This window comes from Agelaius tricolor, unplaced genomic scaffold, assembly GCF_023055355.1.
Source record: "Agelaius tricolor isolate 1412-34295 unplaced genomic scaffold, bAgeTri1.0.p SCAF_2, whole genome shotgun sequence".
Taxonomy (NCBI): Eukaryota; Metazoa; Chordata; class Aves; order Passeriformes; family Icteridae; genus Agelaius; species Agelaius tricolor.
The window spans coordinates 1,895,583-2,017,478 of NW_027269262.1; the positions used below are offsets into that span (position 1 = coordinate 1,895,583).

The following is a 121,896-nucleotide window of genomic DNA, read 5'->3' on the forward strand; positions in this document are numbered from 1 at the left end:
GCAGCCTGGGACATTGCAATGAGAGAAGGACAGGATTTGGCCTCACCAGTTTGGTGCATATGGGCAGCAGAGAGTCTTCTTCAGCTGAGTAGGAGCCTGTACAGTGAGGTGTCCCTGACTCACTGCCTGCTGAGTGACTCACTGGTCACTCATCTCTTGCCTCCCTGGTAGCCTGTGTTAAAGCCTTTCACCAGATGCTTCTGGTTTACCCCCTTGCACACATCCCTCTGTGCTTTGCACCATCCAAAATGAGACCCCCTCCAAGACCTGGTGTGCAGACAGCATTTTCCTCTCTCCAAACTTGCCTGTCTAGGATTGCAATCAGCAGAAGGCAGAAACAGGATATTATGGGATTGCTCCATGTGCCATGCATCTAAATCACTGACCTGCTGAAGAAAGAGAAACAGATTGGAGGCTGGCAGGAACAGGCATGACCCCAGAGGCACAAGTTCAGCCAGATGTCCCCAGTCAGGACAGGTGGCTGATGGGGCTTGCACTGCTGATAATCAGCACCTCTGGGTCCAAGAATGCGGCCAGACAGAGCCTGGAAATCAGTTGGGATGAAAGTGATGCAACTTCACCTTCTCTGAAATCAGCTGGGACGAAAATCTCCTTTAAAGAGCCAGGATAGGGCTGAGGCACATGAATTTTCCCTTCTACAAGGCAGCCAAAGGGCAAAGTGTGTAGCACAGCTGATGCACTGGCCCTTTTTTGGACTGCAATAAAGCTAATTGTCTTCTATTCCCTTCACCTTTTCTCTGTTTTTTGCACAACATAACTTTGATCATAAAGCTCTGGAGAAGTAGGATTTTGAGCCCAACTGTGACCTCACTTATTCTGGCATAATTCAAGAATAACTACAGTCATACTTGTAGAAGATCAAAATCAGTCCACAAGGGCAAAATTACTGGTCCACAGAAAGAAGAAAATAATCAAAGGTGTGAACAATAGAGCCAGCTGAAGAAGGATACTGTGTTTTCCTCTTCTAAGTTCAAATTTTTTTTTGGCTAGCTCTTTATATAATGCAAAATTTTATAGAAGAAAACAAAAATTGGAAAATTCCCATCATCTGAAAGTATTCCTGATATTGTCTCCAGTGGCAATTTGTATTATAAGACAGAATATGGCACTGCTGGGATGTGTGGTTTGACTTAGAGCACTGACTGAACCCATTGGCCAAAATCAAGTGGATATTCAGAAAACAGAGATGAGAAAACACTGCTCTTTTCCCATCTTCCTGTGTAAGGTCAGTGCTGAGGAAGAGCATCCAGCAGGCAAAACTTGAGTAAGAAAGCCTTACTGACCTTACCATGCCTGTCAACTACAGAGCAACCAGGAACTAAAAAAGCTCTCTAGGGATCAGTGAGTGTCCTGCTGTTGTTGGGGAAGATGAAACAGGAAAGCCTTATAAATATGATTGCCTGGCAAAAGATTTTGAGAATATGGAAACTATAAGCGAGATTGACATGAAACCAAGCTTTGAGATACCTTAGTTACTGAGCAACTGGAAAACAATGGTGTGGCCAGATGAAGTTAATCCCCTTTTGATGAAACAATACCCTCTGCCTGCAGACAGGTCCAAGGGTCAGAGCAGACCCTACTAGCTTGGCAGAAGGGGTCCAAAGAGTAGTTTTTAGGGTTTAAAACGTAACACAGTATGGTAATGTAATGATTCTTATAGGCTGTATGTAAATGCTATAGGATTTGTATCTTGTACTAGATTGATTAGTGAGAATTAGAATATTCAACACAGAAAAAGATTTATTGCATTGTAACGGCAACCTCGCCCTCTTATCCTCTCTTTTACTCTCTCATCCTCTTTACCATGCTCTTGCCTCTCCCTGTACCACTCTCTTTGCTTCTCTTGGGCCTGCTCTGAGCTGTGGCTGGCAGCTCCCAGCAGGGCCCTGCAGCCAGGTCCTTTGCAATAAACCCCAGGTTCCACTACCTGGCTTCAGAGATCTCTCATCTCCGTCCATCCTGACCGTCCTGCCCCCTGACACTCCTACATGCTGTGACTGCCATCCCTGCAGGCCTGGTTTCAATGCCAGCAGCACCTGAGAACCCCTGGGGTTCAAACCCCCTGTGCTCTCCGAGGCTGCCCTGCATCCAGGGGCAGCTGGGTGCTCAGGAGCTCACTGGGATGCAGGCACAGCATGCCACGTGCTGACAGCACAGCCAGTGAGCCGGGGAAAGCTTGGACGTGGTGCCTTGCCAAAGGGTGTCCGCCTGCCAAGCTCCAGGCAGCTGTGCTGGGAGAAGATGGGAGGAGAGAGGAACCCCAGGCACTGACTGGTTTATCTTCCAGCTGACAATCGGTCCAGATTAACTGCATGTGTGACCACAGAGTCTTAAACTCATTCCTCATCATGGTCATGAAACATGGCTGTGAAGCATAAAAAATGCAAGAAACAAAGGTATTCAGAGCCTTCACATAGCATGGTGCTGCATTGTGTGACTCACTGGGTTTAGCAAATGAGAGTTTTTTATGTGCAGTCAGCCCTCTTGAGCATGGAAAAAGCCCAGGAAGGCTAAAATCTTGATTTCTTGAATCAAAAGATCCCAAAGGACTTTGACCAAGTCTCATGCCAGCTGCTGGGTCCACACCAGTTCTGAAAGAGCTCAGCAGCATCAGCTGTGTTTGAGGGAGCCAGTGGCAGAAGAGGTCCCCAGCACTGGGATGCAAGCACAGGTACCTTCTTCTCTTCGGAAAACTGCCCTCAGACTGGGGAGGGCCGACTGAAGCAGATGCAAGAGTCTGGATAAAGCACCAGCTTTATGTAAAGCACAAACCCCAGGGCCAGGCTGCCTCAGTGTCTTTCCTTTCAATTTGAGCAGTTCAGACACATTAAACTGATACATATCTGCCTCGAAAGAAATGGCCTGTGTTTTCCCTCAGCCAGCATGGCTGGCCGGCTGGTGGAAGTGACACTCTACAGAACCATGCTGTAATCTGCATGGGGAGTAAAATGCATCAGCAGCCACGCGCTGTTATCCCACACTTCACAATCCAGCTGTGAGGAAAGGAAATGGGGGGTTTTGGGTCAACCACTGGACCAGTAGGTAGCAGCGATGAGTGATGTGCTGTTCCTGGGCTTGACCACTGCTTTAGAGCTCAGACTGTGCACTTGAGTCACCAAAAATGCACATCCTTCAGCCACAAAAATGTTTTAAGCAGCTCAGCAGCTCCTTAAACAGTATGTTATATAAGAAATTATTTAACATTATTTGTCAATCAATAACTCCTTAGACCTGTAAAGCTCATACAGGTCATGTGCAACGGAACCACAAATATAACAATAATTTCCCATAATTATTTTTAGCACCAAGTTTTATTTCTTTAATTACTGTTTGGTACACACACATATTTTAGAAAGGGTGGGGTAGACTAAACATTTTTTGCTGGATCTAAGCCTTCATGACGATCTTTACTGCAGGACAACCTGCTTCACAGACACATCCTGCTAATGCAATGGTCCTGGCCCTCTTGGTCACTGGCAGCAATACCAAGGAGTTGGTCTGCTAAAGGCAGCATCCCCCTCTGCAAGCTGCTAGAGATGCCCTGGCACCCTGTGCCCACAAACTTTGCCAAAGGTCTCTGGTGCGTGCCAGCTTACATTGAAGAAAGAGGAGTGCTGCTATTGAATCATAGAATCATAGAATGGTTTGGCTTGAAAGGGACCTTAAAGCTCATCTAGTCACAAACTCCACTAGACCAGGTTGCTCAGGGCCCCATCCAGCCTGGCCTTGAACACTTCCCTGGATGGGGCATCTACAGCTTCTCTGGGCAACCTGTGCCAGTGCCTCACCAGGCTCACAGCAAAGAAATTCCTCATAATAACAGGGACGTTCAAGCAATCACCTGCCTTGAGGGTGGCCCTGGAATGAGACAAGTGCTTTGCTGCTGTGCTTCAGAGGGCATGTAGTGCTCGAGGGGAGTAGCCCTCAAAGTGTTGTCTCATCCCTCCACCACACCCCCTCATAATATATGGATTTAACACTGAAATTACTGACTTTCTAATTGGTGAATGAGAGTTTTCTCATCTCACTTGCCTCTGTTGAAACTGGCTTTCTAAAGTGTCAGTGGCAACGTGTACTGCAGGGAAAACCCAACCAGAAACTCCTACATGGGTCTGAGTGTTTGTGTAGATGCTTAGTTGTCATTTGTGTGGCTGGGGTCACCAGTCATGGGAGGGGTTGCACCAGAGCACACCTGAAAAAACCCAGTGCCTCTTTCTCCCAGGGGCACTTACCTGATGAAAGAACTTTGCTCTTGAAGGCAAGGAGGGACAGGGAAAGAGTGCTGGGGTTCCCCTCATCCACACTTCCTCTGCCCAGACCACACTGCTCGGTTGGAAAGTTAAAGAAAATAGATGAGTTTTCATACACCCACCACTGCAGACTCATCCTGCAAGTTAGGCAGAGTTTGTTCTCCCTCCTTCCCACGCATCGCCTCTGCTACTCAGCCTTGGCCCTGGAGCCCCTTCTCCCATCTCCCCCCTCTGCCACTGGGCGGGGAAGCCACCATAAACCCACTTTAATTGCTCTGACCAGCTCGGTCTCCCTGGGGCACGTCCCAGGGGCTCACTGGCACCGGGTTTGTTTCTCCAGGTGTACAGAGTTGTGGCTGCTGTCAGCCCACGCTGAGCCCCATGGCTGTGCTGTGGTGGGTCTCCCCTCCCTGCCTGGCTGACGGCACTGGGTGGGAAAGGCTGTGGCTCCTGCTGCCTTCTCCAGAAGCTTGCTGCTAGAGCCATCACCATGTGCTTGGCAGGGCACGGGGGTTCATCACCAGAGTGGCTCTGTGTGTGTGGGGTGGGGGAAAAGCATAAGAGCAACTCATTACATCATTATATCCACCAAAATGTGTGGGCTTAATTTAGTGTCGTATCTGACCAGGGCTGATTTGTTTTGTAAAATAAAATGTATGAGAAACCTGTGGTAAAAAAAAAAAAATAAAGAAAGAGATTGCCATGAGGATGAGAGCTGGATCAGCTTGGCCCAGGCAGGAGCCCTGGAAAGGGTTCAGGGAGGCAGGAAAGATCCATGAGGAGTTTCCTGCAGAGAAACTGTTCAAGAAATTGGGCAGAGGCAGTGTACATGTGACACCTGTGTGGCTCTGCTTGGGTGGAAGGGGAGCCGTTGTCTGGGAAAGCAGCCCATCCCAGAGATTTGGAGGGGAGAGAGTGGGAAAGAAGGTGCAGTCTGGATCAACCTGATCCAAAATAATATGTGGTTTGTATTTTCTAAGTAGAAAATTAAAGGAAAAAGACCCCAAAAAAGTAAGTAGAGCAAATGATTTCATGTTGGAGGAAATGTAATTTTTCCTATTAAAAACCAAAACAAACCAGACCAGAAAACTCCCAGATTTTACAGTTAAAAGATTGTGACATGTGCTGAAATATATTCTGGCAAGGCCCAGAGGTCCCTCCTCCCCCCGACTACCATGAAGCTGGTGTTATTGGAATGTCCCTTGCCTGGATGGGAACACCATCACACCGAGTTTTGGGACCCCACAGCATGTGTGTTCTTGGAGGTTTTGCACCTCTGACAGCAGCACCCACAGCCAGTGCTTCCTTTGTTACTCTGGACCCAAAAGATCTCCATCAGCAGCACTGGAAACAGGATGGGTACAGGAACTGAGTGTGAAACTAATTCAGAAGAGGTGATGGAAACTGATGCTGATGGCATCTTTGGAAACTCTTTCACCAAGCTGAAAAAAGAGGGATTTCCTAAAATGACTGAAATTGAATTTGCTGCATCTGCAAAGAGTGGCTTGTGGGTTATCTGTCCCTGAAAATAGCTAAGGAAGCACTACAGTCAGCAACTTTTCAGTTTAAATGACAGCTGCTAATGTGCCCATGGGTGATGGCAAATTCCAGGTACACTACCAGTTGTCGTAAATCCTGAAAACACAACCGCTTGAATTGTTAAAGCTCTACAAGTTTGCACAGTACAAAAAGACGGTCTCTTAGGCCAAAAAAAAGCTACTTTTGGATTCAAGGATGACCTGAAATTAAAGCCAACAGTTTGAGAATCTGTAATTGATCTGTTCAGAACAAATTATATGGCTACTTGAAGAGAATCCAAATATTTTTATTTTTTTTAGAAAGAAGTGCAAAGAAGAAAAATTTTAACTTGTTGAGAAAGAGGAAATTGTATGGGCAAACTAAAATAGGCAAGAGTTTGACCTCCATATTGGGCAAGTGTGTGCAAAGGTGGAGAACAGAGGACTCAATTTAGTTTGATGAACAATCAAATCGGTGCTTATGACATAAAATTAGACTCTATGTTTGAAAAAGAGCTACAGAAACTAACATGATTTTTATGCCATTGACCTTAACACTCCTCTGTAATGTACTTGATGAGGGGGATTTTGTTTTATTTTTACTGAGACAAATTCAATTGATTTACAGTGATGAATGCAATAAAATCATACACATGCTGAAGGAAAGCTTAGCTTCAAGGCAGTACAACTCTGTCCAAGAAACTTAACTCCTTGAAATTTGCCATTTTCAGCTGGAAAGGAAAATCTCAAAGGCATGACTCCAGCAAGGCTATTTAGTCAAACAGTACCAGATGGATGTGTGGGATTTACCTTCTGCTTTGGTTATGAATGAAAGTAGTCAGTTAGGAGTTTGCTGAAGACTATTTTTCCCTGGAGCAGTCTGGTCAAGATAAGGTTAATGTACCTGTGCTTGGGTCTGTTTTGCTTTGAGTGAAGGATGTGTGGAAATGGGAGGGAAAGGAAGCTCACAGGAAGCCAGGTAACACAATGACTGAAGTACATTGCTTGAGTGAATTCAGTTTGTGACATTTTGCTGGGATACAAAATTTCACGGTCTCCAGAATTTGTGACTGAATTTTCAGTATTTTCCTTTTTCCAGGAACCTTACCAACAATACAGCTCATGCTGTCCGTGAGGCATAAATATCAGTTTCCACCCTCCAGACTGGGAAGCAGAGAAAGAGTTCTTTGACTAATCTCTGAAGAGCTGGGCCCTATCTGAGTTTTGATGAGCTTGGAGCATCTGCCTCTCTTTAAATGGCCAGGGCTTGGGTACCAGCCCCACGGAAGCTGGGTGTGATGGACGAAGCAGGGACTGACACTTCATACTTACAGGAAGAGAAACTCAAGGCAGAGAAAGATCTTTCAACAAAGACTTCAATGCATATTTGTGTCTCCTTCTCCTCGAGGAATTTTTGAATAGTTTTTAAGTGCTTATGTAGACCCAGACTACTGTGGTAGGCATCATGTATAATTTCCAACTTGCCTTTGGTCCTGAAGAATTGAAGCAGCTGAGGTTTTCTCAGCATTTCATGGCCGGTCAGGTGTCGGATGTTGGTACATACAGAGGTGCCACCTGATGAGCTGAAAGAAGCCCAGACCTGTGTTCAGCCCGTCTTTGACTAAGCTGACAACCTCCTGTTGCCCCTTCACCTCTGGGGCAGAGCAGTGAGGAGGTTCAGGGCTAGGACACATCATACAGAGCAGATCCCTTGATCACACCATAGGCAGCTGGTGGCCAGAGATCCCCTCCTGCCAGCCCATGGCCAGCCCTTCTCTCTCAGGGCTACCAAAGCCCTCAGCCTAACAAAAATGTCTCTTCTATCTACTGCACTGAATGCCACAGATCCTAAGCCTACCCTTAGCAACCCAGGCGTTTCAGAAATGGTTCCAGGGAGGGCAAAAGAAACTGTTGTCCAAGATGCCACGTACTTTGTTGTGTGATCAGTAAGGTAGCTTGTTTCACCACTTCAAACTCAGCCAAAGGGCTCTTTTGAATAGTCAGAATAATCCCTGGCAAAGGCATTTTTGAACGTACCTATTTTTGAACATACCTACGCTCCAAGTTCAGCCAAGTGTTGTGGCTTCTTGGTTTTGCTTTGTTTTCAAAAAGTTTGGTGAAAATAATTTTCCTAAACTGACAGCAACAACCGTAACACATGTACAGAAACAAGATAGCAGTCTCATACAGGAAATATTTCTGCTTTCACTTTTATTTTATGAATACATATACAACAGATGCATAATCTTCCATTATCCAGGCTTAAAAGTAACAGGTCGGGGTGTTTTTTTTTTTCCCAAAATAGCTTAAAGAGGAAAATAAAAATCAGAATGAAGGAACTTCAACATAGCCAAACCATACATTCCAAAACTTTGCTAAATTTACTGCTGAAAAGTGCCTCTGTGTGTATGTGTGCATTGTCCTGCACGATTAAAGCCTCACCCAAGATATTTAGTATATGAATAAAAAAAATGCTTTGGCATAATCAGAGATTCCTCCATGCACAGTTTATTGACATTTCTGAAATTATGAGAGAATAAAATCTGAGGACTATACAATATATCATTTCCTCTTCTTGGGAGCAATGTCTTTAAATGCAGTGGGGAAATGAAGAGGAGTCTGTTGACAAGAGACTTTGCTTCCATAATAAGATGGTTATATTAGCAGGATGCAAGCAGCTTCATATAGAAGAGATGAAGAGATATACGTATATAATTTAAAAATGCTATTTTATATGAGAAATGAATATTTTTCAAGATAACATAAAATGAACCACTCTAAGACTAGCTTCCATCAAAACATTTTGCTTTATTAGTTCTATTTTCTAGCTACAAGTCAAGCTGACATCTGTTGAGCTTTTTAACTTTTCATATGGCAGTCTATAAGAAAAGTTTCATGCAATGTCTACAAGACTAAATACAGGGTAAATAATTGGGATTAAACAGGTGAGGAATAACAGACTGTTTAAGGACCAGTAACAGCATATTATGTACATAGAGCCATATTATATTCTCATGTCTTCACAGTAATGTGCAAATGTGACATATATGGCTTTCATTTTTTTTTCCTTAAGAAAGTAAGACATAATTATACACAAGAATGTTTTAAAACACTTAGTTGGATTTCACCTTTTTGTGAAACCTGTTCATTGCATCGGGGTTAGGGAGCCACCCCAGTTCGGGGGTGTAGTTCGGGTGTGTTTCCAGGAGGGGGCACAGATTCCTAAGGCACAATATTAATGTTAAACATTTTTAATTTAATCATGCTATTTTATTTTATTTTTGTTTTTATTTTTTAATTTTTTTGGTTATGTGAAGTAATAGGTCGTTGCTACTTATATAATAAGCTGTTGATTGTAAAAAATACAATGTTGAAGGCTACACTACATGCCTACCTGTAAGTCCAGGAACGTTAGCTAATCTGAAAACACACTATACAGCGCCGCATGTGAAACCAAGGTGGGGTTTTGGTAACATCCTTTTCCATACACGTAGCACAGAGTTATAAGGCTTCTGCGGAATAATAATATTATAACAACAAATATTTTACACTCTTCCATAATGGTATTTACAGTTACTATTACTCATATTCGGACATTTGGTAAATAACATGTATCTTATATGCATCCTTCTTGCCTATCTAAAGTGCTTGCTTAACTGTGTGAGGAAAGAAAATGCATACCTGCTTTAGGTGCAACAAACCCTCAAAAGAAGTAGCTGAAATATTTGCTGTGGATTTGAAATGCATTCTTAGAAATTGAAATTATTGCTAAATTCAGTGCCCTTACTAGGCAATCATCTATATTACTTGTCATATATAAATATATGCATATATACTAGTATGTATGTACATGCATACACATTCATCTATCGTGTAAAAGATAGATTTCAATTTTTTGTCCATCAACCTTTTTTATTTTGTGCTATTCAACTCACTTGTGCTATGACAGAAGCTGGATCAAAATCAGAATCTTACCATGCTACTACTACTACCAACCCTATGATTCATTAGCACGTAATGAAGGCAATATGCAAAAAGAAAGCTAAGAAAGCTGAGATGATGATGAATCAGGAGGCTTTTGAAATGCACTGAGAATAAGGCAATAGGCTGTACATTACAGCAGAGGAAAAGCTGAGGAAATTCTGGAATTCATAAACGTGTCTTACTGGAGTTGGGATTGCTCTCCCTACTCTGCTGCAGAGTCCTATGCTTTTTTCCAGTATCATTCTCCAGAATTCAAGCTCTAGAGTTTCTGCACCTACCAACACTTTTAATGGTAGGAAATTCAAAGCTTATTAAAAATGCCCTGATGCCACAACCTGGTAAAATAAGGCACTTCCAGGGCTGTATTCCAGCGGTGCCATGCCAAAAGGATCAGCAATGGGAAGAAGCGCTCAGATTTTGCTGAGTTTCCTAGTTTTGTCCCATGAAATGCGCCATCTTGGAGCATACTCCTTCTTTACTCTTTTGAGATGATTTTCTTTAAAAAAAGCTGTTTCATCAGTTGAAGTTGAGGAGCTACTTCTCTGTAAGCAAGAGGTAAATCTTCAGTTCCTGACATTCATTAAGGTGGAAGATCAGAGTGGTACCAGGCAACGTCTTCAGTTCATTCGGTTTCTCCCGACTCAAGGTGATGTGCCAGCCAAGTCAAAAGTATGGATTTCATACCAGCCCACACTGAAAGCTATGAGTGGACATTGGTACTGGAAAGGTCATTCCTTATAATTTCATTTACTGCAAAGAAAGAAGACAAGAAAAGAAATTGATTAGCATCCTGATGCTGCAGGCAGCTGTCCTCAGTCCACAAACCCCCCGAACTCGCACTCATTCCTTGAGAGCTCCAGTACAACTCTGAACAGTAAGTGTGACATCACCAGGTAGCTTGTACAGGCTGATCACAGTGCAAACCCAGCAGGATTAACCAAGGTTATTAACATGCTAAATATGTGTAAAACCAGGCATCACAAAATCAGCAGCATCCTGGACCTTTGATTGCATCAAACATACTTAACATTTCAAATTGGTTACAGATAAAACATTTCATTTCCTCTAGGACTGCCTCAGAAATGCAAAGCCAGGAGGATCATAGGAGATCCTAGAATAATCTACTCCTTCCACAAAAAGAGCTGCTTGGAAAGTATGTTAGCCATGGTAGGTACTGGTGGCAGAAAGCTGCCAGTCACTGAACCTGGATATGTGCAGCTGCAATGCCTAGATAGAATAAAACTTCACATGCTGATTTTTTCCACTGTGGGTTGATATTAGGAAAAAAAAAAAAAAAAAAAAAGAGAGGAAGCTGCTGCATGCTTGCCCATTACCTAGACCTGGTAACATATTTAAATATATACCCTCCCATAGTGGTGATCAATGCATGTGGACATGCACTCTTTACTTCCATCTACACAAACAAATGAGAGGGACAAACAAGTTAAAAAAACTCTCCTGGCAAGAGTCAGAGGAGAGAATAAACAAGGTCTGCTATCTCAGCATCAGCCAGCCAGACTGCATCTCCACTGATAAAGAGTTGTTTTCTTTATTCACGAGTCTTCTTTCTTTCTTTTCCCCCTCCCCTGAAGATCATCAAGCAATACAGTTTCCCACACTCCAATTATGCCCATGTGATTTTTGGCAGATGGACAGGAAATGACTGAACCTGGCAAAGGTCATTGACACAACATCCCTTTTATTTCCACTCCACCTCCCTACAGCAACTGCCACCACCTGATTTACATGGAGATAGACAAAATGCCATCAACAGGACTATCACTGCTTCTGAGCTTCTCTAACATGCCAGGACTAGGAAACAAGTGCCCACGTCATGGAAGCACCACAGAAAAGCCTGCATTTTCCTTTCCTTGTGGGCTGCTCTTCACAGTAATCCAGATAACTTCATGTGTTTACTGGAAAAGACCAAGCCTGTGTAAAACCAGCTTCCTGAAGCAATTAGTTGGGTACGATTGGTGTTGGGTTTTATGGCTTGTTTTCTTTTTTTTTTTTTTCCTGCAGACCTATTGCCCACTTAGTAATTGCAGCACATGAATCAGTCAGGATTTGTGTCACAGGTCCTGGCCACCAAAACCAATTCTACCAATGGTAGATACACACGCCATACTTCAGAGAGGAAATATCAGTTGCATTTGTAACTGTCTATTTACAGCAGCAAACTAAGAAGTATGGAAATGAGCTGTGAAAAGACAAAGCAGTTCTTCCCCTTGAGAGTGCTGTGGAGTTCATCTTTAATATGACCAAAGAGCAGAAACAAATTCAAGTGGCAAGCCCTGCACTGAGGCAAAGACTGCTCTTCACGCATCCAACCCCAGCCAGAAGTGCCGCCCCATTTACATGTAGCCATACTCCAGAGAGCTTTAGGGACTGAGTCTCTGCCTTGAATGCAAACAGCATTCAACTTCTGTGGAATTCTGCCATGATGCTTTTGTAAAGATCGCTTCTGTGATAAACTTCTCATGGCACTCTCAGGTCTGCAGCAAAACCACACAGCAATACTTTTGTGTTTTATGTGACAGTGAAAACAAATCCTCCTACCGGCCAGGCAGCATCATAGTTTTGCTAACTTTCCCTCAAAGCTTCTGTTGAATCAAATAAAATTAAGACACTAGTCAGGGCTATCCTCACTTTGTACAGTTACTTACTGCTTAGAAATATTAAATAATGAATACTCACAGTGCTTCTGTAAAATGTGAACATAAACATCACTGGTATTTCATGGGGACAGAGAGGTGGAAATGTGAAGGGCCTCCCCATCTCAATCAGGATTAGCACCAAGGCATCTCAAATCTCTGACTAATGCTGTAGCACTTGCTGAGTTACTCTTGCTTCTTTCAGTAAAACTTTCAAAAGCAACAGCCTCAGCCTGCCAGCTCATGATTTCCCCTATTAAAGCATGTAGCAAAGGTATTTTGGAAGCAACTTGATGACATGAGCGAAGGTCCAACTCCAAAACCAGTGTAGGCACTCAAGAGGCTGCCCCTTCCTGTCACTCCAGGTCCCTTCAGCTGACCCTCTGTCACTTGAGTGCTGCAGGACATGTCTTACTCCAGATATGACACAACTTTTCCTTTTATCTAGGAGCTCACCTGCCTTGGCTCAGGCCATCAGACCACAGTGCTCCTTGAGTCACACTCTCTCCATCTTTCAGCACCCAAATCAATTTGTCCTCAGTTGAAATCACTCATATTCTGTTACTGACTCACAACAGTTTATTGCTTGTTTTTATTTTATATTACTTTCTTAAGAGAGATGGACTTCTGCTACCTTGATGAGTAAGCCTGGTGTCCTCATGCAACAACATCTGGCAGCTGTTCAACAACAGTCACTAGACTGTCACCACAGACTTGGGAGACAGACTTGGGAACTTCAACCCAAGTGCATCCATTCCCACCAGACATCACAATCAAAGAGGGCCAAGACCACCAAGAGGAGACTCGATATCTCTCTCCTCCACAGTTGTCTGTGGACAGCATGGCTCAGATACAGCTCATTTTATTTCACTATTTCACTTGCTGTTTCACTTGCTGTTTGTAAAGACCCACTGCAGTGTCAAAAATGCAAAATATTCCCAACAATGCAGTGGAAAAAACCTGCAGAGAGGGACAAGGGTGCATGCAAAAGGCCCAGGTGGGGGAATACGTGGCAGCACAGCTGACCTTGCAGCAGCAGCCAGCTAGCAGAGATGAAAGGGGAAGTGTGATTCGAGCGGGCTTTCCCTCACTGCCCACCCAGACACCTGAGGCTGCAAGGAAAACCCTCTGGTGGGCGGAAATGGGGGAAAACCAGGAGGCAAGCGCAGGTGAAGTGTGCTAGGTTTGCTAGAAGGATGATCCCCACTACCCCCAACTGCATCGTCCAGCACTCCCATAAGGACTCTCCACATTTTTTCTGATTTCTGGAAAATTTACTTCCTTTTAATACTCCAAAACATGTTAACGTTTCTGTTGCATGCTTGGAAATATTTTATTTTGCATCAAATGGAGTATCTTGGAATGTTTTTCTTGACCCCAAACTGATTTTTCTTTCATTTGGCAAGAAAACATCAATATTCTTGTTGTAGGCTGACCCAAGTCTGTCCTTCCCAACAGCAAATCAAACCTCTGTTACTGAAATATGATTCTGCTGAAGTATCCTGTGTTTCCATCCATACCAGTGTTACAACCACCACTACTGTCAGTTCTTTGGGAAAGAGCATAAGAACCAGCACCACCACCTCCGGTGGGGCTGTCTCTAGTTCATCTTTGCTCTGCTGGAGAACTTCGTGAGCTGTCGCTGCAGGCCCCCAGCTGGGTAATAATTAGCACTGACTCCATGATTGCAGAAGGCTGATCCATTGCTTTATTCTTTATCTCATACTATACTATATTTATTAAGAAGCTCGTAACCCTTACAGACAGTCTGATACTGCTTTGACCTAATTGGTCAATCCATCCAAACACCATCCAGTGTCCAATTAAGAAATCACCCTTTGGTAAACATCTCTCCATAACACATTACTCATTATTTTCTCTGAGCTTTCTCACAGCCTTCCCCAGGAAAATCCTGGGAAAGTCTGTGCCTGCTGCTCTCTGTGGCCACTGAGCTGCTGCCACAGTGAGCCAGAGGTCTACACCCTTGCTTCTAATGGACTTTGATGAACTTTCTTTCATGAAGTTTTCTAGTAACCTTCTGAACCTGTTTTGGCCTTCACAGTTTCTTGCAGCAATGGGTTCCACAGTGTACATATGTGAGGGTGGAAAAAGTTTGGGTTTTTTTCCTGTTTTAAATTTGTTTCTTGTAAATTTAGTTCATGTTTCAAGTAAATGAGCTGAGTCTCCCCTGTTCACTATCTCTTTGCCATCTATCCCTTTGGTATCCTCAGAGCTCCACTTGGTCCTATAGGGCTACTGCAGAACTTCCCAGAGAGGCAAAATCTGATCATGCAGATAAAGTAATTGACACTTTTCTCTTAGTTCTCACATTTGTAACAATATGTTTATTATATAATTAAGGAGAATCAGCTGGTTGCAGTCTTGAATGCTCAAGTTTTGACCTACAAACCTGCTATTATTACAGGAGGATTGTGCATGTTCCACAGAACAGCAATATTCAGTGCAAGCAGTATTTTGGCCCAGGTTTGAGTTTCAGTCCTAAAGCAAATGCTGGTCTTTGATTCCCCAGCTTCTTGGATACACATCCATCCATGTCTGCAGTACCATTCCAGGAGTAGCTGGGTTTTGAATAAGCACAACATTCTTCTAAGAAAGGTTCCAATGGCTTTACACTAATTTTTAAAACAACATGACCTGAGTACTAACAAAGACTCATTTTATCAGCAGGACAGATGAGACACAAATGATTACCCAGCTTGTTGCAGGCCCTACATACAGCTCAGCAGCAGATCTGGGATAGCATGCAAGATGTTTAACCTTCAATGCCTAGAGTAGCATAGCACTTCCCTTAAAGCACCAAGTTGATCCCTATCAGACCAAACAGCTGAGTACTATGATTTACAGTGCCTTTGTCATCAGATTTTTTTTCACTGTTTTTCTGCTGGCCTTGGGGGGTAGGCCACTGTTGCTTTCATAGCTAACACCTACAGTTCCCCACAATGCCTTCTCTCAACTGATATTTTCCATTGTCATGTTCAGCTTTTCCACTGACAGAAAAGTCAAAAAATAATAACGCTGAGAAATGCAGGTAACACGTGACCTCTCTACCTGTCAAGGCCTCTGAAAGAGGAACCTTTCCTTTGCTAAACAGCAGATGCCATAGTAGCAGGATGTGGTGAGCTGTTACCCCACATTTTAGTTTAATAAGGAGTTTTTTTCCTCTTATATTTAATTTTGCTTTGAAATGCCCTTGCAATGGAAATTTCTGCTTTACTAATTAGCAAAATCAGTGTCTTACTGATGCACCAGTTTGGGTTCCTGCATGGAACAGGACAACCAGATATATCTGTACAAATGTGGGTTCCATATATAGATGTGAACTTCATAGGAAATGTAGTATTTTTAACATTTGGTGGCTGTACATGGATTCCATCAACTGGCAAGACTTTGAATTTCTGCAGATTTCTGCTTTCCTTGCAGACTACTATTGTGGATAACAATGTGGCCTTCTGTTTTAATAAAACACCTGTTCTTCTGGACAAAGTTCTGCCTTCCAGCTCAGACACTGATCCTGCTCAGAGCAAAGAAGCTGCAAGGTCAGTGGTGCAGGGAGTTAGGAGAGGGCACATGCACAGGGTTTCCTCAACTGGGGAGCTTTTTGGGGATACAAATAAGAAGACTTCATACTCCTAAAGGTGAATATCCCCCAAGAGTCTGAAAAAATGGGAAGTGAGCTGAGAGCCATGGTCAAGCTCACAATTATGAAAAGCTGTGTCTATAGTTTTGTGGGTGAATGGTATCAGCTTGAAAACATATCCCATTCCCATTAAATCTCGGGTTTCTGACTAGGTGAAGTTGTTGTCTTGTCACACATGGGGAAGCCAAAGACCAATGTTCCCATGACTTCAATCCATGTCAGCAGGGGCCCAGAAAGGCCTGCAGAATGAGACTGAGTAAGGTTGTATTTACTGTTGTGGCCTTTTATGATGCACTCTTCTCTTTCAAAAGGCAGGTTCACTTCACTCTTTTTTAATTCACAGAGAGGTGAGGTAAGAGTTTAGGCAAAAGGACACTCAGATGCTTTGCACTGAGCTGACAACTTGTGATTCACATGCCCCTGTTGCCCTGTAAATAGCAATGGCATCAACTCAGCTCCTTCAGGATGGTTTTTGGTTTCCTCATCAATAGAAAGTGCCACATGGCATGTCCCAAGACATCCAGGCATGCAGGGTCACATGAAGTTTCTATCCACAGCTGGCTAGCCAACTTTTGTTCATTACTTCATGTCCACCTGTGTCTGCCGGGGACCACTGCCGCTAACACGGAGCAGAACTGAAGACAAGAGGCTGAGATGCCATAAACGCTCTCTTGATGAAAATGAACCAACACAATCTGCTCTGACTGGTTCACATGGCATGGAAAACACAAGTAATACCAGCTGCTCCTTTCAAGCTACGTGTGTGGAAAATGTGTGGTAAATCACACTCTGATTCTGCCATGTCTGGACAATAACGCTTCATCTTTCTGATGGGTGTGGCTGCCCAAGCAGTACGATGCCATGACTGGAGATCTTATTTGGATGGTGTTTGATACTGGTCAGACTGCATAGCTTCTGTGTCACAGCCTCCCAAAGCTCTGTGGAAGGTCTGAGCCACCACCAGAAACAAGTAGCAGTACTGAAAGCAAAACTGCCTTGGTTTGGCTCAATGTTTTTTTCTCCTGGCAGAACTCACTAGCTCAGGTGAAGCCTTACATGGGTACAATTACAGTGACTGGGTACAATTACTCAGGTCAGGGATCTCTCCACACAGCTCATTACACAGCGTGGATGTACCCACAAGTGCTCTGAATTTCTGCTGTCACTATTCAGCACAGGAAGAGAGCTGGGGACATACAGCTCTGGAGTGACTATGAGTTCAATGCTGACACCACGCTACCTGTAGTAATGCTTTGTAGTATGGCATTCACTTTGCTGCCTATAATAGTTGCCCTCAGATTTTTTCCACCAGGAGTGATGCCATATCTTGCTCCATCAGGCTTCTGTGCTCTTGTACGCCCTTCTTTTAGATGAAATGACACATATTAGAATCACTGAAGAGGAATTCAAAGTTGCAAATGAATGCAGAGGAAGCCAAAATACAGAAGGAAAGTTTTTTTCTTATCTCCATGTAGAGATTTTATTTTAAGAGAAAAATGGCTAAATATAGATGCATATACAGTGACTAAAAAAATTAAGCTCCTAGTATAAACCATCCCATGACTAAAATTCTCCAGTTTTTATCAGGGTACCTACTTCCTCACAAGTAATAAGCATCACTACTTTTTGACAGATGAAAACTGCAACAAACAACATATAATTGTTACTCAAATCACAGAAAAAAAAAATGGTTTTTCTTACAGAAAGTATTTTTTCAAAGCTAGTAAGCATTGTTCTGTGAGTGAGGCAAAACATCAGAAAACAGTGATATAAATTCCTGAGGTGCCAGACTGTAATCCAAAACTATAGATCACATGAAACCTTACTGAATTAAAAACCAAACAAAACAAGCCTTGTGAAGCAATGGAAAATATAACTTCACACGTTCCACAAAGAAGTCAGATCTTGTATTACCTCAGGTGTCCTGGATGTGTTTAAACCTTAAACTTATTTTTATCTGTTTAATCATAGTAAGCCACTACCACAGGGCATGCTAATTTTGGAGACAGAGAATAGGACAGTGGAGCAAGTGAGTGAGAACAAGTAGCAGGTTTGAATAAAACATGATCCTCCCGTAAGAGCATCAGCTTGGCACGATGGAAGGCATTGTTGTGCATGACAGCCATTACCACGGAGCCATTTTCTACCTGCTCTTCCCTCTGTCTTCTTTAGTTTAACAACTCCAAGTCTGCAGGGTGGCTGTGCTGCGGATGGCTAATGGGAAAGGTTCCTTCTAGTGTGATGACAGCACTGTGCGGCAGCAATTTAACTGGGGCTCTTGAATAAGTGCCCAGACTAAATGAGTCCCATCCTATCCCACCAAAATTTCTGGGTTTCAGTTTTTTCTTCCCTCCCATATGCAGCTCTGGAAACGCCCTGCGTCTCTTGCTCTGCAAACATTTAGGGATGATTTCCCCGGCTGCTGGAAATTAGCTTAAGGATCAGCAGAGCTGCAGTGATTTCCAAAACACTGGAGTCTAAACTTCAGCCTGTTTTTACTCTTAGTCTGAGGATGGCTGCACTCAATCTGATTTGCCCTTTTTACCAAAGAATCAAAGACTCAAGAGGAATTTCAGGTAGCCCTCACTGAGGCCAACCTTGCCTGGGGAGACAGGCATTTGGGCTGTGCAGAGGCTGCAGGATCTGCCCCAGTATGATGCAAGCTTCATCTGACACACACATATGCACACGTGTGAGGGTAAGGCCGGGCAATGAACAAATAAACCACATTTTAACCAAAATGATGTGTTTACGTTCCTAAGAGCATCTGTAAGGGAAACAAAACAGACATATTTTACGTTTTACACAAAATTTCCATGTGACAGATACACTACACAAATGTTACCTAAGGTGGCCAAAACCTGAGGTCAGCACTGCTGGAAGCTTTGCGGGTGCCAGTCTGGAAGGAGTAAGGAAACCACAGATCCCTTTGCCACAGACAACAGGAATTTGCCCCTGTCACAAGCAATGCAGTAATGCAAATTGATCTTGGTGAAGAGTTCTCCTTTTCAATCTAGTGCCCAACAGTGAAACAGGACTGTCAGATCCCGGCATTCAGAACTCATGATTCATGCCCTGAAGCATGACAAGACTAGATTCAAAATAGAAAGAAATTTTAAACCATTCTGTATTTGCCTATTTTTCTAGCCTCCAGGTGTCTCTGGCATTGCTAAATTCTGAATGTCACCAAAATGAAACTTCACTTTTTTGTCTTTTTACTCTCATTTTCCTAATCCCATCTCCCAAGGTTTGCTGTACCTCACAACTAGCTGGCAACTGAAGCATTGATAACACTTGTGACATGAGGCTCTCAAGGTATCCTATGGTTAGAAAAGCAAGGTTAAAGCCCACCTGATGGCCCCAAGGGCTGGCAGGTTCTAAGGTTCACCAGCTGTGAATGGGAGAGGGGGAGTGGTACTGGACGGTATCACAAAGCTCTGAGTCTGATGCTGGAGGCTGCAACTCAGAGACTTCATGCCCTGCCAAAGGAGCATCCCATGTGCATCCCATGTGCATGTGCATCCCATCCATCTTTTCTGTGGGCAGCTGACACCAACCCTTCAGATCTCACACGGCCATTAGGCCAGACCTTTCTACATAACACAAGAAAGGGCTTTTCTCAGCGTGCTGGAAAAGTGACAGGTTAGCTTTAGAGAAAAAATAATTCTGGGGGTACAGGAGGAAAAAATGGAGCAAGAAAAGGTCCATAATCTCTATAGTTTACTGATTTCAGAGTTTAAAAAAGTAAAAGAAAACTGAATTTCTCTATCGGTTATACAATTATTAATGTTTTTAGAAGCTTTTCTAACATTGCACAAAATGAGCAATTCATCAAAGCATATTAGGTGCCACAGAAGTTGCATTCAATATAAAGGGGTCATTAAGTTTCTTGTAATTGCACATTACTGAACCTTTCATTAGTTTTAAATTAAATCAATTGGATGTGCATGTATGCTCTTTAATTGACTTTATGTAATAATAGTGTGGCCCATAGTGGTCCTCTGGAATCCTCCAAAATGAGCCACCTTGCACTGCTGTTCATAAAAAACCAGCTTGTGTGCAGCTGGGCATAGCAAGTAAAGCAAAGAAACAATAAATGGAGGCAAGAAAGAAACACTTTAGGTCACACAGCAGTATTTGCTGAGTGCCCTTTTCTTTCCATGGGTAGAGAACGGCCAAGAGACTTCACTCTTCTTCCACTCAACCAGCCTCAAAATCTGATGGACTTGAGCAGGAGCAACATGGTCTCAAGAATGGAAGTGTCCTGGAGATAAGTTAAAACAGTGTCTATATGATCTTTTTCTGAGCAAGAAGTGTTTGGTTGTCTTTTTAAATTTTTTTTTCTTCTAATTGACCTAGCTTGTCCTACTATCATCACCATCACCACCACCTCTTTCCTTTATAGCCCTTTCCATCAGAGAAGTGCATGCCAAGCATAAAAGATCAATGCCATTATTCACATCACCCAGCAAAGAGGGCACCTGGGCAGTGACAACAAGAGGATGCTACCGTGCAGGCCATAACCAATGTGCCTATGGCGGGTGGCCACTGCGGGGACACATCTGTGGCTTGCCCGTGTGAATGCTGAGCCTTGTTTGGTAACCCCTAATCCACAGGGGGTTCGCTCAGTCAGATAAAAGGATGACCATGAAGTGACTCAGTGAGTGGCCACATTCTGCTGAATGGAAGAGAAAGGTAGGGTGGGGCTAATAAAATTTTTGTGTGTTTGATAAGGGAAAAGAAATCCACCTATGAGCCTGCTGGGGATTAGGCTGGGAAAGGTCAAGCTAGCTGGGGGAAATCCTTAGGCAATGGAACACAGCTGCTGATCTTCAGCAGTGGGCAAGAACCTGGCTGGCTCTGGCAATCTGAACTGGTGGTTGCGAAGAGATGGCAAAAAAATGGATGCAATAAAAAGCTGTCACGCAATAAATTTGCTTTTGGCATGATGACCTGGCCACCACCATAATGTGAGCTGTAAGTAATGCCACAGGATTTCATTTCAACCACGGCAGCATCTGTTGCTGGAGAACACTGCACCTCAAAGAGGAGTGCATGTTGTCTTTGTCATGGCTCCTTGGACAAGAGCACTGGCAGTGCTCAATGACACTCATGCTTTGGCTTTGTACCACCCTAACTAGGGACAGACCTTTTCATAATGAACCCCCCATCCAGTTTGTCTGGGAAGCTTCGATCCAAAGGCTGATTTAAGCACACTTACACTGGAGATATACCAGTGCATCTTGGGCCATGATGTGGAAACCCCCAGGGTGTTAGTGGATGCTGTCCCTAGTGTGGAGATGTGGCTGTGAAAACTGCACCGAGACTGTTCCTGGATTCCAGTACTCCTTGGATGCTAAAACCACCTCCAGCAAGTATCTCAGATTATAGCAACTGGAAGCATACTCTTATTTGTACATGGTCCCAGTGTGACAGAGCTGCAAACACGACAAAATGTATTTTCCTCCTTTCTCCTCTCCCACATGCTGTGCCTAGCTGCAGAATGGCTCAAGCTCTGGCTGGACTGACAGAGCAATGTCAACAGTAAAATCACCACATGCAGTTGCAAGAATTCAGCAAGAATCACAGCTGGGCTCCCAGGGAAGACAAAATCTTCCCCCTTCAGCTCAGTGCTTGACACAAGAACCCTGCTGATGCTCAGTGCCCCCCACTAGAGAGGAAATTTATTCTGCCCCAAGAACAAAGCACTGTAAACCTGCAGCCAGCACTAGAGAACTAGGAAAAAGGCACTTGAGAGCAGGTGTACAACACTCATCTCTCAAACACACTTAAGGATATGAAATTTTATTCAAAATGGTTGCATTACACTTTCCAAACAGCCACTTGCAATGTGCAACAGTCTTCTTTTCTACCTCATTTTGAGTAGCTGGATTTCAAAACCCTTGCTTCTCAATAGCTGAGAAATGACAGGGTGCTTCCATGGCCCAGACTGCGATCTCACAGCACATCCAAACTCCAGCAGGAGTTGGCCTGCACTTTTGAGAGGTGCTCCAGGCAACAAAATGAGTGGAAGAACTTTAACAGTAATTCAAGAGGAGCTTTAAAAATTTAATTATGCTTCAATGAAGAAAACTGGCTGCTTTCATGAGATTCAGTCAGGTCAAATCAGCTAATTCAGAGCAGGAGGTAAATGCATGGAGGCTAACACAGCAGCTTTGGAAAATCCACACGACTACACATTGCTTGAAGGGCCAGGCAGGTCCCTGCTCCTTGGGGAGCTGAGCCAGGACATGCAGACCACAGGATGTAGCTGTGGGCATGCAGATGTGCAACATCTGGCTCTCTCTTTAGAAGCATCCTTGCAACAAGAGCAACCCAGGAAGGGTCAGATGAAGACCCCATGAACCAAGCGCTTTTAGTCTGGAGATTTGGGAACATCAAGGACATTCCACCGATGAGATAAAAGAAAAAAGTGCAACAAAGGTTTTGATGAAAGGCCACACAAATGGATTGTTGTTTGCTCCACACAACAGCCCTTCTGGTGCACCACACCTTTTGCAAAACATAGTTCCATGAAACTAATTATTATCTCCTGTAGCTTCCGTCTATACACATTTCTGAAATACTTTCATTCCGAACTGTTTTGAGAGGAAACATTAAAAAGAATGGAAACCTGGCAATTAATCAGATGGAAACCCTTGTTTCCATTTTACTGAATAGGAAAAAAAGAAGAAAGAATTATAAAAAGAATACCCAACACTAACTGCTAAGTAGGAAAATGAAAGATAAGCAGAGGCTGGGGACTCAGACCACTGGTGTGCTGCATGCATTTACCTGCGATCGGATGTGGTTCTAAAGGGTGGGTCAGATCTGTCTTTGCTGTTCTCGTTCAAACCCACACAAACACCTAGTCTGAAACTAGGTTTTGACAGATGAAAATTCTATTTCCTTAAAAACTTACAAAATAAAAACCTTGAAAATTTTTTTTCAAAGCATGGACGAAAAGCTCTCCTGGTCAAGACACAGAGCAAATATTTACAGGTGCTGGGGAGACACCATTTCCTCCCTTTAGGCTTCAACCTGGTGTCTGCCACATGATTTTATCCATTCAATGATTTTTTTCCAGACATCTGCCAAGAGGAAATAACTTTGCTGTATTGGGAGTCTGGGAATCCTAGAAAACAATCTTAAATCCATAAAATAATTGAAGTGCAGTTTTACTGAACTGTCAGTTCGATTCTGATTTTTACTACAATGTCAACAAGAGTTTAATTTGTTTTAAAGTTTAGGTTCTTAAATCTGAGTGATATACGGTAGTTTACAGCTTGCTGGCAACAGCTACTGTGGAAAAAAAAATGGAAAGTGCATATAAAGGCGGTTCTAACTTTGACATTGTGAAAGCAGGGAGCAGTGCCAAGAGCAGCAAACAGCATGGCTTTCCCAATCCTGGCTGGCTTTAGGGACTGCTTGCTATTGACATCAGTCGCTATGGGATACATTTCCCTGCTCTAACAAATCTCATCTGGAGCCCGTAATTAAAAAAGAAATGACTCAAAGTGTAATTTCTTTCCCTAAAACATTCACAGATGTTAACTAGATTGCTAATAGTGTGAGGTGTCTGTGGGTGGACATCTTCCTCCTTATCTGCTGTGTCAAAGGGGACAATTTATTTATTAAAACCAGTCCTAAAGGTAGTAATTTTTCTGCATGCATTTTGTGTATGGGGGTGGTGGTGTCTTCCCTAAACTGCTTGCTGAATGAACGATTTGGAGGTGTTTTTCTTTATAGTTTTTTTTTTCTTCTTTTCTTTTCTTTTCTTTTCTTTTCTTTTCTTTTCTTTTCTTTTCTTTTCTTTTCTTTTCTCTCAGAAGTCATCTCCAAAGTCAGCCTGATTTAAAAGGTACTCAGAGTGAATAAAAATGTCTTTGCTGAGCAGATTAAGAAGTATCCTGTCTGAGCTGTAAAATTAAAATAAAAATAAAAGTGGTTGTAATAATAATAATCACAATACTAATACTAATAGTAGTGATGTAAGTTTCCTGCTCCAGTGACTTTCCACCAGTGTCCTTGGCTGGTGCCCCTTGGTAAGTGCTGCTAAAAGCATTTACAGGAGTCGCTGGAGGGCTAGGGAAGCCGATCTGCTTCAGGCACACACCGGACACGCAAGGGGGAGAACAAGAAAAAGGGATGAGAAACACATGTCCCTGGGGAAGCAAGAAAGGCTTTTCTTGGCTCTTGGAGAGGGTGGCAGCCCCAGCTCTGCCACAGAATGCTGCTCCCAGCCAAGCACTTCCCATCCCACATGGCCATGTAGAGCATCCCCCCGGTACCCTGCAGGAGGTGATGGCTGAAACTCTCCTTCCGTACACACGCAACCCAGATGCAGTTGTCTGCTTGGGCCTTTCTCCCCGCCAACTTCCCCTCCTCTTGCTTTTCATTTTCTTTTTTCAACCAGCTTTGATTGGAGGCAGAGCCTGGGGTAAATCAGAGGAATTTCTAGATTTTTCTGAGCGCTGTGAGCTCTTGCTGTTTTCCGATACCTACTTCCTGCCATATCTAAAATAACAGCAGCTGCAGGGGCCTGATAGAGAAGAGCTCCAGGGGAGAAGTTCTCACAAATGGGGTGGGAACGAAAAAAAAAAGAAGAAAAAAAAGACTTATTAGGGAGATGATAACACAGAGAGCCAGCATCAGATTAATTGTTGGAGCTGATAGCACCACAGGCTGTGGATGCTGTTGTCAGAGGCAAACAAATCCTGTAAAATGGCCATGGGAATGACAAGTCTCCATGTTTGCTGGGATAACAGATGTAGCTTTACAGCACTTGTCCTATTGTATGGAGTATCATGCCTCGATTAGCTAATGCCTCTAAGGGCCAGATAAGTCAGGATGAATGTCCTGCCTTAGAGGTTTTCATGCTTTCTCTTTGGCGTGGCTATCTATGGAGAGCTGCAACAGAAATCTTTGTACACATACAGAAGGTCCCCTCTTTAGAGAAAAACATCAGAGAAAATGGAAAATTGTTGAAATGACATTGTTTTCCATGGAAAACACATGGTGCAGTGTTGTTATTGTCTCATTACAGACCACATGAATGAGTACAGCCACTCAAGAGACTTCCAAAAAGGAACCTTATACATTGGTATGAGGACTACTCTAGAATAATGTCTCTGTCCAACTGGCGTAAAGGATGACAGAAACAGACATGGCTCACTCACACAAAATACACTTACATACCATTCAGTGTGCAAGAACATGCTGAGATCTCCTTGAGATTCCTTGCAACCAATACAAACATTGCTTTAAATATCAGTGCACCCAAAGAACCAAAGTGAGTGTGCTTGAAGCACTGCCAGTCAGTGAAATATAGGCAGCATTTCAGGTTATTGTATGTGCCATTAAACTTAACTTATTAATGCAATTCTACAGTTACTCTGGGAGCTAAAACTTGTGTCTGCATCAAGTTTTGGGTCCTGAAATTTTCACACAATATTAGAGATTTTCATGCATTATTTATTTTCAACACAGGAGTTTTTTAAAGATTATTAAGTGAAGGTTATCATGATTGTGAATTGGAGCCTGATCCAAAGAGCACAGGAGACAACTGAAGAATTCCTACTTGCTTCAACGAGCTTTGCATCAAATTCTTATTAAACACAGACATCTGCAAAGGTAGTCTACAAATATGCAATGTACTGGGCTGATGGCTTGGCAGGAAAAAAAGTACCAGTCACTGTATTGTAAACTCTATTTTCTTCATTATTCCCAAAAGATCATTTGAAATGTTTTAAAGCTGATATGCTAAAGAGGCAGGTAGATGTGTTCTCCTATTTTGCCTGAATTTTGAAGCACTCAAGACTTCCCTGAGGTCAGCAGACTTCTGATTTCCACCACTCAAACAGGACAAGCACATTTCTGTGTTTACTTCAGTGTGTTGATTTTAGTGCATATGCATATGGGTTCAGTGTGATCCTAGAGCCCTACCCACTTTCTAGGGAATAGTGGAAAACCATGCACAGGGTTTTAGTAGCAGCATGTAGTTTTTCTTTTCTAGATTTTAAACCATTTCTCTAGAACTAAAAATCTTTGCTTCACTTGAGTACACAGCACAGCTGCAAAATTTTAGTTATTAAAATAAGATCATGTTATGGTACTTGGTTCTTTGCATCCCCAAAAGAGGCTCCTTAAGATATGAACAATATCTGGTTCATATTCAGATAATTAAACAAACTGGCCAAGTTTAGACAGACTAGACAATATTCTGGCAAAAAATCATGAAACTGAAACTAGCTAAACCATTTTTTTAAAGTTATTCTTGACAATACAAAGAGAGTGCATTTGTATTCCCGTAGAAGCAGAAGTAGTTAGAAAATATGAGGCATTGCCTAATCCTGTTTTAAGCACTGTTATGGCTGTGCTGCATTATGTATGCTTACAGAGCAGTACATTTATAGTAAACTGGGTAAAGAATTTGGGAGTAGGATTAACAAGCTTTCCTTTCAAACTAGACTAGATCAGATGACAGTAGGAGATCAATCTGCAAAAATTCCTAAATTTTGTTCAAGAAAAGTGAGGATAGTGAAGGTCAGAGACAGTCTGAAGGGCAGCATGGCAATTATTTACTGACATGAGACTGGAAAGAACATCACATGGAGCACAACTTGGACTTTAGACACGTAGGAAAGAATGGTTCATTTTATGCCACTAATCATAGCCAAGGATTAAGATATTTTGGAAAAGCCCTATTATTTCTCATTCTGCAAACCCGGATTTCATTACCGGTAAATCATGAAGTTTATGAAGACTATTCATACAAATTAATTTCCCTTTCTGATTTCCACTGGCATGTGAGACACAGATAAATAATAGAAATAAAAGTTTGCAAAGGAAAAGAGAAAGATACATAGAAATATCTGTTAGTACTTAAAAGCAAGGTAATCTCAAGTGAGGACGTAGATAGAATAATAGTCCCTGCAGCTAGTACATTCATTCTTAAATAAATTGCTTTTGGGTCTGAAGAGGTAGAAATCAGTGCAGCTGCACTACAATTAGATGGATCCATGCTGAGTTACTCCAGTTGCTGCATCAAAAATACCCAATGGTAAGTTCTCCCATTCATAAGATTTTAATTTTGCAGCAATGTAAAATCTAGATGTCTTTTCCATATTATGAGAAATATTCCCACCTACACATCTCAGCGAAGAATTCTTACAATTATTTTAGTGTCACAAGATGTGGGATTTTCCCCCTTCAGTGGTGCTTCCCCCCAATGAAAGTTTTTCATATGAGATGTAAATCTGTCTTCAGACAACTTTCTGAACACAGATATTTTTCCAAAAATAGGCACAGGGAGGTGGTGGCCACATCCCTCAGGAGATCATGCACGACAGAAAGCATGATACAGCCTCATCTGGCGTCACAAGCATCTGCCAGCTCCTCCCTGAAGCAGGCTCTTAACTGATAGCAGAGAAATGAAGTTGGTTGCTGCAGAAATTTAGATTTTACTATCAGAGAAACCATAAAAATAGCATTGAAACATCAGGTATGCATCTGACTGACCTCTGTCTGGCTGACCAAAAGTTTTTAGGGTCACAGCTCACACCATGAGATGTAGACAGTCCTGTATCTTACCCCCTTCCTCACTCAAATAAATGACAGTAGGTTTGCTGAAAATTTCAAAAGCAGATTTTTTTCCCTGAATATTCATCTAACAAACAAAGAAAAAGTCTATCCATTTGTAGATTTCTTGGCAGGAAATCTGGCATCTCTATCGAAGTCTGCTCACTTTTCATAGACTCCTCTGTGCTGAGTGCTTGAATCCAAAATATTCCTTATAATAATAAAGCCTACCCAACAGTTAGCTAATGGTGCTGTTATGCAAGGGCAGGCCTGGGTTCCAGCAAAGTAGTTCATGGCAGCAGAAGCAGAAGGTGCTATGGTTTAAGATGGTGATGTTCCCCATCCCACAAAATTCAGTGGAAAGGAAGGGATTAGAGAGGAGTTTTGTCTTTTACTTTAGCGGATGATTTTTTTTTTTAGAAGTATCCAAGTGATTTTGGTCTGGAAACACTTAAAAATTTGTGATGAGACACCATTCAGTCCAGGTGCTTTTCCTAAGATAATATTAAATATAGCTTTGGAAATTTCAGCAGATGTTCTAATTTTTTCTAGTGCAAAATTTCTTTTGCTACTACTATTTATGTAAATAGCTGACTCTAATTGATTCTTTAATATAGTGATTCATAATCTGTTGTGAATCTTCTGTTAATTGACTTGAGAGTCTGTTATTATTTTCCCTGATTTAACACATCCTGTTTTAGAACACCCATCAAAGATGATGGAAAAAAAAATTTGTGGCACTTGGATGACATCCTAAATGTAACTTGAATGCCATCTTTCAAAAGTTGCAAAGTAAGGGGATTTCCTGTTCTATTCTTCAGTTGTATATCCTGAAAGTGAGCTTTTACAAATCCTCAACTGCCTTGTCAAGGTCTGATCACTTCTACTCCTTCTAGCAGTATTTTTTCTGGGTAGTTTCCAACTGGGGAAAAATAAATGGATCATAGATTCTTATTTTTCTCATTTTTACTGAATGCCCTGTTACACTCTAAGTGTTAAAACTGATATGAAAATTTCTCACTAAGTTCAGGTGATGGAACTATATTTATTCAAAGACTACTTCCCACCCTCTTCATTTTTACCATATTTCTGAGGGTTTTTTGGTCTCCCTGAGGGAGCTTTCTCCACCCAGTGGCAGCTCTGAACCCCTTTCCTTGCCCCTTAGAAAACCTGTCTACAGAACATGGAAATAAGCCATGGGGTTATTTGAATGTCCTGCCCAGGGGCAGCTGCCCACCAAACCTTTCCACCTGCAGGCAATGCAGCCATCTCAATGCAGACCAACACAGACAGAAAGGCTCCTCTACCCTCTCTCCTTGGATCCATGTAAGTTTAAGGAGCACAATGCTCATTTCATCATCTTCTCTCATTTTTCTCTATACTTAAATTATTTTGGGGCAAAGTGAAGTATTCTTTAGACACACTTTTCCAACGCAGTCAAATCCTGGGCTCTTACTACTCATTTGTACCATTTCACTTCTAGACAAACTCCTCTCTCTCACACCCACACTCCTCCTTTCTCCTCTTCTTCCAGAATTCATCTATGCTTTTTTTTTTTTAATGGGGATGTTATATTTAACCCTCCTCTCATTTCTCTTTTTCTCAGGCCTTCTTTCACTCTAATTATGCCATCAGGTAGTTTCATACTTGAAGTCTGAAACTTTAAAATGCTTGCTGACGGTGCTACAGCTTCATGAGACAGCTGCTATTTTACTTTCCTTACTAAGTTTCCTTACTAAGTTTCCCAAATGGAGCAGATGTGTATACACATATGCACTTGCCTGTACTTGTCACAAAGGGCCCCATTGCCCAATCCCTTCCAATGTGCTGAACCCTTTGCAGCCCCAGCTTTGACTGGGGGTCTTGGAGTCTTGCAACACAGATCTGCCTCTGCCAGCAAGCTCACACCAATTAAGCTGAGGGCTGCAGCTATCTCTGGAATTGTGAGTTAGCTACTAAAATAGCACCAAGGAGCTGCTTTCACATTAGCATGTCCTTCTGTCAAACCTTTCCTTGACTTCAGCATTGCTGGATCCTCTTTAAGACTTTAGTTTGCCATTGAAATGGCATGAAATATCTGGGATATCAGATTGCAAAAAGGTAAGTCTGAACCCTCTAACCCAAAGGCCATGGTCACCTTTATCTCTACAACTCTGACTATGTGCTGAATAGGGCAGAAACCAGCAGTTTGTCTGGTAACAATGGAGATTTGCGGGTTCCTACCAAGTGGTGACAGCTCATCCAACTATGAGTCTGTGGTTTAAATAGATGGTAGTGTGCTTTTCTGGCCTGTAAAGGTCCAGCACAGGTTTCCAGAGACAGTGGGAGAATTCCTGAAAAGTTTTCTGAAGCAGCCATTGCCCCTGGGTTTGTCTGCTGATGCAAAAAGCAGTCTTTGTGGCTGATGGCACTTGCTACCCTAAAATCAGCTTTGCATCTTTTTCTTTTGTAATGAGGTCTTTCCTCATCCTAACACACTCTCTGTGGGGAAGAAAAAAACAGGAAAAAATGCCTGAGAACTCTTTCAAAGTTACCTAGGAGCTCAGGGTCTGGAATAGAACAGCCATCTCCATTTCTGGTGGCCCTTCCAGAGGGATCTTGTGCAGTGTCTGGCTGAGGTACAAGTTGGCAAAACTTGGACTCATTACAAGAAAAACTGGAAAACTGAAATTTGCATGGCATCAATTCCAGCAGTTTCAGGAAGCTCTGGCCTTTGGCTGCTGGGACCCATGGTGTGTCGTGCAGTGATGAACAGCTAATGAGTCAGGGAAGTTTCTCAGAACAAAGAAAATAAAGAGTGCAATTGAAAAAAAAAACCCAACAGAACCAGTTTCTCTTTTTATATGGCAAGTTCATATAAAGTCATGTTAGATTGTGAAGAACATTTGAACTTCCCAGTACTACTGACCCAAAGACATTACTGTAAGAAGAAGATGCCTGGTGAAGCTGTTAGTGCCTCGTGCTGATGGCCAGAGGTGAAAGGCCTCAAGCCAATAGTGGAGTACAAGTGCAGCCTGGAGCTTGGTGGAACACAGTGATCACAGAGGAAAAAACATGTCAACTAACAGCAAAGAGATTGCCAGGCACTTCAGCTTTCCAAAAGAATAACTGAATAGCAAAAGCTCAGATGCCAGCACTAGTGACAATGGAGCGGCAATGGCTCAGGAACTGACTGTGCACAACAGAACCTCCAAGGGATGGGCTTCTCCACCTGACCTCATGTTTCTAAAAGGTTTTACTCAACAGGCACCTGCAGGATTTTCAGAAGTCATTCATGAGTACAAGAGATCACTCTCACCCACCACAACTACAAAGATGTAAAAGAATTAGAACACAAGGCCTTATAGAGTAATTCAGATACTTTATCTGTGTATGGATTTGCATATGCAGGATAGAAATAAAGGTCAAAATAAATATTCTTCAGTTAGCTATTTTGGAGGCTTCTCTTGTGACCCAAAATAGCATTTTTTCTACTTCTTAACTAATCTGCAGAAGACTTTGCTTATGAGGTGGCACTGAAACACATATTTTCCCTGAAGCACTAGAAAAGGAACTGACTGCTGCTCCCAGGATATCAAAATGGATTCATAATATCTACAGCAATACCTATTCTGCAAAGGTATCACAAGAGTTATGAAATGGAACAGATCTTCAGCCCTAGCTCCCACAGAAATCTAACATCAAAAGTAATCTGGACATACAGACATGAAGAATAAAATTTTGTCTTCTGCATTCTCTGCAGCAGTATGGCTGCAGAAGAGTCAAAATTAAATAGAGAAATCATGTTTTAGTTGTGCAAAGAAAGGCAAGTGAAGAACATTCTTGTGTTTACATGATGCTTAGATAATGAGCTATAACTACGTAAGGATCAAATAACTAACTCACTAATTATGGATTTGGATAACCTGCAGCACTGCTTTTTCAGGACGTTCCAGTGCTCATACTGCAATTTATTTGTTCAGGAACAATATGGTTTGAGAGTTTTGACACACTTGGAGCCCCACCTCACTCAGCTTTCTGCTATTTGTCTTGCAGTAGGTTTCATGGTGGGCAAAATGTAGAAGACCTAAAAGTGAAGCCTGTAGAGGAGCTAGAGGGTTGGTCCAGCTCCCTGGTTTGCTGCCAAACTCAGCCAGGCTGGCCAGCGAGGAATAGGACTGCAGGTTTCCAACTGTATTTCTTACTCCGCGATTGTTCCCAGGTATTTTCAATACCCAGGCTTTGCAGACTTCCTCAGTGAGAGAGGAGGAGGGAAACATTTTGAGGGTCTGCTTTTTTTCATAAGCTTCCTCCCAGCCTGGTGATAAGCCTGTTGTGGAAGCCTGTGCCCCCATTGGTTGCAATCCGCATCAGCTCCTCAGAGAGGAGGAAGGACCCGGAGCCAGGTTATCAAGCAGCCTGCTCTCTGCAGCGATGGTCAAGCCACTATCAGGTCTCTGCCCCAGCCCCCAGCTGTCCGGCAGACACAGATGAAACAATGAGTGGTGCCGTGCAGAAATCTGCTTGGAAAAACTCCCTCTCTGCCTGTCTATCAGGGATCAGGCTTCCATGAATGCAACTATTATGTGTGCTTTAACTACCAGCCACACGCTTGGTCCTGTTCCCAACAAACCCAAAGGGGACAGTGTTATTGACTTAAGTGGGAGCAGAGGCAGGCCCTCCACAGCTTGGGGATCCAGCAGCCTTCCAGTGCCTCTCCAAGAGCGCTGTACGTGAAGTCAGGGAGGCTGCTCCCTCTGACACAGATGTGTTTGCTGGGCTGAGCTGCCAGCCCAGCTCTGCAGAGGCGCTGTGGGGGCCTGTGCCGTATTCTGCTCCCTCGAGAAAAGGGGCTTGCACCACAACTTCCCCACAAATGTTTTGACAGAAGGGGCTCATGACATGAGAGCACGGAGGCCAAGGCACAAGGCCACACCTGAGCAGCTTATATTGCTCAGCTCAGCAGAAAGGATTCAAACAAACAACATATTCCTAAAATAATTTGCATTGGAACAAAGCTTTCTCACGAAGCTTGTGCTTCTGCAAGCAATGTATTTTCCTTGGCACTGCTCCAGGCTTAAAAGCAGATGTAACTGTTACCAAGGCTCAGATACGGCAACTTCTTCGCTCCTGACTGCCAAGGAGAGCTTACAGAAAATAACCAACAAAACCTTCACCATTTGAAGCAGCAATGCCAACAGTCATTGATACAGAAATGGAAGAATGCATCAGGCATGGGAGTGAGAAGTGACTTCTTCCAAGCTGCTCTCAGCTGGAAAAAGGGGGAGCAACACAGCTGCAGACAAACACTTAATAACTCTAAGTGTTAACTTAGATGCAAATGCACATCAGCCAAAGACTGCTTTTTCAACACTGCTTTCTGCAGCTTTCCTGCCCCTTGGTCAGCCTCCGGCTCCCTCCACCAGTGTGTGGCATCACAGAATGGGGCTGGAGCCACTAAGGACTTCTCTGAAGGCACTGGACACTTTCTTGAAAGCCTGAGGCTCAAGGACCTCCCTGGAAATGTAAGTGCTGACATTGAAAGAAAGCAAAGTTCCCTACTATGTTTCACAGCATACCACAGCTAAGAGGTAGGCAGGTCTGCTCTGTGGCCAGCTGCACACCTGGGACTGCAGAAAACCAGGAAAGATACCTAGTCTGGTCATCTGTGCTTCTGGGGGCTTTCTTCTGGCAGGCCTCCTGGGAGACCCAATTCATCAAACTTGCTAGAAACAGCAAAATGCATTCCCGTGGGTGTGTGGTTTCATGTAACAGGATCCCCCTCCAACCCAGACGTGCAAGTCCAACGAAGGTCTGACACGAACGCATTACTTCAGCCCTCCCTTACTCATCGCCTACAACCCAAGCCCAAATGTTAACGCTCAGCATGTTTTATCACAGTAGCATGTACACTTTCAATCATCATTAGAGATGAGGAGGGTCTAGGCTCAGGCACCACGCCAGGTTAAGTAAAACTTTCCATGAGGAAAGCTATTTGTTTTCTCCCAGAGCTGCGAGGCTTGGCCAAGAGGGAGGAAGGGAAAAGCTCGCCCAAGCCAAAGGTGTAGACAGTGTTACTGGACTTTACAGATTACCTGCATATTGTTCTAATGACATTTGGACTACTGGAAATCACTGGGTGAACTCAGGAGTTTTCAAAGGCATAATTGTGGCAGAAGCAGACTAAACTTAACGCCTTAAGAGCCAATCGCTTTAATCATGAAGCCGAGATGTATGAAAAAGGATACATTTCAGCAAAAGAATAATTCTGTCTGCTATGGTTCCTGTTCAAATAAACTATATCACCAAACCACGTGCATTTCCAGAATATAGAGGAGTAAAAAAAGAACATATGGTTAGACGCAAAAAACTTTCATATATACTGTATAGGAGATATATGCACTTGTCAGACATCTAACGGTTCAACACTGTAAGCAATTCATGGGAATGACATTAGCAATAGCTCATATTACATCCAGGAGTTACAGCTTTTACTGCAAAAGTTATATTTAAAAGAGCCATGTTCAAAATTAAATGGCTGGCAGGACTGCAGCTTTCAGTAACACTTTACCTGTGGTTTTGCCACTTTTACATACTTATTGGGGGCTTAATACTCCCAATTTACCTTTTCAGAGTAAAATACAAGTTGCAATGAGTGCATTCATTGGCATGGTGCTATAAAACTCACAGCTGTGCAAAGACAATCACAAGAACAAAAGCCTTCTTGTTTTAGAAAAGATGATTATGTGGTTCTGATACTTTCTGCTAGCCACATATCCAAACATCAGATACCTTTGTTTATGGCCTGTGCATTTTCATCTTACTATGCAAAGATTTATAGATCTGATCAGGATAGAGACCTTTATGAAAGCATTCATGTGGAGAGGAGGAGGCTGAATTAATATACAAAACTTCAGACAGGAGATGTCTTTCAGATGCTGCTATTTCAGTTTTGGCTCCTACACAAGACTCAGGACATTCTGGAAAAATTTTTTTCAACAGCATGTGGAACCCTGGCCTCATGGCCAGCAATTAGAGTGTTCTCCTGATTTCAACAAGGCTGCCATTGCATCTCGAAAGTTGAGATTAGAAGCCAGGCCTTCAGTACTCAAGCACTGAGTAATCAAGCACCTTGATTAAAGAATCCTCCAGGATGCTGCTTTGCTTTCAATTACAAACTGCTTTTGTAAAGTTTTGTGCACTAATATAACAAATGGGATTACAGAATGTACAATACACCTTGAAATCTGCTGAGAATATAAGTCACACATTTTTTCCTGCTGGTATCAATGTGTTTCCCCCTTTCTTTTTCAAAATAGCTTCATTTTCATCTGTAATGAAAACGACATTCTTTGATGTTTCTAAAAGCAGGAAATAATTTCACAAATGAGTGTCATTCTGCTGCAGGTAAAATATCTAACAGATTGTGGGAATGCCAGTTACAACCTGAAAAATATTTCTTGGCATCATCCGTCTTGGTGAAATGAAAGACTTGGAGCTCAGTTCTGTGTTTCACACAGGCTACACTAGGTCCAGGAAAGGGAAATGGGGATGAGGAAGGTGATTTCAAGTCACCTACAGCATCTCCTGTTGTGAGCCTGGCCAGTTCCCAGCTGCCTGGACATCCGTAAAGCTGTGTGACTTTCCACTCTCCTGCCTCTGGCTTCGGGTTTCTTCTACCACTAAGAAAAGCAGTTAAAATTTTGAAAAATTGCCTGAGCTGCCCTAGTCAACACAAAAGAAGAAGGATTAGTTCAAGAGCAGACTAGCATAGCTTTTGACCCAAGTGCTAGTTAGATAATGGCAGAGACAAGCACATTCAAAATATAAAGATATAAATTAGGTAAATTTTCACATCTGGTTCAAGGGACCAGGAAGAATTCTCATCACAGCTTGTAGCTTCCCCAAACTACCCATCTCTTTGGACAATACTAATTCCATTTCGCATCTCAAAGGGCAGTATAGCAGACACATCAATACCTAAATAACATGTATTTTCTTAAAAGAAATTACAGCATAGCCTTTTACTAAAGAGGTCCCTCAAGCCTGTCTGCCTAATGACTTTCCATGAGCTTCAGCACCCAGCACCCACACTCCTCCCAGGTTAGATCTAAAAGGCAAACATCACTTAACCTTCACTGCCTAGGGCAGGAGTGGCAAAAGGACATGGAGAGTCCCAGCCTCACCTACCAGGATGCCCCAGTGTCCTGATGGTATCTGCAGGAGCTCCTGGTGCAGAGGACAGGAGACACTCCCTGTCCCCCTGCAAAGGACCATGGCCTCTCACAGAGGACCAAAACCAGGCATAAATGTCACAATTTCAACTGCTTTTAATCAAATTTTCCTGTAAAAGCAGCAAAGGTAGTCAGCCATAATCTTTGCTAAGAGGCTGAACTCAAAATGATTTGAAACGGGTGCTGGTATCCAAGCCAGATACCTTTCAGTATCAAGAGCACAGACATAATATATCAGGTATCACTTTACGGCGTGAGTTTTAAATACGTTCTATATGTGGAATCACATATTCACATGCTGAAATGGACAACACATTTAATGAGTAGCCCAGGTGGCTACTGCAGATTTTGATTTAAAATGAGATTGCCAAGACCAGAACTTACTTGCCAAAATGGAATTCTCTTCATGTGCTCTCTTTATATTACTTCAGATACCCACCTCTTACCAAAGCAGAAAAATGTCATATAAAGGATCTCTATTTATATAAATTAATTGACTGTTTTTTTCCATACATACTTTGCAGTGTAAATGGTCTATATTTGGACATATTCCATAACTAAAGGAATGAATATTACTTTGAACCCATAAGCTGAAACCAAATGATTTCTGCTTATTCTGCTCCCAAACTGCTCTATGTATATTAGATACATAAATCAAACCTTCCTAAAGTGGCAAACAAGCAACCAAAATTTTATCAGTTATAATCTGGGAAAATCAATTGGATATTATTTTTTTTCTGGCAGTCCCCTAAGTATGTTAGATGTCAATACCTCACGTTTCTTAAATACTTTTAGATAAAAGTGGATGTATTAAATAGTTACAAGATCCTGTGAAGATATTAAAATGAGTGATGCTTTGAGAATTTAATTTTTAATGTCATTAAAATATTTCATTAATCAGGGATGAGAAAAAGAGTTGTTATACTCGAAGTAGCATGAAAGGGAAGCAGTTAAGTACACCTGACCTGTCTCTGGCTTTCATATTGTTCACAAGTGCTACAGATATTCCACCCACTCCTCCAACAAGAAAAACACTTAGAGGTGGAAATACTAGTAATTAAAAATGGTGATACCTTCAAAAAGCTGCTATTTAAAAAAAAAAAAGTCAGGTACATGGAAAAACGAGTTGCTCCTATTTGGCACGAGCCACTCGCCAAAACTCATGGTGGTCCCTTGTTTCACTGTTATGGTCAGAGGTGTGAATGAAACAATACCAGGCACAATACCAGGGCTGCTGCATCCATGCTTGGCCTTTTCCCTGCTGATCTCAGTGGGCAGCACCCCCTGGGACACCAGAAGCAATCACTAGTGGTTCCCAGGCAGTCACCAGAGTGGCCAAAATGCCCTTTGAGACTGGGAGAGGGAGCCCAGACGTCACCCTTCCGGAACTGACAGGTGAAGGGGATTTTTAACCAAAACAGGATGAGTGTTTAGATAGTTGCTGGGGAGGATAAGATCGCATCAGAAGTGGCTTCAACTCACACTTGTTCTGTCCTATTCGTGGGCTTCTGCCACTCAGAGTGACCTGGCAGCACCCTCGACCCACAGCACCAGGCTTCTTGCCCCACTCTCAAGGGCTGGATCTAAGCTAGTGGACATGGTTCCGTGAGCTGACCCAACTGTGGATTTAGCTATTTTGGGCAGGCTAATTTTCCATTAGCCTGCTCTGCTGCTCCATAATCAATTGATATGACTCGAAGGAAGCAGCAAGAACACATGACAGAGTAAGACAGATTGAGGCCACCCTTTCCTTAGGAGCCTGCTGTTCCATCAGATTAAATGTAATGTGAAACCTATGTCTGCAGTGGTGGTGAAAACGCTGCCTATGAAATGCATATAGCATATACCTAAACAGGGTTCCAGCCTGACTCACAGCTTCCTGTTCCTGTGCTGCGTGTCTGAGGCATGCCAGAGCTCTGCATGGTTTGAACAGGGTGTCTTGGCCAGCACAAATCCAACAAGAAACACTTCCTGCCTTTAGCCCCTCGTTCATCTACTGAGACAAATACAGACGGTAGTAGACTTCAACTATACATAGAGTGGATGACTTTTTCTTCAGGCAGTGAGATAAGGTTTAGATAGGAAAAGGCAGATCATGTGGGTTGAGCTCCATCAGTGTGATCCCTGAGACAACCTAAATATCATTTTAGCCATTTCTGATTGACCCTTTTAGTGGGAACTGGTGGTACTTATTTCATTGAACCACAAAGGCTTGCGCTTCCTCCTACTATATACCGTTATCAGGACTGTTACATCTTTCTTGCTCTATAGCTGTTGTGGTTAGCCACAGAAGGATTTTGAAAGCCTGCTGGATGCCAAAGGGAAGTCTATCTGGATTTGGCTAGCTGAAGAGATTTCCAAAGTCAACCTCAGGTATCAGTGCAGATGTACATGGTAGCTTCTACAATTAGTTCTGATCATCTGTTGGAGGACTGGTGTGCGATGGAACAGAGATGAGGTTAAAGGCAAAACCATTTACACTTTGTCAGTTGGGTCAGCTCATGGAACCACACCCACTAGCTGGATCCAGCCCTTGAGAGTGGGGCAAGAAGAAAAGGCAAAGGCAGCTTTCATAGTTCTGTCTGAGAAGAGGTAGCTGGATTTTTGAGAGGTAAGGCAGGAAGGCTGCCCCTTTCTTGTGCTTTTCTTCAAAAGCAGAGTTTAGGTTTAGAGTTATCTAAATTCTCCTCCTTACATAGATAAATTCTGTTTTTTCTCAAACCCCCAAATTTTTTTGCTTGTGTACATTTCTCATACACCTGGTTGAAATCATGCTCCTTGCAGCATAAGTAAGTGATAAAAATACACACTGTATGAAGAAAACCTTGTCAAAAAGATATGTTGTGCAAAACTAGTGACCTTATCTCCTAATTAGGGAAAGTTCCCTAGATCTCTCTATCATGTAAGCAGTAACAACTTTTGTGAAGAAAAATAATTTTCCTAGAGTTAAAAAGCAAAGAGCTGCTACTCAGGCTCCAGAACATTAATTTTGAATCCTAATTCAGTGAGTAGCATGCTGTTTAAAATTGAATGACAAAATGTCCTTTTTTTTAAAAAAAAAACAAAACAGTGCAATGAATTGTCCTTAAATTCTCCCTAAAGGACGATAACATTCAGATGTTTCTTGGCACCAAGTAGTTTCAATGCAGCCATTTAAGTGGCATTTCTTTCTTCAATAAGCATGGTATGTTATATAAAGTTACGTGGCTATTGGAAGGGAATTCCCATCCTGCTTTAAGGTAAGGGTCCAGAATACTACTGGGATTCTTAGCAGCAAATGCTCAATCGCAGTTCAGTAAGGTCATATAACCAAATTTCATATTTTCTCTTTTATTACATTCAACTAATAAATATTTGGGTCTTACAGGTTTATCACAGCATTTCAACTTTTCAGTGCTGCATGTAAAATATATATGCATACAGAATCTTACAAAACCAGAAAAAGAAAAAAAAGAAGAAAAGAAAAAGCAGCAGCAAGGCCACAATAAAAATGGGAAAAAAAGGTAGTCCTAAACCTCAGATGCAAACAGACTGAAAAGTGACGTTGAAAGATACGACTCCATTTTTAATTTGAACCTTCTCAACTAAGTAGAGCAGTTTAACATTTAGTTTCAGTGAACAGATTTGCACATCAGATGTTTCACTGCATTATGAATGGGACAATGTTAAATACGTTTTCACTGCAGCTCCACAGGTCACTGGCATGGGCACAAGACAAGAACATACAGTTAAGATTATTACAACATAGCTATTGGTCATGCAGATAGAGCTCTATGCTAACTAACATCATTTAATGCTAAGATAATGGGGTTTCATTACTGCAAATGAAATGAAAGGGCCCTTTCCTGTATAAAGACAACCCAAGCAAAGTCCGCACCTTTCCACCAGGCTATTAACGGAACTTCTTTTCCAACAGGATTCAAAAGAAGGGGGGCTTAAGGGAACTCACTGATAGAGCAACATGGTGAACGCAAACCTGTGCCATGGAGGACTTACCATCATCCAGGTATATCTGGTCCAATTCCTCAGGTTCTCGCTTGATCGTTACAGGAATAGGGGCCAAATTATGATTACTTTCCTCATGCAACTCTGGCAATGACAGTGGTTGGGTTGTTGGAGACTCATTTCTGTGAACCTTCGGCAGTTGCTGCTGCTGTTGACCCATTATGGATGAGTGAGTTGGACTGCAGGACTGCAAATAGGTTGGCTCTTGGGTAACAGATGGAACTGGAGAAGAGGGACTGTTGGGATAGAGTGTTTGTTGATAACCAAGGGGACAGCTACTGCTCAGATGTTGACTCACCTGCGGCTGCAGCATGACGTGAGATGATTGCTCAGGGGGGCTTGGGTGCACAACTATAGACCTTGGCACTTCCTGTATGGTGGGGACACCTCCAGCGGGCTGCTGAAGTCCGAGGTGACTGTGGCCCGGGTTGGGGATGCACTTGTAAGGAGAGGATGAAAGGTCGTGCAGCTTGGGGCTTGCGTTGGGAGAAGGTGACATCATGGCGTTTCTCTGCTGACAGGAGGCAAAGCCAGCCACGAGGCACGAACCAGGATCAGGGGGCATCATGATCTGCTGACTGTAGTATGGTTTAGAGAGAGGGCTTAAGCCTTGGTTCATTGGTCCACAGGTTTGAGCAGGCTCATAGTCATCTGTGGGTTCTGTTTTTATAATTGGAACTGTTAAAAGAAAAAAGGTTTTAAATAAACATGAGTTGCGTATTGGTATGATCAAGTTGGCTTGTGGCTAGGATACCCTTTTCAAAACAAACAACGTCGTGAATAAGACTCTGTGTGTCTTTTGCCTAGTTCTCCCACCCTATAAAAAAAAATGAATGAGTCATCAGCACAAGAAAGTCACAGCTGGTTCTAATATTGAAAAAGACTATTTTCTTTGGACTCTCCTCCAGCACTAATGTGCTATAAAAATCTATTTGCAAATAGCTGTGCTTCAGTGGAAGCTTTGGACCCAAGGGCTCCATGGATTTGTAGTAATCAAGGCAAGAATTTTAACTTGGATAGACTACTGCATTTCTACAGCTACCGATGGCCCATTTGATAAATGTCTGTACACGCAGTAAACTGGAGCATAATAAGGTAGAGATGGGGCTTTTAGAGTTCAATAAAAATAAAGTTGCAAAGATACATGACAAAGTGCTATGTACAAGAATTTTTCAATTATGAAGATATTTTTGAAAGACTAGGATCTGATTTGTTTAGTTTTTTTACATAATTGCATTTCACTTTTGCTAATGCCAACTCCTAACAAATGTTAGTCAATCTCTGGCTACCAAGAAACACTGATTCCTGTTTTAGACCTCTGCTTGCTCTACCCACTGTCCCAAACAATGCCTTAATTGAGCAGTCACATCTCTAAAAACTACCAGAATGTGGACAGAAATGATTGTCAGTGAGCATCAACTCAGTGGTGACAAATGCAGAGCTGCTTTCTCCAATCAAGGAAAGATCCTTTGTCAAATTGAGGTGTCTTTTCAACATTTGCTTTCTCTCACAAATCAAAGAGAGCCATCTTTGAAGCTTCTCCTACAAGAGATGCAGTATACAGGCAAAACTGACCCACATTCTCTGTCAGGAAAATTACAAATAATAGAGCCAAGCTAGACCATAGATGTATTTTTTTCTAGTCAGATGCACCTCTAATGCATAAAACGATCAAGTATGGATGTATGGTGGCATTTATCTTCTTTCTAAAAAATTTTTGGTGACACTAGAGAATATTTTTCGTAATATTCCAATAACCAAACCATTGTGGCACAAAGTTAATAATGAAACTCTTTTCACAACTCAGCTCAGATACATGTGTTGCACGAGTGTCTCTGATTGTATTTTTATTTGCATTTGTTTTACAAAACACACATTTTTCAGCCATTTATTATGTTTGTGTAGGAGTCTTTTTGAGCCCCTTAAAATGCACATGTCCATCTGTACATATAAAACCTCTTTTAACACCCACAGATTTTGTTGGTGGTGAATGCACTTCACTACCCTTGTTTTACAGTCCCCGAGCCCCTTGTTAACTTTGTTCCTTTTATGTTCTTTTACATGTAGATGCTTGCAACACTTGTTTCAAGATTTCTAGCACTCCCGTAAAAACAGGTCTATATATGTAACAGATGCACAGGTGCTGCTCAAGACAAATAGGCTAGGTGCAATGGACTGTCATTGGATTTCTCATAATCTTATTTTCACCAGCTTGGGTGATGCACACTGGCTAGCAGGGCTACTAATGCATTTGGCTGGAGAGAAACAGATCCCATGTTCAGTGACAGCTTGACAAAATCACTATCACACCCTTTAGGAAAATGCAAGACTGAAGAAATGCACCTAGATAAACACAGCAACTCAGATATTGTAAGAAAATACCTTTAACAAGTTCCTGAGCTAGCAGATATTCTCACATGTTTTATATTAGGTTCACTGCGCTAGCATTAACCACAGCACAGCTGGAAATATGATGGTTGTTGAACACTGAATTTTCCCAATATATCACTGTTATAGAAACACCTGTGCTAAATAATTCCATGCTCAACCACTGGCAATACAACTCCAATAAACCGTGGAGTTGTCTGACTTGTTATAACCCAGGGAAGGATTATAGCCCTGGTGGCAGGCAGGTTGGAGGCTTTACAGAAGACAGGTTCCTGATCTCAGGATGGCTTTTCATTGTAGCTCTTCTGCAGCACACCATTGCACTTTATTGTCACTTCAGTCTGAGTTTTTTCTTTAAAAAAGCAATGCCATGGGATCCATTTGGAGGTCTGGTTAATGGTCATGAATATTGTGAATTTTTTTTGTGTCTGTTGCTACACTGAAATACACATACTGCAGCCAATGGAAGACCACCAGTAAGTCCTGCTCTGCACAAGGTGAAGGACTGATGGGTGGCAGGAACTCTATTCCATTCCTGTTAGTCCAAAATCTCACTTGGAGATGGTGACAGCAGCCAAAGACACTCCTGGTGCCTACAAATTCGGATGGAAAACAGAGACTGGTCAGGGCTAGTCAGGGTTGTTTAGCTTTGAACTAGTACTTATGGGCATCAGTTATTTCATGTAATGGGAAACAAATTGTCTTTCAATGGACAAATACTCGATTTACTTATGCTTAGAGCTGCCTGAACTTGTTTAACTGAACTGTTTTCATTACCTTTTTTAATGTGTTTTTTCAACACAGTAAAGAAAGTCAGATATTGCTGTCTTTCATATATTTTGTTTGTATGCTAATCTCATCACTAGAGTAAGTATCACACCAGAAGACAGAAAAAGTATTCCTGCTGAAATGGTGAAGGGATTTGTATCTGACTTTTCTGTGTTTTGCCAGCTGCATAGCCATTAACCCTGTGCAGAGTGAGTGCGAGCATCATACAGACTGGGATGGCAGCCACTCAACCCCCTAAAAAAACAGCAAATGTCTTCATGAGGTACCAGTTTGGAGAAAGGAGGTCTGTAAGAATTTTTTTTTTCCCAAGAAGAAACCATTGCTAATGATCCAGATGACCTGGAATTAGACCTGTAAAGCTGAGCACGTCAGAAGAAACGGAAGACATTAACATTCCCCTTCCGGCCAGATCTCAGCTTTAGTATTTTACATGAATAACTGTAGTATTTGACTTGGAGAGGACACAATACCACAAACTGCTGCATTACATCAGTTAATGGCTTGTTTATGCTACTCTGTCCCATTACCTGCTTCTCCCCAGCCTATGTATCTTCAACAAACAGAGTAACAAAGGCCAAAAATCTTTGCCAATCTTTGTATTTGCAAACTCAACTCAAACTACCTGTGGGTCTGATCTGGTCATTCTGAAAATACTACTATTAGTAAATATTAATAAAGTATCAGTTTTGATTGTGTCAGAAGTTGGTGTAAACCACCTTACATTTTTTCTTTGAAAGGGCAACTGTTTTTGTCCATTTTTCAAGAGACTTTAGAGGGCCCGAAGCAAGAGCTATGGATATTTCAAGGCACACTTCCCCAAACCAAAGCAGGAACAGCCTGTAACTGTATTCACTGGTTACCCACTTACCATCACAGTGTCTATTGTGTACTCAAACACTGTAATGAGGCTACAAGGAACTAACACATCTTCACCCACTGTCTCACTGACTTCTGGGGGACTGAAATGCTCAGCTGGGGTGGGCAACTGTACCTGACTTCGAGCTTGATGCAAACCTTAGTACCCACCTTCACTGTTTTCTCCTAGATAAGAAAATCATAGAATACCCTGGCTTGGAAGGGATCCTCAAGGATCAAGTCCAAATCAGGGCTCTGCACAGAAGAAGCCTAGGCAGCTCACAGGGGGAACCCTCTTCACAAGACAACACAGCAGACAGCACTGTTCACAGGCCAGCTTGTGTTACCACTTATCTATGTACTCATGCTTGATGAACTGCCAGTCTTTACAAAACCAAGATTGAAAAAGGGGTTTTGAACCCTTTTATACATCCCCATGGAGTCATGGTAAGCTAGCTGTCATAACACACATCCACTTCCGTCGTCACTAACTTCCACAAGTGAGTATTTCACAGAGGGAGATGCAATGTGATATAGGCAGCACTGCTAATTTTCTCAGGATTAGTATTTAACAGAAAATAGTATTAGCCTAACTTTTAGCCCAAATATTTTAAATCTTGAATGACTTGCTAACACCCTGCCAGCTAAAAGGGACACTCCTATTCAGTCACCCAGCAGGCCTGGGCTGGCAATTAACTGCAAAGCCCTACAGCTGTTCAGAACCTGTGAACACTTTCAGCAGAAAGAGTCACTTCTTAAATCCAGCAGAGCCATACCCAACAGCAACAATTATTCTGTCTCAAAACTGCTCTGTGGTGCTGAGGTAGCACCCAATCTTGCAGACTCTCAGCTGGCTAAAACAAAAAACTGTGACTGAATTTGTGATATACTGAGATTCGCCTATAATTGAGTGCAGCAATGAAGCCAGAATTTGTGAAATTGTAAACACAAAAGATGAGACTCAGAAGCCACATTATTCAGAGTGCTGAAGGATCTGGCCCTTGCCCTAAAATGGTTAAAAAGAATTCAAGTTTGGTACAGTGAAATTTTTAATGCCTGTTACTTCACAATGCACAAGGTCAGCTGACAGACGGTTTTAAACAGTTCTTGATTTTGAATATTAAAATATGACAGAAGGCACTGTTCTAAATTAGTCTGATAAGCAAATTAATTTCAAATTGGTTTTCAATGGTTTGGTGATACCTTCTTAGACTCTGAACTCATGTCATTATGTCATCTAATTTAATATGAAGTTCTGAGAACCATGCATTGGCAGCAGCCCTAGCTATAAATCAAAGCTTCTTACTCAGAAAGATCAGGGTTATGACATCATACCAAGGCACTGGTGGAAGACAATGGTCCTTCTGTGTGTGTCTGAATCTGGGAGAAATATTTCAGCCAATACTGCAAGCTCACATTTAAATGAAAGGCCTTTCTAGCAGGTAAAACTGCTTAAAAAAATAATAAATCATGCACATTCAGTAAAAGGAGTCAGAAAGTGCTCAGATATAAACTATATATATTTTTTTTGACAATTCTAACAAGTGTGTGTTTGCTTTTACACTTCAGCAATACAGATGGGTTTTTAAACTTATTTTTTATTTTTTGGGGGGAGAAATGTTATTAAAATATGTGAACTGAAAAAACAAAATCTTATCAATTAAGCAGATGTTTATCCTGATTAACATTTAACTATCAAATTCCCAATTCCATGTAGTATTATCAGTGTAGACATTTATGGCACTAAAATATATTTATTTTACCCTTAAGTTTGATTGAACTTATCCAACAAAATAGCTTCCTTTCATGGTGCAGACTATGATGTAGTTCCCTGGCACCTGCACACAGATTTTAGTTAAGAGTATGAAAATCAAACCCCTACTTTTTTCATCATGTGCACACACACGTTTCTTCAACTTCTGGACTAAATATCTGGCAATTGGTAAGAATTTGGGATGGGACTTTCACAGAGAGCTGAGGACTTAGCTCCATTACTGAGTTGAGCTCTGAAAGGCCGTTTGTGCCTTTGAAATCCTTCCCTGTCAGTCAGTTTTGATACTGGCAGCACACCTTCAGAAGACACTGCACTGGTGACCCCAGCTCCTGTCACTGCTTTGCTGCTGGGTGACCAAAGACTAATTAGGGCTGTGGACACATCTCCACGTGCAGTTTAGCCACTCTGGATTTGTGCAAAGACAAAATGCTGGCTGCTGCTGCAGCACTGGCCAGATCCAGCATACTTGAGGTCTCTCCCCTTGTTCTGACTGTGGAGCAGCTGGTTCTGGGGAGAGGCAAGGGACTGGCTGCCCTCACAAAACACAATCCCTGCTTCAGTAACACCAAGCAACATGGCTGAGCAAAACTTTCTGAAATGCCCGGCCAACGTATGTGCAGCAATAGCAACCTCAGCGACACGGGATGAGCACTCAGTCCCAGGGATCTTGTGAGACAGTCAGCTACAGGGACCTGTGCAGATGCTGTCTGTGAACTTGGTGTTTTACCGAGGCACCTATTAAGCCAAAATACTTTTAAAGGTCAAGCTGCTATCAAGCCTTTGCTTTTAGTTACTAAATCCAGTGCATGGTGACTCAGACACAAAGGAAGCCTCCTGCCATCAAGACACTGCAGGGAGCACGTGTGTGTGCAACTTTTATCTGCACAAATATCTGAACGCGCCCTCTCTTACTTGGACACTACTACTGGGGCTACTCATCAGGAGGGCTAACTCTAAAACATGCCTGTCTGCCTGCCACCCTTTTTGGATTTTGTGTATGGATTTTTACAGGTTCAGATGAATATGCACAGTTTTATACAAGAATGGCTTGGGGAGATGGAAACCTTGTGCATACACCTCACCACATAATCTCGGACAGTGACATTATCTGATTTGGAAGTGCTTTCCAGCTAACTCATTTGCTAAATGCTTTTCAACAGCTGTTAATCTATTAGGTTATTCTACACATATTTATGAGACAGAAGATTATATACAGTAGCTTGTTGCATACCCTGCTAAATCAGGTGGGGAGAACTAGAAGGTAGGTGGAGGGCATTTTGGGTTGTGCTAGTACAGAAAATTATGCATTAGCTTTCTTTCAAAAGAAAGAGATAACAATTCTTAAAAGACACAATTTTTCACCATAACAATTTGTTCAAGCCTACGGTGTTGAACAGGAAAATCAAGTCCTGGGTTATGCCCACTTGGGCTGCTCTACTGCTGCTTCCACATGTGGTGCAGCACCTGGCTCCACTGCTGCCTTCAATTGGACATTTAACTGTGCACAAAACCCAGTCTGCACCGGCCAAAGCTTTCTATGTCACCTCTGTCAGATGTTAAAGTCAACTGGGCTAAGGTCTGTTTTGATGATGCTACACAACATTACACCACCAGTGCTGACTTTATCCCCTCTTGCATGTGAAATCACTGGAAAGCAAGGCAAGAAGTCCTCAATTTTATACACTGGAAGTTAACTGTTAGGGGTGATCATTGCTGATGGTCAGACACAGCCAGAGGCTTCTACAGAGCACTTGTCCACCCCTGCCTTTCACAGGGCAATCACACAGGTGGACGTTTTTTCCTGGCCTTCTAGGTGAAGATGGAGCACCACAGAGAGGCAGCGTTCTTCATATGCCTCTCCTCACAGATCAAGACAGACTATGTGTGCAGGTCAGATGCAGCTTGCTGGGCTCTGTGTGACTGCTGAAAATGGATGTCACCTGGATGAAGTGTGGGCAAATGCACGAGGCATGGGCAGCTCCAGTGGGCACCCAGCACCTGCGGGTGTAAAGCTGGTGAGTGCAACACGAGCCTCCTCTGCTCCTCCACAGACCTCCCATGGCTCCTGGATGGGAGTGGAGGGGCTGATACGCCCAGTGATGATGAACTTTGTGATTGTCATAAATGAGAACAGGACTCTGACAAAACCTCACCTGCTTTTAGTTACTCTGCCAAATGTCAAAATTAACAATCAGCCACTGAGTAGCCAAAACGAAATAAACTGTGTCAGTGTATAGTGTAAAAGTGAGTAACTGTGATTCCTATTTTCACCTAAAATAAAAGTCCTCTGGGGCCAACCTTTCACCTGTCCCCTCTGTTGACCTGTCCTGCCATGTGCTGGCTTTGCAGCAGTCCACATGCTTCTGGGGATGAAAACACCTCCAGCAGGTCCGAGGCTCCAGGCCTGACTCAGCCACGCTCCGTCCCCTTGTTGAGGCACTGCTGAGGTTGTATTGCACCAGCCACAGGTTATGGTCCCTGCACAACACAGGCCCTGCATTGGCCCTGCTCCCCCAGCAGCCTCCAAGTCACCATCGTTTGCATAAAGGACTAGGCTAATAATTTTGCCAACCTCAAGCAGGAAACTTCAACAAACACTGAGAGGTGAGAGGTGTCAGGAGATAATCAGCACAAGCCACATGCTGTGTCACATTAGAGTGGCAACACCGTGCATCCTCATTTCTGCTAAGGGGCTGATGTCATCTTTGAACTTAGGGAGTGAGGTGTGGGCGGAAGGGCTGAGGTGAAACAGAGGCATGGCTGCTCAATGCAGCTGTAAGCAAAGTGTTGCTGCACCCATCTGTATGGTGGGCAGGGGATAATTTTAGAGCAGAGGTAGTAAGTCAGGAGAATGCTGACAACAATATGCTATGGGCAGCACACATCCTTTCCAGATGTACACCAAGGGGTGGTCCTGCAAGGAGTGGGGAGTTGGACTTAATGATCCTTAATGGGTCCCTTCCAACTTGAGATATCCTATGATTCTATTCTACAATGTTAAGAGCTTCACTTCTGTGCTGCTGGGCTGTAAATCACAACACTGAGGCACATCTAGTCACCACAGGCAGGCTCTCAGCACAGCTACACACCCACAGATTCAAAGGACTTCCACCAAGTCACTGTGGTCAGGTTTTCAGAGGAGCTCAACATCTTGAAGACTTGTGCAGATGACTGCAGGGAGGCAAAGGAGCTGCAGAAAAGCTGTATCTGTGAGTGAAGGCTGTGCAGTTGGAAATCTGGCCCTGTGGGTAGCAAAATGCATCTCAAAGTAAAAGTTACCCAGAATATCAACACGATTTTAATAAATACCAGAAGCAATGAACTGATCTTTTAATAATGCTTTGACAATTACGAAGCCTGACAGAAACAGAAACTGGAAATACTTTATCATCAACTCTTTGCAAAAGCGTATTTTTCATTCCAGTAGAAGAAACACATCAACTTTCCTTTTTCCTTTTTATTACATATTTCCTGGACAAACTAGCCTGTCTTTGGTTAGTCAAATATCACTACTTTATAAATGAAATTCAAAGAAAAACTTTCCTGTGTTCAACATTCTTGATATCAATATTTGTTGAGTAACAGAAAACATAGAGAGCACTCGGTCCTATCTGCAAAAATAAGTTCTTGACCACATTTCCTCTATTTTTTTGTACCTACTTAAAAGAAATCTAAACAGACAGAAATCTAATCCTTATCATTCATTGTTTAAAGTCTTCTGAGCAGGAGAAGTCCTTCAGCTTTCTTAGACGAAAACACAGGATTTGGAATCACAGCATACACGCCTGTGTTCTTCTTCAGACTCTCCGGGTTAGTTTAACCCTGAAACGTGGTTTTCCAAAATGTTCTGCTGCATGTAATGGAGCTGCAGAGCTCCTTGCACGGAGCCACAGCAGTGGAGGCACTTTAAAAGCTGAACATCCGAAGGCTCTGCTCAGAATCCTGACTGCAGTGTCTGGTCCAGAGCCTTTCTCCTCAAATTTTGATGGGATGTGGCAATGCAAAATGCATCAGTACTTACCATATGAGCTGCAGGAATTCACCTGTGCCAGAATGGTATGGAAACTACTTATATTTCTGTGCCAGGCATGTCTGTGGAGGAGTCTCCAAGAGCCTACAAGCCTGCAGGCTCCAGGACAAAACTGATATGCAATTGCTCAGTGATACGTATCATTGAAGTAACACTAAAAAAATGACATTACAGTCATTTCTGTAAAATATAAGCTAATAAAGCATTCAGGAGTTGCTCAAATTTAGCAGAACAGTAAATCAAAATTTCAATCAAAAGTGGATTATGAGTTCTTAGGTTTACAGTCTATCCCAAGCCAAAGACTTAAGCAAGCCCATTTTCAAGATCTTGGCTCCTTTTGCAAAGCATCTACTTTCTGTTTTGCTTTGTTATTTAAACTTTTCATTTACAAAGCAGTAAGACTTTCATTTTTACAGCAGTTTTTTTATTTTTGAAGCAGAACCTCATCTTCACCAAGTAAGTCCCTGCTCTGCCAAATACTTGAGCTAACAGAGGGAAGGTACAATCCTGCCACATCTCCGCAGCATGGGAGAAGCCCTAAGATGGCGAAATAACACTGCTGGAGATGGCAGCTTATGTTGGCTGCATGTCACAGAGCTGTACTCCATGGAGATGCTATAGGACCATCCATGGGAGGTGGGATGAGTGAGGTCACGTGTCCCTGGATCCACTGGCTGTTTTCCCCTAGGGAATGAGGAGAAATAGGAGCTACAGGAAAAACCCCCTACTGCCCCGCAGTGGGGGTGGGAGCTGCACAGCGAGCCCATGGCTCTCCCACTGCTCTGCATGTGCCCACACCCACCCCAGGAGCACAGCCAGGGGGTTCACATAACATTTAGGCTTAAGTCCATATTTGGTATTTTGCTTTAGCACAGTCCAGTTGAGCTGTAAAATATATGTCTGATGTGCATCATGAAGCTTTTTAAAGCTCCTTCACACAGAAATACCTGCAAAACTACAGTAGGCACTGAAATGCAGCATTTGATTAGTCCTAAAGCACAGAAGATTAAGAAGCAGTTTACAGGATACTGTCTCATTTGTGTAAAACCACATCTTACACTTCATGATCACTCTGACATTTGCTTGTCAAAACCCTCCACCTTCTCTGTTTGTGAGATTTGTTTAAACGACAAACAAAGTGCAAAGTGTTACCTGGGCCAAAGTCATGCTTTATCTCATCTACATTTTTTTACACTGATCACCCAGTGGTTCTTGACTCAGGTAATTTTTTTCTGCATGAGCTAAACTTTGGTTTTCTACAATGCCTTGAAGCAGTAAAAGAATGTTGTGACTGAAATCAAATGAAGCATAAATGACTCCTAGAAATACAGCAGTATGAATGACTGATTTAATCACTGTACGTGGTTTCTAAATACACAGCAAAGGTGATTGTATCTATCTTTGAAAGGCATGACGGAAAAAAATACCAGCCACAAAAGGGCAAAACCTCACAGCTGTAACACAGGCATTACAACACATGCTTATTAAAAACATACTATACTATTAATTCCGATGATTGCAGAAGCACATTCACTTTTACCACTGCTATGGGTGAGGCTGCAAAGAATGCAACATGTTTTTCAATTACCTACATGCACATATACACATGTATTAAGAGAATGTGAATGGAGAACCAAATAGGAATGGAAAGAATATTTACTTGGAATACCTGTTTCCCTTTACCCTATCCTGGTGTTACATTTTTTCTTTCAGGTTTCCTCACACTGAAATGAAAAGATTTCACTTGAATTTAAATTGGTGCAGCAGACTAAACAAGATGCCTAATGTTTTCAACAATTACCATAATTAAAGATGCCTTTGCAGAATAAAGCCTAGGCTGGTTCCCTGTTGTCACTAAGTCTGCTGTCACTAGTATGTATTCCCATCTCTTCGCATCAAATGTTCCAAACACAGAATAGTGATAGCATAAGCCAATTCTGCAGGAGTGCACACTATTCCCAGGGTTTAGAATACAATGGTAAAAAAAGGCCTATGTAAAGGCTGGAGGGAAGATGCTGCCTAATCAACAGCAGCTAAGAAGAGGCTTGAATCTGAAATATTTATGAGGGTAACTTCAGTGACAAGGCAATACCTGATTGCCTCTACAACTGATTTTTGTTGCTGAAAAGTGTTGTGGAAGAGAATAACAACTCTTTTTCTTTCCAATTTAAGAGATGAAGAGTTTTTAAATGTACAGACATCCCCACTGGGAATGAAGTTTGCATAAGTAGGCTGATTCAGTGAAGCATAGCTACACAGAACATATGCAATAAGCACTCTGTTGCCATGTCAGGTTTCCTGTACTCTTATTTTTAATTTAAGTCCCAATAAAAGTGCATGCATGCTAACTGGGTGAAATTGCAAATGTGTATTTTATGGGATTTCACCTACAAAAAGTTAGCGTGTCTATTCAAGTCATGTGATGTGACGAATATTGCTTTGTTGGTATTTCCCACAGAAGGATTATTTTCACTTGGAAAGAAAAGCAAAGCTTCATAATTTTTTTCTAATTCCTTTAGCTTCCCAAACAACAACAACAAAACATACAACTTTCTTTTCCTACTTTCCCCCAAAGAGTGCTCTTGGTAAAAAAAGCCATTTCCATGCTTGGAATTCAGCTATCATGAGTGACTTTATTTTCACTTCACAGCTACCAATATAAGCTCAAAAAAAAATGGTCACACATTTCTGAACATTTCCCATCCATGAAGCATTTTACATGGAGCACTCTGATCTCTACCCGCGTTGTCCATCTCAATTTTCACCCTGTGCAAGGCAGCAAGGTACGAGATGACTGCAAGAGGAATCCACACACCACCTCCAGCTCAGAGCCCAGCATGCTTAAAATATTGTGGTGTGAATTTAGAAATGTTATTTGAATGCAATTTACCCTCTGGGGTTAGAAAGTCAGACCAAGGGTTGACCATAGCTTAGCAGAGAGCTCAGTGCCGTCACAAACGTCTGAGTTTGTGCTGCGGCTCTTCAGCTCCCAAAAGCAGAAGTCCTTGTTCCAACAGGTCTCAGCCACCGATGCAAATGGAAACAATCTGCATTGTCTCTTGTGTGGGCAGCAGAGACAAAGGCAGCTCTCCTGGATTTATTCTCACTCTCATAGCACCAGGTATACTTCCAAAATATTTGAATTACTAAATAATTATTAGAACCATGTATGATCATTATCTCACTTTTCCTAGCAGAGATAAGGAATTTGTTTTGTTACCATTAGCAGGAAGATACGTGAAAAGCTGGTACTGGCTCCTCTTTCTTTTCCCGTTGCAGACATAGAAGTTGACCTGAACAGGGCTGGTAATTCTCTGATTGCGGAAAGGTGGTATCTCAACCACCAATGAATTCTGCGAAAGCAACAAATCAGAAAGTCAAGGCACAACTAAGGCATTCTAGCTGTACAATAGTATTGAAAAGTTAACCCCAAGAAGGAAGAGGAGCACTCTCTGAAGGGAAACTGGTGGGCTTTGTGGGCAAGGATGGCTTCCCACCAACCTCAGCGTCCTAGTCCAGGACTCTAGAAGTAGGGAAATTATTTTAGCACGGCTCAGATCTTTACAAAATCACTAGCCCTCCCTTCTTCCCTTTGGACAGAAAATATGATACTGCATATGGACAAGGCTCTATCCAGCTTGCCTCTGTCAAGAATCTGGGACCACAATCAAATTGTGGTCTCCAACTCAGCAGGAGAAAGCACAACGGCTCAGTTGGCAGGTCATCCCTGATATATCTGAACCTAACAATATTTCCTTTGAAAGGCATTAGGACAGCATTACTCAAATATTTCCATTTTCCACAGTAAAAATATATATTTTTATATAACAATTCAGGGAGTTTTAAGTATGCTAGCTTCTGTGCATGGGAGAGTCACTGTTGCAAGCACATCTAGTGCAACACGAAAAAGGGCTGGAGAATGTAGATGATCTTCCACGGCCAGAAACCAAATACTCCAGCATGGGGCTAAGGAGTTACTTAGCTTCTAGGGCATCAGCTCAGACATATGCACAGTGAATCTGCTATGACCATCAAAACCTCCCTTGGCACTTTTTGAAAGAGTAATGGGGAATTCTCTTCTTAGCATTTGGCCTGAATTCAGCTGAGATGTTTTAATTGTTTGCCTGCAGTTTTGCAAGTATTGCATATTCCTGCAGACGTGGGATAGAGGACGTACTTCCCACTTGGTGTCATGGCTGAGAGAGCCACACTTCTCCTATGTGGATCTCCTGTGAGGGGACTCATGTTTCTCCTGCTGAAGAGAGAGGAAAGCCAAGGAAAATGATCAGAAATTGCTTTGGGAGCAGAGGAAAGAACTGACCCAGCAAGACAAAAGATGAGCAGATGGAACTGGCCCATCCCAGACAATGAAAAAATATTTTCCAAATGGTCTCTCCTACTTTTGGGATAGCTTCCAGCAAAGGCTTTTTACCCCATGCTCACGTTAAAGAAAGATTTCCAGGAGGGGAGGCCTAAGTACTTGTTCTGTTTCAGTGCCAAAGCCTTGGAAATCCCTCTTAAGTAACAGTGCTGGAGAAGGCAATATATATTTTTCATCTTGATGTTAAAATATTTAAGGCAGACTTACTGGCTTGCACATTTCTTTGTCGGTTTTGGCTTCCATTTCCCACACATGGTGACCATCTAAAAGACAAAAGAAAAAGATATCTAGTTCTTTCCTTTTTTCCTTTCCCAAGCCAAGAAAGGAACAACTTTCACAAAAACAACCTCTTTGAAGGGGCACTGCATATGTGAGAAGGAGCTCTCACAATGCATTGCCCAAAGTGTTGCCCAACTGAGAGACCATCTGGGTCACCTGTGACGGGAGCCCCTTCAGCTTTTCTGAAGGGAAGAACGACAGTTCAGAGTGCATGATATCATGATAGGGGGGAGCCACTGGGAGTTTGCTCTGCCACTAGCCTGGACAAAATATGCAACTGTTCTACATCTCAACTTGCTGAACTTTCAGACAACAATACTTCTACTTATGACGCCTTTTGAACACTACCTAGGCTCTAAGTAATATTCAATATTAATACTAAACAATACAAAAAGAAAGCTAGCATTAAGGAAGATACTCAGCCATGCAGGATTTGATTTTAATATACTTCTAGTCTGGCTTGTCATAATTCTGCTACTTGGGTCAAAACGCAAGGCCACAGGCTTGGAAACACAGCTTTAGACTCCATTTTGAAGTTGGTTTTGTTCAGCTACAGTAGTCCCACTTCTGGAGCTGTTTTTAGTGGTGTGTTGGGTCCTCCAAATCCACTGAATTTCTGTTTTCAAGCAAACACAGATTTAAGCCACAACTATAGCTTTTTCTGGGAACGTGTCTTTTGAAAGAAACTGGCTTTGTCTGGTCATTTTTCCTGCACGTTACTGATACAGAAATCACTGGAAAACAAGGTGGGCTTTAATTTCCTTGCATCTTCAGACCTCAATAGGAAAGAAATGAGAAAAATAATACAGAACGTAAGGTTTCCATTCTGCCGACCTAGAAAAACACAAATGAAAGGCCATAAACAGACTGGATAAGCTGTATAAGCTGGATAGTGGAGAAACATGCAGCTTCACAAGTCCCACCACTGTCAGATGTTACCGAAATGAAGGGGAAACGGAGACTTATGTCATCTCTTTTGTACATTTATTGCAGCACTGGGACATGCAAATGCAAATATTAGTTATTTTGAACTTCATCACATGGATGTGGGCTTGCCTTAGAAAAACAGCCCTCTGAAAGGTAAAAGAGTGAATGGCACTTTTTCTTTTCTCTTTGCTTTCATGGCCAGGATGGAGGTGACACAATTAGAACTGCCTGATTTATTACAAATGTCTGTAAATAATATTTTTGTGTACAGCTGTCCTACTGTGAAAGGAATGCTGCTGAGGGACTATCCCTGGCGATTATTTTAATATCCAAACCCCCTTTCTCTTAAATGTATGGAAAGAAGTACAACATGAAGGCTGAAGCACAAATACCACAGTGAATTTGGCAGGTCTTCCCATAGGAAAACAATTAGCAGATCTACCCTCAGTTTCTTCCTACATTTTAACTTGTGATGCTGGAAGAGGAATCCCTTTAATTGCTACTGCCACGTTCAGCTGCAGGGAGAGCAGGCACAGCCAGACTTGAGAGTCTCAGTGCTTGAGAGTCCTTAACGATGCCTTTGGAGAGTGCCAGAATTGAAGCAGGCTTCTTGGGAGGACTGGCGATCACTTCACAATTTATCCAACAGATGCTTCCCCTGGGCTGTCAGTAGAAAACCCTGACCAAAATTCAGCAAGCCAAGACACATCCCCTGTCTGGGAGCAGCCTCCTTTATCTCCAGCCTCTGCAGCACTCCCTCCTTGCCCCTAATTAATCCAATCAGCTATAAAAGCAACACAACGCTGTGACACTATCACACATTTTGTGAAGTGTAGAAACTTCTGCTTTGGAAGGGGTTTGCTGGGCTCTTTTTTTTAAAAACCTACAGACATCCAGACTAGTAGTTAACATGTGTTCAATTTGCCTTTGTAAATGGATTACCAGAAGTTCAGTATTTTTGCTATGTTTAATTTGTGCTTTGCAAGAGGACCGATCTGATTCAGGTTTCTGGTTTTTATTTCCTGCCGATACTTCAGGAAAATTCAAAATGACTCCATCTCCAGCTATTCTTTCAATTATTTCATGCAGCACTGCCTTTATGCATTTTTAAAATTTTTATGATGACAAAAGGAGTTTGTGTACAAATATTTTAGATGCTGTAATCTAAACTACTAGAAAAATAAAAAAACCAGAGCTGTGGCTTGTCTTTGGAAGCTAGGAAGAACAATACAGGTTTTGCTCCAAGAAATTCCCTCAGGACTGTCCAGACCATTGGCAACTGAGGGGAAACGGAAGAGAAGGAAGAAGTAGGGAATAGACAACTCATTAACAGCTAGTGACATTTCATTTTAAAAAAAACACAGGGAGCAAAAGTTGTTATGAAGCAAGAGACCAAAAAAGAAAAAGAAAAAGAAAGACAATTCCTCATATTACGTCTGGTGAACCAAGAGGGAAATCTCAACGCCCACAGACTGGGACCAGCTCCAGGAGGGAAACCTTAGACCACTACGTCAACCTTTTACAGTAAACATGTTTTGCAGGTTTAAACAGTTCAGCTGAAATTAAAAAAAAGAAAAAAAGAAAAAAAAAAAGGGAATAATGGCTTTGGAATGGTTTGTGTGAGCCCTAAGCCTCAAGATAGTCCATCTATGCCAGAGAAAGTGGTTTTGCCCCAGTGCCCATCCGTCAGGGAGCCTGGCGAGCAGGCGGGATGCCGCCTCCTGTCAGTGTGTGCTGGAGGAGTGAGGGCTCCTCGCCCACAAAAGTTTCCATTGTACGCCTGCCACATCTGCAGCAGCGCGCCTGGTCTGGGCCCGAGGCAACTCCCTCCTGGCCGCCAGCCAACCCAAGTACACCAGAGCAATTTATACCTTTCCAAAATGCAAATAATTCAAATTACAGACATAACACAAAGCTGAAGCAGACACATTTCAGGCATTCCCGTTAAAGTTTGCTCTCTGGAATTACCGTACCCAAATGGGCAGTTGTTATACAGGGAGGGGGGGCAATGGAGTCAGGAGAGGAAGGAGAGGAGGAGGCACGAAGGAAAACAGAGAAAACATCTTTTCCAAAGGTCTTATTTCAGTCCCTTTCATTTCACTATTTACTTTTACAAAGTAATAAGAAGTGTCTTCTCCAAACCAAATGCCTGGCTTTGTTTTGGCATTTTTAAGATTTATAGTGCAATATTTTGAAGAGAAAGACAGTTCTTTATACAGCTAAAAAGTTGGGTCAAGGTATTATACTGGTGTCTTACATTTTGTGAGAGGCTTTTTTACCAAATGGAAATAAACCCAAAACATCCATGCATTCAATGGCAGGGCAGAAGCCCTGCAGAGTCCCTGGTAGAGTGCCCTGCTCCCTCACTGCCAGCAGCAACAGCCATTAACCCAACAGAGCTGAGGCTTCAAGGGGGAACCACGCATGGGCTGGATGAATGATCCTCAAATCCCTCCTCCTCCAAAGAGACAGCGGCAGTGCTGGGGGAAGGAGAAGCTGCTCTCACCTGTTCTGCACAGGCTGGAGGCTGTGCTGACAGGTGGCCAGCAGCACTACTGCCAACTAAGACACCAGGTTGGTCAGGAAGCCTGACATTTACAGACCCATCCCTGTTATTTATAGCCATCCCTGCTTCACCACCATCCGATTCTGCCTTGTTTTCTTTGTCACTGTGAAACTCAAAGCACCTGGGATTGCTAATGACGAAAATGCTGTGAACCCACATGTTATGGGGGTGGATTTTCAGCTCTGCAAGGCATAAACACCCTGTTTTAACATGGAGTAGCTGAACGGTGAATGGGCCTTTGTAGCTTGTAGCCTGCTCTTATCGGCCACTCACTCCAGCATTGAAGGAAACTGCGCACAAGTCCAGAAGTAAAAATACTCTAATTCATCAGGGAATTCCCTGCAGTATGAGTCACCAAGTGGCTTCCCCACCACACCCAGCTACAAGATTTCCACATAAAAAGGCACTGTAAAAGGTCTGTTTTAACACAGAAGCAGGGCTGAAAAGTAGTTGTGTAAATCTAGCAGATTCAGTTATTCACCCACAGAGCCTTGCAGACCACGGCATCCAAATTTTCCTCATGGAAGAGCAGCACAAAGAGCTGTGAAGACTTTCCAAAGACATTTTTGTAGCATCTTCCCCACATCGCTGCCCATCCAGAGAGATCCCCTGGGGTTTCTAGGGCTGGATTTACCTTTGTGTCTCAGGGAACTGCAACCATAGTGTCAGAGGTTTGCAAGCTCAAAATAATCAAACCACCAGCATAACTTTCCAAAATGATGGATTGCAGAAAGGGGGAAGAATATACAAATGCAAAAAACCCTAAGCTTGGAAACTCAGGAGGGTATAACATCTGGCAACCACTTAAATCTTGCCTCTATGAAATGGGCATAATGGGAGCGTTCAGATATATTTAAGTGATTCCACTCTACTACAGGAGATTAAAACAGTCTATAGTCTTTAGTGGACCTGTGTTCACTTGAGATATGAGAAGAATAGACATCATCTAGGATTTCACTGCCTATACACGGGGTACATTTTATATTCTTCCAGTCTGTGCTTCAACACAGTTTGACTGCACTGGCTGCACTGTAAATCTGTATTTAAATTCATATATTCCAAGTAAAATGGTGAAACAAGCCCTACCCTCCCAAAGGAACCCACTACTTGATTAATGTGTTGTGAGATTACCCTGAACAATAATTCCTATGTTACAGCCCAGATTACTTTAACATGTCCACAACAGGCAGGGCACAGATGAAATGCAGAGTCACTTTGAAGTGCTGTGCAAAGGCTGTCTGCCCTCTTATTTGGCTCTAACAATGCATATTTAAATCCCTGAGGAACTAAGAACTTGAAAGCTTTCAACTTGCACTGCTACCCTTCTCCCCTGGTGAGTGCCCTCATGACACTGAGAGGACTGATCTGTGAAGACGTTCAGAAGGAATGGATGGGTTTCTGTGCAAAGAAGAGGATGAAGACTATGGCAAAGTCTCATCATTCAGACTTAAGAGTTATCCAGTTTTCTGCAGAGATGCCATCAGCTTCCAGGGGAAGAGCAAGTTGGACTGGCAATGAAAGAGGCAAGGAGGAAGCTCTGTTGCTTGGAGGACAGCACTCCCCAGGGCAGTCCTGGGCATGACCCACTGGCACTGTCTCACCAGCTGGCACTTGTGGGTTGGCATCGCATACTGCTGCCAGATTTTGCAGGGGCAGCAGCCTGCTGAATCTGAGGATACCACAAGCAGCCAGGGCAGTTTTCTCAGCTGGTCCTACAGCTGTCTTGCTGCAAACAATGTTTCCCCAGCTGGACACCAGCAAGGGAAGGGGATCCCACCAAGTGGGTGGGATTCTACACCTATCCTGATACACTGGTGTGCATCTTAAAGACATTTACAAGGGTCAGGCACTAAGGAGGAACCAACACCAGCCAAGCATTCCGACATGGGATGTACAGGGAAGATGGGGCAGGAGAGCAATGAAACATTCAGAAATACAGTGTGTGCTAGTAGAAAGCAAGTATCTGAATTGTAAGTGGCCAGGACCTTTCTTTTGATCTCCTCAGTGGCACTTTGCTCTCCTGAGATCTCAGCTTCTTAGGGACCAGCAAGCAGTGAGATGCCTCCTAGTCCCAGAGCCACCTTCAGAGCAGCTCTACCTCCTGGGGCAGCTCCAGCTGGTGCCATGGCCTGCCTACTGCCCAGCACGTTGTCCCTGATTGCCTCTCCAGCCACCCTCATCTCTATTCTTTGCTCTTACACCACTTTTGCTATGAAATCACACATCTGGTCTGATTTTCATTTACTTTATTTCCCTCTTCCATGCCAGGAAGCCCCCCAGATGTCCAGATGTTCTTCTGCTCTCCTCACAGCCTACTGTGCTGCTACAGAGACTTCCCCACATCTTTTCTCCCCATCCCTGGCATGCCTTCTGGTATGCCTCTGTCCATGTGCGGCAGGGCTCAGGCATTACTGACCTATTTTTGTTTCCACATCAAAGGTGCTGTATTTGTTGGTGTCTTCTCATAAGCATTTTTGCAGCATATATATTTTGTCTGCTCCTTCAGCTATACATTTTTGCAGTATTGAGCTGAGTGCTATGTAGACTTAGGTCTGTTTGCCATCAATATGATACTCTCGAGTTACTTTTTCTCCCTTCTTTACCTTGAATTAACCATACGAATGTCATGCAGTGAGCAGGTGTAAAAATCCAGCACAAAATGGATCTTACTGTACTTTGGAGTGAGTGCCAGGCACGTGCTTCCCCTCTGGTTGCTCATCTGGGCAAGCCAAAAGCTGAGGGACTCACTCTGCCTGAATGGTGAGGCCTTTTTAGCTGCCTTTTACCACAGTCTGTCTAACAGACGCAATTATTCTGAGTTCCAGTGTTTGCAAATGAACTGTAATTTTAGTCCAGGTAATTAAAAGGAGGCAAAGTGCTGACAACTGACAGATCGAGGTTCGTTTTGAGCCAAAACCATTGGAAGGACCTGCCAGATACTATTTTCAGCAGAATGGAAGCTGGTTGTGCAATTTGTGCTCTCTGGCACCTCCCCCTATTCAAATTATCATTGGTCTGAGGGTTTTATTTAATAACTTTAAGTAATTCCAGGTCTAAGACACACAACTTCCAAGTAAAACTGCAGCGTGACATCCCTGAAAAATCTCTCTGGAGCAGGCAGGTCAAGCAAAGCACACCCAGCACAGCCACCCACCAGCAGTCATGACAGCACTTCACTCTGGTTTTGATTACATTCACGTCATCGCCTTGTCTTCACAATTTTACTTTCCTCTGGGAAACTCTAGTAGGCTGAACCTGTGACTCTGCAGCTGAAACTGAGTAAAATATTCCTGGTCCATCTTCTTCTGTCTAATCTGTCTCATATTTTCTCAGACTATTGGAGTAACAAGCCTCACAGCCAGTTTAAATCAAGTTCCAAATTTTTCTTCCATGAACAATTATTTTCCTCTACTTCTGTGCTGGATGCCAACACCTCCACCTGTACTATAGCTACTTCTAGTTATTTCTCATCTTAAAATGTAAATTTGATCCAAATGCTTTTAAATCTTCCTTCTTCATTATTTTTTGAGATACAAACACTTCAACTGTAAGACCGCAACTTCTCAACTTCCAGAAACTTCTCATTATGGCAACTCCTTGTGACTTTTTGGCAGGTATTTTTGAAGAGCATTTTTTTTTTCATCTCATTGTGCCCCTCATGTCCCTTTTCTTGTTTCTCTTGTCCAAGAAGGTCAGGCTCAATCTTAGAGGTCCCTCCTGCTATCGTTTGGTTTTCTGCCTTGACATCAGCATCCCAGCAACAAGGCCCACTTTGGAAACAATCTATCTCTCTATTCCTGTCTTAAATGTCATTGTATTTTCTTCCACATTGAAGGTGTAATCTTGCTTCCTTAGCAGACCTAAAAGGAGCATGCTCCTCTTCCCTCAGCCCTCTCCACATTTCCTGTGCTACCCACCTGAGACACGAACCAATTCTTAATGATGTCAGGAAAGCAACAAGAGACAAGTTGTCATTTTCCAAAAGAGGTTGGCATTCCCTCCAAAAACAAACAACTTTGAAGGCATCCCCTTGTATTGGTTTACGTAGCAAGGTCTGGCTAGTGGCTGTGCTGCAGGGGTGGAGAAGATTCCAGAAGCTGCCCCCATGTCTAACAGAACCAGCTCCTGATGGCTCCAAGACGGACCCTGAGCTGGCCAAACCTGAGTCCATCAGTAAAGCTGGTGGAACCTCCCTGCCAACATACTTAAGAAGGGAAAAAACCTGCAGTAGCTGTGAGACAGGTGTGAGAATAAGTGAGAGGAACACCCCTGCAGACCCCCCAACAGTGAAGGAGGGGGAGGAGGTGCTCCAGCAGCCAGAACAGAGATTCCCCTGCAGCCTGTGGGGAAGACCACGGTGAGGCAGCTGTGCCCCCACAGCCCATGGAGACAACCACGTGGGAGCAGAGATCCACATGCAGCCAGTCAGAGCCCATGCTCCTGGCAGGAGCTGCAGCCCGTGAAAGGGAGCCCAGGCAGAAGCAGGTTTTCTCACAGGAACGATGGCTGCAGGGCATCCACACTGAAGCAGGCTCTTCCTGAAGGACAGAACCTCGTGGAGAAGACTCATGCTGAAGCAGTACACGAAGGACTGTCTGCCATGGGAGGACCCCATACTGGAGCAAGGGAACAGAACGGGAAGGAACCAATGGTAAAGAGGAGCTGTTATGGACTGACCAAAGCCTCCATTCCCTGATCCTCTGTGCCACTCAGGGAGAGGAAACAGAAATCAGGAATGAAGGAGTGAAATTGAGCTTGGGAAGTGAGGCACGGGTAAAGGTGGTTTTCAGTTTTACCTTTGTTTTTCACTATCCTACCCCATTTTTAATTGACAATAACTTGCTTCCCCCAAGTGGAGCCCATTTTGCCTGTGACAGTAACTGATCTCCCTGTCTTTACTTTGACCCATGAGATTTTTCATCTTATTTTCTCCCCCCAGTCCTGTTAGACCCTGAGAGACCCACTTGGTGGGCACCTGGCAGTCAGCCAAGGTCAATCTACCATACTTCTTTCCTCCACTGTCTTCAGGAACTGATCACTTTGTTAGACTCGCAGATTTCTTGTAAGGGCTGTGAATTCCTGTGTGTTTGGAAAGACGGTCCTACTGGAACAGTAACAGTAAAAATTATTTGAAATCTTGTGCTAGTTGTAAAAGTTCAGACACAAAGCTTTGATTGCACAGATACAGCTGCTTGAAGCCACTTAGTCTGGAAGATATGAAAGAATGAACTTGAAACATTCAGCCACATTTTCTATAATAATAAAAAATTTACAGGATTACTCTGACAAGTGACTTTTGAGACCATGTGGTGATTCCTTATTTCTTTGTTGTCCACAGTAAGTATCTGTGATTGATTGATCTCATTCTTCACAGTGAGAGCAACACCCTGAATGAGACTTGCTGCTGCTGACACCATCTCATGTGTATGGCTGCTGTCCCACTCTGTCTTCACCATTCCCTAGACTAAACAGCCAGGAAAAACTGAAACGTGCTGACATTTCCTACAAGCTGCATCACTACTCCTCCATGCGCGTGAAAGGGTTCCACCATCAAATGACTCCAGCATCTGATGACACAATTTGCCTAAGGATATCTATTTCTGGGCCGTGGCCAGAAACCCCTTCAGCTATCAATATATCTCTAGGATCTAGGTTCAAGTGACCTTCACATGAACTCCATGCTCCCAACTTGTATGCCTTTGAAGTTTCCAGTTTATCTAGTTTCCTGAATTTCTAACCTCACTGCGCATGAGTCAGCATGCAATTGCACACTGCCAACTGGAACGTGTGTCCTGAACTTGGATAAACAGACAGATAAAGACAAAATTAAGTAGTATCTGCCTATCTGACTAGAGGGGGAAGGAGAGTTTTGCCACTTGCTTATTTATTACGTGAGCTACAGTATGATTACTGGTGTGAAACTTGACCCCTTTTTGGCCAGTTGCCCCCCAAACTGCTACTGGCAATGGAAAGAGCAATGGAAAGATCTCTGAGAATGTGAGATCTTTTACCACGTGAAGCTCTGCCAAGACTCAGGTCACCCATCTCACCATCCCATCACATCACGTCAAAACAGACTCCAAATCCTGAGCTCCACAGTGTATCTGAGTCAAACCAAAAAGCCCACATGCTTCCTCAACACATCCGTTCCATTCACATGCCACTCAAATGTCTTGTCAACATAATCACTTTCCAGAACTTTTTCTAAGTTTTGCTGAAGCTAAAGGAGTGTGTTTGAGTTACCTGCCACATCACAAGGTAAATCCTGCTCACACATGTGGGAAACAGAACTGAATTTATAAAACTGACAATTGTACCTTAAGGCAGCAACTGATTGATTCTAGTTTTTGCCAGAGACAGAGAAATTTGAGAGGAACAAAAAACTTGTGAAGTGCTAGAGTGGACAGTTACATTAATCCAGCTTCCTTCTTTTCTGTATCACATTTTTCTTGTGCAGAAATTCAGCTGACTGAGCTTGACCACACATCTAACAGAAGGCAAACTGTTCAAAGTTTTCCCATGTGAAATACTCACAGAAAGTTATGATTTCCTTTGGCATAAATATATTTTTAAAAAAATTGTATTAGTGATTTCACCCAGTTATCTTTCATTTGCTCTAGTTATAAGTACTGCACGTCAACACCTTCATGTTCTAAGAGCAAAATCTGCTCAGCAGGGAGGAGGAACAGTTTTGACAGAAAAATCCATTTAATAAAATAAAAACAACAGCAGAATGAAGAATTTGAAGCAATAACTAAATCTGAAAAGTTTCCTAATTGTTTGAGATTATTCAAAAAGAAAAATTCCTGGAGGAAATGTTGCTTACCCATGGTTTATTTTACCATCTTTCAGGAACTTTGAGTGTCAAAGACTTTGGGTATAATAGCTGAGGATATTATGCAATTAGGTTACAGAACTGTGTAGGTGCCAGGATTATTGCTGAAGTCTGAGTAATTAACAAGTTGTTCAAAACCACTGAAGTCTCTAAGTCTGGAGTTACTTAGAGATAATGTGAACACTACAAACGTCCATCAAAGAGAGTGATGCATCTTCAGGGAGGGGCATTTGTTACAGGAAAGATCAGACACAGCCTTTGACCAGGACAAAATGGACCTCAACATTAACATCCCAGAGTCAAAGAATCAAAGTCAGTGTTATTTGAGAAACTAATCCCATAGTGAAGTTGGATGTTACATTTCTGCCTTTTCACTCTTTAAAACTCTTGCCCTGAGTTCTCGTCACTAAGCACAAAAGAAAAGAAATGGGTTTGGAGCTCTGACTTAACTAGTGGCAACTCAACCCTATGATAATTAATAATAATAATACATCCAATGACCATTTCTGCCCATAGGTCACAAATTGATTATAAAGACTTCGTCAGTTTAACCTGATCTTTTAGGTATGTCTAGACTTGGCCAAATCTGTGAAGTCTGGAAATACTTGAGCTAGTTCCAGTGTTAAAAGCTACAGGAGCAAGGAGAGATTTTTGAGCAAGGAGGGATTTTCAGGGTAGATTAACTATTTCAGATCTCAATACGAGACTTTTTCTAATCCCCAAAACACTCTTTTTATCCCAAAATATCCTACAGCATGCCAGGAACTATAATCCATAATTTACCACAATGTACCCATAATTTTCCTGTGCATTATCCCTTGGGATACTGGGTTTGTGTCTCATCACTGAGCTTTCTTTCATCAGTTACAAGGTATCTTTTGTGGACAGAGGGATGAAAACCAGGAGTTTTTCAGTGCAGTGAACAGTTTTATAGATCACTGATCATAATCTGATAAACTAAGAGCCAGCATCTGGTTGTTTTGGTTAGTTAGGGTTTTGTGCTGCTTTGTGTTTAATAACTCATTACCTTAAAAAATAAGCTTTGAAAAGAGTGTTTGCAGAAAGTTATCAAAAAAAGGTTGCTGATAGATACGCAATCCCTAAAACACACTCTTCAAGCATCTCTGCTTTTTCTGAACTTCCCTCAAGACTTTTGTTGCTTGGTACATTTATAATCTACAAATAAAATTAAAAGTTTTAAAATTTTAAGTAACTAAATCAGTCTTTTGTTATAATTCCAGCTCATGATCCATGCAGATGCACATGTCAACAGGAAACATTTTCACTCCTAGCCAAACACTTCCTGCCATAGCTAACAAACACCAATTTAATTTCACCTACTTTTGTAACTAAAATGCACACCTTACTGCACAGCAACCCTCAGCCTACAGACATCAAGGGACCTGGCCAGTAAGGAGTTGCAGACTTTTCAATATTTCACAAAGTACTGATTCTTCTGGTGACAAACAGACTCTCAACAACTATGACATGCACAAGACACTTTTGAACCTCAGGAAGAGAAACATATGCCTACAAAGAGAGACAGAAAGTGAAAGGAGATAAAAAAAAAATTATTAGTGTAATTTTTAAGCATCAAAGTCATTGTGGGACTCCCCAGTCTAAGGAAATTCTGAATTTAAAAGAATTCAGAATTTGAATTGAATTGCACCTCTCAAAGTACATTTAACATTCACATTTTCACTACTACTAGGTTTCTTTGACATTTTATACCATTACTCATCACTAGAAAATATGGTCTGATGTGCAAGCAACAGAATATTGCCTAAAATCTGGCAAAATAAAGCCTCACATCAACATGTAAGAACTTTTTTATGGTACTGTGGAATCTTGAGCAAATTTTAGTCCACTTCTGAACACATTATTTATTCAAAGGGGCTCCATTTGCCTGACTTCACCATGAGGGGTTCTCCTTCCAGAGAAGGTCCTCATGGTGCTTTCTCCCCTGGTCCTTTCAGTGTGCCATGCCTTCACCCCCTGGATACCTCATTTTCCCTGTGTGAGACACAGTCATAGGGCTGCAAAGTTGTTTTGCTCTGTTTCATACACTTGGCTGAACAGCAGCTTGCAAGGGGTTAAGCTAAAAGCAGGAAGCCACTGCCGCCCCGGCTGAAAGATTGATTTGATCATTCTTCAGGGATTCCCTCTTGTATGAGTCACTGCTCAGACTGACTCCCCCACCAAAGGAGGCCAGGATAATGCCATTCCTCCAGAGACTACAACAGCTGAGGGCTAGCCCTGAAGACTGAAAGCTTGGGACTCATGCTTGGAAAAACATTCAGCAGACCACAATTCACTCAGCAGACTTAGGGAAAGCTGGGGAAAAAAAAGGCAGACAAAAAGTCTTCTCAAACTCCTTTCGTTATCCAGTTAAGTATGCAGACTAGGAGGAATTAGACAAGCTCCAGGAGACTACCTCCCAGCTTGGGGACTCTGCCTGAGTAAGGACTGAAGACATAAGTTGACATAGTACAATATTTAAATTTTATACAAAAGATACATTCTCTTTATGAGCACAATCATCTATTACTTTGATCTATTACTCTGTAATAGCTGTGTTTGGCTGCTACCTACTAGGAACGTGATTAACATTCCAAATTCAAAAACAAAAGTGGTAACAGCAGCAAAACTAATGAATGTCTCCAGCTAATCACAGAGGTTCATAACCAGTGCTCTAAGAGAAAGAGAAACTATGCTGGTGTTCCTTCTCTTGACCTACTTTCACTGATGTTCAAGAGCTGAAAGGGAAAGAAACACCCCATGCTGATTTACAAAAGTGAAGGCTGCTAATCCTTGTTCATTTGACATTAAGTACAGTGACTGTTCAAAAATCCAGCCAGAGCAGTCTGCCACTAAGGTAATGATACATTGCTCTTGTTTGCTTCTGATACATTGAGTTGTGTGAGGCGGTACAGCACACAAACCATGGAAGCCTTAAAAATTGCTCAGCCCAGATTAGCCAGCAGCTTTGCTTTTTGTGTGTCATTTCTACTGACACAATTATTGCAGCTCCTGGAGATACTACACTCTGACTCCAAGGGCTCAGCCCCTGCAGGCTGTACTGCCCTGCAACTGCAATAAATGCACAGTGAGACTACTAAAAAAAGTCAGAACCCTAAATTCTGTAATTGAAAGCTATACAGTGAATATCCTGCTCTAAGTGTACCTAATGTAGTATAGGAATATAGGAGTAGGGAGACAGTGTTCAGATTCACGCTGTGGTAACACACAGCAAAGAGCAACATAATCACAATCCTTCGGAAAGCTATACTTAAAATTTTCCAACTCAACAAAGGAAGAGGAAAGGAAATAAGTATTAAGGAAGGCACCCTTTAATGTGGTTTCCTTCTTGTAATGAGACAGATCGAGGACTTCTGACATGTCACACTAATCCTGTTCTGTGCAGCAAAGGAAGTTTAAAGTAAAGTAGACATTAACTTTCTTCTCCTGTGGGTGGAACGCAGAGAACAGAATTCAGGTTTTTTTCACTTGCTATACCACGTTTTCCCTATTTTTTAAAACTTTCTTATTAAACAAAAAGGATGTTTCTGCTGATGTCACAGCCACATCCCCACTGTGTGTGCTGCAGTGCTTGGGGTCCATAGAAATGCGCCAACTGGCTCTCCCCAAAAACCCAAGGCATTACCTCTGCCCAGGCACTTCTGACAACTTAAACTTCATGAACCCAGGGTTCTGTTGGGGAATTTCAGGGGAGTCTTCTGCTTTTGTCCTGAGCTTGCTAAGCCCAAAGACTTGGGTGTCTTTGCCTCCAGAGCCTCCCCTGCTCTCCCTGCTGTCCTGCCCCATGGCCCAAGTTCCTGTGGTGCCGGCAGGGGCTGTGGGCAGGGGAGCAGTGAGGGAACCTCGTGGGCATAAAGGGTTAAACAGGCACAGTGTCAAAGCTGGTGCAGTGGCCTGAGGAGTGCCCAAGATTGTTTTAAGTTGGGGTGGGGGTGGGGGGCTCAGCCGGCAGCTGAGGAATTCATGGCTTGTGCCAGCGCCAGGGAAACCCTTTCCAAAACAAGACTCAGAACTATCCTTAGCAGTCTCGTTTCAGGGCTGACTTGGACTCCCAGCTCCACTGCCACCGCTTATTCCTGCGGGGGGCATTCACACCCATTAGGCACTGTCACCCTGTGATCCACCGCTCCTGCAGGCACAGCCTGCCCCAGCCCCAGCTCCCACTCCATGCCATTTTCCCTGTTTCAGCCTGGCCTGCGACTCTTCTCCAGGGGAACCAGTCTCACCACCACAGCACTGCAGGAGCAGTGCTGGGCAAGGGGAAGTTGTGTTCAGTCCTTCCCTCAGTCCTCAAAGTAAACCTGTCCTTCAAATGACTGTGTGTGCTCCAAGTCCTCCTAGGCCAGCACCTTGTAAATGCCACAGGAGACACAGGTGCACACACACCTGCAGCAGCACAAATTACAGAAATGTTTAAGAAGATGCACTGCACTGCAGGCTTTAGGGGGATATGGTGCCAGTGATTTCCAACCCCTTTCGCAGGTCCTGCCTGCTACACTCATGATTTGCTACAATAAACAAATGCCAAAGGTTGACTTTCAATGTCTCTATTGTCTACCTGTAACTACAGTTGTCACAGTGTGAAACCTCAGCATTAGGAACGGCTCAGATCCTTTCCACAGCTTTGCCCAGTGACATGGAAAACATACTACATGCAGAAGAAAATGTCATTACCATATTTGTGCTTTCATCATTTGACACAAACACGGTGTGGGGGAAGGCAGATTGGAGTCTAGATCGAAAAGACATACCTGGTGCTTTCTCCACAAAGATGACTTTGGAGTCTTGCAGAAAGTTATGACCAGTCAGTACCATTTTTTTCCCTCCAGTAACAGGAAAACTGTCGGTACTTTGCTTCTCAACCAGAGGCAGTTCTTGGGCAGATCTCTGAGCTGGAGAGTTACAAAGAAGATTTAAAAAAAAAAGGCAACCACGGACACACAAGAAAGTAAATACTGCATTAGTAAGTAACTTAATGCTTACGTTCATAAGATAAGCTGAGTTTGATACAGAAACAAAGAAAGGTCACAAGGTTTACAGGAAACATGGTTCATTTTCAAGTGCTTTGATTGTAAACAATAGTGTTAAAGAGCAGTACAGATTGAAAAGACTCACAAAGAACAAGTGTTTTAAAACTCAGCTTGATATGTAGTATATCAGAAAGTGTATTTTAATGGAAATTCATTTATTTTAAATAATTTTGTCTCACTTTATATGCTGTGTGTTTACAAGGCATACATGACAAGGTAATCATGCATGTCCAAAATTTGTTTCAGTCAACAGATACCCTACTGTCAATTCTGCGAACTGTCTTGTAGCAGCAGCAGCAGATATGGCCCTTGTGATCCAGCAGCAGCTCACACTTTAGAAAGAGTACTTCCAAATGAACCTGAGGGCCCAAGCACACAGGATCATGTAAACTGAATCTGGTATTCTTGTGGCAAAAATTTTACCCCCCCTCAACTGTGGGACGTGAAGAGAGTGCTGCTTCAAGGGACAATGGGGCATTTTATCCAGATTATATGGTTCCTTCTGGTGTCACATGCACTAAGAAATGCATGAAGTTTTTGGCACCAACTTATTCCACAATCTGTGCTAGAAATACCACTAGCACTTATTTTTTCTCCTGTTTTCCACTTCTTTCAGCAGGCATGTGCCATGCTTTTGCTCATTATGCAACACTCAAAGCGGCAGCAGTACCCTGACACAAATCCAACCAGCTTCACATTTAGTGGTTCCTTGAGCTTGGCACTTTTGCACAGACCAGTTCAGGATAGATTCAAACTGTGCCTTATCCTGCTGTGTAGCAACTGAAAAGCTCTCATAAACAACTGCAGGATGAAACCATGACTCCTTACATGTTTTGCTTTGCCCTCCAGCATGAATGGAGCTAGGAATGGTCAGGCCTTCCTTCCCATTCCCTCTGCCAGAGCTCACCCCTCACATACCTGCCAGATATCAAGTTTCCCCCCTTACTCTGTCAGCATCAAAAAGATCCACTTTGTGAATGGAATTCAACAAAACCTTAAAAAATTGTTTCAGTCCATCCAGCCAATCAAAATAGCATTGGGAGTTAGACTGAAATTCAGCTTCCACCACTTATGCTGGACTGTTAAAGCTACACAAAGCAGATACATTTTGTTTTGTGTGGGGGAGGCTGATGAGGCTTAGAGAGCAAAAATGATATAGGTATCTTTGAAGAGTGTCCCAGTGTATCTGATAAAATACAGGCTGTTCATTTAAAGAGACCCCAGTGCAGAAACCTGGCTTCTGGAGGTTTTCTGAAGCTGCAGGCCAGTGCGTCAGTTCTAGGATATTGCTAGCTCCTTATCAAAGGGGCTGGGGTTTTGTTTGCTGTTTTTTTGCTTTATGATGGAGAAACAGAGTGAACAGAACATGAGAGATGTTTTCCAAAACTTCTACAGCAGTTACCTTTATGATAAGGAGTCACCAAAACCAAAGGCCCTGTCCCTCCCAGGTCTACTATTAGTTTAACTGTTCTTTACTTGTGTGTGTTTTTCTACAGCACTCAATGCACAAAACTACACATTTTTTCCTAAGACACAGATATTCTGTTCTCAATGTAAATCATGTACTTTTGGAAAGCAGATTAAAGTTCACTAACTAGACAAGTAAAGCAAAACCAATGTAGAACATGCTGGTGAGGACAGAATGCACATGGGGCAGAAAAGTTAAAAACTGTTCAAAAGGTGTGTGGACATGGCAGTGCTGAGTTAGCAGTGATCTTGGACATCTTCTTCAACCTTATTGATTAAAAGATTTTCTGATAATATCCAGCAAGAGGAGGATGTTTGTTGCTACTTACAGCACTCAATGGGGTTGGAGGCTACTTGCAAGGAGAGGGTCCTGCCATTGGCCTGTGGGATGTGAACCCTGAAGACCAGACGCACACGCGTGTTCTTACGACCGATGTCCGTCTCTCCCTTGCGCAGCTCGATGTCAGAGTTTCGGAGCTTTAATATCCCAGCACAGTCGATGCTATCCAAAAGGAAACACAGGGCAATTAAATTCACTTCAAGAAGACTTCAGGAAGACGCGAGTGTGCGTATCTTATCTCTCTCCTGCATGCTCTTCTTAAAAAACTGCATCAGGCACAGCCCAATGACCAGGCTGAGTGCAGCAGACTTTGTTTAGTACTTGCACTCCCAAGAGGCTGAGCTGGGGCTATTGGTAGCAGCAGGTAGTGACTGCTGCTGTAAGAACACAAATTTAGGATGCTACCTCAGGTCTCAGAGGAAGAAAATCTAAAGGACCCTTCCTCCCCAACACATCCTGTAGTTAAAGATAAGCCAAAGCCCAAAGAAACAGCAAGACTAGGAAAGCCAGTGGGATGTGACAGAAGTGCAGAAACTGTTACTAACCTAGAATGCCAGGCTACTTAAAATTTTACTTGTTATAACTAATTTAGACAAAAATCTGACAAGATTTTCAGTCTAGGGTGAAGTCCTGAAATTCTTATTAATGAGCAAAAAAGCTCTCCCTGAGGTCGGTTCTGCTGTCAGTTTGTTTGTATTTCAATGAATTGGAAATACTCCCAAGCTTAGCGCTGAGCTGAAGCTCTGCATGAAAAAAACTAAACTCAGAGTCCTCTCCTCACATTAGGGAAAAACATGCTTTTCATCAGATACAACTACTACAATTTCTGGCCTCACTGTCTTTTTTAGTTTTTTAACTTTGGTTTTCTCCTGGATGAGTTTATGAGCCAGGATTTTTGTCAAAGAATATTTCAACAGAAGAAGCTCCCAGAGCAAAAGACATATAAACATATGCACTGAAAAACCCACTGCAAAAATACCTCTGCCTTGGCCATGACTACAAAGGCTACATGGCAATTTCTTCTGGGTACTGGTCTCTGGCATGCATTTTATTACATTGAGTATGCATAGTTAACTTTATTTTGCATTCAAAGAGTTTAATTCCCCCTCTAGACCTTTGAAGCTCTTCTTCTGAAGCAAACTGCAAATAAACACTATGACAGCACAGTTTTGATCTGCATTTTTTCTAAAGTATGGATTTCAGAACTTAAAAAATGCCCTTGCTGATATGATCAAAGAAACTAATGAAAGTATTAAAGATTCCCAACAATGCTTATTAGCAGGTGAAGCCGTAAGAATTATATAAGAATTACATATAAATTCTTATAGTCTGCATAAGAATACAGAGTATTTGTATCCATGTCAAAATTCTATGCAAAGATCCGTAAGTTATGGAAGAGATGGTGCATTTCTCCATATTGTCTCTCCTACAGCAACACTTGTAAACTGTGTACAACTCATGTGTATGTACAACTCATACTCAAATGTTCAGAGAAGAAAAAGTATTTAAATTCAAGCTTGTAAAGTCATGGACATTGGAATCTGAAGTCAATAGGAACAGCTAAATGTGCAAAAGTTAAATGGGCAGATGAGCTTTGGTGTTTCCCTGAATCAAGGCCTGAACATGTAAAGTGTGAGGAAAGTCCTTGGCTCCAAATTTCAATTCATTGGTAGTCCTACATGAGGTTTCAGACTACTGACATGTAAGGCCTATATATGCCAAAGTATTGTTTGTGATCCTTGAGTGAGCTGTACCACAGTCTGGCATACATGCCACAAAAATATTCAGCTTGGCTCCCAAACTATGTAACTTACCTTTATTTTAGGGAGAAAGATGAATGAAATGGTAATAAAGTTCCTAGATGGCCAAAAAACGTGATTCAAACTGGATAAATAAAGTGCCAGATAAATATTGTGTGGGTACAAATTGGTGAAATTTCCTTAACCCCAATGCAGCCCCACTAACATACGATGGCAGCAAACAGGGCCAATAATTCTGAAGGCTTGTCGTGACTTTTAACACAATGCACTGAGAGAGAGATCCTCAGGTCTTGAGTGATTACTCTAAGCCCAGCTGGCAATTCAGCTAAACATATTCTGGCTCTTCTATTTACATGAGGCACTCCAGGGCATGTTGTACATGACACTGCAAACCAGCTTCTAATAACCACTATGTGTGGAAGGACTTTAGGTGTCTGACAGCATTTTCCACTTCGTTAAAGCAAGGCAAACTGTATGAAAAACAAGGAGTGAAATTGTGATTTTCCTGTGGTATTTGGTTTGGTGGAGGTCAGGATTTCTTGCCTGCTTTCTATCTTTCTATATATACACACACAAAGGTGCATGCATCTATATATAAATATGAATACATTTATATTTCTACACACACCAAGAGCTGTACTTGCACGCAAGCACACAGAAATTCCTCCCAAGACAAACACCTCAGATAATGGTTAGGATGATTTGAATGAAGAGAGGAGACAACTCAGGGGGTAGGCTGATTTGAGGGAGAGGTACAGAGAGGATAGGATAAAATAGTGTGAAAGGTTTGCTGTATATCACTTACATAGAACGCAATTTTAACCTTTATATAACATCATATAACGATGTGTACAGATGCTTAATGGACCTACAGGGCACTTAATTATCACCCAGATATCCTAAGATAACCATGCCTAGTTTTCTGCATGGCACTAAACTTAGCCCAGTTTAACAACTCAATCTGTAAACTGCATCAACTTTGAATACAGGTTTTTAGAGGTAACTCTTAGTTCTGGAAGATTTGCTTGTAAGCAAGTGCCATGAAAAATGCTGAGTTTTATTATGTGAGAAATGAGTGGTTTCATTCGTCTCAGAAAAACAGCAAGGGTACTTGGAAATGCTCTCTAAGAGTTTCCTTTGACATCCAAAGATAAATTTTAATCAGCTCTGTTCCTTGTGCTAGTGCGTATAGGAGCAACAGGTGTCATATTTAGAAACTAAATGCAGGAGCTGAGGTAGGAGATATTTACAGCTCAGTAACCGAGATACTTATTTTAAATGGCAAATAAGCACATTGGCTGAAACTCTAGAATGAAAGCAAATCAGTTGTCATAAATATTTGTGCAGTTTGTTTTGCTGTTAAGCTGATTAGTGGCAATTTGTCTCAGCAACGTTGTGGAAACCTACTATTACAGAGAGAAATGTAGGGAAAGAAAAAAAAAAGATAGGGAAAGGAAAATTGTGTACAGAAAGAAAGGAACAAACCCCAAAGAAATTAAATTGGTTGACCAAGACGAAACTGCTAGGAGTCAGACATGGTGCCTTGGTCTTACATTGCTCTCATGCTGTTCTCTGGAAGAAGAGGGATTTCCAGGACTTTGGTGTTGGAAAGTATTGTTTCATGGCTGGTGGTGGAAACGGTCTTGCCAGTGATCCGGTGAACCTGGTAGAAGGCATGGGGTCGCAGCAGGCGGTCGTCTGCAGTCCCAATGAATAGCTGCAGCGTGAGCGGCTCGCTTTCTAAGTAACCATGGAGCTGGCAAGAGAACAGAAAATGCCCACTGAGCGCCATGCACATAAACTGCTAGGAATCAATTAAAGTTTTATAAGCAGGAGAGCCTAATTCAAGGAGAGAACCTGTGACAGGTGCTATGCGTTAAGTTCCCCCCTTCCATTTTTCCTGTAATGTAATATTGGTACAATAAAAAGGTGCACTCACAAAATGTCTCATTATCCTAAAGGACCTGAGGCACTTTAGATGGGCTGAGCTTTTGAGTACTCCTGCTACATCCACAGAAAACTTTGCATAAATTCTGCTGCAGTGTTCAGCAGAAAAACACAATGAACTTGATGTTCCTTCACAGTACTGAGGGATGCAAAACTGACAGAGTTTGCAGAGGGAAAGGACACAGCTCACCCATCCCCATGCTTCCTTGGACATCTCTCATGCGGCAGCAGTCTGCTGCTTGTGACCTCATTAGCTGATTTTTATGCTGGTAAATACCTCCTGGGACAGCATGGGGACAGATCACATATACACGATTAGCAGCTCACCATGTGTGTCAAATTCTTGTTATAATCACACAAAAATCTCATTGAAGCTCTTGGGCCTCGGTTGAACCTCATCCACATCACAGTGACTGCTCTGATGACAACAAGAGTTATTTCTGCCACAGGATGTGGAGGAAGCAGAGCCTGACCTCATCTGTACCATCTCCTGTAGTAGCTACTCATGGTTCCCACTGCTGTGGAGTCCCCAGACAACGTCCCACTTGTGGCTGCCACCTGACATTGGGAAATGAGTCTCACAAAACCAGTTCTCTTACAGGGGTTAGTGGTGAAGTTTTGTCCCAAGGGAAGGGAAGATGCAGCAACCATAGGAGGCAGGAACGTGGGCAAGGTGCACTGTCCCAGGAGATGCCCCACCCCAGAGCAAACCTACTCACTTTGTTGTAGGTTTAGGTTCCACTGTGAATGTTCATGTGGGTTTGGGCATGAGTTATTCACCATCACTGAATACAGAAACTCAAAACTTACCACAATTTGGTAAGGAGCAATGCTAGTTTTAAGGTAGCTGCAAGTTCAAAGCTAAATAAAGCTGAAAACAAGTGGTGAAACCCATATATCAAATGCTGCTTAAATTTGTATTTCGTCTATTTTCACTCTCCTTAAATTTTCACACTCCTTACAAATCATTTTCATATTAACTCTCAAAGTTATTGTACCATCTGATATCAGGAATGCTATTAAAAACAAAGATATTGAATCACTGTTACTCCTTGCACCCAGCAAAATTCTGGTGGGTGCTAACAGGCCCAAAGCCCTCCCTCCACTATCAAACATGCTGAATGGCAACAGCAATTCACAGTAGCAAAGTTTCAGATACCAAAGTGACCAATGCATGAGGAAGGGAGGACAATGAGCCTAGACACATCTTCCATCGACAATTGGGCACACCGTAAATTTTTCACCCCACACTTTGGTCAGAAAAGCAAAGAGAACAGAAGCATTTTTGTTTGATTTGGTGCAGCAATTTTATATCCTTACCTAAGGCACATGAATGCTGGAAGGATGCAGGGATAGGAGGAAGAGAAGGCTCATTTTTAGCTTTTCTACGTTATTTTATCAGCTCTGCATTCCTGAGACATCATATGAAGGCAGCTCAGAGCCAGGGGGTTGTGACATGATATGATATGATTATGATATGATATGATTGATATGAGGGTTCCATGCCAGAACTGTAAAATTTGAAACACATTAGTAGCAGTTTGATAATCTGCACTATCAGCAAAACAAGAGAGAGAGAAAAGCAGACCCATGCCTGTATGCTGCCTTCAGTAGGATGCTATGAACCTCCCTCCAGCTCTACATGGAACACCCACTCCTATGGTCCCTGACACACACATTAGCACTATGCTGCAAAAAGAGGGACTCCTGGCTTTCTCCCCTTAGAGACAGACATGCAGCTTGAGCTGCAGGTGGGTGATCATAGGTGTGCTCCTGGTACAGTCAGTGGCCACAGGGAAGCCACTGTCCTACTCATCACCACCCTGTTCCCCCAGCCATGACAGCCTGGCTGCTCATTAATTCCAACAGTGTGTGTGAGCAGGGCTGGTGGAGTGACCTGGATTTGTCCCAAGCTGATCTTCCCTGCCTCACCACTTCCAGAGCCTCAGCAGCAAAGCTAAGGTAAGGGAGGAGACACAAGGTATCCCAGGGTATTTTTGGTCAAGACCAGCACATGGGTTTGCAGGGGAAAAAGTAAGACAGTGTGACATGCCAGGCAAATAAATTTCTATGCATTGCCAGCGGTCACTTCTCCAAGTCGTCATGGAGGATGCTTTTTATGGAGAGTGTAAAATTAAAACAAACACATATTGAGTTACAAGGACGCTTAAAATGTAAAAATAGACTAGCGAGTAACTCAAACCTCAATTCAGCAAAAGCAAAATCGCACACCAAGGTACCCATATGTTTTACTGAACATGGGCAAAGAGGACCAGAAATGTTGGTCTTGCATTGGGTTCTGCTATTTCAGGCTTTATTTTTAAATCTGAACTTGCCTGCTGCCATAGTTTGTAACCTACTGCTGAGCCTCAGCTTGCGCTTTTCCCACAGGTTTCCTACCAGAGGCAATCAAACACCTCAGCTTTGCACACCTGCCTTTCCATGAAAAGTGTTCTCATGCTGGAAAATAAATAATGAGATCTCAGTTGCATGTTTTGCATTGTTTTTTAAAGTTTGTAATCGTCAAGCTGAATTTATGTTTGCTTTTTTTAAAGGCCCTGTCCTAGAGCAGAGCCATACTTTATTTTTGATCTATTACCCAAAGTCACTTACTCCCTGACTTAGAAAGTGCCAGAAACATCCAGAAAGATTCATGTAATTGCTATATGCTCGATTTTGCTGCCCTCAAAATAAGAAAAATTCAGTCACATCACTGTAAGTTTTATGTCGTATTCTGTGTTAGGAAGATTCTGTGTTCTGATCTCTAATTTGTATTTCCTTTTGAGCTTTAGCCATTGCATCACATTATTTACTTTTATATTATGTCACATAATCGTGTATGCCAACAGAAGCAATAAAAGAAAGCGATGCAAGGATTAACATTTAAAGGGGCACATACAGTGAATGACTTATTTTAGACTATGCACCCAGTGCATTATTTCCATGACAGACAGCGCTGAGCCTCGGGAGTTTTCAGCACGCTGCAGATGTCTGCTGAATGGGCCAGATCCTGCTTACTGTCAGCTGGATGCAGTAAGAATATTCCACAGTTCCCTCAAAACATGGGATACAGGTTTAACAGTGAGAAGCAGTGGCAGTAAAAGCACAGTTGTGGGACTTTAGGCTGTTAGGTTTGCCAGCAGTCAAAGGGAATATCAAACAAGATCAATGTAAAATGGGATGGGAAAAAAGGGTGACTGAGCATTTTTCTTGGTGAGGAAAGATCTCGCATGTTCATATCCATGAATATTTTCCATGTATGCTCTGGGGTACTGTACTAGGTGGAAGAGCGATTCAGTTTCCTGGCGTGCAACATGGGATGCATGCGTCAGACATCCTATTTTTATCTTTTTCTCCGTGTAACACAGTCCAAAGCTCCTAATAACTCAGCGGTTGAGTATGGGTGACAAAGGTGCTCTCAGCTACAGCATTCATAATAAAGGACATGTCTTTCCTACCAGGCATGCTTTCCTTGGCAATACATAGATCCAAGTGGAAAGAGGTGTACTTTCCCCTGCCGTGAAACTGTAAAAAGAATTAGCTGCAAAAAAGGACCAGGAGCACAATGTTTCTGAATGAGTTTCCCTTCCCAAATAAAGGCAGTGATACAGCAGTCACCTGGTTTGGTACAAAGGAAAGATGCAGGAAAGACTTAAATATGCAGATAAGAACTGTGTGGCCAAGTGTTTGGTTTTGAAATGAAAATAGGTCATATTCTCTTGTTCTGACCAAACACTGACTACTCTGCTCTTTTCCTCTTTGAGCAACACTGTTAAAAATACTTGAACTCATCTCAAATGACATTTTCATTTTTATTGTCTGAAGCTGCTGAGATCAAAATCAGACTTAATTGCAGGCCTATTACACACTCCTCTAATTCTATCAAAAGCGATGCAGTCACTGTAATTAACACCAGAACAGGACTGATCACAGCTAAGCTCTTCATCACCTTACATCCTCTTATGCAAGAGCAAGGGAAAAGGCTGCACCGGCTGAGCCACCGCATCAAGCCTTCCCTGGGATTCCTACACCTCTCTGTCATCGTTTTCCCATCGCTGTCTCCCACCAACATGTCTCGATTCTCACCAGTAGGCTGCTGCTCATCTCAGTGCAGGGTGCCAAAGCAAACCCCAGCCTTTCCCCAGGGAGATGCACTGGGGCTGGATGTTTTCTTGTGTCCAGATGCTGTGGCACTGAACGCCAGGAATCTTCCAATCTCCAGTGGCCAGTGAAGTGTGAGGGAAACAGGGCTGTCACCCCTCACAGCCACGAACAAGGTACTATCTGATTCAGTCCTACAGCTATGATGACCTCTGGTTTATCACAGACGTGAGCATACTGAGGCTGCCTGGATTCCAAATGTGCTCCTGGTACACATCTATTAAATCTGCCAATTGGAATTAAACAGACTTGGAAACGATGAGCAGAAGGAGATGAGGTGTTTTGAACATAAGCAGTAGGAAAAAAAAAAAGCAAAACCTCCCCAAACCTTCCTACAGTTACTAAATTTTGAGGAAATTTTGCAAGCGCCACATCCAATAACTCAAACACTATTTCAGCTTCAGTGGTTATTCTACAGTCACTGAGGAAAACTTCTATTATTTAAGCCATGGCATTTATTTTAAGAAATGCAGTTGAAATATTCTGCACGTTCCCTTTCCAAATGCTTTTATGCTTTTGGCATGCCCAAGCATCTGTTGAAATGCTCAGAAAGCTACCTGTCATAACAAGGAAGCCTCTGTCTGGAGAGGCTCCTGCAGGCCACCAAAAGAATGGCCCTGTTCTCACGGGACACACCAGCCAGATTCACCCTCTGCACCACCCATGACATCAGTCAGGAAGAAAGGGAGCTATCCTGTGTAATAGCTTTCAAGTGTACTTACTGTGAGTTTGGGGAAAGGACTGCAAAAACCCTACAGTGGTGCATTCCTCCAGACCCGGACTCTTTTGCAAATATATCAAATGAACATTGGAGTATAATTTAGGGCTTAGCCTGTCCCAATGCATTAAAGGCTGAGCTCCCACTAATAACAAAGCAGGGCATGACCAGGGACTTAGTATTCACTCTCAAAACCAGTCAGCAGCTGTGCTTGAGACTCTTGAGGCCCGTAGGGGCTGCCTCCTTAATGATAATGATGTGCCAAAAAATGCCAGAGGGAACATCCATATCAGTGTGTGTGTTTTTCTTGCCTGGTTTTTTATGTTTGGTATATAATAAAGACAACAATCCATTTTATGCCTCTAAAAATACTAAGAAAAATAACTACTTACCTGACCATGTAACTGATGGCCACGCTGCTTGCAGCAGGTACCACAGTGCTTATGCTCAGCAAAGCCTTACACATCTATCTGTACCATTTGCATTCCCAGAACTGTTCAAGGAATACCCGAGTCAGTCTGGTGAGACTTATCAGAGACTAACAACCCAGTCTGGTATAAGGGGGCTTCTTTCTCTTTTATTCCCATCAACGTTTTGGAAAGCAATGCTTTCAAAAAAGGTCGAACAGAATAAAATCTATAAAATAAGGACATTTTAAAGTCAAGACAAGTGCTGCTTGTCTCTTTAAGCTAGAGCTTTGGAGCTACACACTAAATAGCTTTATTGCTTTTCAAGCAGCAGGTATTTTTTTTCAGGAACTGCACATGATGAATGATAAAATGAAACAAATTGTCATGTTTTAAAAGTGTACCTAATATACAGCCTCAATAAAATACCATCAGTGAGTGCTCAGTGTCCTGTTTTTTTAAAACCAAATCAAAGATCCAGCTGTTTAATCTACAAAGAAAGTGCACAAACATTCTGGGTATTGATTTCAGCAGTTAGCACTGAGCACGCATAAAAATAGTGTCGTGAATCTGATTTTCAAGAAAAAGGATTTACTTTCGGCTCCCACACAGGAGCCAAAGAGGACGTAAGCCACTGCATCATGGGTTTGAACGGCAGGAGGGAAAAGCTGATCTTGTGGGCAGTGACTGTCATGTGAAGTGCAGGCACAGGAGTGAGGTCAGGAGACCAGGGCATCTATTCTGGTGTGCACTGCAGAGATCCTGCCTGGCCTCCGCCTGGGCATCCAGCAAGCTGCCCTGCCACCATGCCTCCAGGTGAAATGCCCAAAAACCTGCTGCTGAAGACTCTGGGAGCCAGCAACCTACACCTCTGGGAAAAAGAGTCAGGAAAAGACTGCCCCACTCGTTGCAAAATTCCCTAATACTTATTCTGACCTGGTTTGGGCTTTAACTCTTTTGTAGGGAGAAGTCTGAGAAAAAAAAACCACATCTCAGATGCCCTGAGATGGGGGACTGGGACTGTGGCAATTCTCTTCTCAAGCTCCTCTCCCAAATCCAGGTGCCATGGGAACTAGTATATGGAACTCCCCTTGGCCCCTCTGCTCCAGAGGGAAGCTGGGCAGTCCTGCAGATCAGGGGTGCATACTGAAGAGCAGCAGCAGGGCACAAGCAGGCAGCTGTACCCTGAGCTGCCAAGCGGAGCCAGCTGCCAGCCCCTGCTCTGGGGATTCAGGTCCCCACAGGACAAGGAGCAAGCAGCCCTGGCAGTGCCAATGAGGCAGACAGACAGCATCAACAGAGCACTAGCAAACCACTGAGGCACGTGTCTTGCTGGGCATGTTGCAGAATCCCTGTCTCTTTGCAGCTGTTTCTCTCCACCCTCAAGCTCACACTCTGCAGGTGTACACGTTTCAGTCACTGCCACACCACCTGTGTGCCCCTTGCTCTTTCCAGATGCCTAGACGCCCGCTTCTGTGTACCTAGGACTGAGCGAGGCACATCATCCTGACCAGGAAAATCTTCCCTTTGCCAGCGACCAGGCAAGCAAGAAGGGGCGCTGGTTTTTGGATGATGTGCACTGTTCAGCTCCAGACTCTTTGTTAGTGACTACTCAGGTACTAAACTTCGTCTGCTTAGACACTCCTTTGAGAGGACAAGCCAAAAAAAGGGGAGCATCTTATTCAAAACAACAGAGCAGACAGACTTCAAAACGAAATACAGTAAAAACAGAACAACCCCTCAAAAAAACAACGAAACAGAAAATAAAACACTTCCTTAGGAGCTGAGATCACCCTCTGGCTGTGACAGATTTTGCTGTACTACATCTGATGCAGTTAAACAGAAAAAGAGAATAAATTATGCTCTGTGCAATGAAACATGTTACTATCCCATAGTCTTTCACTTAATATAACATTGTAACAGGAATTCGTACAGATTTTTGTGCTACTTTCAGGATTTATTTTTTCTTTCTGAAAGTGACTTTCCTTGGATTTACTCAAACTCTGTTTTAAGATCCAAATGCAGTCAGAGCTGGTCCACAAATAAAAATAAGATGGCTTGCTCCTGCAAGGAGCCAACCCTGGGCCAAGGACTAGAGCAGGATGGGAGAGCAGTGAATGGAAACAGCAGGAGTGTGTTTTATGTGGCACTTTCTAGTGCTGCCACTTGGACCTTAACAGAGCAGCAAAAGAGCAGCTGTTCACATCATGATGAATAAAGATCTATATAAAACTTCCAGCTGCAAATACGCTGAGGAATTATTAATCTTAATGTAATAGAGATGCTGTACACTCAGTCACTGGCTCACGAGTAATTTCAGTCTCTATCCAGGGAAAAACAGCCTTCGTGGCTGCTGGCCCTCAGCACAGCCATGAAATCTCCTTGTCTAAACAGCCGCAAGACACTGCTCCCTATTTCTAGGAAGGATTTTCCTCCTAAAAAATACACGTACCTAAAAACCAACCCATGTCACACTCCTCCTAAAACTGTTAGACTCACAAGAGAGATGCCCATTAGAAAAGGAGTTACTAATATTATGGATTTGTAAGTCCTGGGCCCCTTATTCACTGGGACACCAAGAAATCATTACGGCTCTCATGACATCTTCTACCCCAAGACCATAGAAATGTTCTTCTAATCCTTGCTGCCTCATCACTCTCCAAGGATTATAAATCTAGGTCTGGGGGTAAGTCCAACACAACAGTGTCCTCCCTGAAACTACGCAACCCCTCACTCTAGAAACTTAAGAAACTCAGTAGAGTAGAAACTCTGTTGAGTTTCTACTCAGAACATTTGCCTTCAGCATCCATCACGGCTTTCAGTTTGGAGAGTCATACCCATGGCCATGCACGGGTTAAAAAAAAAATGAACACAAGATCCCTATAGAAGGAATTTATGACACGTTCCTAGGCAGATAGCCTGGACAAGCTCATACTTGTGAGCCTGCCTTTCGCCATGCTGCTGACGCACCGCTCGCACCCAGCACGCGCCCGGTTGTGGTGAGCACAGGCTGGCCCGGGATCCTCGGATGTGTGTCAGGTGCCGTCAGCACCGTGTCCTTCATCACTGCCCATCTCAGCCATGCTGCAGCACACTGCCAGCATCCCTCAGTGACTCCTCCAATCCCAGACACACCCTCAATGTCACGTTTTAATTTGGTGGTTCACGAGTGCTTCAGCAAATGAATGACTTTGAATTCTCATCCTCATAAATTTGAGGACAATGGGGCACCCATCTACTCACAAGAGTTATCTGATTAAAGGCCGGTGCTTTTGAGGTGCATGTCAAGATAAACACTGGCTTGTATGGGACAGAGACAACTCAGTTTCAGGCTGAAAACTTTTGGAGTTCAGGGACATCAGTGAGACAATATTAAACTAGAAAGGGCTGCCTTTTTTCTCAATTTTAACTTCTCTCCAAATGAGATTTATTTAAACTGCTACTGAAGACAGAAAGCTGGGGCTATGTTTAAAGGCTTTATCTCTGTAAATATTTGGAGAGCTATAAATACTGAGCCATATTCATAATACGAATATTGCACTTACTGTTCTGTTGCCACGAAAATTACTACAGATAGACTTCCAATTCTTAATTTCTCTGATTTGCCAAGTACTTGTTTAAAAAGACAAAAAAAATCTTATGTGAGACATTTTGCTATTTAATTAGCCAATGGAGTCAAAAGCCACAGCACAGAGCAGGAACTAAACACCCAAGGGTGGAGGCAGATAAAGCACGTAGTGCAGTAGCATGGTATACAGCTGTATGCCCCAAGTGAGACTTATTATAATCAGACGGTCCATGAATCAAGCCCTGACTGTTTTCTGTGTTTGGGGAAAGGAGGTTGGCTGAAGGTGTGAAATAAACCTCCTTCTAGCTTCTTCTGAAAGCCGCATGTATACTGATGGCTTATAGCTTTCACAGTACTTCTGTCCATTTTTGTCTGGGTTTTTTTTTTTTTTAATTTTTATGTAGGAATTAAAAGAAGGAAAATGTTTCAAGGCTTTTTATAAAAGTGCAGAGCAAAGATGTCTCAGATGAAGGTGCAGTGAGCTGGGCATGGAGTGAGCAAGCTCCTATCTCCAGCACTACCAGAGTTTTTGCTTTTTCAGAGATTATGATTTGATTAGAGCAGAAAAAAAATCATAACAACTTTTTACGTATTTCCAGACTTCTTTGTTTAATCAATCTGTGCTTCAACCTCCTCACAAAACAAAGGCAGTACCCACACTGCCAGGAGACCACTTCTGGTCCTACTCCACTTCCCCAAACCACCTTTGATCCACCTGGTGCTACAGCTCTGATTACACTGCAGTTTTATCTGAGAGCATGTCTTCCATGGAAAGCATCTAAATGCAGCAATAAAAATCGGTCAGGTGTATCTTATAACTTGGATTCAAGGTTTTGACCTTCAGAACAGTCTGATTAAACTATAAGAAATATTGAGAGATTGGATTCCACACTGCAAGTTGCTTGAGGGTGATGCCATTGGTTGATGTCAGTGCATTTTTTAATGAAAAAAAATCTAAAAAACCAAATGGATGGAATAGACATGACTGACCAATGAGCATACCATGAGGTGCTTTGCCACCAGTGCTACAATGAACTGAAAGGCTTGAGATCTCCAACTGCAAGTAAATAAAATAAGCATGAAAGATTTCTAAAACTTTCTCAACGTACAGGGGTCTATTTTCAATCAATCCTTCTAAATATTGTCACGTTGAGTAACATTATTTAGCAACAGCTGTTGCACTAGAATTTCTGACTTGAACACTCACAGGCTAATACCACAACCCTGCTTAAAGCCAGTAAGACAGCCAAGTAAAATGCTGCAAATATTAACAGCAGAATTTGCCAATAAAAGCCTTATAGAATAGCTTATCTGCTTCTGCAAATGGATGAGACTATGTTGCAGTCAGTGGAGCAGGATGCCAGTGCATGACTGGGAACTGAGGAGGGGGTAATGATATCTCCTTGAAGGGAGGTATGACAAGGAGGTGATGGGGACCAGAATCTGTGTTTTTACACCCAAACCAAGACTGTGTCTCTATCAACCTGCTGACTTCAAACATGAGGCTCTAGTATGAGACAAGTTCCAAGCCAGAGATAGAAATGCCAAGGTCTTAAAAGGCACTGCTTCTCCCAGCCATAGTCCAGCCTTACCTGGGTTATCCAGCCTAAGAACTACATCTCAGTCTTGGCAAACTGATAAGACCTTAAAGCCTGCTAAGCACAGTTAGAAACAATTGTACACAACACATCCAGTCAAAAGAAAAAGGGAAAAGCCACGTGATTCATGCCACTTTTAACACGTACAGGCTGGACAACAACAGGGTCTAGTCACCTTGGCTGCCATCACAGCCAGCAAAACAAGACAGGCACTCTGAAGGTGTGATTTACCCAAGCAGCTTCAGATCTTCACATCAGAATAAAATTAATAGCTACCTAAACTCTGTACTGATGAGCCTTCCCCTGATTACAGAGAGAAACCAAGGCAATTAGCTCAGCAGCAGACATGTAACAAACTCTGAGATGTGGACTTGCCCCTGTCACTTGCCCAGGCCACAGTTCAAAGCATGAGCGTCCCACAGTCCCTGGGCAGTGCTGTGAGGCACACACGCTTTATCCTAAGAATCAGGGCAGATCTCTTGGGAAAAGGCCCCTGCAGAGGCAGAGCCCACTACAGACACAACGCTCTGCAGCAACTTCACCAGTAGGCATTTCATTTTGGGCAGCCACCCACAGCTTTCCACAGCAGAGGCACAAGACCATCACCTCAGACAGTGGTACTTTGCAGCCCTTTCTCCTCCCAGAGGGAAAGATCAAAGTCAGCTCCACCACAGCTTAAATTCAGTGCTCTGGCTTTTCCACCCTGGCTTTGGGAGCCTGCTTTAGCCTGGTCCTCGAGTCAGCCTCAGCACAGGCTGGGCACAAGGTGGTCATGGCCAGAAGACAGACACTTGACCAGCTCTCTCTGCAGCCTCCCTCCCTGTGCCTGCGATGGCACTACTCACCCCTCCCTCCCTTCCTCAGAAGGGTGTCACAAAGTAGCAGCTCATTTCCCTGCAAAGACTGCAGCAACCCCCCTGGTCCCAAAAGTGCCCCTGACCTCTGCTCTGGAGCGCACAGGAAGTCCTGGAGCACCAACATGTACAGTTTCAATGGCCTTGCTGTAGTCATTGTTCCAAAATTGGATGGCATACTTAAATCTTAATAAAAAAAATAGAATCCTGAGCCCTATTCCTGCTAATGACCACTTCTTACATTCAATTCAAATGTGTATTACACACCTTTTCCTACTACAAAAAGGGGAAAGAGAATAATAATTGGAGAATCCAAGGGCCACATTTCATAATTTTTTTCTTTATTTTTACTCAAACTGGAGGAAGAAGAATGCTTTTACTCACCAGGCCATTTTCCTACAAACATAGCTATTACAGATAGGCTTCCAGATTAACACTGTCCTGTGATTAGAGCAACTACCCCTGTAAAATCTATTTGAGCTAAGAGTTTCAGGGATTTCATTTAGGACAGCAAAACTGCAGAGCCATTACCCAGCTCCACTATTTTCACTGCACTGTCTTGTTCTTTGCAAAGCCTCTCCAACCTGCTTCTTTCTCAACTGAGGCTCCTGCAGCCAGCAGTGGGGCTGCACCAGTTCACATATTTAAAGGTTTTCCTGAAAACTGTGAGGGATTAGAAAATGAGGCTTTGATGTATTCAGGACACATGCTTGAGATTACTTGTGTACCTAGATGCTAGCACATGTGCCTGCAAGTTGTGGTCTAAATTTGTTTGTCCCTGGAAACTGAAGTTTGCAGCTGTGGGTGGAGTTTGTGTGCAAGTCTACAACTGTATGCCAGTTTGTGGTCAATAACACTCTATAACCCATATTCAGTAACAAGGTTTGAGTCCATATTGAAGAATATTATATCACTTCAGATTAAGAGCTACAGCACATAAGGCCCACACAATGAAAACATTATCCCTGCAAAAGAGGTGATTGAAAATTAATTTGAAACCCATTTAGAAAATTATTTCAGGATTATTAAGGATTGATTAAAAAATACCATCTAGAATTCTTTCTTTTTGTAACTGCATAGTCTGAGCAATTTATGAGTTCCTGCACCTATGGGAGAGATTTGCATATTTTATGTAGCTTTTTAAAAAAATCTCATATGACAGATACTATCTAAATATTCTTGTATATATAAACAAGATTGATCCATGCTGCACTGTGTTACAACCAGAACAAATACTTTTCACTGAAGAGGAGGTGTTACATGATCTTAATATGGAGTGCTGCAAGAGAAGGCAGGATTTTTTGTGGCTTTTGCTTTTTTTTCAACAAGTGATATCTTCTGTGGAGTTCTCCGAGATGAAAAACCAAACTGACCCATATCAGTTACACTTCTTCAGCACTTCACAACTTTTAGACACGCTATTCCTGTTCAAGTCACTAAGAGTTTTACAGCTAAATCTACCCCTTCATGCTTTGCCAATTTTCTCTGGTGATTTTGTCCTAGAAATGCAGACACTTGGTACCTATATACAAGTGGGACTATATTAAAACCCACGGCAGGTAGAAAATAGTGCAGCCCAGGGAAGTTTTGTTTTTGACTCTCCTCATAATCAAAGCTATGCACAAAGCACAATGAGGCAAAGTAAATAAAGACATTTCACACAGACAAGCACGAAAATCTTCCAAAACAAAGAAAATTAAATTATCTTTCAACTAAAGAACACACTGCAATGAAAGACTAAAGGAGCAGTTCTAATTAAAACCATGCTGTGAATCTCCTACTTTCCACCACCACAAAAAATCAGCTAGTATTTGTGCATGTACAGCCACCCTCCAAAACCAGTCAAGCAGCTTTCCATCCAAACAATGCAAGACACGGCAACTCAGAGCTGTGAAACATATTGGAATTATTTCCATAGCAATCATAACAACAAGATGTAAGGCCAGGATATGCAGGGAGGGGGGCTGGCAGCAGGAGTTCAGCCCCTCACCAGCCCCAGTGCTTCCTACTGTCCCTGGCACGCTGCTGGGAGCACCCACACAGCATCCATCCCTTTGCCCCACATCCATCCCTTTGCCCCACATCCATCCCCTTGCTCCACATCCATCTCCTTGCCCCACATCCACCCCTTTGCCCCACATCCACCCCTTTGCCCCACATCCATCCTCTTGCCCCATGGCTGCATCCAGTGCCCTGCTGCCCTGTGCATCCATGCTCGCCTTGGCAATGGTGGGTCTCATCCAAACCAGGCACTCTGATCCTTCTCTGCCCATGCTCAGGAGCAAAGCATTACATCCCAGCAGGCACATGCAGGAGAGCCAAGGCACTGCTAGTCCTAGCTGCCGGTGAACACAAGCAGCACCCTGCAAGCCCTGCTCAAGCCTCTTTATCCTGACACGTCGCAGCCACCTGAGGCTCAGGTGTCTCTGCTTGCAGCGCTAAACCAAGCAGCTGCCCCAGGTGAAAACGCTAAGAGGGGGATGAAAAGTCCGGACTAACCCTCTACGCGTGAACTGCACTGGGGCTTCATGCACAGCTCATCTCTGAACAGCTCTCCAGAAACGAAACATGATCTCTCTCCCACCCCGCTCCCTTCTAGCTATTAATCTGTTTGTGCAGTGACGATGTGCTGCGGGCTTCCCAGGCGAGCCACTGTCCTTCCATGGGCAGAGAGCCGAGGGGACGGGAACGTGCGGCTTATTAGGCACAGCAAGCGTGGGTATCCATGGCCTGCGCAGAACATGCATGCTGATACTGATGTTTTCATGCTGGCACAGGGACAGCAAGCAGCTAGATAGAGTAGACTTCACTGAACAGTCTAAACTGCAGACTTAGATGACATGAAGAAAGGTACAGCTTGCCCAAAGACAGAAGAAAGTAATGGGAAGATTTTGCACAGTGATGGAGAGCTTGGCTCCAGGATCATCACGCCTGACTTGCTATCAAGACATCCAGTAAAAGCTTCAGAGACTTCATGGCCATTAGATGTAGACAGGCACAATGGTGGCAGAACAAAAACAAGAGGCAGTCATCCTGAGAGATCCCAGAATCACAGAGACTGAAGACAGAGGAAGAGGAGGATCCAGTTAGTAGCATTCACCTGAAAACCATCAAAAGGAAGTAGCAATATACAGGGAATCTGCAAATGATGCTCAAAAAGCATCAGATTTTTAAAAGGGAAAACTTAGTAGGTCTCCTGAAAAGCAGCAAAGAGGCCTGCGAGAACAGAATGCAGCTACTGCAATTGCTCCCCTTTGTCATGCTATTTTTGGGCAGTTCACAGCCCCATACACTCACGCCTAACACCCAATCTCTTTTAACACCCGTGGCAAGGCAGCAAAAATGTCTTACGGCAGATTTTGCAGCCAAGTAACCTGAGTAGCAATGCAGTGCACAATAATTGCCAGTTAATCAATGTATTCTTGCTTGATAGAAAGCTTAAGTACATATTCAACATATCATCCAACTTTATGGAAGTTTAAGGATGTATTTAAGTACTTGGTTTCACTGTAACAAATCACTTTGCTCCACCTCTCAAACATTTATTCCCCCTCTCATTACACAGAACTGGAACAGCAGTAGTTCTAAATGAGCAGGATTGCAAGTGGCAAGGAAGGCGTTCTCTTTCTCAGGAGGACTGTGGGTTTTCACCAGGATTCACATTTGGCTGTAACACCACGTTATCAATGTCCCAAAGAGCAAAACTCATTGACGGAGACTCCAGAGTCTGTAACTCCCCAAAAAGTACCCACACTGTGCCTGCAAGTGCTGTTTACTGCATTTGAAACCTAGGCAGCAGACTTTTAAATTCCAGTGGGCATAACGTCTGCATGCAAACCAAAAGCAGGAGTTCCTCTGCTTTATTGGGTATTGAAACATTAAAAACAGGTGTTTAAAAAGTGCATTACAAATCTGTCTGCAACCTATATTATTTTTACCATGTGTAAGTAAACTGGTCACTAGCATGTTTCAACTGTTTCAGTGAAAATATGCAACTCCTGCTAAATTATTTCTTAAACATGTTGAGGGAAACGAAAGTTTATTTGATTTCACTGCAGTGACAGCATGCAACAAATTTTATTTCTGTGTATGTATACAGCAGATGCTGTAATGGATCATCTCCCTTTCATGGCATGTATCAAAGTAGATCTCAAGCTATTCACAAAGAAATTATGAACCCCTGCTCATAAAGGGAGATGCAATGTACTTGAGAGAGCAACTGAGTAAGTGGACACCATATTTTCCACTGATTCAGCCTGTTAGTTGAAATAATGACTAATTAAAATGGAAAATCTATATTATAACGATATATACTGATATTCCAGATCACAAAGTGTGTTACAGATGTAATTTTTTACTCTTCGTACATATAAAAATTAGAAAGTATAAACCCAGAAATTCCATTGGAGTTAGGTTGGTGTGAAAGGGATCTGAAATATAAACTGGCCTCCAGTATATCTTGATATAGAATGCAGGCAATATAATTTTCATTATATATGTTTTATGTAATTTGGAGTACCAAGAAAAAAAAAATCGTTTGCCCTGAGATATTACTTTTAGGAACAGAGGACAGATGTCTAGTTCCCAAAGCAGACTTGTAAAAAATTAATCGCCTGCCTCATGCAGGTTAGCAGTATTTGGCAGGTAGGTTAGCTCAGCTCATAATGAAGCATCTGGCTTCTGGTAAAGCTGCATTTTAATTTTAACTGTGTTTCATTTCAGATTTTGGGTACACGTTAATGTGCAATAATCTGACAAGTCTGGAGCAGATTTGCTGATTGGTAACTTTGGTGTAGGTCTTCTCAACTGCATCAAAAATAAGTCAAGTGATGACTGTGGTTCATGCCCAGACCACAGCCTCACATATCACCTGAACTGCCATGAAAAGCTATTTTAAATCCACTTGTCAACACCTCACCCATCCAGTCTTATTTTCTCAAAAATGGCTAAACTAAGAATCAGCAAAGCCCTAAGCATGTGCTTGAATTAAGCAGGCTAAGCTGTCTGACTTGAGGAGTGCCTCAATATGGCTTTGAATGTAATTTGGTTTGAATTTGGGGTTTTGTTGGTTTTGTTTTTTTATTTTTTTTTATTTGAGGTCTGCAAGCAAAAGGTCTACCCAGGTTGTATTTTTCCTTAGAAAAGTGGGTAGCCATTTCTAGCACTACTGGTAGTCTCTGCCTTCTGATTCTGTGACAGCGCAAGACACATGGCATCTGCAGCTTTTAGCAGGAGTGATGCAATATTAAGCACAAGACAAAAAGGATGGAATGGGTGGGAAAAGGTATCACACTCTGACAGTCAAGGATGAGTACTGATTCCTTGCTGAAAAGTAGTAATACTCATTTTAGAGGTACACTTCCAAAATTATGATGAATTGCCCTTTTAGACACATGCAGGAAAAACCCTCTTTCCACAATTAAAACAGTTCACTGAGTCAAAAGGATGCAGCACAAGGCCTGAGGAAAAGTAAACCAGAGAGGAATCAGAGACGACTACTACAGCCTTTCTTGACCTTGCAGAGACTTCTATCACACTGGTTGTAGAGACTCGGGGTGCATGTCCTGCTGGTTACCAAAACCAGACTGACAAGGGAAGCAGAAAGGATGGCTCTGTGGGCAGTGCTGGAGGTAAAGGTGATTCCCCTGCTTCCTCTCTAATCCAGAAGGTCTTTGCCACATCAACTGCCCCCAGAGGCCATCTAGAAGACAGCCCACACAGTGACAGCAATGCCACTGACTCCCTTATTGCAAAGAAGAAGAAAGAAAGGAAACCAGGAGAGGCCAATGAAAAGGACAGTTGGGAGCTGGTGTCATCACCCCCTTTCCCAAGTGAATGGAGACAGCACCAGCAGAGGAATGTGAAGGCTTTCCATCCCCTCCTCCCTCAAGGCCATAAGCAACTTCTGCTTTGCCTGCAGCCACTGAGTCCAAACTGAAGGCAAACCTAGGGCTGAAGCCTTGAGGCTGGAAAGCCAGATTGAACATCTCAGCATCCTAACAGCCGGGATTTGTACTGCGGCGTCCATCATGCCGAGCGTGGGCGAGGTATCATTTTTAACAGAGAGCAGAGTGCATCCCCCAAGCACTGGCTGATGGAAACTTCATTTCTCATTTGTAAAAGACCGTTGCACCAAACAGCAGAGGCCTGTCCCCAGGATGGCTCATAAATCAGAACTGAAGTTGTATTTTCAGGGTCATGAAATCTTCTCCAACTGACAGCAGCACACTTTCCAGGACAGCACCCTTCTGGACTTATCCCTCCTCAGGGAGGCCACAAGCTAGTGATACAGCTGTGCTCGTGGAACTACTTTGTGGGACCAACTCCCTGTAAACCCCAAAAATGAGAAACTTTCTCCTTTCCAAAATACACTTTCCTAATTAAAAAACCCACCCAACAACTGTGATGAAAAGCTTTCAATGGGCATTTTTCCATTTGCTGGATTTATAAAAGCAATAGCAGCCTTAAAACATCTGCCAAATCATTCTACATTTCAGTTTTGATTATCTGTCTGCTAGTTTGAGGTTTTGCTTTAACTATACAGATGCAAGAAGTGAGAAAGCTATTCAGCTCAGAATTACTCTTAAGAAGTACTGGCTGTCTAAAACAAGGCTATAAAGTGTAGGTTCCGTGTCTGGTTTGTTGTGTGATTGCATGGCTTTGTGCTATTAATTGCAACCTGGCTAACAGGTGCTTGCCAATGTCTTTATATGCCCACCATAAGGAAGGATTATATTTCCATCTGAACAAAACAGTGATGCTGCCTTCTAAAAAGAAGCTAAGAGCAGCACAGAGAGGAAGTCCACTGTAGCATGATGAGTTGAATCACTGCTTACTAATGAGAATATGCCCTCTGCTCTGCCCCAATATACTCAGAGAGGGAAGGGGGAAGCAGCTAACACTATTTTTTCCACATATGCTCCTCTTGCTCAAGTGTCACATGGCCATGAACTGGACCCACAAGGGACTGTTTTTTCTTTCTAATTCCCTTGACTCACTCAGCAATGGTGGCAGTTCTGTTGTTTAAAACAAACTTGTAGCAGTGGGGATCCCTACCAAGAAAAGCACTTATGAACACACTGCAGGTCCCATATAATGGGACTCGCCATGGGTTCACTCTTACCGTGCAGCACCACAGCATTGCTGCAAAGAAATTGGCATGCTCTGTCTGGAAGAGCCTTCCTCTTTGCTTCCTTTTACCTTCATCCTCTTTCTATCATCAGTGGTGAACAGCTCTTTCCAGTCTTTTCCTTCAGCTCTCCATTTCTCTCTTGTTCCCATCTAGCCTTCTGGTTACCACAGGACTGTCTGACCTCGTGCTGTTGGCTGTGTGCGAAGCCAGGGTATGAGAGGTGCTGATCAAAGTGTGATGGCCCCTGAAGTTACACTGCTGTGTCAACAAGGCTTTCTATTCCCCAAGGGATTTGCAAAAGGTATTCATTGCTTATAGGTCTGAAGATGAAAGGGCTCTGGCAGATAGCTGTGGTGACCAGCACCTGCACAGGGACTTTGTGCTTGTTAACCGAAAGCAACAAAACCAACTGATCCATGGGAAGCAAACAATAAGACACTCCATGTGTTATTGAAATGCACAAATCACTCAGGGGCATGTTGGTGCCTAATTATGGTGATGTGGAGATGTACAAAAAATACCAAGGCAGTGATTGCTATAGAGGAGAGTCTGACACTTGACAGTCATAAGGGGATTTAAAAATCCCAGTGTATGCCTCATGGCCTTTGAAATCAGACCTGAAATGCCTACCTGAAGAAAGGACACAGATGATTCTTGAGCAAATCTCCCAGCACAAACAACATTTTGACTATGTAAATCAGCAGACAAATCATTGAGTTTTGCCTGTAAAATGAGAGCATTCCAACAATTCAGCTCTGCACAGGCTCAGATGAAATTTTGTGTTGAAGCACAGAAGCCAAACACAACCTTTACCCTCTCACTCTAAGAGGTACAGTGAAAGGCAAGGCAGCATTCACTGTATATTCCATAATAACTTAATTTTTCAAGAGGAAAATAAATTCTGGATAGTACTGGTTACTTAGATAAAAAGGAAAACTCCTACAACTAATTTTCTTTCCCTTTTCTAACCAATTTATAGGCTTCATGTCAGGAGTGATCTGGAAGAGAATTCATGGCATATTTTGTGTCAAGAAGTTTAATAATAGTCATGGCTTTTAAAAGTGCTTACTAGACTACTCCATGCATTTGAATATTTTCTTTCACTGTTGAATACAATCTTCTATGGGAGTACATCATGCCCTTTAATTAAACATTCTTGAGTATTTGGATTTTATCTCATAGATACACCACACCCTGCTTGTAAAAATTCCATCTCAGGCAGTCAAAGTGCTTGAATTATTTCAAAGATGAGTTATTAATTAGAATATCTGCAGACCATGTATTTACAATCTGGTGCCATCCCTCCCTGGGGAGTGCAAACTTTTATCTGCTGCATTACTTACCTGCAGCTGAAACAGAGCCATTACTGGCTGGAATGCAAACCCCATCTTGTGCAACTCCTCACCACTACACTCAAAAAGAAGAACTGTGAGATAGGTCCAAATGGAGGACATTTTTAAGGTGTTCTGGATGTAAACCCCTTGAATTAAATTCACTTCACTTAAAATGTGTCTGTAGCAACATAATGCTGTGGGTGTGCTAACTAACCCATTCACTTCATTTTGCTTTGTTTTAAAAATCCTCACCTGAGCCACAAACTCTTGAGAAGGAGTAGGTGCCAGCAGGATGGTAACAGACAGGATTTTGCTCCTCAGAGTGGTCCCAGGTTTAACAGTCACTGGACACAATATGCAGCTTCCCAATGCCTGGTGCCAGCCAGGGCACCATCCCTGCTCTGACTCAGAGGTGGGAGTACTCCCGTCTAAAATCACCAAAGGCAACAGCAACTCGCAAAATACTTCCCCAAGCCAAGGGGTGAAAGCCAGTGCCAGCTGTGAGCTCACCAGCACCGCTCCCCAGCATCATTTGCTTGCCAATCCTCTGCGGCATATTTAGCTTGCCAGGCGCGCCGGCTCATCCCACTCTCCAAATGTTTAGCAATCAGAAACAGCGATAGCTTGGAGCTGCCATGGCAGCCAAACACCCAAACAGGCAAAAGCAAAATGTGAGAGAGAGGAATATTGTGTTACCAGGCTCATGAGATTTCACAGGCAACTTGAAGCACTCCAAACCATATAATTCCTAAGCGCAGCAAGGAAGGTGCTGCCATTCCACAGAAGGAAATCCACAGGAAATCCTGCTGGCTGAAATACGCCTGGGAGATGGCACATGGGAGCTTCCAGTGAGCAAGTCCCATACATGATTCAGAGATGATAAGGAGCAAGTGGTAGACAGAACTACTGCCACAGGCAGTCCCCAGCACACACCAGGCTTGACTTTGCATGGGTCAGTATGAGCTCCTGAGGCAGCCTGCCGTGCTCAGCTCTGCCTGCCCCTCCCCATGCTCAGGTTTGGGAGAGAAAAGCAATCTCATACACCAGTGGCACTGAGCACAGTGCCAGCTCCTCAGCTGTACATGGGGCCCTCTCCAGCTACACAGAAAAGTCACCAGACTGGAGGAGCTAAGGAAAAAATTGGCTCTGAAGCTTGGGCTTCATGTCATACCCATGAGAGATTCCTGCCCTCCTATGCTACTGCTCTCCTCATCCAGCATGCTTGCCTCAGAAACCTTTGATCCTCAGACATTCCACCTCTTAAAAGAAGAGATGGATCAGCAGCAAGGAAGCTAATATTGCCCGGGAAAGATAGATATACCTGCTCCGGCTGGAGAGAAAGCAACCTCCTGGCAATTTTGCTTGGGAACCATGCCATGAACAGTGGATGTTTTTTGGATTTACTTCTCATCTGCCTTAGCATGCCCAACAGATTTGTGGACGTATTAATGTGAGAACATCACCTACTTTGGGAAGCAATATGCCAACGAGAGGGGGTTTGAAACAAAGAGAGAAAAACTGAGAGAGGAGAGAGATCTCATCCATATTCTCCTCTTGTTGAAGATAAAGGGGGAAGAGCTTTAACAACAGCAGAATGAAAGCAAGTTTCCTCAAAGTTCCGACATAAGAAAGACCTGAGGGTCAACATGGGAAAAATGTAACAGAAAAGGGTAGTACAAGAGGTCAAAGCAGTTTTATGAGCGTTTTCCCTGAGTCAACAGAAAACACCAGAAATATTAAAGAGCAAAAAGCTTGATCCAAAATCTCTCTCCTGAAGACACTCAGATTCTGTTTGAGCTTACATCTGGGTTTGAACTTCAAAACTTGGGCTCCTTTCTGTGTAACCCAGTGGGATGAATCAAACCTGATCTGAACCATCTGGAAACCTGTTGATGCTTCAGAGATGCATTTTTCAGGTTGTGCCAGTCACCAATTTAACAGAAAATACTCCCTAGATTTCCTTCTCTTCCATTTATTTATACATACATTCGTTTTTCAGGTACTTCTTTATTTGTAAGTACTTACTATTTGTCTTACAAAAATTATTTATAAACACTTTTCTTTTTGGAAGTACTTTTAATTCATCCATCTACTCAACTCTGGTCTAAGTCAGAGCTTTTATGCATTTCTTCAAACAGATAATTGGCCATGATGGCAATATCAGCACAGAAAAACTTTTTCTGCATCTCTTTATGTTTCTGTTCTTTTCGGAGAAACGGATGTTTGGGTTGTAATAAAACGACTGAAAAATACATTAATCCTTATTAATGGTAGAGCCAATTGACAGGGCTGGGACTGTCTGCTTCCTCTGCCCTCCCTTCATGGCCTTCCGTAATTTCCTCTCCTCTCCCTTCCTCTCCTCTCCTCTCTTCTGACACTTGTTTGTGTTTGGAAGCAGCATGCTCCCTCCTGACAGACTGGGACAGGGGCTGAGAGGGGAAATGTCTGGACACATTTAGTCCAATTAAATGTTGGCATCACATTCAGTCTTTCCAAAATGCACGTAAGAAACTTTAAGTGCCAAGCTGACCATTGCAAATTGATACCTCCCCATTTGCATTTCCTTGCATCTAGCCACAAACAGAGAAGGCATTAATTGTAAACAAGCATGTCTGCCATATGCCCCTCTTTAATATCATTCACAAATGTTCTGCTAAAACCTTTCAACTTCCAGCAGACAGCTTCCATAATCCCATGTCACTGACAAGTTCTGGCAGAGCTTAAGTGTGTTTGCTGCTGACAACTTCCCTCACTTTCCTTTTCCAGCTGTGGCAGCAGCACACATTTACACAACAGCATTCTCTGCCCAGCGTCATCCCAGCCTCCCACCGTTCCTTCCACAGACATGTTTGCAAACAGGAGCTTACAGTAAATAAACAAACATGCACAGCCCTGCATGTGTGGTCTGTACATCATCTTGAGCCATCGGGGCTTTCAACAAGCCACTGATCCCACAGCATGGCTTGTGGCACGAGCCCAAGCTGTGCGAGCATGGCAGCAGTGCCCCGGCATCCATGGGTCCTGTGGCATCCGGGCAGCGATGAAACCTGGGCTCTGCTGCACACAGGGACACAGCCCTGATAGGCAGCATTGGGAGTTTAACTGCTGGGCGAGAAAGCAGCAGCTGGGTAGGGACAGGCACTGTCTCCCACTCTCTCCCACTACTTATTCTTTTTTTGTTTTAAACAACCAAATCTTGTTCTTCCTACTCCTGAGCAAAGACCTTTAAAAATGAATGACACTACTCATATAAACGAATTAAGGGTCAGTTTAGAGTGTTATTAAATTAAATGCTTTATACAGAGTAACTAAAGAGCTTGGTGGAATTCATGAAACTAGATTCAGATCTCAGATGCTTTTCAGAGCAGCTGGAAGGGTTTTAGAAACTGAACAGAAAAACTCTAAAAGCCTTTGCTCAGAACTCACTGCAACATCCAAACCAGCAACATACTTCTACATCACTGCTACAGCTCTGCACTCCAACATGCATTCACAGATCTGATTAGATCCAACTGCCAGTTAAGGACTAAATGTACTGAGGCACGTCCCCAGCTGATTTCAGTATAAACTGAATAAACAGTATAAAGTCTGAAGTGTGACTGCACAAGTCGGTCCATGGTCACCACTGAACAGCTGAACACTTGCTGAGCCCTAAACAGACAGAGCAGCAATCCACTCTGTATTCACATTGCTCTTGCATTGTTTTCACCAAAAGCTTGGTCCACCCAGTTTAAAATGCGGTCTAAGGAGTGGTCACATGCAGGAATTTCTGAGGACAGGGAAAATCTCCCATTACTTTTTGGTTTTAGAGAAGAAACAGCGCTCACCACAGAGCACTGAGATAAACAACCTGTGCTGCTGGTTACACGTTTGATACCTGCACAATGGGGTGCCCCCCCGCAGATGCTTTCACAGCCCCTCGACTGCCTTCTGTCTCATAATGAGCTCGGTGGTGGGATTTCGGCTGCACTTCGATGCGCAGTTCGTAAGGTCCTGAGTGAGATGGCAGCTGCCAATCCAGAGCAGGCAGGGATGGGCTACAATGGAAAGGAAAACAGATTAAAAATTAACATCAAGTACCCTATCACAAACCACAAGCAACCAGCACTATTACTTTAGACACCTAGTCTCGTAGTTCATCCTTCACCATCTTACAGTTAAAATTTAATCGATAAGGATAATGTCATGACATAAGTAATTTAGAAGGTATTGGCTATTTTAGGAAGATTTATGGGTCTAGCATATCTGTTGGCCCAGATGCTATCTAATTTGTATCCAAAAGAGAAAATTTTTAAGACACAGATTACAAATATTATATATTTGTATATATATAATATATATATACAAATATTATCTATACTAACTCTCAAAGCAAAATAAAAAGGCAGAAAGACATGGGGGAGTTTTAGGAAGACGATTTCTGCTGTGAAAGTGAATGCCAAACTAGTTTGGCATTTAATGAATCTAATGGGTTTCAACAAATCTTCTCTGTTTACAGGGGGTGGAAAGATGAAGGAAAAGCTATTTCCCTGCTTCACTCCCAACCCAAAGCATGTCTGAGAGCCTCGAAGCAAAGCTGATCTCTTTTGGGTTAATACACTGCAAAGGAGAAAACTCTGAAGTCAGAACTTGCTTATGAATCCTATTGATGGTGATGAGCAAGCCTGCAGAACATGCAGCTCACTCTTCTGGCTCAACACTGACTCTAAAATTAACTAAAATACCAAGCACCTATTCCCATCAAGCAGCCTGACAGCATTCAATGGTGGGAGAATGAGATTCTTAGAAACCCTCTTCCAGTATAAAACCACACTTGAAAATAGCTGGGAGACCTCTAAGAAATGCCAAGTTGATGCTTTGAAAGAAAAGAAACAAGGACAGTAGAAACAGCAGCTGTGAGACAGACTTACTAACCTTAAAATTGAAGTAAATAAGCTTTAATTAAAATACTAATTTCATGTCCACTCTATATTCTTTCCTTTGGTGAATTTTCTTCACTGAGTGTCCTTCAAAAGTCTTCGAAAGTAATTAAACAGCCCAACTGCAACACCCTCCCCTGCCCTTTCATATGAAACTTTATTATCTCTCCCATCAGCCTGGAGAAGACAACCAGCAAGCAGAAAATCGTGGCCCTTTGTAGGTGCCATGGGCCAGGGGTCCCTGGCACTGTGAGAGGACTTGTGCCACCACAGCCTGCAGGTAAGGGCTCACCAGCTCTCCCCAGCCTGCTGGGGAGGCTGGGAACTGGGGATTTACTGGATCCTTGCCCCACTACTGCAGCCCAGGAGCAAGGACAGTCTGAGCAGCAGGGATCACAGATGAAATCTTTCCTTTCCCTGTGAGCTGCCTGAAGGGGAAGGGATGTGCAAGAGCTTCCACACTGGATGCATATACTGCAAACACTTGTTCAGCTGGAGGCTGGATACTCCATGTTACCATCCCAGTGATCCACACTCAGTGCACTTGTATATTCCACAGGCACTACAGCTCTCAGCAGCCCTATTGGCTCCACTGCAGGACAGGACTTCTACCACTAGCACAGGCACTTTTGTGCTTTGCCTTCTGGGTTTTTGAGTGCTTACCCAGCCCTGTACCACAAGCATATTGAACTCACATCTGTTACTGCCTGTGTGCGTATGCACTGCTGAGACTTCAGGCGGTGCTACGTTTCCCTACATTATCCTTCTTCATTTTTGACAAGTCTGAGCCATGTATCTGCATGCCTATGGACACACATTGTACACATTACAGGGGTTAGCTGGAGCCACCAAGTCCCAGCCTGGGTGAGGACCAGGATCACCTTTGCTCCCTGGGCACCTCCTGCTATTCCAGGACAGCTCAGTGGCAAGTTGCAGGCTCCAAACATCAAGGTATTCTGTTCTCCAGCCTTCAGGACATGGAGCGCAACAACAGAGAGAAAGGGAAGTATCCATCATCCCAGCTTACCCTAAGGGGAAGTTTATCTAAAAGAAAGTTGTCTCTGCAGGTTCTGAGCTTCCATGAACATCTGGAGTCAGGAGAAGCCAGGGGGGCACCCTCTCCACTGGCAAGATCCTGCAAGGGACAAACTCTGAATTCTCCTTCTGCCCCTCCACACATGGAAGCCCCTGCCTCAGCTACAGGCAGGATGTTGCACCTTCTGAGCTCCTGTGCAAGCCATTCCCCCAAAATGGCCAGGGCTCATACAAGGAATGAGGAGACAGCAGAAAATTACGGACAGGTGGCCATTGTATGTAGCCACTGCTCTTTGCCTAGCACTTTAGGTACACATATTTTAGTCTGGAAAAAAAAATCTGGATAAAGCATATTTGAGTAATGATAAATGACAAAGAGTAGAGCAAAACAGCTGTGTCTCTCCTGGTGATGATCAGCACACATTTTTAAACAGATGTTTCTGGTTTTAAGTAAATTCTCACTTGATGGATTTTTTTTCTGAGGATACAACATCTATCAGATTAGAAATTTTTAACACTTAAAAAGGAGGGCTCTGACTGACAGCATGTAGTCCTCAAGTGAAGAGGGTTGTTTTTTTTAAGATATATAGAAGTCATAGTTTTGTAATTAATGACATCTCTTTGATAGAAAAGAACCAAAGAAGAAACACACAACCTCCCCTTTTCAAATCAGCACCTGAAAATGTTAGTATAATTAAGTTGTAAAATTCATGTTCTCAAATAAAGTATGAAAACAAAAATATGGTTTGCTGTTAGCCTCAAATCTACAATCAAAATTCCAAAGCACCACCTGCCCAATTATAAATTGACAATTAATGGGAGTTTTCCTGATAAAGGAAGCAAAGTGATGCATTTAGCAGTGTCATGGACTGGGGCTGTCAGAGCTATTTCCTGTTAGGTTATATTCATCATGCACTTAATTTTCTGCAGCTAAACGTGGTTAAAGGAAAAAGCCACCAAACAAATGGTGCAGTGGTAAAATCAAATCTGGTTGCTGCAAATATTAATTTGAAAAGGTCCAAACTACCTCATCAAGCCAGTGTCACGTGGAGGTTAGAAGAGCCCCACCATAGCCGTCAAGAAGAGGAATTAAAGGTCTTCATGCAGTCTTCCTATCAAATACACATCAGTCTTTTTTCCTCAGATGACATTTTCCACCAGCTGAAAACCTGTCCCATTTCTTTCTGTGCCCTAACAAATCTCACTGTAGTCCTCCTAAATGCTGCAATGAGGGTGTGGTTACTTCAAGGCAGGTTCACAAAAGCTGGTGCTAGGCTGTAGCAAACTGGCTCAATATAACTCTGTCCTACATAAATCAGATTAAAAACCAGATGAATAGTGATTTATTTTGCATACACCAGATACACAATATGATTAAATCAAAAACAGATTATCCAGTCTGGCTGACTTCTGCCTTTAGCAGAAAGATTTATCAAGTTACAAAAAAAAAAAACAGAAAAAAAAAAAAAAAGAAAGGTACCAAGCAGCCCACTGGAATATATACAGGGAGGAAACAAAGCTAAAAACTTCTGCTAAACTTTTTAAAGGTGTTTAGGCTCCATTTTCACATGGCTGCTATCCATTTGGGAATGAAATTATAATTACACTTTCTAAGCTACTAGCCCAAGGCCACTGGAAAAAGAGATTCACAAACATTTTTGTCCCAAACTGCAGAAAGTACAAGAACAACTGCCAGTCTCACCCTGGGACTATCCCTGTTCTTGGACAAGTACTGCAGCACAGAGTCATCTACCCCAGATAGCTGCCTGAGAGTGGCATGAACCACTGCCTAGAAGGAGAAGATGCTCAGTGTCTTTCAGCACCCAAAGTAAAGTGAGTGACCTAGAAGGAGTACAGCTGAGACTGGGTGTCCTGTGCTAAACTTATTTTTTTCTGACAAGGAGTTTTCCTATAGAAACAAAAACACAAAATAGAAAAACCACAGGGCTGCTGAAACTTTTACCAAGCTGCTAGCTTGAACCTGCTCCAACTCTGCACCAAATGCAATTATGGTTACAATTTATTATTTATTACTCATCTCACATCGAAGTGGATGCCTGTGAAAGATCCTTGTGTGTGATTTTGAAAGAGTAAGAAAACAACGGTGATGGCTACGTGTCCACCAACTCGACTGTGGTCAGAAAAATACACCTGCTTTATATTTCACCTATGACTTAATGCGGGCAGATTTTACTCTCTCTTTTTTTTTGAATTTCCTGTCTGACAATTGAGCAATCTGGCTGTGGGCTGTTAAAATAGATGCTGTGTCCCACCCTACACTTGGCTGAATTTTGCTGGCATGTGGAGCAAGTAGATCCTCTCTGAAGTGCATGAGGCGCCCTGGAATTCCTCATCCTGAAGTCTGAAAACATGAGTCATCATCATTCTCCCACATAATACTTCACCCTTCTGTCCTAAAAATTCACACTCAGAGATTGGTTTGCATGGGAAGTTTCACATTTGATGGCTTAGAGAAATGACAAGAAACTATTGCTGCAGGAATGGAGATAACAAGTGGCTGGCATCGATTTCTGCTTATTCTGAATTTAGAATCCTAGGGTGTCAAAAGAGCTGGTGAAGGAAGGCCATTAATAAGATGCTCACAGGGTTGTTTGAATGAACTAAAAAACAGTCGGGAGAAAGCGTGGGGAAGATTAAATCAAACAAACAAAAATATATCAGTTTACTGAGACAGGCTTCCAAGTAGTCTTCAGCCTTATGGTGCAGCAACCAAATGTAATAAAAAGTCACTGCTATGTGATGGCAAAACAAACATGTTGAAAGTATCCAAACATTCCTATTCAACAGGAATATAGCAGAAAAGAAAAAAAAGATTAGCGGCATTTTGGGCTCTGCCCTGTCCACTTCCCAGTGCCAGCCCCTCAATTAACACTAATGAGTCCCAGGAGATGGTCACTGCCACACAGCCACAAGTTCCCACTTCACTGAGTCTTGCCCAGACAGCCCTGCCTTTGCTTTGTCTGAGGAACTTCCTCTCGCCTGCCATAAACACGCAAGTTCGCCAGGGATGCACAGGTCAGCAAATCTGGTGCGGCTGCACCACTCGCTATCTCATCTCATCTTAAGATTGCTGGTACCTTTTTCTTGAGAAATTCAACGTTTCCCAAGTAGGGATGCCCTCTATTTCATGATCTGAAACAAAACACTTCTGCAAAAACAAAAACCAAAACCAATCAAACAAAAAACTCCCACAAAATCAAAAGCATCTGAAAGGTCTGCAAATGAATTTTTCTTCTTTTGAAAGAAAGAAGAAAAATTTCTGCAACATTTTAAAGTCATAGTTTGTAATCATAGTTTGTTTGATACATCATTTGTAAAATTTGGGGCCTCAACTTTTGCATGCTTGAGTTTAATACTGTCAGAGTCCCAAAAGTAGAATCCAAAAAATCCACAAAAAAACCCAAAAAGCTCACTGATGCAGACAAAAGTCAAATGTGCTTTTTGCAACTTGCAGAGAGGTATCCAACCATACATTCTCTAGGTACAGACTTCAGTCTCCATATGTAAAACTACATAACCACGTGCCTGTGAGGTGAAAAACATATATGCATATTTTTGAGGTTGAAAAAGAGACGGCAGCTAAAGAAAATGTGGCTTTTGACTGTTAAAAAACAATAAACTGTGGAAGTAAACACCATAGGGAGCTTTTAAAAGTCACCTGTTATACCTGCAATCTCCTTTGGGCGTGGTAGACCTCATATATGCCATACACCCAACCAGCAAACCCAATCATTTCTCCTTCTCTTGAAAAACAATACATTTAGTGCAAGCTCAAGTGTTAAAGGCCAACACACTCCTTGGATTAAATTGATTACACTTGATATAAATACAATGCACTACTTTTCGAAGAGTAAAAAACTGCCTCTGAGAAATCTCAGTTTGTGTTTAATCAAATACAGCAGGTGAAGAGGAAGTCATATAAAATGTGCAAGATATTTAGAAACATGGCACTTTGGTGAGTGACTATACTTTTTGTTGTGATATCGGGTGATTTAGGACCTGCTTATGAGCAGGTGCAGAATACAAAAAATGGGATTTCAGTTTGGAAGTAGTCACTAACAGTGCCCCCATAGCCGAGGGCAGAAGTCCAGTCCTGTACTTCCATTTTGGTTTTGGCATTTTTGCCCACAAGACATCCTGCATTACATAGCACTTAGGAGAGATGGAGAAATGGCATAGAAGGAACACCACTGACACAGCAAGGGTTTGAGAAACACAGAGCCTCCTCTGCTTGTGCAGTAACTGCCCAATAGAGTACTTCTCTTAAAATTATTTCCTACAGTAACTCTAAGAGAGATACTACAGACAGAAACTAGCTGCATTTGAATGAGACAGCACAATGCACAAATACTAAAATAAAAAAAAATATGTTGGAAATAAAACTGAAAGAGATCTTCACAAAGATCATCTCTTGACTCTGCACCATGATTTACCTCCAGGGCTTTTTGAGGCAGACTGGTATATTTAGATAACTATTTTGGTCTAGAAAAGGTGTGATTCCCATTGTTACCTCACTGCTTGCTCCAGTGCTTCCCCTGGAATGTCTGCTTGGTCTTTAAATATTTTCTACATCCAAAGATTTGGTGCAAGGCCCTGGGCTGCAACCAAAGGACTGCAGCCAAATCCCAGCCAGCCCTGGGCTAACCTGTGTAGCTCAAGCCTCAGCTGTGAGGTCAGCCTCTATCCTGCCACCCTGTCCTGTGATCCTGCACCCTTGAGTTCTGTGCAGGAACAGTCACATGATCATAGTCTGAAAAGGAGATGTTTGAGCCCAGATCTGCATCACAGAGCCCACAGCCTGGAGACTGGGCTGAGCATCTGAGCTCACGAAACACATAAAGACTCAATTTCTGTTAAGGCAGGCACTATTATAGTCTCATTATATACTCTTATTATTCCCCTGCTCCAGGATTTGAAAAGCCTAAAGCAGACTGAACTTTAATTATGAAAAATTAAAAACATCATCAATTTTAGTAACAATAGCAAAAAGCAGTTTCCTTTTAAGACTGATGCCCACTATAAAACCTTGGGAACAGAGACAGCACTCAGCCGATGGTGTGCCTGCTCCCTCCTGCTACCAAAGAGATGGGAATGCAAGAGAGGGAGGGAAAGGCGTCAGTGATTTTCCAAGGCATGCTGGCTTTTGATGAAAACTGTACTGCATATTCAGGAAGGGACAGAGGAGGTAATCAAATCTGGTTATCTCAAAATCATTATGACTGGGTAGATTTCGGAGCCTGAGTTGTTTGTTGGAATCCACCCCTCCAGTCCTCGCGTTTGAAATAGAACAGATGTGTAACATAACAGGAAAAAAATCCAGCTATGTTGTGACAAACTCTTAACCAATTTTTTTGGAAAGATTTAAAATAACAGTTTCTGTTGCGTAGGCTGTGATCCTGTTGACGTCCGTGCTCACTTGCCCAGTACTTTCATATACATAAAATGAGAGGTATTTTTGGTGGAAGGAAGCACTGTCAGTGTATCTGATTGGTAAAATAACTTAAAAATCACATTTCAACAGTAACTTCCAACTGCCCTAGAGCACGAGTTAATGAGATCACATGGAAACATATTGCAAACCAGGAAACATATTTTATACAAGACCAAAACAGTGGAAAAAATGTTAAATACACAACATAGTGGTGCTTCGTTCTGTGCACTTCACCTTTCTTGTTTGTGTTAGCGCACATGCACGCCGGGTGCCTCCTGATGGAGCACGGCACAGCGCCTACGGCCGCTTGCTGCAACGGAAAGATAAAAGCCTGTTTGGGCAAACTGTCCTATTCCTGCCCTTGAAGTCATCGACAAAAGGCTGCCCCTGACACAACAGCTGAGGGCCAGCCTCTCTGATGAACATGGGCTACTTGGCACTGCAGTGGGGGAACATAAAAGGCTTTTTCTAAATAAATGGGAAGGCTCTGAAGGATTTGCCTGGTGTTAGAAGTCTCCACCCCAGCTCTGAAAGATGAGTGCCTAACTCTGGGTGGCCAGATCCAAAGGGGTTGCTGCGTTTGAGCCAGGGTCTTGAAAGGAGCTTGGCAATGCAGAGGAGAATGAGAATGATGAGGAAGGGGAGTGTGCTGCAACATTAAGAGCCATGGACCACTCCACCTCAGTTTCAGGAGACAGCACAAGACAGAGAGGTGCTGGCTGAAAAAAGGTGAGACTGACAAGGCTGAAAACCAGGAAATGCATTGCTAGCTAAAACACTTCAGCTACACACTTACTGCTTTCATTTTGAGAAAGGCAGCTTCACTGTAAAGAGCAAGAAGCCAGGTGTGCTTGGGGAGGAGGAAGAAAGGGAGTGACCATCAGAATCAGGGACTAGGAACAGCCTACAAGCCCTTGGAAAGCTAACTATTTTCCTGCACCACATGCCTCTTACAGAAGAGTCCAAAATAAAGTCTATATCTATGACAGAAAGAAAATGCAATGAATGTAATTAAGATTTCAGCTATACGGTACTGCTTCCTACCCGGAGCCCTGTTGTGATAAATAAATTTGATGAACAGATTGAACCACCAGCAGTTGAAAAATTAGTTTTTCTTCTTTAAACAGAAGTAGCAGGGAAGACAAAAAAAAAACCAACAGAGAATCACTGTCCAGTAGAGACAGAAGAATATTGATAGACAGCCTTCAGATGAGCTGAAATAATTTCAGATAAGCTGAAATAATTCACAAAAGAACCATCTTCTTAATTAACTTTTATTCACTGTGCACAAAGCATAAATGTAAAAGGCCCTGCAACAATCACCATAATGAAATCATATGCTTGTCCAGCAATATAAAAATACTGAGACATAATAAACTTCAAGTAAAGCCACAGGTTTGTTGGCACGAAATTGTCCTGCTCCCTGAGCTTCTGAATGCCTGATTTCCAGACTTGCCAGCCTGGGGCTCATCCCCAGGAAAGTGGATAACTGGTTACAACCTATGCATAGCCAGCTCCTAGAACAGCCTCTTTCACCCTTCAAGGCTTGACCCGTGGTTACACCACACCAACAACAGAGGCAGTGTCACAAGCCACAGTTATGTGGAGTGAGTGGATGGGCAGATTTGGCAGGAAATGAGACAGGAAGGAAAAGGAGGAAACAAAAGCATGCAATAAAGATACTACTGGGATTGTCCTCTAAGTCGGGGTTCCTTACCTCATGTAGGATGTTGGAGATAGAGGCTTTGGTTTGGCCCACTGATATGGATGCTGTGGCACAGACAAGTACTGCTCGCAGAAGTTTCCTTTCCTGATGTGCTGGAAGCTGGAGAAGTCTTCTGGTGACAAATCGGCAGCTGGCGATATGGTCCCATGATCCTCGCCAGCCGGCTCAGTTTTGAGAGTCATGGATGGGGTGTGATCAATGGTGGTCTTCCTTGACTTGATGGGAATCCCATCGTTCATATCGATGGTGCTGTCAGTGGTGAGGGCGTTGATGGCAGCGACAATGGCGGAGCTCGTGTACTGGTTTGTGTTCCCCAGCCACGTGTCATCTGTGACACTCACCCGTGGTGAGTTTTGTGGAGAAGGAGTGGGGGAGTGGTGTGGGGAATAGGAAGTCTGCCGGCCATTGAGGCTGTACTTCCTTTTGTTGCAGGGAGACGGAGGCCTGGAGTTGCGAGCCCCCAGCCAGTTCTCCTCTGTGATGCTTGTTCTGGGAGACGTCGATGGAGAGTGCCTTGGGGAACTGAGCAAAGTACAGGCCACCATGCTGCGCTGGTAGCCCTCCTCTGTGTCAGTGGTCTTTGGAGACACACATGGGGACTGCCACGGAGAGGTCTGAGGTGAAGTGTATGGATATGAGTAGTTGGACTCATAGGAAGACGCTTCAGAGTTGCAGCTTCTGGAAGACAAACTACTCGCTGGACTGAGGCAGGATGGGTCTCTGTATGCCTCGATGTTCGGCAAGTTCAAAGTGGCAGTGGAAGGCGACCGCTTGGCGTTAGGGATGGCCTCCTCCACCTCATCGTGGAAAAACTGGTTGTTGTTATGATGCAATCCCATGTAAGACGTGATCTCAATTCTGGGGCTCTCCAGCGCTGGAGCCCCATTAGGTCTCATGTTTGGCGGCAGGTAGTACTCGGAGGCTCCACTGTCAATGTGTCCTCCATATCCAGAGGGATGGTTTGTCGATGGGACAACTGAAATGACGGGATTTGATGTCTGCAGGCCATGACATGGAGTTGACAATGAGGAATGTGCCACATTTAGAGGCAAGCCAGCATTTACATTTGAAGATGCATAATTATAGTGTTCTGGAAGAAACAAACAAACAACAAAGAATGACATGAGTTGCTGCACAAATATACTTACTTAGTAACATACCCAGCTGAAATGGTGGGACATGGCACAACACACAAAATCACAGCTCTCCTCAACAGCACAGCCCACAGGTGTGCCATGTTGGGCAAGAGGCTGCAGACTAGCATCCTTGAAAATGCCACTAACTGAACAGAACAAGACAAGATATCTTGGGATGGGGAATCTACGCAGACAGAGCTGGTCTTGAGAACATGGTTCCTAGGTGAACCTTCAAAGCAAAATAATTGAGTCATCAAACAACATTGCTTCAGGATTCTGGGAGACTGCAGCATTCAGAGATGCAGCTGAAGAGATATGTTTTTACATAAGTGAGCCTAACTCCCTCCCTGAAAAGTTGGAATACACAAAAAACTGGACAAAAAAACAAAAGTGGAGGCAGATTAAAGCAACGAAAAAGATCAACTGCATTCTGTTAAAAAAATTATACACAATCGAAATTTCCATTACAGCAAGTTTCCAACTGGTTCCAGTTAACTAGGATTTTGGAAAAAGATGGATCTATTGATCTGCTCTGGTTTCTGGGACCACTTATCCTCCAGCCCAACTGGCAGAGGCCAGGTGAAGGATAAACATGGATGCCTCACTACTCAGCGACAGCTGAAATTCCACTGAAATTGCTGGTTATTGCACACGCCACATCGAGCGCTGCCAGCAGCGTGCTCTGGGCCAGCTCTCCAACCATTTAACAGTGCCGGGAGATAAAAGCAAAAGCAGAGCTGCACAGCCAGTGTGGAAAACCTGGAAAGTGACAGATCACATCACAGCCTTGTGCCAATGGGCTCCCTGACCAAGCACAAGGAACAACGTGCCCTTTGCATGCCTCCATCCCTGTAGAGCAGCATCCCTGTGGACCAGCGTTTCAAAACTGGTCCACATGGCATTATCTCTGCCTCACCTTGCTGTCTGCCTGCTGAAGGCACTCCTTCAGCTCTGCTCCCTCGTCCCAGGGATGTATAAGTGACTCTTTTTGCCACCCAGAGATATTGGTGGGCCGCCCATGGGGGAAATAGGCAGCCCTATACCAAGGACAACATGCCCCTGGTGCTCTGAGCTGTGGTGGGATGAGGAGTCATCACCTCTATTCTTCCTGATATAGGGAGGCTCTGTGTCACCAGGACATATGAACCAGACACGTAAGCCTGAACACCAGTATCTCTTACTTTACTGGAAAAAGAGAGCAAAATCTTTGTATCAGGGACAATGACTGCTGAACTCTGAGTCTGGGTAAGGCTGGTGTACAGGTTCCTCTCAGAAGTCTGGAAATGCACCCAGCTCCAGCCCCAGGCTGTGCATGCAATGCATCAGCCTTCCCTGAGGTTTATTATGGCAGCAGCATCACTTTCCTGCAGGACAGAGGGAAACTCTACATGCCTCGTGGCCACAGCCAGTCCACATGGGAAACCTGTCACTTTCTATCCCAGGAGGCAAGTTCCCTTGGCAGTCATCTTGCGCACCTTCCATCGGAAGATATGGAAAGGCTGTGTTAATTACTGCAGCTGCTATTCCGGAGGCGACCAGGGAGCTCTGCAAATGCAAACGAGCCTCCAAGCTGGTAACCAGCACAGCCAGCTATTCTCTTTCTCTTGTTTATCAGCTCAGCCCTCTCTGGTGTCATCCACCTGTGATCCCACGCTCACCTTTCTCTCTGGCAACGACTCCAAGGCAAGGTACTTAGGAAAAATTAATGTGCTATGGCAGCTTCACAGCAGCTCCAGCTGATGCATGTCATAGCAGGTAACAGTTGGGAATGATGAGCAACAACACCTTTTGAACTTGCTCTCTAGTCTGCCCTCAGATACTGGCCATTTGCTCAGGAAGGGTCATTAAATTACACTGCAGTGTGCCACAAATAACACTGGATTATTCAAAACATGCTGCAGCTTCACGCTCTAGTCAAACAACCAGGGAAGCAGGAAATACAGCAAAAGAGGGGCTACTTGACAAAATCTAACTGCATTGGTCACACCAAGGGGCAGATCTGCCAGGGGGATCAGAATTCCCTCCTTCCAAAATCAGTTCTGTTTTGTTGCTGCCCTGCCACTTGGCCACACCACCCAGTGTCACCACAACCACCACCACTTCCCTCCCTCCTACCCGTCATGGAAAAAACCCCTGACATGGTACAGCTGTGGTAAAACCTTATCTGTTTCAGAAACTAGCTCAGAGAAAGGGTTTAGAGTAGTGCCTTCAGGGCAGCTTCAGCCCCTTCACTGCTTCCTCCAGCTCCAGAGGAAGGTGATGTCGATGTCCACACTGCTGCTGGGACACTGGCTATGCTCTTCTTCCACATACCCTTCCACAGCCTCCTGCTCTGGCATACAGCTGGAAGGCACTGGTGACATGGCACAGCTGCGAACCACTCCCAGCCAGTCCCTACCACGCACCATGCAGCCAGACAGTCCAGGCAGGAGACTGGGGGCTCAGCAGTCTGCCCCAGCTCTGCACCCACCAGGTGGGCTTTGCCTCTGCTGACTGCAGAATCAGTGCTCTTAGATCTTGTATTAAAAATAAATAGGTAAACAAACAAAATAACAGGGACAAGTACTGTAAGCCCAGCAGTTTGCTCAAATTCTAATGCATGACTGGGGTGAATTCAAACACTGCAGTCTGCTGGAGATCTGCAGCCCAGACTCAATAGGCAATACAAAGCTCAGATGAGCCTTTGGAATCCAGTTTAAAAAAAAATTAAAAGACAGCCTCAAGTGCTATAAGCAAGTTCCTTATTTCACATGACAAGGAATAGCCACTTTTAGAAATATTATGCTTTTTTTTTTTTTAAACCAACTTTTAAAGGCCCAAGAAAAATAACACCATACAATTCATAGTTTGTGTACAATAGTACACAAAATAAAAAGATGCAAAATCCAAAGCCTTCCGAACATATTTAGGTATCTTAAAATTACAGGCATCATGTAGAAAATATGTCTACCAAATATAAAAGCCTCAAAGCCAGAACTAGGAACAAGACAGAGACCTTGGTTTGTGGGCTAAAAACCACCAGCTAAAATTTCTGAAATAAGCTCATTCTCCAAAACTTCCATATTTACAAAATTCATCAAACAGACATCCATAGTCAGCATTTATAACATGCTGATGTTTTCCTCACCAGGGTGAATGAGACAGGTAGAAATAAAATCCTGCATCACATAATGTAGCTATGTAGGATATTTTGACAGTCCTGATGCAGATGAAAGGCAGGTAATGCCTGTGCCGTGGTGTCACTATTATGACTGTGATTCACAGAGGCACCCAGGACCAGTGTACAGAGTACCAAGACACATTTAATAGGGTATTTTAATATCCTGGGCCAAACCCCAGTATCAGATAGACCAGTGCAGGTTTGCATCAGTTCTGCTCCAACAAATCCACACTTATGGTAAGTATAACTAGGACAAACAATTGGACCCTTTTGAGTTGTGAGCACGCCTCCACATATTACGTTTCCCTTTGTAGCAGTTAAAAAGCTCCTTCTTTTCCTCTAGTTATTTCACAGTAAAGAAGTTTTATTCCTTTCTATCATTAATGGTCAGATCCTGCAAGGCACTGAGCACCATTGTTTTTTATTTACATATTTCAAATAGGAATGCTGAACACCTGCAGCTTGTAGGGTCTTTAGAGAAGATGAGGGCTGTCTTACATTGCTCAAGATGAAGCCACATCTATGTCTGTGTTTAAACTGCTTTCAAAATTGCCTAATTGAGTTAGGTACTTTTCTCACACTAGGACTTTGACATTAATTTGCTTAGGCCCCTCCACTTTGGACACTCAGGTGTCTAACCACTAGAAAGCTTATCTGAAAAGCTTGGTGTGAAACTCTAAAAACTGCCTTCTTCTAAAAACTAGAAGCTCATAACAACTATTTGGACACCGACATTCTCCCAGAGAGGTGGGCAACTGGGGAGAGCTAGGAAGGTGCAAAACACCTTCGCTCATATCCTGGCAGGCTGCGTTAGACAGACAAGGATTTGCAAACCTACTAGAATTTACAGGCAAAAAGATAAGGCACAGAGCAAACACAGCCCTACTCTGAGGCAGCGTTAAGTCATCTACTTGTACAAGAGCTCTTTACGGTGACCCGCTATCACCGACACTGCAGCGAGTTAACCACGCACCAGGAAGCGGCAACCTTCTGTCTCTGCCAGTTCCAGCCTTGTTTGCCTCATTTCCACCTCAAGCATTGCTTAAAGCCATAAAAACAGACATCCGGACCGAGACACCAGAGTTGGAAACAGTTGTGATGCGTGACAAATTCACGCCCGTTATTTTTATTTGCGGATGACCTTCAAGCTAAACCCTGAGCCTAAGTCCGGCTCACGGGGGGATGGGGAAAGCGAGTTCAAGTGAGTTCTCAACCAGGCCATCTCTGTCACGGGCAAGACCCAAACCCAGCCGGGGAAGCCGTGCGACAGGTCAGCGCGGGGGTCCGGACATCTCAAACAACTCCAGACTTCTAAAAACTCTGCACCGGCGGCCCCCCTGGATCGTCTCCCCCTGCACCTCGTTCGGCTGCTGCCACTGACCCGCCAGAGGAGCGCCTGCCGCCCGGTCAGGACTCTATCCCGGTCGCCGCGGCCCCACTCGCCGCTTCCCGGCGCGGCTGAGGCTACGAGCGCCGCCCGGGACCGGGCAGACCTGTCCGGGCGGGATTGCCGGCTCCCCCTCCCCGCGAAGTGAGGTAGCCTTTTCCCCTCCCGAACGGGGCAGCGCAAGGAGGGCTCCCCGCAGCATCCCGCCGCCAGCACTCCCGGAGGTATCCCGGCCGCCCTACCGCGACCCACCTCCACCCTCATCGCTGTGCTTGAACTCGAAGAGGAAATCGAAGTCAAACTCCTGCTCGGCCTCCACGCCCGTCATGGCTCCCGCCGCGACCCCCGCCACGTTCCGGCACCCTGGCAGGGGTGGTGGCGCAGCCGCGGCCCGCCCCGTCGCGCCCGGACACCTGCTGCCGGCGGGCCGGGCCGCGCGGAGCCCCGGCACGGCGTGGGACGGCTGCGCTCGGTAACGTGATCTCGGCCCCGACGGGCGGCCTGTCTCGCTGCCGCCGCCGCCTCCGATCCGCCCTCCCGCGCGCTGTTGATGTTTCCGGGTGGATGCAAACAACCGCGGTGCCCGGCCCCCCCGCAACCTCCCGCCGGGGCTCTGCCCCTGCAGCGCAGCCCGTGATCCGCGGGGAGCCCTCGCCTCACCCGGGGCACCCGGCACCGGGGGAGACCCAGACCGCCGAGGGCTCGCCGTGGGAGGGATGGGGAGCCCGGGGATGGGCAGGGAGGGAGTTCACCTGCTCCCGACCGGCGGTAACGGCGGGGTCCGGAGCGGCTCCTTCCGCGCTTCAGCGGGAGGGAAGTGGGGAGGGAGGGCTGCTCAGCCCACTCAAGGGGGACACCGGCGTGTCCCCTCTTCGCTGACGACTGATAAAGTTTCTTCCACGGATGCCCACCACGCCGCGTCTGTGAGCCAAGAGGCTCCGCTTTCATTTATTTATTATTAATATCACTTAGTCGCAGCACCCACTAGTGCCAGCTGCTATAAAAAGCGCAGTAAAGCGGGACTCGGAACGCTGCCGGCCGCCTCCGTGCACCGGAGCGGGAAAGGTCCTCTCCGGGCCGCCGCCACACACCGGGAGGGCGCCTGCAAAGGGCTCCGGTGGCTGTGCTTACAGGACTCTGCCCGGCCTGTCTCTCTTCCCGCTCGTACGGGATACAAATTAGGGGAAAAGTAAATTAAGACTTTCTTTATGTTTCGAGGTGCTTTCCTGTCATGTTACACCGGGCCCTTCTAAAGATCCCCGCCAGGCAAAGGAGCGTCCGCCCCAGCAGCTCGGCTCGGCTCGGCTCCTCAGTTGCCGAAGCTTCAGGTCGGGTTTCAAAAGGAACAGTTTTTTAAAGCAGTTTTGGAAATAGTATTCTCTTATAAACCATTTTAGGTTTATAAGAGAATACTATTCAGGGAATACCATTTTCCAGGCTTGCGATCGAAATCTCCGTTCTAAATTGCCAGGAAAACACATTTTTTTTCCATCTGAGCCCATTATTCTTTTCCCCCTCCTCCGGGAACGAGCCTCCTCGCAGGCTGGGTTCTCGCAGGAGCCGTGCTGTGCTTCGCCCCGAAGGGGCCGTGAGTGCTGAAATGCCGGGGCTGACCCACCCGAGTGTGCTGAAGGCCTTGGCAGCAGGGAAACCGCTCCCCCTGCGCCTGCCCCGACCGTGGTCGCCCCGGGGCGCCGGCTCAGGCCGCGCCGCAGGGAGGAGCGGCCCGCTTCAGCCGTGCACGCCCCTCAGCCTTTGCCCCGGCAGCGGGCACGGATGTGCCTCCTGTCCCACTCCCTGCCCAGGGCCTACAGGCGGGACAACCGCCAGGCCCCCGGTTCCATCAGTGTCAACCCTCCCTGACGCTGCTCTGCTCCAGACGCCCATCTCCTGGAGTGCCCCGGCAGGGAGGAGAGGAAAAGCTCCCAAGTACCTGCTGCCCTCGATCCTTCGTCTCTCCCCCATGTGGTACCTGCAAGACTGGTGAATTGTCCCACACTATTTACAGACGGCTTGATTTGTCAGTGACATTAGTTTTAGTGCTGTCAATGAAATATTTCGATTGGCACCCTTCCCGTGGAGAAAGAGGAAAGATGTGCCATGAAAATGTTAGAAACGAAGTCTGTCCACATGTGCGGACAGATTAACAGTGGCCCTCCAGCTAACAGTCCAGTTCGAAACAGTGTCATTGAACTGAGGAGAGAAAAACGAGCTATGGGAAGGCAGTGCGGCCTGGCAAGGCCATTTCTGTGTCACCAGCCGCCCTTGCACACCCACGGACCGATCTACCAGCTCAGCCGCTGCCCACCCAGCCTCTCCTTGGAGTTAATTGGACTTGTTCCAACTCCATAAAGTGGGTTCAACAAGGGATGCATCAGATGGTCTGCTTCAGCTGCAGCCCCCCAGCCTGAAGTGAAATGTAACTTGTCCATGGCATTAAACCTGGCATAAACACTGGCATTTTCAAAGGTAAAGGACACCACAGCTTGCTACCACCCAAAGAAAAAAACGAGGTCCTCCCAGTGGGACTCTTTGCACATTTCTTCCCAGATTAAACAAGAAATAAAGTATTTTCTTTGATTGTTGTAGTTTGGCAATCAAATGGCACCTTAATTTGCAGGCAGCAATCCTGACGTGCAGGGCTCCCCTACGTGTTTCCTGGATTGGGTCACTCCTTCTGGCTGGACTAATTTTCTTAGTCCCTTACAAAATACACCACAACGCTGGGGAAGAGAACTATCGACGAGGGTTAGCACATTTTAACATAGGCATCAGAAATGCCACAGAAATAAAGCCTCTTCCTTTACAAGGGGCTGAAGAATGCTTTTTATGTCAGCTGCCTCTGGATGTAATTTTTACAAACGGTGTATTCAGTGCCCTTGGAGCCCAGGGCATTGGAAGAGCTGTGCGTGCAGCCCACGGATGTCTGAGTGTGCGACTGGCACGCCAGTCACTTCTATTAAATACAGTATAATTAACTTCCATCCCAAAAGGCTCTCCACTTCGCAAGCGGAGCCACAGTCAGAGCCGCGCTTGTAGATTTCGCACTGGCAGAATCTTGTCAACTGCAATGAACCCCAAGGGTGAAAACAGCTGTGTAAAAATAAATATTAAAAAAAAAAAAAAAAAAAAAGAAGAAAGAGAAAGAGAGAGAGACGGGTCTTGAGCTCCTTTCCAGCTTTCCGGGGACAAACCCGGGGAATGGAGTCCCGTTGTCCCACGCTGCAGAAAGAACGCGGCGGACATGGACAACCCCCCCACTTCGCCTCTTCACAACTTTCTCTGCCCGGGACCTGCGAGCTCGCTGCGCCCTGCCCGAGCCCCAGCAGCGGCCGCTGCAAAGCGGCGGCACCACTGGGTAGGGAGGAAACTTGTGAGCCGGGGAAAGCGGGAAGGGAGCGGGGAGCCGTCGGGCCCGCAGCGGGGAGCCGGGATCTGCCCCACACCTGCCGCGGCGCGGACGCGATGCCCGGCGGGGATGCCTGCGAGGTCCCGCTGCCGGGGCCGAAAGGAGCCGTAAGTAGCGGCAAGGTCCGAAAGTTTCGGCGGTAGGTGGATGGCGATGCTCCGGGGGGAGAACAGTGTCTCGATTGGCAAGAGGGGAGGGCGAAGTCAGCCAGACGCTACCCATGGCAGGGGCCAAGTTCAGCCCGGAGGAGCTGCGCGCGTCCTGAGCTCCGCTCCCACCATCTGTCCGTCTAGAAACCTTGCCACTGTGTTTTCAGGGCGCTTTTCGCAACAGGAGTAGAGAAAGAAGCTGTGATTCAGAGCTGGGATAGAAGGGCAAGCGCTCCCCCGGAGCCGGGACGGCGGCGGCAGCGCGCCCGCCCGCCGGGGGCGCGGGGTAAGCGGGGCGGCGGAGCCCCGCCGCGCGGCCGCGGCGTGCCCGCCTCTCTCGGTGTGCCAGGAGCGCCGGTACGGCGCCTGGCACTGCCCGGGACTCCTTCCTTTTCCCGGGGACGTGACTGCCTGCAACGATGGACTGTATACTGACCTCCCCCAAATCAAACCCCGGGATGGGGAAGGAATCCCCGAGCGTGCGCCCCTGACAGAATCCCAGGCGCACTCGTAGCCCCTCCGGCAGCGGGCCCGGGCCCAGGACCGGCGGGAAGCGGCCGGGAGCAGCGGCGCGGCCGCGGTGGCGCCCTGCGACAGGCGAAAGAGACACCTATTGGCAAGCGGCCGCCGGCGAGCCTCCGGGCCGCCGCGGGGAAACACCGGGGGACACCGCCGCCCGCCCGCCCTCCGCCCCCCGCAGCGCCTCCCGCAGCGCCTCCCGTTACCTTCCTCAGCCGCCTTCATGGTGCTGCCGAGCGGGCGGGCGCCGTCCTGCGGGGCCGCCGCCGGCCTCTCTCTCCCGCTGGATGGGTCCTGCGACGGCGGCGCGGCGGCGGCCGGCGGGGCAGCGCTTGGCATCCACCCGGCGGGACGGCGAAGCCCGGCGCCGCGCCCTGGGCCACTGCCGGCCCCTCGTCGCCTGGCCCGCCTGTCCCGCGCCCCCCCGCCCGCCTTCACGACCCGATGACCGGGACCGCGCCGCCCCCGGCGTGGTAGCCGCTCCCGCGGAGGCACAGGAGCTCGCCGCCGCCTCCCCCCCGGGGACGGGGCATGGAGAGGAGGGCGGGTGTGCGTGGGGACTTCGGAGGCACTGCCCGCGCTGAGGCGGCGGGACGGGGCGGCGGGCGCTGCCGCCCGCGGAGAGCTGAAGCCGGGGGACGGGGGCAGTGAGTGTGCGGAGCGGGGAAGTCTCGCTCTGACGCAGGGCTGCACGCCCGGCGCCGCCTTTTTAAAGCTGGAAAACACCCCCCCCCCCCCCCCCCGCCCCCCCCCGCCCCCCCAACCTCCCTTCCCCTCCCGGCCCCTCTCCCCGCCCCGGCCCCGTGATGTCAGCCGGGCCCCGGCCCCGCCGCCGGCGGGCGGCCAGCGGGAGGCGGGCACCGGCGGGCACTGACGGGCCCCGGCCGCCCGCCCCTCCACGGGGCACGGCGCCCGCCCAGCCCCGGCCCCGCCGCCACGGCCCGCGGGGTCCCCTCAGCCTGCGGGAGCCGGGTGCCCTCCTGCGGGAGAACGGGCGGCGCGCCGGGGTGGCAAAGTGAAGGTGGGGAAAGAAGGTAGACCGGGGAACGAAAGAGGCAAGCAGGGAGAGGGAAAAAGAAAAAAAAAAAAAAAAAAAAAAAGGCGAGGCAGCCTCGCATGCTGAAATCATTATGTAAAAAATCGCAGGCTTCCCCCGCTGTGGAAATTTGGAAAAGAGCATCAACTGGCAGGCGAGAGAAAGGAAAATCCCATTCTGCTAAATTACTAACAGACCCGCGGACTCGGTTTCAGTCGCTCCAGATTTATTATTATTGTTTATTATTATTCTGTAAATATCTCAGCAACACAGTTGTGTCTCATCACTTCGTAGCAGGGAGAAGAAGAGATTTCCATCCCACTGCGACTCCTCCTCCCACCTCCCATCTCCGGGATGCCCCGTCCCGGCCCCCGACGCGGCCGTGATACCCCGGCCGAGGCGGGAGCCTCCCGGACGGGAGCTGCTGAGAAGGGCCGCGCCGCCCCCACTCCCAGCCCTGCTCCCCCTCATCCCCCGCTCCCTCTCCGTCCTCCCTCTGCCCCCACAGCTGGCAGGAGGGAATCAAACTTTTGGAATGGGACATGAGGGCCAGTTGGGCTGGTTTTGAGCATATATCTGGTGTGTGAAGAAAAAAAAAATCATAAATCTAGTCCCTGACACCCATGTGTGGTTGGAAATAAACACAGTATAAAAGAAATCTTGTCTGCTTCTAGGGAACGGGAGCCCGCGGCTGGTTCTTCGGGGCGGGCTCCTCTACTGAAGAGCGGCGGAAGACGGTGCCCAGCAAGGAGCGCGCCCGGCGGGGAGCGCAGCACCCTCCACCGACCTCGCCGTTCCGTCGGGTGGGGAAACCCCAAAACCTGAACCAAGAGGGCGATGCTTTTGTTTCAAGGAAAACCGAACAGGAGAACAAAGGGGGGAAGCCCTCAGCCCCCAGCGGCCTTTCGGAGCCTCCCCTCAAGCACGCGGCGCGCGGCACCCGGACGTGGCGCACGCGGGACGCCGGGACGCCGCCAGGGGGCACCGCGGGGCGGGGAGGGCGCGGGGCGGCGCTGAGGGCACCTCCCCCGTGCCCCCGACGGGGCGGCGCTCGGGGGCCCGCGGTGCCCGGGCCCGCGCCCACCGGCGCGGCTGCCGGGGCTGCCCGGCGTGGGGGGAGGAGGGGGGAAGATCCCGGCTGCTTCCCGGGAGGCTGGGGCGGGGGCGGGCGAGAGCCGCGCTGCTCTCGGCGGGACTCTCCTGCCGTCTCCCGCCCCCCCGCCCGTCTCCGCCGAAATGACGGAATCCCCCGTCTGTTTCCTCCTGTTTAATGCCGTTGCCCGGACCACCGTGGCGCCGCTCCAAGGCCCCGCCAGCCGGCGCGGGCAGCCGGCAGCGGCGGCGCAGCGCGGGCCCCGCTGCAGCCCCCAACTCCCGCCCCGGCCCCGCCGCCGCTCCCGGCCCCGCCGCCCCCGCAGCCCCGCGGGGCCGCCCCGGGGCCGCCCCGCCTCCGCTTCCCTCGGCCCTGCGCCTCCATCCCGCCTCCCCGAGTTTGTTTACAGCCGCTACTAGGAGAGACTGTTACACGGAGCTTATTTTGGGAGTCGGTGATGACTAACGAAGTTAAAAGGAGCTTAGTACAGAAAACAACCTTATTTTTAGACGGCTGTTGTTTCAGTGGATCATTGTAGCAAACGCACCCCGGCGTTTCTAAAAGCCACATCCCCGATGCTAGGTCTCTCGTCCTGTGCTGCCACAGGACTCTGGTCCTGAGGCTCGCACACCGGCTGGCCCTCTTTGCTTTTCTTCCCTACATCTCCTCCCTAAATCCTGCCTGTAATGGCTTCGGCCACCGTTGGCCTTCATTATTTTGAACTTTAGGACGCCTTTTTTCAACAGAAGTAAAAACAAGCTTAAAAAATGAGGGGAAAAAAAGTTATGAAAGTATTTGGAGTACTTTTTAGTGACCTCTGGTGCTGAGTTAGCAGGGACCAGTATCAGCCTCCCCGGTGGCTTTTGAGACAGGGCTGATGATTATGTAGAGCGTCTTCCCCTTCCAGGGAAGATGCAAGAAGAAGGTCTTCACATCTAGCTTAATTCTAAACAGCTCCCTGGGCCCCTGCATGACATGCTGACCATCACAGCCCACATGTGGGAGAGGTCAGCAGTGGACGACAGGGAGATGTGTCTGCTACTGGTGCCTCCCTCCCCATCACTGTTCTTTTCCCTTTGTGGGTATCACTGCATGCCAGTTCAGGCACTAAGACCAGACATAAGGCTTCCGCTGTCCAAATCTAGTCCCTCACTGACCAGTCCTAATCCCTCATGGGTAAATCCCAGCAGAGTTGGTGGGACCTCAGCAGGCTCTGCTCCACACAGGGCTGGTCAGGCATGCATCCCAGCTAGAAATCCTCCCTTGGCACCAGTGCTGTCCCAGGACGTGTCTCCCCCCTGTCACTGCCATGCAGCCAGCTTTCTCCAGCTTTCCACAGGAATACTTCTGCTGGGCCCTCTCTTTTTACCATCCACATCTGCCACGGAGTTGTACGGGCTCCCTGGGCAGTCTCTCTCCATCCGCATGTCCCACTGCAAGGATAGGGTGAGCTGCTGCTTCCCTTCCCCTCCACAGAGGCAGCTGTGCTTGAAAACAAAACACTTGCTAGAATTAACCAGAAATTGGGTTAATCAGCTGCCCTGCTGTACCTTTCCTCCGTGGCTGAGACAGCACGCAGTGGCTTGTGTGGCCTGGGTCAGGCTGAGAGACTCGTCTATGCGACTGCACGTCAAGGTGGTGCTTGTGGGAGACAGTGCACTTGGTGTACTGCAGCTGTCCCAAGGGAAAGCCGCTGGACTGGGATAAGAGTTTGGTAAGAAGGGGGACAGAGCAGGCCACAGAGCCTCAGCCTTGGGACCCAGCCTTTTTGGGTTCCCATCCATTTTCCACTGCCCTGACAGCAATCAGTTTGT

The 121,896-nt window shown here is 44.3% G+C and overlaps 1 protein-coding gene across 5 annotated transcripts; it reads right to left on the minus strand.

Annotated features, from left to right (window-relative positions):
- Nucleotides 1–8,572: 8,572 nt before the first annotated feature.
- On the minus strand, nt 8,573–118,635 carry NFATC1 (nuclear factor of activated T cells 1). 5 transcript variants are annotated; one of them, XM_071450673.1, is made up of 11 exons: nt 118,160–118,635; nt 108,185–109,283; nt 98,939–99,098; nt 74,896–75,098; nt 71,572–71,744; nt 69,497–69,637; nt 54,307–54,362; nt 52,939–53,071; nt 40,181–40,560; nt 39,874–40,069; nt 8,573–10,522 (listed from the first exon to the last, which is right to left on the minus strand). In XM_071450673.1, the coding sequence occupies exons 1-11, from the start codon at nt 118,290–118,292 to the stop codon at nt 10,473–10,475; spliced, it is 2,724 nt and encodes a 907-aa protein (XP_071306774.1). In that variant the 5' UTR covers nt 118,293–118,635; the 3' UTR covers nt 8,573–10,472. The 5 variants fall into 5 exon arrangements, with proteins under 5 accessions (XP_071306774.1, XP_071306787.1, XP_071306762.1 ...); XM_071450686.1 differs by lacking the exon at nt 39,874–40,069; XM_071450661.1 differs by having other exon boundaries at nt 39,874–40,560.
- Nucleotides 118,636–121,896: the final 3,261 nt, after the last annotated feature.

Excerpts from the sequence above, each read along its gene's own strand:
- NFATC1 (XM_071450661.1), bottom strand. The coding sequence starts at position 118,292 with ATGCCAAGCGCTGCCCCGCCGGCCGCCGCCGCGCCGCCGTCGCAGGAC. Across the intron at positions 75,099-98,938 it reads GGGGGCACCCCATTGTGCAG|CTCCATGGTTACTTAGAAAG; the intron begins GTATCAAACGTG and ends TTCTCTTGCCAG. Across the intron at positions 69,638-71,571 it reads CTCCAACCCCATTGAGTGCT|CTCAGAGATCTGCCCAAGAA; the intron begins GTAAGTAGCAAC and ends GTAACTCTCCAG.